Source organism: Thalia democratica, chromosome 1 (assembly GCF_965202585.1).
Source record: "Thalia democratica chromosome 1, ktThaDemo2.hap1.1, whole genome shotgun sequence".
NCBI lineage: Eukaryota > Metazoa > Chordata > Thaliacea > Salpida > Salpidae > Thalia > Thalia democratica.
In genome coordinates, this window is record NC_139165.1 from 52702455 (window position 1) to 52844502 (window position 142048).

Sequence of the window (142048 nt, forward strand, 5' to 3'; positions counted from 1 at the left end):
GTATATTTTTTACCTTTATACAATTTTAACAATTTAAATAATTAGCAATTTTTAATCTTTTTTAAGCAGTTATTAATAAGATAAATATTAAAATGCATGCACATATAATTAAACTCTAGTTAAACTATAATACAGCTAGCTAAAATAAGTTTAACACTTTTTTTAAAATCTAAACTAACTATGATATCACCATAAATATTAATTCTAGCGCTCACACAAAAAAAAAATCAAGTAGAGCTAGCAGCCGCAAGGTAAACATTTGTACAATTTACCACTAAAACTAAGAAAACAAAGTGATAGATAAACGGTTTTTAACACTTTTTTTATGTTTTACTCCATTTTGGAAGGTAACTACCAAATTTACTCCTCATATACAAAATAGTATATAATTTTGAGGAAAAAACTAGATTTTTGAACTTTAAGCTTATTTAATATAAAAAATTGTAAAAATTAAAGAATTTATATAATTTAATTCATAATAATAGTTTAAGAGTTTGTTCAAGTTAAAAAAAGAAGTTAAATACTAACTTATAAGTTAAAAAAACAACTAATGAACATCAATTTACATAATTTGTTATAAATAAAAATTTACTCACTAAAGCAAGGGAATTAATCCCAGGTTAAGAATCACTGTTATAGATCATAAGTTAGCTACTAAATAGCATGGTTTTGAAAAATGAACTATCTCAACCGATTTAACTTCCAATTGAAAACTAGCATGAGTTTATCAAAAGATATTTAAATTAACCTGTGTTTCTCAAAAAATATCAGCGTAGCCTAAGTATTCTTACTGTGTAACAACGCTACTATAAGTTTAAATATTTTTGTATCGTACACGTACATTAAAAAATCAAGAATAAAATTGTTTGTAAAACTTACTTGTAAAAATTGTTGTACCTCTCGGTAACGTTTTATTTTGTAAAAACCAAGACCCATCAAAAGTACAACTATTGCTCCCCTATAATAAAATATTGTTTTTAACAGCTTGAATACGTAGGTCTATAAAAAATAGCTAAATTAGTTCTATTCTTTACTGATAAGTATTTATGTATTAAACTTTGTTTAATGTACATAAGAACCAACAAGGTGATAACTTTTAATCAAAGTTAAATATTTTAGGTGTTATCTGAAAGTTTTATTTCATTTTGACTAAGTTTTATATAAGTTCGAAAACATTTTTTGTAGAATTTTATTTTATAAGAGTTCGGTTGTAATGTAGTTCTAAAACAGTTTTTTTTTTAACTTTATGACTAGCTATTTAAACTTCATTTTTACTGTTTATAAAAGTTTTATAATAACGCGAAACAAAATTGATTAATAATTTGAACTAATTTTAAATTAACAAAGTTTTAACAAAGTGCAACTCAAACAACTTAACATTAGTCATTTTTAAGTAACTGTAGAAATTTTTTGTAATCAAAATCAGTGTTTCTCAAAGTGTTCTTTTACTGTGCACAAAAAATATTGTGAGAAACTAAAATAATTATAATTAAGTTTAAATCTTTACAAACTATTAGTATAAAACTCCATTTTTTTATTAGTTATAAACGAATTTAGATAAATTAATATTTCGATAAACTTTTGAAGATAAAATTTTTTAATGAAATTAATACACTAGTTATCAACAAAATAGTGCGAACAGGCTTTTTTTGTTTATGTTATACTGTGCACAGTTTATAAATAATTTGTAAAATTTTTGAAAACTACTTATCTAGGCTAAATGAAATAAGGACGTCTTTAGTTATCGGTCACACAGTTTACTTATAATTCAATTAATTGCTTTTGGCTAACTTAAAACTACAAACATTTAACTTAAGCAATCTAGTGGTTACACTATTATGGCGAAAACATCTCTACTTTAGTGAAGATAGTCGGAATATTGTTATTAGTGAACTTATAATTCTTTAAGTTTTTAACAAAACTTATACTATTTTAAACAAAAAACATTCTAGACTATAACCCTTATAATAAATAAACTTAAACAGTTTCCTATTTTCAAATTTTTTTAATAACGTTTTCTTTCAAGGTTATTCATATTTAAAAATTTAGTTTACACGTAGATTAAATTTAGTATAGTTTTAATTTTTACTTGAATAAACTAACACAGATAAGCCCAAAATAATTTTTATAAGCAAAAAGCTGTTTTGAGTCACTGTAACCTGTTTGAAAATAATTAGGTTTGACTAATTGTTTTATTTTAGCAAAAAATAAGCTTCTAAAATTTAAATGTTTGCTCATTGCAAATTAAATAGTCTTTTGTATTAAACTTTGTATTTTTATTTACATACATTTCAAATGAAACAGCAGATTTAAATATCAAGTTGAAATCTTCATTTATTTATTTATTTTTATTTATACTCTGAAGTACAATCATTTTATGATGAAGTTTTTTTTAAACAACAGTTGAAACAATTTCTTAAAACTTTTACTAAAATATTTCTATTCATAGACATAAAACTGTAATACCGAAATGTAGCTAGCACCTAAAACGTCATCAAACATAATTCTTACGCAAGGATTTCCGTACTGTTTGTTTAAAACATCTGAACTCAAAGTAATTCCTAACGTTTGGTTTACAATAAACATGTAGTCTGTTGAGTTGTCTAATTCTGAAAATTTTTAAGTTTTTCTTTTATACTTTCTTTTATAAAACCTTTGAACAACTTACCACTTGTTGAATTAACTTTTACCGTCACGTTGGCAGGAAAATTATTCCTAACTTGTATTCCAAAACCTATTGGGTCGTTCTACAAAAAAAATATAACAACAATACTTTATTAGCTACCAATGAATTTACAATTTATCAAAACAGCTAACATTTGGAAGGCAAATGTCAAAATTAAGTTGTGGAACTTTCATTAAATCCCCTTCAAAAACATACTGTTGATTAACTTTGTTCATGGAGTCTGTGTAGTTTTTTTTGTGTAAAATCTTAAAAAACATAAATTTAATGTTACAGAGTTTATAGAAAATGAGTTTAAAATTTCTTACAGTAGCAGGTGTCATTAACTGGATCTCCAAAAAATTTTATGTCCGTGTTGCATCTGAAACAAATTTAAGTAAAAGTTTAAAAAACACATTAAATAATATTAAAAATTTTGTTAACTATTTTGATAAAAGTTAAAATTAAAACTTCGTTTTTAAGAATTGTTGTTATTGTCATAAAGAATTATAAAAAAAGTGTAAATTTATATATCATTAATTATTTATATATATTTTGTTTTCTTAAAAAAATATTCAGCAATCTAAATTTTACTAAAAGAGCTCGTCAGTTCATTAAATAAATAATTTGTTTAAAAGAAAAATAAAATCAAAAGAAAATAAGTTGTTAACCAAGCATTTAGTTAATACTTCAGTCAAAAACAAAACCTAGTCAATACAAACAAAACAAACTATTATTTTGAGATAAAAGCTAAATAACTAATTAAGTTAATCATAGTTTTAATACATAATGATTTACCACTTAAAATATAAAACCTATAAACTAGTGTTTGCTAAACTTGTATACTTACTACGGTTTAAACATTTTCATATAGCTGTTCAACCTAAAAGGCATAGCCTTAGTAACTAAAATAAAGTAAAATCTTAATAACTGCTTAAAAATGATTTTTCTTCTATAAAGTAGAGACTTTAAATAATTCTTAACAACCTAACCTAAAACTGTTGCTGTGTCATAAGTGTCAAAGTGTTACATTTTAAAATTTTATCATTTATACAAAACTAAATTTGCAACTGATAAAAAGTTTAGATAAAAATAAATACATTTTGAATGCAACACTCTGACACCTATAACACTGCAACAGTTGAATATACTGAAGTTTTTGGTCAAAATAATAACTTATACCATAAAAAGTTTAAATGAGTTGTTACATAACTCCGTTTCGTAAAGCAACGTTAAGATATCTTTCCTCGGTTTTATTTTTGAAAAATTATTCTTTACAAAAAAACAGAAACTTTTGTACGAATCAACAATTAAACTAATATAAGTTCTTAGAAACCTTATACTATAATAATTAATAATAAACTAACTTATCACAGTTTCGTCCAATCATTCCAAAAACTTGACAATTACAGTTTCCTAAATTTGAACAAACTTCAGCGTGGTTGTTGCATTCACAAGCTGAAATTTTATACAAAGGGTTAGTTTCTTACTTAATTTGCTTTGTTTTAATAACATGACTTTGTTAGTTTGAAGAGTGTGTTAAGCAGTGTTGCCGGTATTTAGACTGAGTAAATTTTTTATAAGATTTTTATCGTATTATTTATAGCAAATTTCTTTTATACTTTAAATGATGAAAAGATCAGATAAGTCTTTATTTTTCTAGTTTAAATATAACAACTGATGTAAACAAAAGTTCAGAATATTGATAATTTATGTAACTAATTTAAAATATTAAGTTAGAGTAAACTATTTACGTTTGCATTTATTTCCATTTATAGCACTTCCATAATAAAGCGCATCACACACTTGACATTTATCTCCTGTGTACCCTTCATCACAAGGAGCACATTGGGTAGAATTTCCTCCATTACAATCACTATGACCGTTACACTGGCAAGCTTGTAATTTAAATTTAGTTATACTTGTAGTAAAATAATTGATAAAGTAAATTATCAGAACATAAATAGATTTATTTTAACTTAAGATTTTTCTCGAAAAATAAAGTATTTTGTAATAAATTATAAACAACAGTTCATATATAAAAACTTTATTTATGTTTTGAGACAATTAATATTAGTACACATTATAAAAATTATAAAAGTTATATTTCAATTTATCTTGTTAGTAACTTGTAACAAATACTATTGACTAAAGTATTAAGTAGTCTAACATTTCTGTATAAAGGTACTAAGTAGTTAATTTTCTGTACAAATAAGCGGCATAGACTAATTTAAAGTCTTTGAGTTAGACGTTTAAATCACAAATGGTTTTTTTGAAAACTAAATTAGATTTTTTTTCTACTTAGCATTTGAAAGCAAGCGTATACACTAAACTATATATTGAAGTCTTTGAAAAGTAGTTATCATTAAAGTAATGAACCTTAGTATCTTATTAAAAATTAAGTTTGTTGTAAGCTCAAACACTTGGATACTTAACAAAAAAAAATAGAAAAAGTTTTCTAAAATTATTAACTTTTAATTTTTTTACTCATAAAATGTTTATTTCGAAATAAAAATACAGCATCAGTCAAAATTAAAAACTGTTTGACCAAAATATTATCTTTTTATTATTTTTTAATTAAATTGATATAAAAAAGTTCAAAATTTTCTATTTTGTCAAACCTGGACATGTCTGCCACTCCCAATCATCATCATCACAAAAGTCGGAGTCACTAAATGAACCTGCCACGCAGTTTCCAACTCCAGTAGCACCGTCGACAACACACCATCCACAGTTTTTGTCCTGATGACACTGGTCACATGACTGGTTTTCTCCACACTCTTTGTTAGTACCTGTGGTTTACAACTTTAACATAATAATAAAACTAGTGCTTACTTGCCGGTAAAAATGTTTATTTATCTAATTAATTACAAAAGTCCTACGTTTTACTTTACACTTTAATATAATCAATCATCCTTTTAAAATTTATGTAGTTATATATTAAAATTTTGTACTTCTAATTTATTTTAAGCTTAAGTATTTTCTTTAAAATAAATTACTAACAAAGTTTTTATATTTTTAAATCCTCCTTTTTTATGGATCCAAGAAGTTAAGTGTTTATTTAAAAATTTACCGTCGTAAAAAACATGAATGTCCATGTAACATATTTATGTAACGTTACGTAACTAAACAAAGAACAAACTTGTAGCTCAACTAACTAATCAAAAAATAAACATTTTTAGTTAAAATTTTGACTAAATAAAATTTTAAAGCTTTTTTTATTCAAAAATTTACAAGTTAAGTCTTTTTCATTCAAAAAATATATAAATTATTTTACTAACAAACTATACAGTATCCTTCTTTTATTACACTAACACATGTTTTTGTTTGTTAATCCGTTAACACAAAGAAACATGTGTTAGTGTAATACAAGAAAGATACTGTATAATTTGTTATTATTAACTTGTTATTATTATATATTCCAGTGAACTTGTTTCGCTAGGATCTTTTGATAACAAACACTTCAATTAATATTTTTATTAGTTAAATTGTTTAAAAGTTTGAAACAAGTTTTAAACCAAGTTCTTGGTTATTTGACTGATCTGAAGATAAAAAACGACAAGTTTTAATAAAAACGTTTTTGTTAGTGACACTAAAGTTGCACTAACTGTTGGTAACATCGCAAACTTCTGTGTAAACACCATTAACTTGTTGACACTTCATGTAGGGATCTAATAGTTGCGTCATTACTTCATTCATACAAGTATTAGTGACGTCACACCACAAACAACCAACACTATCTAAGCATGAGGAGCAGTTATTCATGCTACCACAAGTTGGTTTACATACTTCATCTGCTGAAGTTCCTACAAGATTTGTATCAATTTTGAACTTTTACACTTTAGAATGTTTTACAAAGTAACTTGTTTCAAACAAACACTAATCATGAAAAAACTAACCACAAAGTTAATTATCTAATAAAGTTTTATATCCGATTTTATTAGCAAATTTTGTTTGTATATAAAGTAGTAATTTAATCTTTACAAAACCGATCAAAATAGTTGGTCCCAGGACCTGGTGTACGAAAAAACCTTTCGGCTATCGATTAGTTCACCACATGGATACAGTTTAACGTTCTGTCCAGAACAAAAACATTATAGTCTAAAAATGTTTAATCAGAATTTAAAACTAATGTTTACTGTTTAAAAAAAAAATTACTTTGTATAATACTAAAAAAACAATGTAAATAAATTGAGCAAATATTTTCAAACAACTGGAATTAAGCTGTTTGGCTTTGATCGTAGCAAAATAACTATTTAGTTAAAATAAATTTATAAAAATTGTACTAATATGAACATTTTTTCAGCGGTTTTTAGTAAATGACAACCTCCTAATAACAATGAGTTTAGTTTGTAACAAAAACATCAATAATGTAAGTTCTTTTTATGTAAGTTTTTTAGTTGAAAAATAAAGTTTTTTTCTTACAGAAAATATAAACTTAGAAACCTACCTAGTTGTTGTACTTTACTCAGGTAGTTTAGACTTTTTTTTTTAATTTGCTTATAAATTTTTTTGTTTACACCTCTAAGTAGTGCTTTAAAGTAAAATATTTGTAACACGAAAATATTTACAGATCTCAATAAATCAATTAAAACTTTGTGAAAACAGGTTTCGTTTTTAATATACCTATCTTAATTTTGCTTAGTTGATCTGGAAACAAGCTAACTACTTTGATTAAGTTACGAACAACTATACACTTACACTGCCTGTATTTAAAACTTGCCTGTATTTTCAGAGAATTTCAAGGTAAATACTTTTCTTTTTAAAACAAAAGAAACAGTGCGAAAAAAGACAGACTAAATAACTACGTTAAAACTTATAATACTTTATAGTACAGTCGGTGTTTTAAAAAATTTGAACATGTTTAGCCTATAATCATTGAATAGAGAGTTAAATATAGTATTTTTATAAACGTTGGGAAGTGAAATAAAGATTAATAACACATATCTATATTAAACAATTAACTCTAAATTATTAAATTCTCATAGTTTTGCGATTCTGAATTTTAATTGTACGGTTTTAGAACAAAAATAATTAAATATTCTTAGCTCAAGTACTTTGATAACTAGTAAACTTTTTTTTTGTGTTTTTTTAATAAAGTACAGTAGCCTGCCATCTAGGTACGTACTTCCTTTGTATGCACTGCCGGTATGGTACACACTTTTTAGCCGAAAATAGCTGTGTGCATAATGCAGTTTTATTTTTCTTTTATTATTTATAAAAGAACAAATCCTAAATTAGTAATACATAAGCACTATATTTAAAAACAAATATAATGTATTAAAGTATAATAAGTTAAAACTTAAGAAACTAGAAATTTAGTTATAAACTTACAATTTGTTTATCAAATTAATTTTTCAAAACAAATATATTACACTTAATTTGTTTAATGAAAATAAGGAACAATACAACTTAAATTTGTATACCCCATTATTAAACTATAGGAATAGAAATAGTTAAAAAATCAGACAAAATTTAGATAAACAAAAATGCTGAACAGTGCAATTTAAACACCAAATAATTGAAAAGTTAATGTAAAAAGCGTATAAAAATTTGAAACGAAACTTAAATAAACACAATTAAAGAACATTGCAATTGACATAAACATACCCAATCATCAAAACATAAATGAAAAAGCGATATAAATGAAAATAAAGAACGTTGCAATTGATTTTTTTTAGAACTAGTTGCTTTTGAAAGCATATATGTTAGTGTAGCTTGTCATTTGGCTTTAAAAAACATACTATGTTGATTTTTTTTGAAGTTTATAACTCTAAACTAGCTTTTTTGAAGTAACACAATAAAACAAAAGCATGATCAATCTTTCACAGGTATTCATCGATTTCAAAGAAGTAAAAATAAAATTATATGTACCATTTTTATTACAAATGTTCAATAAGTACTCAAGAATTCTAACAAGCTTTTAACAAATATGTATTTTTATATTGAAAGTGTTGGTTTTTGGGAATTTTGTTTTAGTAGCTATTTGTAAACTTTAGTGGCTCTTAAAATGTTTGTATAAGACTTAATAAAGTTAATTAATAACCAAAATTTCATAGGTACGTACTACTGGTTGAGTAGGCACTTTTGCGCTGTGTACAAAGTGCGTACCTAGTTGGCAGGTTACTGTATACTTAAAGGTTATTTTGATTTTCAACCTTATCAAAAAGTTACTCGTATTTACAAAAATCTGCAAAAATAAAAACGTGCTTATCATTTTATGATCTTTTTCTAATATAAAGTATTTAAAAAATAGTCTCAAACCTACCATTTACATACAAAACACACTCTTCATCTACCCATGAGCATCCGTCTTCTATACATGAGTTACAATCTTTATGAAAGTCACAAAAAATGCTCTCAGCTGAGCAGTTACTTGCTTTCTATTAAAAATAACAAATTTTATAAATAATTCAAGATGATTTTATAAAAAAAAGAGTTGTAAAGTTTAATACATCTTAAATTTTGTAGTTCTACTTTATTGTTTTGTAGTTTACAAACATAAACTTCGTTAGGTTTTGCTTTGCAAAGTATTTCAATACAGAATTGATTTAAAGTGGTAAGTAAGCATTGTAAAACTTAGCTTATACCTTTAATATAATAATAGAATGTGTGGTTTACATAAGTTAACAGGCCGATTTTATGAAAGATTTGATATATCAACTTATGTATTATGAAGCATATAAATTAGCAGTAAGATGTTGTTAAATAAAAATTTTAAATAAAAAAAACTAACACATGTAGTATTTTCTGTGGCAACATAGCATGGTTGTTCAGTTACTAAATGGTCATAACAGCAATTACAAAAACTTGCAAAACATCCATCACAAGTTTTTAGCTGACTGCAGATAAACCCACACTCTACAAACAAAAAATTCATTGTTTTTTCATGATAGAGTATATGATTTAAAAAAAAAAAAAACTGTACCTTAAAATATTCTACTAGTATACCAGTATTTTATACATAAACTTATAGTTACTTTTCTTAGATATACTTAACGTCTATAGATATTAAATGTAAAAACTTACTCTCTTGATTGTTGTGCAGACAGGTTTCGCCTGTCCAAAAACATTTGTTTTCTTCGGTACATTCAGTCTCATTAAAAGGTGAGCAGTCAATTGCATCTGTATTTTTTTTCATTAAATTTTTTATAGTTAAATTTTTTTTTATAATAGTCAACCTACCTGTAGGGTTATACTCGATCATATTGCTAAGCATTATGTTGGAATATCCTCCAAATAACAAAATTTTGTTTGAGCTAAAATTGTTGATATATTGTTCAGTTTACTTATTTTTAAGAAAGTTTTTTTTTTGACTAGTATAGATTAAAAACAACTTGTGTAAATTAGCTATACTTTTACTTTGTACTTTTTTTGTTCAAAAAACTACCTTGAACTGTTAGTCAACGAAACATGCCCAAATCTTTGGCTAGTCTCTTTCAATATTGGGCTTTCAATTTTTTCCCAAATATTTTGATCTGTTTAAATAAATTGAAACTGAACAAACAATAATTCTAGTACTAAAAATATAGTTTTTATCATGAGAACTATTTTTTAGTTAAATAATCTTTTAACTATATTTCAATTAGCTTTTTATTTAAATTCTTTAACAGAGGTCGGCAGCCATTCAAAAGGAAAATCGGAAAGGGATGAATTTACTAAAAAAGGTCTTTGCGAACTAGGAAAATAATTGTATTAAGAAAATAGAAAGTTTTATTAATATTTTATAGATATAACAGAAATTGTGTACTGAAACAACATCAAATAGGCATTAGTTTATTAAAAAGCAAAAAAAAAGTTATTTGTAAACCAATGTTATATAAAAAAGTTGAATTTGCTTTTTTTTTTATTAGTAGTATTCAGCTACAACGTACGTAGAGGTTCAGAATATTTTCTAGGAAAATGCAGTTTGCCGACCCCAACTCTACTCATTCAAAAGAAAATGAGTTTTATGAAAAAACAATTAATGTATATGATATACTGAAATAGTACACAAACATAAATAAATTCAAGTATCTAACTTTAATTTAATTTAATTCGTTAACACTTGTTTAGTTAACTTCTTTAAAAATAGTAATTATCTAACCTAAGATGTATCTAAAGTTGTCACAAGAGCAATCTAAGTCTTGGTTTTCAGTGCAAAGTTTTCCACCTAACACATATAAGCTGTTTCCAACTAATGAAGTTGTATGTAAAAAGCGCTTAATAGGTGAATCGGGAAGTATTGTCCTTTATGTTTTTTAGACTATTAGATTGCTTCTCAGCTAATTAAGTTGTTTTATCTTATTTCTTATTAGTCAAAAAACACTATATTAACTAATATAATAAAATACGTTTGCGTACCATTTAAGTGACATAGTGTCGAAATATTTAAAATTTTCTTCATGTAAATAACCACCGTGAACATATATTCTACCAGTTAAATTATCCAGCACACTAGCATGGCCAAAAGTACCCTGAGGACGATATCCACTAACTTCTATTTTTTCCCACTTATAATCAACTGAAATAAGTATTCTTTATCAGAAATTGTACCTAAATTTTACTAACAACTAGACCTTTTGAGAAGTTGTGAACACTTTTTTACTAAACGTATTAACTTTGTTCAAACATACTACCTTACATTTTAATTGACTTAAGTTTTTTAATAAAGTTTTTAGATTTTATTACTTAAATCCAGACGATACAAAGTGCTGCTTGCTTCGATTTCCGGATTGTATCCAAATAACACAATCATAGATTTATTATGTTCAGCATAATGTGCAGTGTGCATCATTAATCGAGGTGTTATGTCTGATTGGTTGTTTAGTTGTACCTTTTGCCATCTTTCTTCGCTTGTAAAGTAGCTCCACAACTCATTAGTAACACTACCATCCTCTAGTTTTCCTCCATATACTACTAAGCTGGACTGTTGTGTTTTATAAAAAAGTTATGTTATTACTTTTACTTAATATATTTTAGTTCTAATCTGACAAGTAATATACAGTTAAAAAGCATTTTTAGACTAAAAAGTTCAAGTAAAAGTAAATATTATTACAAATTAGGTATTTTTGTTTAAACCTTTAAGTAGCTGTCTAAGCTAAACTCTTAAACTATAGAATGTGTACTTATTAATATAGCGTAAATTATACCAATGTTTTTTTTTTTTAATTTTTGGTTGCTGTAGTTTAAGTCTAGCCTTATAGCAAAAAACATTTATCTTAGTTAGTAACGGTAAAATTACTATGATCAATAGCAAATAATAGTTTCATGAAGATATTTTAGCTTGTTAAACTAATTTCACTATACTAACTGTGTTTTAATGAGTATTTATCTATATGTTGATAATGTTTTTATTATTAAGTTTTTATGTTAAATTTTTTTCTGAAGTTTATAAACTTAGCGGACAATATTAAAAAAAATAAAGAGAAAGTTAAAGCTATCAAAACTCGCTTGATGTTAAATTCGTTGGCTTAAATATATATCCTAGGTGTAATTTATATATTTTCTAAAATATTTTCTCTATTCGTTACCACTATATTTCAAAAAAAAAAGAATTTATTTAAGAAAATACTACAAATATCCTAACCTGGTCATGATAAAAAATCATTGAATGAAAACTTCGAAACTGAATTTCATTTGTTGAAATTACTTTTTCCCACGTAAGCTCTTGTGCGTTCAACCTAAACCGTAGTAATAAAATTAAATGATTTGTAAAGTAAGATGCTACTAAAAAATATGTTTTATTTGTTAAAGCATATTTAGGATTCTTAGAAATAAAAATTATTCTTTATTTAAAATATATTTATAAATTATATATAAGTATTTAAGTAACCTTCTTAAAGTTTAAACAAAATTACTAATTGTAGGTTAAATAAAAAACTAGTATATTCATTTATTATACAATCTTATTAATTTTTGAAGTGTATCTACTATACATTGTTTTAGTGTTTGATATTTAAATTTTTTGAACCATTGGACTTTGTATACTATTAGTTTTGAGCTAATAAGTATTTTTTATTTCAATTATTATGATACAAGTTGTTAATAGAAAAAGTTTACAAGTTCATTAAACCTTAAACAGTTATCATTCAAAAAAACCTTAAAATCAAAAATTTTGAGCAATTATTTTAGCTATTCCGCGGTTTTTTGCTTTTTATTTTATTTTCAAATAAAATTAACTTCTTGGTACCGATTAGTTGAGATTAAAAATCTAATTTTCATGTAACTAAAATTCTTAGTTTCATTTCCTGAACAGTAAAGCTTTTGTTAATACTTAAAAGTAATTGAACTTATAAATAGTTTTCAAATAAAAAGAACAATAAGTTAATCGATTCATGACTTAAAAAAATATAAATTTTACTTAATTTACGAAAATATTCTAATTAAAACATTAATGTAAAAGTTAAAATCTAGATTTCACACAGTTTACTACATAAAGGTCAAAAAAATAAAACACCTAATAATAAATAACAACTTAATGTTTTAATTTTTGCAAACACTTAAATTGAACATGCTAAATTCAGTTTAATGGTATCAGATCTAATCAATTTATTTATTTTTTTAAATGATATAAATCATTTATAATGTTTTAACCATATAATATATACACTAACTTTATAAATGGTTCTAGAAATAAAGGTAGTCCGTAAGCTTCACCTCCGAACACAAAATGAAACTCATTATCATCAAATGCTGATGCAAATGAGGCCCGACCTTGCAACCCCATTTCTTTCCATTCATATAAACTTAGCTCAGCTAATGTAATATCAGCTGTAGGTTTTTCTGCATAGCCAGTTTTTAAGGTTTTATAAAAACTTATTTTTGTCAAATTATTTAAGCAAATATTAAGCTTTTTTTTTTCAAGGAACAATTAAAATTAAATTATGTGTAAAAAAAAATTAATAGTACTATCTTATATGTTTTTTATTTACTAAATTTTATGATACCATCTTTCTAAGTTTACTTACATAACTAATAAAAAAATATTTTATACTAGCAGTGAGAAAAACACTATTTTACTAAAATAAATAGGTTTGTAACTCAACCCATACTTTGTTTTTAACTAACATGAAATATTTCTAAAAATAAATAGAATACTTTTTGTAAAACATTTTGAGTTATTCGTTTACTACGGGTAAGTTTATTTCAAGCTCTATTTTGTATCATTGTTTATTTTTTGAATACATAAAATTGTAAGAACAATCGGTAAAAGGTATCCAAGTTGTGTACGACTCGATAACCAAAAGGTTCTTCTATAACCAGGTCCTAGGACCAAATATTATGAGCGTTTTATTTGTCGTTCATTAAATTAGTATAAATAACTGCTAGTTTAACTCTGTTTTTAAGTCAACGAATAATTTTATAGTTTTAATTAATTCGCAAATTATTTTTATTTATGTAACTTAACTATTTTTAAACCTTTGTGAAAAAAATAAAATTGACAGTTGGTGCTTTTGTGTCTTTCAGTGAGCTAGCTTTAGGGTTGTCTGGTTATCAGTTTCATTTATAAAACTTATCGTTAAATAATAATAAATAAGTCATTAAAACTTAATAATTAGTTAATTATATATAAAATATTTTAAAAATATTAAACGACCAATATACATTTAACTAAACTTTATGGTTATATGTGACAACAGTTTATCAAGACATAGTTTTAATGTGCGCTGCATAAAATTTCTTAGATAGTTGAAAAGAACATTTTTATACAATTAATACGTCTATTCTAAGAAGAGTACTTTTGCAAGTTTTATTTTTTGAATAGCTGTTAAACACATAAGAATGTACATAAAATTGTATATTTTAAATTTTTTTATAAAAATGCTTATCTAAAACTTAAAAGTATTTCTGTATGAAAGTTTAACTAATGTTTTAAATAAACTTTCCTCAAAAGTTTAACAAAATTCAACGCATAAATTTTCATGTTAATAAAAAAGATTGCTTGGTTTAGGTAAAAGCAACAAAATATCTAAAAACCATTTAGTTTTTATAAAAACAATTTTATTTATTTCTTTTTTGACCTAGAAAAGTTAGGGGAGTCTTATTTAATATAAGTATAGTAAAATATAAAATAACATAAAATATGTAAACATCTTTTGTGCTTAGATGGCTTTTAAAATTAATATTGTTTAAACGAAATTAAGTCTATAATTAGTACTATCCCAAAAAATTATAAGCTTGTTTTATTTTTATGTTTCCTTGTTGAATATATACTATGATTATAAATAAAATAACTACTTCTTACAAGATATTTTTATTTTATTCAAATTTTTTCGTTAAAAATTAAAGTGTGTACTGAAATAATAACTAATAGATAAAAATTACAAACCTGTTTTTGTAAGTTTCTCTGTACAACTGCTGTTGCAGGTCTCTACTCTGTAAAATGCTTATCATTAGTTTATATTTAATTTTGTTTTTAGTCTGTAATCTATAAGTACATATTCTATTTTTTAAGTGCTATTATTTAATTAAGAATAGTTTTTTAACGTTTCTTAATTACATACATTCTTTTTATATACACTTTAAACTAGCTGTCTCTATAAAAACTTTAATTCGCCAAAAGAGTAAATTATTACTTTAAAGAGCTTACTTTTCTATTCGAAAAATTATAAATTAAAGCATACTAACGAGTATTGTAAGATGTACCCAACTTTTTCTAGGATTTCGTTTGAGTAAAAGTCTAACAATAAATTTTTAGACAAAGATTGACTCTTTTCTTTGTAGCTTAAACCCAGCTGTGCATTTATTTTTCCTCTGTTAATTTTTTTACATAGTTGTAAATAAGCTATAAATAGTCTAAGATCAGTTATTCGAAACACTCTTATAGAAAATTTCGAGATAATTATCTACGTTTTTTATTAAATTCAATATTTTTTTCAAGATTTAAATATTTAGAAAACTCGAGCTTTAAAACTTAAAACTACTTGATTACAAATCTAAAGAAAAATTTCTACATACGCTTATTAAAAAAAACTTTTTAAGTAACGAAACTTGACTTAGTAATTAAAACTTTACTTCTTATAAAAACCAAGAAATAAAACAACTTCAGACTTTGTATAAGTCAGTGGTTTCCAAACTTACAAAAGTGTGCAATACAAAAAGAAAACGTATTAGTAAGTTGTTACAAAATAGATTATACGTGTCTAATTTTTAAATGCTCCTATTATTTTAGTTCTATTGTGTAGAATAATTAGACTATAGCTCATTTTAGTGTTTATATTCATACTTGTTTTCGTTTCAGATTTTACATTGTTAATAAATTATTAAACTAAATTGACGAGGAGTTATTCTTCATGTAAAATCTTATCAACAATCTGAGAAAATTAAAATGGTTGTAGTAAAGTGCCCAGTCCGTGGATGCGAGTTCCAAACGCCAGATCTATCCGGTGGTGTAGTGAGTAGCCTTCTCAACGTAGCAAAGCAAGATTCTGGGTTATCCAATAATGGAGTAATGCCAAATGCACCTCAATTGGTTCGACCAAGGGTTGAGCGGGGGTGAGCCAAGAGACATGGCTTGCTTTCATTCGGAGGTGGGAGGCATTCAAGATTGGTTCGAATATAACCAACCAAAATGCAAGCATACAGCTTTTTTAGTATGCACAGGACAAGCTTGGCGATCTTATGTTAGCAAGTGATCCTCGACTGATGGCCAAATCAGAAAGTTACGTTGCTAAACTGATGGAGTCGATTGCAGTCATAAAAGTTGCTATTGGTGTAAAGAGAGCAGAACTTATGAACCTACATCAGGACCATGATGAACCGTTTAGAACGTTTGCCACACGTGTACGAAGCAAAGCAGAAACCTGCTATTTCACTACAGTCAGTGAGTGTGACTGTGGGAAAAGCAATGTGACGAGCTACACAGAAGAAGCAATAAAAGACGTGATGCTCGCTGGCGTTGGGGACGATGACATAAGAAGAGAAGTACTCAGTACTGAAGATATCTTATCCAGGTCATCATTTGATATAATTTCCTTTATTGAAAGTAAAGAAATGGGACGCCATGCAACTGAGAATTCGCGGACTATAACTGCAATCTCTTCCTTTCAACGTCAAAAGAAGGGACGTGTCAACATAGGAGATAAGTCCCAACATGTTCCTTGCCAGAACTGTAAAAAGCTTTTCTATCCTTTCAACAAAAAAGGTAACCGAAATAAAAATCCTTTCAGATATTGTCTATCTTGTTGGCATAGTTAATCAAAAAAGGTAAATACTGTTCAAATCCAAGCTGATCATTCTGATTTTATGCAACAAGATACCCAAATAATGTTACTACACGCAAGTAAAAGAATCATGTTGAATAACAACATATTCAGCAAGAACTCCTTGCGTAAAGCCAAGGCAACGACTGACCATCCTCGTGCATCAGTTAAGATTGCTAGACATGGCACAAACAAGTTTGCATGGGTAAGTGCTTTAGCTGATACTGGTGCTCAATCAAACCTTTGGGGCTGGTAAGACTTTCACAATGCTGGTTTTGGAAAGAATGACTTACTTCCCGTATCAGTCAAAGTTCGGGCTGCTAACCAAATTCCAATAAACATTATAGGCGCTTTTAGAGCTACTACCAGTGGAATGTCTCCAAAGGATAAGGTGATTAGCTGCAACAGTATTTTTTATGTCAGTAACTCAGTGACTGGGTTTTTTCTCTCCTATGAAACGATGGTTGATCTTCTAATTATAAATAGAGATTTTCCCAGTGTTTGTTCTCAGCTGCCTTATAAGCATTCTAAAGTTGTTGCAAGTTTGAGTGAAAAAGATAACTGCAGTTGCCCAACCGGAAGCAAAGTCCATGAAAAACCATGCAAGCTTCCGTTTAAGGCTGAAAATTCCGAATATGCAGCTGAGGAAACTAATGAAGATGAAACTTATGTAATCGCGACAAGTTCTTCATCAGAAATTCCAGTCTGTTCGGTTGAGTTTCACAACTCTTTACTCTCTGACAGCCGTCTAAATCAACTCGAAAGTGTTGACTTCCAACGTTCCAAGTTTACTTCACGTTTTGGTTTGGGGAATTCCTAGATCACAGTTCAAAGAAACGGTGGCACGGGATCCGTTAGAAATCTGATAGAAGATTACGGTCCAGATAGATATTGCTTTTGGAGTTCTTATGAACCAGTGCGTCTTTTTCCGAATCGAAGAAAAATTCAAACTCGAGATTCAAATCCGGATTTAACTTCAACTCAAGGTTCAGCTCTAGATTCGACTTTAGCTCAAGCCTCAGATTTGGATTCAACTCAAATTCAAGCTACATACTATCCAAAGTCAAATGGAAGAGCAGAAGTCGCTGTAAAGAAAGCAAAAAGACTCCTAAAGTTCAACTTTACTGAATCAGGCAGCCTAGATAGTGATAGATTTCAAGACTTCAGTGGAGCTATCAACCACAAAGCTAGGAAGTTGCGACCTTTGTACGTTGGCAGTAGGTGTCTACTGCAAAGCCAGAGCGGCAGTCATCCACGTAAATGGGACAGAAGCGGAGTGGTAATGGAGGTGCTTCCACATGATCAGTATGTAGTCAGAGTTGATGGTTCACGCAGACTTACTCTAAGGAACAGAAAGTTTTTAAGGATGTACAACCCAGCCTCAACAAGCATTGAAGCAAGTGTCGCTATCCTGGGCCTCCACTTATACAATGTTATGGGCCTGGTTTGTAACACAACGTGCGTTTTAACTTGTATAGTAGATGCCCCAAGATAACGCTTAAATTATAGTTGACTTAAATAAACTAATATGACTTACTTACTTACTGTTTACTAAAGGTTTAATAAATAAGTTATTTATGTTAATTTAAACGTAGTTCGAATCTGTGATAATGATTATATTTACAATGAAATTGCGAAACGAAAAGATGATAAAAAACCGCACAACATAAAACTTATAAATCGAATTATCAATTCTTTTAAAACACGAAAATACTTGAATCAAAGAAGCCAAAAACTAAACGTTTAAACCAAACTCAAAAAAGTGTTCTAAAACCGAAATAAACTCGACAAACAAGATTAAAACCATTAACAACTTAAGTGCAGCGAAAAGCCGCACTGACTTCAGTTTGCTGCAACGCAGCAGAAACTAAAAGCCAAAATTACGCGTGATTTTTGAATTTATACTGCGCTTAAAGGAAAAAGAAGAAAGTAAATAAGAGACAATTACCACGAGAGTGGCACACAAGAACTTCCCATGGTTGGAGCAGTAATCTACTAAGCTCACATGAGTGCAATGTTGGTCATCAGCGTCCTGATTCTTCTGTAAAATTACAGAGGATTCCAACGGTGCCAATACTGGTAAAACCAGTGAGGTTGAAGCGGATCATGAAGAGGTTGAAGAAGAGTACATTCCTACTCCTATAGTTCCCAAAAAAAATAAGGTCTCGCTTGCTTTGCGTAGGTTGAAAGACTTCAATGCGCCAGGGAAGCTTGAGAGTGGAGTACTCCAAAGTAGAAATCACCGTAAGTGAAGTCTGTTTGTTCCTGTTTATACTAAAGTTGGTGCTGAATGTTCAATTGCTGCTGATAGTGATGATTGCTGAGCCAGGAAGGATTCAGCGTGGAATTGCATGAATTTGAATTGTTTTGGATTTATTTAGTGTGTTTTATTGCAGTTTTGTTTCTCTTCAAATAAATCCCTTGTTTAAAGATTTTTTTATTTAATTCAATTCAGCTTTGTTAATGCATAAAATTTAGTTTCATCTTAGTAAAATATTTTTTTTATTTGTTTAAATCCCCTCTTGACGAGCTATTTCATTGCCTTAAACTTGTTATTATCTCAAATGAGCTGGAGGGGATGTAGAATAGTTAGACTATAGCTCATTTTAGTGTTTATATTTATACTTGTTTTCGTTTCAGATTTTACATTGTTAATAAATTATTAAACTAAATTGACAAGGAGTTATTCTTCATATTGTCTCTATTGATATTATACGTTGTAAACAAGAAGCATCAGAAAAAGTTTAAAAAATTTGTTTACTCATATAACTTACTAGCATTTTTTTTTTTTGATCAGTATAGTAATGTCATGCACATAACTGATAATTTATATATGTATTTTTTTAATTATGAATTTATAACGAAAACTTTATAGCGCTAACATTTTTTTACAATTGTCTACCAAAATTGAAATAAATCTTAATGTGAAAAACTTTTATGAAAACTACGAAAACTAACTTAGCTTAGTCGTTTTTTTTTTTTGTTATTTTGATATTGTTTATTACAATAATGATAAAAAAGTGCTAAAAATATTTGGTCCTAGGATCTAGTGCATGAAAAAACCTTTTTGGTTATCAAATCGCACACGACTTGGATATCATTCAACGTCTTGACAAATAATAGTTTGAAAAAACGTTTTTGGTTAAAATTAGGTTATATAATACTCTAAAACACTTTAGAATCCTTTTTTACACCTTTAGATTATTTAGCTGACTAATATTTTTTAAGTAAAAATAAAAACTTCTAAACTAGTTATTACGTTAAAATAAATAAAATCTTTAGACTTTTTCTTTTAATTAATAAGTGATTTTTATAAAAAACATCATTTAATTTTTCTAAAAATTTATATTATATGAAATGCATGTTATTAAAATATAAAAACATTAATGATACTTACTGATAAGATGAGAGAAGTGGCGATTGTAGTGATAACCCATCCCGTATCTGCAAATTGTCATTACTGCATCCTTCAGATACTTTTGTAAACTCAATAAATAGAGTCTCATTTTCACTATTAGTTTTATTGTTTTTTAAAACGATTTAGTTGATATAAAGTATTTTACTTAAAAAAAAATATATATAAAGGTTATTTACGTTTAGTGTTCAAAATATAAATAACAAATGAATAAACGAATACATTTACACGATTTCTATAAACTTACTTTAGGTCAGGCGCAACTATTCCAATACAATTAGACAAATGAGGAGTTGTGGAATCTACTATTGGACCATTACTGAAATTTCCTTTTTTCTCAGTAAGACTGTTCAGTTTAATTTTATAGTTATTATTAACTTTTTGTAAACTTCTATTTTTATTGACAACTTTAGTTTGTTTAGCTATAAAAACTTAAGTTATTAGATTTCTAATAAGATTAGTACAGTAGTTTACTAGTTTTATGAATAACTTATCTTAGTTTGATACTATCTCTTAAGCTAACGTCTGATTAGTAACATTAAACATGCGCATTTAATTTAAAAGAATTAATTTGAAAAAACTAAACACTAATTTTAACTCTCATAAATAAAGTTTAGTATATTCTTTTGATAGACATAAAATCAAATCCTTTTAAATTTCTTTTATAAATATCTTTTTAAATATCAAAATATTTTATTTCAATTCATAAAGAAATATTTGTAGAATATGTTAGCAAATTTTTACTAAATAAAGATTAACAAATAACTAAACAATTTCATAGAAGCATAAGAATATGTCAGTATGTAAAAAACCGACGCTTATATTCAAAGGTGATAACAGGTTTTAAGTACAGCAATTTAGTATGCAGTTATATTTTTAACTTTGTTTAGGTCAACTAAATTTAGCAACTATTTTCTCAAAAAAATATCACAAAGTAGGTTTTTGTGTTTTCTATTATTAGATAAACAAGTAAATAAGTAGCTCTTACATAAATCTGCCAGTACAACTTTCACAAAAAGATCCAGAAAACCCAGCTACACATTTACATAAACCATTGACCTCAAAACCATTGTAGTTGCATTGAACCTTTAAAAGTTAAACTTGAACTAATTTATTAGTCTTTAATTTCTTCCTCTTAAAACAAAAATTTAAAACTAGATATAAAAAAAAATTGTAGATTTTGTCCATTCTTATACTATTTTATACTATTAAACGTTATAACTGGCTAATTACAGTAACTTAAAGAAAAGTGTTTGTGCTAAATCGTTTAAATCGGTTAAAAAAACAGTTGTTGTATAATAAAACAAAGGAACAATTGTAGTTAACAAGTGAAAATAACTATTTTTTAGATGGATATTGGTTTAAACTAATTATTATTTCTCAAAATAATAAACTGTTCTACAATTATTGTTACAAATTAGTGCTAAGTAAACAATTAAACTTTTTCTACTTATAATTTTTTTCGAATACGATATTTAATGTTAAGTTTGCTATATTTGCAACTTATGTACTTTTAACTTTTGAGATTGCAATAAAATTTATCGAGTTAAAAATAAGGAGAATAATATCACTCCAAATGTCTAAATTTTATTATCAAAACAATGTTTTACTTGATTAAAATAATTTAAACCAACTTAGGATCTCGTTTAAGTTATATTAACAACTACTTAAAATGTAAAACAATATATAAAAATTCAAAAAAACTATACTTAACAAAATAACACTTACGTCTGTTGAAACTGAAGCACCCAAAATACTACATAGTAGTATAGTTATTTTTAGCTTACCATTTTGAAATCTTATCATATCTTCATCTTATTAAAAACCTTGGAAACACATTTATGTTATACAAAATATGAATATAGTGATAAATAAATATGAAAAAAATAAAATTAACTATTTCCAACAAACATTACCTACTAAATACTATAAAATTTGTTTCATTGTAAGCATCATATGAGGTAAAAATCAAAAACAAATATTTGTTTTTACGTGAACACCAAGTGGCAGTGTAAGTTATATTTTTATTTGGTCTAACTAGTTTAGAATATAGTTATCTCAAAAACTTTTAAAGAACTATCTAAATTGTTAAACGGATCGAATGTTTTTATTACAAAGTTACAATTGAATAACTAAAAACCCTTTTATGTATAACAGTGTTATTTTTAAACAAATGAGAACCAATGTGCTTTGTTGATGCTACCTTACTTTTAAAAATCCATATAAAATTTACTAAGTACTTTTTTATCATACATTTATAATCTGACCTTTTCTTAGAAAAAAACAAACATTTTTAAGTCAATGTAACTTGTGAAAAAAAAAATATAAAAGTATTTTAGTTAGTTAAAAATTTGTACAATAAACTTATTATGAATTTATTTTGAACTTGTGTTGGTAGAACTAAGAATTATTCTCGGGAAAAATGTGAAACTATTAGCACATTAGTTAAAACGAAAAAGAACTTTTAATTAAGCAGCCTTATTTTGAGCTTAATAAGTAGACTATCATTTAATAAGGAAACATAATAAAAATATCTTTCTCACAGCTTTATTTGTAATTTTTACTATTTATTTACCAAGTCAACAAGTGATGTTTTATTACTTTGAAAGTTATGATGTATATTAGATCTACTATAGCCATCATGTACTATATTCTGACACACACTAGTGAAAAATAAAATAACTTAATATTTCATTAAACACTTAATAAAGTTTTACTTTGAGAATTAAAATGACCTTAATTAAGTTACATAAAATTTTATTCATTCCTTCAAAAAAAATTTTGGGTCAATTATTCTTGCATACTTTCTAAACAAAAATGAAGGTTATATTTCTTAACGAAAGTTACTTAATGCTTAAATTTTAAATTAAAACACAAAAACAGTTTATTTAAATTAGCGAAAATAAACTCCAACATGTAAGAAAAGAATACAATTGTATGATTTATAAAAATGATATCTTTTGTTTCACTTTACTTATATACGTAAGTTTATAAACTTTATTTTATCTTACCAAGACTTACTTTGTGGATCAAATCGTTTATGTCAAAAAGTTAACAGCTTGTACATCTGCATTTTTTAGTTTTAAAATAAACTAAAATAAAATAATGAATTTTATACTTACTACATTTATAAATTACACAAATATTTTAATGTTTCTTACTAATGAATGTCTGGTCGAAGTAATAGTTATATGACAATTCAAATTTTTAGTAAAACTTTTAAGAATCCTTGTTTCAGTCTTTGACACGACACTAAACTGTATCCGTGGTGGTGTATGATCCGATAACCGAAAGATTTTTTGCTAGCTTGGCCTTCGGACCAAATTTTTTAAGCGCTATTTTTTGTCTTTTAAGAAACATATTAATAATCACAAAAAGTAACTATTACTTGAAAAACAGGTAAAATATTTTCGTGTAGGTTTAATTTAAAATGTATGATAAAAAAAACTTGAAAAAATCTTTATAACAGGAAAAATTATTAGTTATAAAAATTGCTATATTTTAGTAGGTTTAAAAACTTGTTTTAGCCATATCTCAATTTATTTTTTTTACTGAAAATAAATTTGTAATGATCTAATTAATAAGATTATGATGGTAGAGTGTTCTTTTTTCTAAATGTTTACTAAAAGAGATAATAACTAATGACTCAGAACTATTATAACATAATTTTTAGAATATAGTTTTTCAAAATTCAAATTGTCGTCGTGCAGAAAAAGTAACAATAGTGTTTATATTAAAACGTGTTTTTTCATTATGTTTTACATTTTAACTATACTTGAATTTTTGTTTTCGTTTTATACGATTTTTACAGTACACTGTTTTTAGAATGAGAAGTTTATTCTTAAAGTTCTGATCAAAAATATTAAAAAGCTGTAGAATCTAAAAACTTTACTGAATCTAACTTTTTTCTTAATAGTTGTTATATAACAATAAGTCAAAATATTCATCAATCTTACTTTAGAAAGCAACCGAAAAAAAATAACAGAAAGTAAACAGTCTAAGATGGGTTTAAAAAACTTTAAATAATTGTGAAAATAACGATTATAAAAAAGTGTTTAAGGGTACTTCAAAATACTTATTTACTTAAAAACATTATTTGTATTAAAAAATCTAAAATTCTAAATGTATGATAACCAGGTGAAACTTTGTTTTTTTTTAATAACTTGTAATCATTCTATAATATTTCGTTGAATAATTTTGATCTCATTGTTATAAAGTATAAAGAATGCTATTTTGAAGTAAAATTTTTAAGTACAAAGGACAATTGCTAGACTAATTTGGTAATAATTTAACTGTAAAAAAATCTAATAGATGATATGATGTAATATACAAAAATTTCATAACTAATACAACCGTTTACAATGTAAAATTATCTTTATAACTTTTAAATGTATTAACATTTTGAATAAAATTTTGTTTGATGATCTCGTTTGATTAGGTTCAAGCAACATGGTTTTCAATTTTTAATTTTGAATCAACATTTTTAATATGAAAAATACTAAGTTTTCATAATAAGATTATGTAAATGCTACGTGTTACGTATAAAATTGAAACTAAAAAAACATTTACTATTTTTTTTTTTTGACTATACACTTGATGATTAATTAATAAAATATATTAATTTAAAAGCTATATTAAAATTACGATTTTTGTAAACAATATCTGATTTTAGCTTACACTAGTTTAAATTTATTTTGTAATTTACCGTAAAGTTAATTAGCTGTTTGGTAAATTTCTGTTTAACTATAATTTGAGCAAATAAAATTTAAATATTATAAAAACTTAACTAAAAGGACGAAAAAAGTATGAACGTTTTACCTCTAGTACATCATACTAACATCGTATGATTTATTTACAGTAATTAGTGAAATAACTAACCAGACATACTCTAATAGTAAGTATCCATATAGCTTAAAGTGGCAAAATTTATACTTATGTTGAAGAAAGGAACAAAAATATTACCAAGTAGGTATAGACCAACTCTAAAATAACAAAAAATAGTTAAAAAATTATATACAACTGTTTGTATAGTTTTTCTATAAGATTTAAGCATATGCTACCGCTTTATCTTTTTGTTTAAGCTTTGTCTACACTTGATAAGGGTGAACTGAATAGTCTTACTAGATCTAAGTAAAGCTTTCTATAGTGTTAACATATTACTAAACAAATTGCAAAGCTATAGTAGAAGATGAAAAAAGTATTTGTTCTAGAAGTGATATCTAAGTAAAAAGAAGCAATATATAATATTTCAAACTATGAAAACATATATTTTTGGGAGCCACAAAGTTTAGCTTTAGAACAATTTTTTTTTTTTTGATAAATATTATTACAATAATATTGCAGAACTAATTTGAGGGTTCTTAATTTCGTAGATAGCACATTTTAAATGAATTACTTAAGAATTTTCCTTTTTTTTATTATGTTATAAATTCTTCTCAATGAAAATTTTACAACACTTTACAGTTTAATTAGTTTATGTTTGTAGTTCATTTGTGTTTTATATTAACAATACTCTACAAGTCTATAAACTGTTTTAACTTGGTTTTATTATTATAAAGTGTTTAGCTAGCTCTTTAGTAAATGATCAAAAAACATCATTGTTTGTTATTTATTATATAAACTAGGAAAATATTCAAGTATATTTGCGTTTAGCCGTGCTCTTAAAAGCTTGAATTTAATTGTGTAACTAATTATCAGCTGTAGACTTTAGAAAAATAGCTGGGTTTTTTTAGTATAAATTTTTTACATTTTACATTTTTTACGCCAGATTCATTTAAAAGTATTATATATTCTTCTACTTTTATTAGTTTCAAAAAAACATGTTTTTTTTTTTCTACAGAACTTTCTTTAAAGGTTGCTGCTTTTATAACCATATAAAGTATGCTAGCATTATTTACGTATTACCATCTTCGTCAAAAAAAAAAGAATTTACGGTGAAATAAACCTTGATCTGAAGGAAACTAACATGGTAGTGTCAGTTATCAAACAAATGATAAACTCGTAAGCACATTACATAATCTCAAATGCTGTAATAGTAACTAATTTATTGAAACTTTATAAAAAAATATTGAAAAAATTTCAAAAAAAGTAATCAAAAAATATACCCCATCTATTTTAATTAACTAAATATTTAAAAGTGATTTTAGAATAGTTATCGAAGTATTCAATAAAGGTCATCTAGACCTTTGTCAGTAGAATTGTCCTTGTTTATACACATACAGCGGTTTTTCAGTGACAAATAAATTTTAGTATCTCTTGTATAAAAAAATATTTTTTATTTCTACATCGCTGTACCTGTTACTTTTAATTCTTGTTAAAATCTAATAGAATTAATGCAAAAAAAATTTGTCGAATTCCGTTCGATTCTATCACTAAGTTAGCAATTTTTCTACCCTTTTATGGTATACAATTATACATACTTTTTTTACTAAGATCATTTTGTCCAGACAGAAACCATTAAAACCAACAAAAGCAATTTTATCAACTATGAGGTTGTTATATTTTAGTTTTACCAGGATTATTTTTAAATGTAGAATATTGTGAACTTATTGTTATTAACATGTTTTGTACAGTTCAGTTTTTTGAGACTTGTTTTAAATAACTCTATTAGACTTGTTATTGTCTAATTGCATACGGTAATCTTATAATTGTGTATGAAATATTTTATACTTCATAATTTTTCAAAAGCAAATTTTTTCCGTCTTTTAAAAATATTTTTTCTCTTTTTCAGCAACTATTTCTATTATAATAAGACACTTTACTTTACTACCAAATAAATATTACATAACACATTTTTAATCTATTGAGATACTTATATACACTTTATATTATTTGTAAACGACAAAAATATTTAGTTTTTAGTTTTAATTATTTTTCTAAGTAATAACTATTTTTCAATGAACGTTTAGCTTGTGTTTACAACTTTTGATTTTACAAGTTAATGGTTGGTCGCAAGATATACACAACTTTTTTTTTTAATGGAAACAAACTTACAAATTTATACGTTTTTTTGGAACTCATGTATGGTCATTTTTTTGGAGATAAAGAAATATTGTTCTTTTTAATTAAAAGTAATACATTTTATATAAAAATTTAAAATCAAACGTTACCTAAATTTTTTACCTTACTTTATTTATATTATTTTATATGTTTTGGTTAACAAATAATTTTTTATCTAAATTATTTCTAAAGAAACACATCGTATGCTTTATTTAACCAAGTTATTAAAGCTACAAATAACCTAACTATTTATTTATTTACGTTTTGATGGACTGTAAGAAAACTTAAATATATGTTTCAGATGTTTAATATTGTTGTAGAAATTAATTGAGGCTGTCATACTAATCGGTTTTTCAATATTAAAAAAACATAGTAGAAAAACATATAAACGGTCACTACAACAGCTTTATAAGCTTTCGTATTTTAATAATTTTATTATATTTTAACACATAGTAGAATTGATCTAGAAAATATTATAACCATTAAAAAAATGCAAATGTATAGAAACAAATTATTTCTAAAAGTTAAGTCTAATATTATCAACATTTCATTACAGAAGAACTTTCATTGACGCTTTAGAAACTAATTTTCGCTTAAATCTAGTTTCAATTATTGTTTATCAAACGACAAAATAAGTGCTCAAAAGAAATTTTGTCCTAGGACCTGGAGTGCGAAAAAACCTTTCAGTTATATTAGTCTCACACCACGGATCCATGACAGGACGTTAATATATAGCAGTTTTAAACATATAGCATATTTAATTTTTTCAAAGTTTAAATTATTTAAATTTTATAAAAATATAACTTAAATAAGTAAAATTGAATTCATTTTATAAAACACTTAATGAAAAAAAATCTTTTTTTATAAATAATAATAATACATTTTGTAGCTACTGTGTACGGTTAATTCAATATTTTTATATCAAAATTTTGTGTAACTTTAGTAACATCTAATAACTGAGGTTTACTCATACGCGTATATATGTTTATTATATAAGATTATGTGTTGTTCATTTAAAATAATTTGATCAATGCCGTATTAAAGAAATAAAAAACTAGCTACTATAATTTGATTAACTATGTTCAACAAAATTTTTAAATTAAGCATTTATAAAACTGATTAATTGTTTTCTACATTTCAATGTTAAAGTTTGATTAATATTTAAGGTTAGAAAATATTTTAAAATACGCAAAATCTACATATATACCTAAAATAAGTACTTTCGAAAGCTACAATTTTTTATGTTTCATTACTTCTTTTACAATGTTTACAAATGGAAACAGGTCTAAATTGCACGAAGACAAAAATGCACGAGGTTACTAAATTCCACGAGGGACTAAATTGCACGAGTGCACAAAATTGCACAAAGTCAAATTTGCACGAAGCCAAATTTACACGAGGGCACAAAATTGCACGAGAGAACAAAATTACACGAAGACGATTTTACACCAATGGTCAATTTTGCACAAGAGTAAAAAAATACAGGAAAAAAGTAAAAAATAAAAAGAAAAAAAAAAAATTAGTTCAATAAAAAAAAAGAAGAAAAAAAGTTATTTACCGAGGGTAAGGGTTAGGGGTAACAGTGATAGTAAAACAAAAAAAAAACTTACCACAGAGGGTAAGGGTTAGGGGTAACAGTGATAATAATTAAAAAAAAAATAATAAGCTCTCGATAAGACAGCTTAACAAAGCCAGAGACAACTTTCATTTATAAAGCACCATACCACACACATATTTATAGTTTGCAAGTAGTTTTTTTCAAGTTATGATCAGAATGTTATTAAAAAATAAACATTTTTTTATGTAACCAAAATTACTAGCATAATAACATTTTCATATCGAAAACTTTATTTAAACTTTTTTATACTTGCATTTTTCAATATCTTAAAAAGGTAAATAAAGATTTTAAAGGTTGGTATATGGTAGATGTTATGTCTTAGTTCGTAAATTTATACACATCACAAAATATTAACAAAGCATAACAAAAATTTAAAACTCTTATTACCAATGATGTAAATTTATACACATTGTTAATATTAAGTAAATTAAAATGCTCTTGAAAATTATTTTAGTTATAATAAAATAAAACCAATTAATACACATAACTAAATAAAAAAAATATTTATAGCTTTTTATTATACTGTAAGTAAACTTAATAATGTTTGATTCTAGAGTTTATTTTAACAAAAATTAAAAGTTTTACATTAATAACTTGATTAGAAAAAAAAGAATGTAAAATTATTTATCGGTACAAAAAAGTAAAAATTTAAAACTACGCTATCATTTAAACTAACTACATAGATTACAGTATAGAACAGGGTTTCCCAAAGTGGGCGATATCGCCCCCCTGGGGGCGATTTTAGTAAGTCGGGGGGCGATAATTAGTAAGGGGGCGAAAGGGTGGGCGATAACTAGTAAGGGGGCGAAAAGGGGGCGATTTTAAAATTTTTGGCTGTCATAAAATTTTTACTTTTTATATTGCTATTTTACTACTTTTAGATTGCTAATAAATATTTGACCCTGAGGTAAAACTTCAACGAAAAAAGTTTACATTGTTTATGTAAAAGATTGAGAAAAAAATCAAGTACTTATGACTCCTACTTTCAATGGAATTACATATTTTCATTCATATATTTTCTTATTATCAAACATAGATCATAGACGATCGGAATCCCTCTCATCATTTTATAACCTGACATATATGTTATTTGGGATCATAAATGGTTTGTAAAAATTTAGGTCATATATTATTAAAGTTCTAGGTAAACTTGCAACCTTGTATACTTTTATTTCCACTTGTTTTTTGAATAGTCACTAATTTAGACTAAGAAATAAAACTATACAAGGTTGCCAAATTACCTAGAAACCTGGAATTTGAAAATTTACGCAAAAAAGAACCTAAAAAATCTGGAATTTTTAACAATTTCAACATATCAAGTAGTAAAATTTCGATTTGACACAAAAAAGCTATCATATAGTTAAAAATATGGATCCCTTCGAGGCAGATCTTTTTGAAGTAAACGACTTACAGGAAACCTTCTCAGACTTACAAACTGACCTTGAACTTAAAGTATATTTTTTCAAAGACCGATGTGAAAGCTTTTGGACTCAACAAAAATTAAGGGAAAAGTATCCAATCATTTGAGAGGAATTTAGATTGTTGTTTATAGTTTTTCCTTCTAGCTATGTTGTTGAGAAAGCTTTCAGTTCAGTTATCAACATCTTGCGCAAAAGATCTAATATAGATATTTGTAAAGGAGGCTTAATTTTACTGATTAAGAATCAGATTAGAAAAACTTGCAAGCAGTCATGAACATCATCCTTCACATTATATTAGACTTCAGTAGCAGAGATTATTTTATTAAAGTTTTTTTATTTATTTGATCTTTTAAAATACTTCTTATTTAAATTGGTTTGTATTATTTTTAAGTAGTCTTTTAATAATAAAATTTTTATTAAGTTATTTATTCTACACCACGTTTGAATAATGCTTAATAAATATTAATTACGGTAGACTTCCTCTTGAGTTCGCACTTTTAACCCAAAAAAAATGCAAATTTATATTTTCTTACATTTAACTTAAATAAAGTCTATTACTAACTAAGTATTAACAAAACAAAAAATACGTAATATTTATACAGATCTATTTTTTTAATGAATGTTTGTTTTATGTTTTAAATCTGTTAATAGTTTTATTTTGACCTTGTTAATTTTTTAGTTTACTTTTGTCGTTTTACATTACACTTAAAGTTTTTATAGCATAGTGATTAAAGTATTTGTTTGAAAGAAATTTATTTGACATATTTTTGTTAATACTTGTTTGACCTGTATAAATAAAAAAATTTTGATAACCATTTAAGTTTTTATTTCAAATATTTTTATTTGGTTTTAAAAGAGTATGGATTTGAGGTTTCTGTTTGAAATGACTTCAAATTTTTCATTTAAAAGATTCTGAAACTTAATTTTATTTTCTTACTTGATTTATTATTGTTAAAAAGTCTATATATTAAGGAGTTTTAAACTATTAATACAACTGTTTTTTGTTTTATCTTAATTTTTAATTTACTAGCAATTAGAATGTGTTGTTTATTTTAATAGTTCAACACTAGCTTTTAGTTTTTCACTATTTTCTTCTGGTAAATTATTATAGGCTAATAACTAGAGAAAAAATAAGTTTAAACAGTATTAAATAAGCCATCAAAAAGACTGCTACAGTTACAAAACAAAATTATAACCTAATTAAAAAAAAATTTTAATCGTTTACTTTCTTTTCACAGAACTAACTGTAAAACTTTAGATTCTTTTTGAATTTAAATTAAGAAAATGTTAAAATTAAAGTTTAGTTTCCTAAAGGTTGTTCCAAGTCAAATACTATTTAATGGTATTCTACTACAAGACATATAGTTTAAAAAGTTTAAAATTAAGTTTTTAACTTTAAAACTAACTTGCTTATAATATATCTTAGCATTGAAACTAATAATTTTACTGCATTAACTGAAGCTGTTGATGAAACCACTTTATTTTTAGATAATCAACCAGTCGCTCAAACTTCTTCAAACTAGATCAGAAATTATGTTTTAATATCTATTTTATTATGTGTAAAATAAACTGTCCACTCTTTTATAGTATTTTTAATCTCCGGTATAGTAATTTTAGAATATGCCTATTTATAAAATAATTCAAGTATTTTGTGCGGCTTAAATAAGTTATTTAGTATTAACTTCTAAATGTCCGAAGTTCGTTATATGAGAGATTATTTTAATGTCAGGTTTAAATTAAGATTTCAGATGGGTAACGTACGGTTAAGATTCAGTCAAATTTCGACCCGCTAAGTAACTTGAAAACTGCTTGTGCAAAATAAACAAAATTTAGTTTTTTGATACATAATATTTTGAAATACACTTTCAATTCGGTTTTCAGTCCACAATAATATTCCTCAGATCACAATAATACTTAATCATTTTATTACAATTTTGTTCGAGTTTTTTAATCTTCATATATGTTATTTTTTCAAATTATGCAGCCCGCAATTACATTTCTTTAACGAGTTGAAGCTAAAAAATATTTTTTAGTAAATATGAATTGCTGACTACAAAAGTTATCCACCACTACCCTAAAAGTTTCATTAGTTTCAAAACAATTCATATCTAAACAGGATTGATTACAGATTACACAAAGCTTTTTAATAATTAAGTATTTTAATACACTTTACTGGGCTTATAACAAAACAAATGTAACTTATTTACTCAAGCCCTGTAAACTACTTTGAACACAGTCCAAAAGTACGTGCATAAGAAAAACCAGACTAAACTACAATTTGAACACAACTTTTTCTGCTCAAAAGTTTGTACTCAAGAAAAAAACTACTTGTAAAATTGTGGGGGGCGATTATTTTTCAAATTTCTAAAAAGGGGGCGATTTAGAAAACGAGTTTGGGAAACGCTGGTATAGAATCTAGATTCTAGAACAACTTCTAAATTTATATAGAAAGAAAAAAAATGTGAAAGCTCAAAACTATGGTCAATGGATTGTTGTGTAGAAAGACCTTTTGGTCATCGAGCCTCACACCATATATTTTGTAGTAACTTTGATAAGTTTGATAAGAGCACGAATTAAATTTACAACTACATAACACTAATTTTAAAATAAAAGTTATACAAGTCTCTAAGCTTAATTTTTTTTGATTAGTAAAAGAAAACTGTATTGTTAAATTAAAAATAAGAAAAATTTACAAGAACTGAAGCACTTTGAATAAGACTTGCCTCAATAAATTGTTTTTTAATTTTCTCCTAACTTGCTTAAAAGAACACTTTATATAAAAAAACTCGGTTAATTAAACAATTAAGTTTAATGCAATTGTTTTTCTCAAAAGTTTGCTTATAGTTTATTTTAAGTTAGAAATAGTATATAAAAAATTGTGTTTTGTCTATTTATATATTGATATTGTTAGTTATAAAAGTGTCTCTAACTTACAGGATTTTATTTAGTTTCAAAAAATATCTATTTGAGAGTTTATATGCAAAAAAAAGATCATTAAAAACTACTCCAAAGAAAACTATGTCGCGAAATTTAAGTAGCATAATTTTCACAGAAGTATGCTATTTATTACTTTTTTTAAAAAGTTCTTTCATAACCATATTTTAGCAAACATTTTTAGTCTTTTTAAGTTCAACTATTAAGTTTACGAGTGTGAAGTTGGCTTGGTAAAGTTTTTAAAGATTTTTTTTTTAAAATGTCCAAACTTTGAACCCAATTATTTTTATTATTTTGATAGCTAACTAATTATTTTTTTGTATTTTAAAGAACGGTCCTTTGCATTTAATTAAAAAGATAAACACATAAGATTGGGTTTTGACTTTTAGTATGGGGCCCTTTAGAAAAAATGTGTATTGCTATCAATTTTGACTTTTTTTGAATTGAAAAAAATTAAATTAATATTTTTTTTGATATTTATATTAATATGTGAATAAATGCCCTGTAATATTTTTTTTTCCAACTGTTAATATTTTGTACTATTTGGCCTTATTCCAGAATTTTTAATTTTTAAAGAATTTGTCGGTTATTTGTTGCTATTAAGTTTAGAGTTATTTAAATTTCCTTAAATGTTGCTTATTACAAATTTCAGTAGTTATAATCATTAAAGCTGGGAAGTATTATACAATAAACCGAGTTAATTGAATTAGTTTAACAATATTTAAGTAAAATAGAATTTATAAGACTATTTAATTTTTTCACCTCATACTCAAGACTAGATGAGCGACTAGAGTTGTATAAAACTTAACTACTCTAAAGAAAGTTACATCATGAAGTCTAATACTTAAGAACAATCTACATAATAGTAGTTGTCAAAAACTACAAATAAGCTTTTAAGTACTGTTTTAAGTATTTGGATTAGTTTAACAATGTTTAAATAAACATAGTACAGTTAATAAAAATTATGTTTTATTTTTACCTAGATTCAATTAAGTCTTAATAGACGAATAAGGTTCTACAAAAATAACTAATCAAGTTTTTTAAGCAATTTTATCATGAAGTTTAATACATTAATTATTAGCATTAAAGCAGTTGTCAAAAGTATGTAATACTACATTAGATGTTTTGAATTATACTCGTTGATTTAAATTTTTATCAGGTTGGTTGGTTAGTGTATAACTCTAACTATTTGATAATAATCACTCAAGCAAGACAGAAAAATTGTAGTGGTATGATGATCATGTCATGTATTCATTAAAGTGGCGCCTTAGAGCTTTGAAAATCTACTAATAGCTGGTGCATGGAATGAGAGAGAAGTTACTTTTTCTTCTAAATTTAACACAACAAAGTAATTCTCTTGTTTTGTTAATCTTAAATTTTAAATGTGTTATTAAGTTTAAAAGATAAAAAGTAACATATTTATCTTAGTTTTATCTAATATTCATTATAATTTGAATTGTTAACTAAAACTTTATGTTGGAAAAGTTAATTATGTAGAATTTTAATAGAAAAGTTTGTTGTATAGAAGTAAGTTAAATAATTTTTATACTTATTTCTTTATTAATATACTAATATACTTACAGATTTATAGTTTTTCTGCATTATTAAATAAGTTTTGGTTATGCTTACGAATCGGGGCACACGCTTTTCAACATTATTTGAAGGAACTTTTTCCTAATTTTAAAGATATTCAACATACTTTTGCTAACAGGTCCAAATTTCAAAAAGTAAAGACGTCGTAAGGTAAGAACTTTGAGAGGTACGCACCCGCGTAAGGTACGCACCCGCGTAAGGTACGCAAATTAGAAATTATCTTTTTATAGTTGGTTTTTAAAACTAAACATTTAAAAATTTTTTACAGGTATTATCAGAGACGAAGACAAGCTCTTTAAAGCAAAGTTAGAAAACTGTAACAGTAACTACCAGTGACATTTCAACTACGTTTGACATTTTTACTATTTCAAAACTTTATCGTCAAATAAATGAAAATTTTATTTTTGTGAAACTTGTATTTGACTAAAACGAAATAAAATTAAAAAAAAAGTTTAGTAATATATTTAGTTAAACCAAAGTTTAGTCAAACTTGTACTAGAACTGTTTTAAAAAGAAAATTAATTATTATTATCAGTAGATAGAAATAAGAATGCAACTCTTCAAAAGAAATTAAACTCTAAAATTTATCAATATTTTTAAGTTTTAACTAACTAAGTTTAAATAACTTTTTAAGTTTAAACCACAGACCATTTTTTAAATAAATATAAAAACAACTTAAACATTGTTTTCAAAACTAATTAAGTATAACAAATATACTGTATTTTTAAAGTAAAGATACTACTCAAAGATTTTGTTTAACTTCGTTTCTTTTTTCGTTTGCTTTGTTTGCTGAAAATTAAATTAAAAAAATATTAGATCGTTTTTATACAGCATGATCTGAACATCATCTAAGTTGACAGCACAGCAGAAGTATTAAAATAGTTTCAAGTCAAATTAGTTCTAAAATATTTGAACAATTGTCAAAAGCTGAACCTGGAAATTTCGAAATTATTTTCTTATATATGATTATTTAACTAAAATAATCATATAAAAATAAGTTTCATGGCAATTAAGAGGCGACTGCTACGCTCTTTTTATTTTTTTTTAATATAAGAAACAAAAGTAAAACATTGATGTTAAGGAAGACTAATTTTTGTAATATGTTTGTAGTACTTATTTTATTATTTATATAAACGATGTAGCCTTAGAGGTTATATCGCTAGGTTATATCCTTAGTTGATTCTAAAAGCAACATTAAGCTTTTTGCAGACGACACAAAAATATTTAGCCAATCTAACTTAGTTTTACAATAATCTTTAGATAAAATCTACCATTGATTAAAAGAAAGGAGATTAAACCTAAATCCCAGCAATGTCATGTTTTGAATATTCAGAAAAGTACACCTATTCCAACGTTTGATTTTAAAATAAACAATGCAATCTTACATAAAACTGAAGTATTTAAAGACCTTGGAATTTTTATTTCAGATAATTTAAAATATTTATTAAGTTTATTGTCCAACGAAGGACCTAGGCATTAAAACTTAAGCCACTTAAACTGAAAGACACTAAAATAAAAAGAAAAAGAAAACAAATTACAGTGATTAAATAAACATAAAACTTATACAAGGCACACACTGAATAAACTAAAACTTTAACAAACAAATATTCAACGATTCCAAAGTCACCAATCTCCAATTATACGTTCCAAAGCAACAAATCCCTGTAACAAGCAACTCCTGTCAAAATTCTTCAGAACCTGTCTTCATCTTGCAGAACATTGATCTCAGCTACTATTTGCCACTCGTTATGTTTTAAAGTTTCACCACGTCAAATTCAGTCAAAAATCACTTCAAAAATGTGGCAGCAACAGTTCACAAATTTAGCTTAGGAATCAACTGAGTATCCAATAATTTTAAAATCTAAAGCCTAAAGCACACTAACAATAGCCCTTCCAAAATATCAAAGTTGAAAAAGTACCTAAAATCTATAAGGGGAAGGTGTAGCTTACAGATTAAACTACCAATAAACTACATACCACACACCAAATCAATGGCTAAAGAGATGAACAAAACTAATCACTTATAAATTTTACTGGTAAATATTTTATTTAAATCAAATTTTTTTAAGTTTAATCGAAAATGTTTAAGATTTTTGCACGATACTAGTTCATTTAGAAGTTTGATCTACATTTTTACCGAACGATAGAAAAAAGATTTGTGCCAACCAACATAGTAGAAATGATATTTGCATGTATATTTTCTACTATTACCTCTGAGTGAGTAATTATTTTCATAAGGTTTAAAGAAAGTTTGAGAATCAATAGTAGTTTCATTGTTAATCAGTTTAAAAAAAGTAATGAGATCAAATTCAAGTCTTCTGTACTCTAAAGTTTTTATATTAAGCTTTTTTAGTCTGTCTATGTATGACGTATATGAAATGTTGCACCGATTAAAGATTAATCTCGTAAATTTTCTTTGTATAGATTCTATTTGGTTGATGTCTTTTATAGAATATGGAGACCATAAAGGTGTGTTGTATTCCATCTTAGGACGGATGTAAACTAGGTACAGTTTTTTAAGAATTACCAAATCCGTAGATATAAAGCTTTTTAGTGCTTAAGAGATAAAATTGATGCAGTACGGTAAATATAGTTAATGTGATGGGTTCATTTTAAATTATCTGAAATAAAAATTCCAAGGTCTTTAAATACTTCAGTTTTATGTAAGATTGCATTGTTTATTTTAAAATCAAACGTTGGAATAGGTGTACTTTTCTGAATATTCAAAACATGACATTGCTGGGATTTAGGTTTAATCTCCTTTCTTTTAATCAATGGTAGATTTTATCTAAAGATTATTGTAAAACTAAGTTAGATTGGCTAAATATTTTTGTGTCGTCTGCAAAAAGCTTAATGTTGCTTTTAGAATCAACTAAGGATATAACCTAGCGATATAACCTCTAAGGCTACATCGTTTATATAAATAATAAAATAAGTACTACAAACATATTACAAAAATTAGTCTTCCTTAACATCAATGTTTTACTTTTGTTTCTTATATTAAAAAAAAATAAAAAGAGCGTAGCAGTCGCCTCTTAATTGCCATGAAACTTATTTTTATAGAATTATTTTAGTTAAATAATCATATATAAGAAAATAATTTCGAAATTTCCAGGTTCAGCTTTTGACAATTGTTCAAATATTTTAGAACTAATTTGACTTGAAACTATTTTAATACTTCTGCTGTGCTGTCAACTTAGATGATGTTCAGATCATGCTGTATAAAAACGATCTAATATTTTTTTAATTTAATTTTCAGCAAACAAAGCAAACGAAAAAAGAAACGAAGTTAAACAAAATCTTTGAGTAGTATCTTTACTTTAAAAATACAGTATATTTGTTATACTTAATTAGTTTTGAAAACAATGTTTAAGTTGTTTTTATATTTATTTAAAAAATGGTCTGTGGTTTAAACTTAAAAAGTTATTTAAACTTAGTTAGTTAAAACTTAAAAATATTGATAAATTTTAGAGTTTAATTTCTTTTGAAGAGTTGCATTCTTATTTCTATCTACTGATAATAATAATTAATTTTCTTTTTAAAACAGTTCTAGTACAAGTTTGACTAAACTTTGGTTTAACTAAATATATTACTAAACTTTTTTTTTAATTTTATTTCGTTTTAGTCAAATACAAGTTTCACAAAAATAAAATTTTCATTTATTTGACGATAAAGTTTTGAAATAGTAAAAATGTCAAACGTAGTTGAAATGTCACTGGTAGTTACTGTTACAGTTTTCTAACTTTGCTTTAAAGAGCTTGTCTTCGTCTCTGATAATACCTGTAAAAAATTTTTAAATGTTTAGTTTTAAAAACCAACTATAAAAAGATAATTTCTAATTTGCGTACCTTACGCGGGTGCGTACCTTACGCGGGTGCGTACCTCTCAAAGTTCTTACCTTACGACGTCTTTACTTTTTGAAATTTGGACCTGTTAGCAAAAGTATGTTGAATATCTTTAAAATTAGGAAAAAGTTCCTTCAAATAATGTTGAAAAGCGTGTGCCCCGATTCGTAAGCATAACCTAAGTTTTTATTGATAACTTGGTTTTTTTAAAGACAATATGAATATTTTTTTGTTTTTTTTTAATGATAAATTCCCACTCTTTTTTAGTTCAAATTAATATTTTATTTTTTTTAGTTCCACCTCTATGTTTACTACAAACTGGTGATGTCATTTAAACAATCAAAAATTTATGACCACAAAATTTTAATAGTGACATACCAAATTTATTTTTAAAGTTCCAATTTTAAATAAATAATAATATTGTTTCATAAAAAAAATTTTTAAGTACTACCAGCTCTAATTTTTTATATTTTTTACATTTTAACTGTTTGTTAATACTTTTATTTTTACTTAAAAAAATCTTTCATTTTCTTGAGTATTTTAGTAGTCTACCATTATTATTTAAATTACATAAAATAGAATTACTTTAAATAAAATTTGTAATTTTTAACCATAAAAAAATGTGTATCAAAATATTAATTTTGTTAAGGTATTAATTGACCACTAGGTTTCAAACTTGCAAAGTTTAACTCAGAGAGTTTTTAAAGTTGACATTAGGACCCATATATCATCAGGTCAAATTTGCAGGAATTGAATACTTATAGACACTATGTTTTATAAATCTTTATCCAATCAAAGAATCTTCTGGAAAACTAATAAAATTTAAAAAATGGCTATGTAAGTAACTATACCAAATATTTACTGAGTAGTTAACCTTAATAAAATGTACATTTTAACAAATTGTATAAATGTTTTGAATTATGCTGTAATATTTTTTATTTAACGGAAAAAAAGGAAAAAAAGGCGCTTAAATTTTTGGTCCAAGGACCTGGTGTACAAAAAAACCTTTTGGTAATCAAGTCATACACCAGGATACATTTTAAAGTCATGTCCAGGACAATTTCATAAAGTCTTAGTATTCTGTTTAATGAAACAATAAATTTGGACTATATTGCATATATTTTTTGAACCAACTAATAACTTCATTACATTTGTAATTTGAAAGTTCATCTGAATTTGAAAATTCAGCATAAGAAGTTACTTAAATGAAGAAATAGTTTTCTTTTTTTCTTAGTATAATGTTAAATAAAGTATCTTTAGATAAGTTAAGTCAAGTTGACTTAGCAATTAAAATAAAAAAATAGCTTTTAAAAACTAGTGTTCATTATATCATAAATCAATAAATAGTTAGATTTAAAATAACAATCCAACAAAATTAAGAAAGTACATCATTTGAAACAACTTTTGTTTAATGTTCCTGTTTATAATTTGCTAACAAAAAGCTACTAATTAGTCTCTTTATGAGATTAAACTATTTAAAGAAGACCTTACTCTTTTGTTATATAATAGAGTAAACTAATAACTTGATATTTGGGTAGCTGTCAAATTTGCACAAGGGGACAAAATTTCATAAAGAAACTTTTGCACGAAGGGTTACTTTTGTACGAAGACACTTTCGCACGAGTAAAAAATTTTGCACGAGTAAACAATTTTGCACAGTTTGAATTTTTTTATTTTTTTTTAAAGCTTTTTATTATAATTTTTTATTTTTTATTTTACTATCACTGTTACCCCTTACCCTCGGTACCAACTTATATATTTATTTTTGTTAATTAATTTTTAAGTTTTTATTCTTTTTTTTTTTACTATAACCTTTACCCCTAACCCCTACCCTCAGTTAATGTCTTTTTTTTTCTTTAACTTAATTAATTTTTTTTTATTCATACTTCTTTTTTTTAAATAAGGATTGTTATTAGCTTTTTATTTTTTTATTTTTACTGTCACTGTTACCCCTTACCCTTGGTCAGTAGCTTTTATTTTTTTTTATTAATTTATTATTTAGTTTTTTTTTTCTGTTTTTTTTTACTCCTGTGCAAAATTGACCCTTGGTGCAAAATAGTCTTTGTCCCCTTGTGCAAAAGTATCTTCAAGAAATTGTGTGCCCTTGTGCAATTTTGTCTTGGTGCAATTTGCATTTAAATATTTCTTGTATTTAAAAAAATATTTCAATTTATTCTAAATAAGCCCATAGGATAAACGATCTAATATTTATAAAGAGTCAACTTTGAACTTTTTAAAGAAATTAAAAACATCTACCATTTATTAAGATATAGTCAGTTTTCTAACAAAGGGACAAATGATAAAATTTAATGTTCTACTTATTTAAAACTTTCTACAGCATTTACAACAGTTTGTTGGAACAAATATTTTAAAAAACCAAAAACAAAAAAAAATTTTTTTTAAAGTAAGTGAATAGTTTTAATATATATTCAACAAAGTTTTTAAAGATCTACACAGATTGTAAAATTAATACAATATAAATCACAAATGTAATGATAAATTATAAAATGAGATAGATTGGTAGAGAAATAGTCTTATTAAAGCTTTTTTTGTTTGCAGATGTGATAAAATCATATTTAACTTTTCAACTTAGATCATTTATATATCAGAAGTTACCTTTAATTTTATAAAAAGACACACAACAAATAAGTAAAAATGATTAGCTTCTAATGATCTTAAGCTTTACTGGTAATTAGTTTTAAAGTAAACTATTTTAAAAATAAACTTTTGATTGTAAACTATTTTAAGTTAATTTGTCTTAAAACCTTTTAAAAAGAAAAAAAAAAAATGAAAATTTGATTTTAAAACTGTACTAGTAATATAACAAAAATCATTAACTTGACTAAAAAATATCTTAAAATACTTGGTTAAACATTATTTTTTAATAAGATATATAATTTTCAGTGAACCTCTGTTACAAACTGCTAAGTATGTAAGAAACTTATTTAATTTCTTCTTTGCTTTTTAGATTTTAAATTTCATATCTCAATTTGTTCTATTTGACAAGTTAATTTAGATTTTTGGTAAATGTCATTTGAGTTTTAATTTTGTGGTTAAATTTTTTGATTAACAAAAAATAATCAAATTAGGTATACGTTTACTTTATTCATATTTTTAATTTAGTTATTACTAGTATCAATGTGTTATATTAGTTTAAAACTAATAAAATAAGTCTTTTATCAATAAGAGTATAATTAATACTTTATGATTTTGCTGATATTTTTTAGTTATCAACATGCACAATTTTTAAAAAGTTTAAGAACCATCCTTTGTTTATTTACAAATAAAACTAAATTTCAAAAATTTAACTGTTTAAGATTTTATCTTGTAAGACATTTATATGTAGAAATATTCGTTTTGCTCATAATGTACAGAGCTATGAGTGCTAATATTGCTTTCTTTTGATGTAATGCTGATAACTTTTCATATACTTTTCAGACTAAACTATATAAACATTTATAAATATTGCATATAAAAATGAACTTAAAAAAAGTTTTTAAACCTAAAAATCTTTTTTTCTATTTTCACAAAAGGTATGATACTGGAACCTTCACAATCGTGTTTTCATCAATGACTTTTGTTAGTTTTTTTTATATTGGCTTTAACAACTGTTTATTGAGTTTGTTGTATAATACAACAAATGTAAGTTTAAAACAAATAAGAAATAAAAGTTTTTCAAGAATAAAAAGTTTTACATATCTTTGTATTTGTCTTTAATTTGTGCAATTGAATGGATTTAACTGTTTAATTTTAAAATTGTTTTAAAAGCTGTGTTTAAAAATATTTTTAACTAAATAAATTTTTTTCATTATTTGTTAAGTCAATTAATATAAATCTATTTACATTTCAAGTTTATCAAAACAATAGATATAAACTAACAATAAGACTACTTTATGTTATGTAAACATTTTCTTACATTTATATTTTGTTATCTCAGTAAGGTGTTGTTTAATAGTTTCAAGTAGTCAAAAAGTTTATTTTCTTATAATGTTATGCTATTTTTGATTTATAATATTTTTTAAATCCCTTAATAAAAAAAAACTTTTTTAGGTATTAATTCTTTTCCTGTTTTTGCTCACCTTTGCTTACAGCTTTCCAAAATGTTTTTGTGAAGACCCTTATCCTCATTTTAAGTCCGACTTGTTGCCAACAGGTAAATATTTATGATATATATATATTATACTGTTTTGAAGGTTCTAAATATTTTAGATCTTAAATTAGATACAAGCTTTAAGAGTTAAAAGAACACTGAACAAAAAGTTAATATTTTTATAGATTTTCTTTTTATCATACTCATTAAAAGATATTTAAAAAGAATTTTCATTGTCTATGATATTAGTTTTTTAATTTTTTTCCAACAAATTTTGTAATTTTTTTGTTTTAAACTTTTTTATCAGTAAACTTTTAGTTTGTTGAAAATGCTCAAGTTTTTTAAAATCCTTTATACTATTTAAGTTTTACAAGTAAAGTATTTATACAAGGCGTTTTACTCATGATCTTAATATTTTTTTTTCCATACGTGATAATATTTTGTTTTATTCAAATGTTTCTTTAAATTGAAAGTAATGTTTTTGTTAACAATTGTCTGTAAAATTTATCTGCTACCTTTATACATACCTAGTCAACCATTAACAACTTTATCTTTAATAAATACAAAAGAAGTCACAATTTATTTTGATTATGCTCAATGAGGCAATAATTTTTTACATTATTAAAAAGCATTTAATGCACGTATTTGAATAATAAAAGATTACACATGTTTTTTTTTTGCATTTCTAAGCAGATATTATTTTAATCCCTTTTAGTTTTATGAAGTTACAAAAATACTAAGCAGTTAGTCTAAGTTACTTAAAATTTCAAAAAGTTTAACGTGTTATTTTTTCTAAAATGTTAAATTTGGTTTTCTAATTGTTTTATAATAAAATAGTTAATTTAAAACTGTTATATTTGTAAGAGCTTTTATTTACAGACATTAAGTGTTTTAATCTGCTTGCAATACAAACTTATTTAATTAAGTTTCTAAAATATCTCAGGTTTCATTCCAATATATATTTGCCTACTGTTGGTGTTATTTGTTGGTCTTGTAACTTGTGGAGCTGGGATTTATGGAGTATATAAGGTTTTTGTTTTATACTATTATTTTATGATTTTAACAGTAATTTTTAGATTTACCTAATCAATAACTGAATTATTTAGGATTTAAGACTTTTAGTTTAGTCTTAAGCGCAGTGTTTAAGCAATTTGTATCGTGTTTTGTAGCAATTAACCTTATATGAAAGCCTAAAGTATAGAATTCTTTTAGATTAAATTTAGTAAAAAATGACTTAATAAGCTGTTAAGATATCAGACATATTTATGAGCTTTTAGTGTAAGTTACTTTTGGTGTTAAACTTCAAAAGTGTTTTTTTATTTATGTGTTAAATACTAATTTTTCTTTTATAATAAAGTTAATTTGTTACTTCGTAGATATTTGTCTTAAGTTGTTTTGACCAAAAGTTGTAAAATTTGATAAGTTTCATGTATTATTGCACATAATGTTTTTCATGAAGTCGTAATGTAGTATTTTTTTACAGGCTCCAGTATTTCACAAATTATTTTTTTTTTGTGGTCTATTCTAATTTTATAAATAAATCTGCATTACTTGAATTATTTTGAAATTCACTGTTGTCCAGAATACTACAGCTAATTTATAAATTAGTCAATGGAAAATAGTTCAGTGGAAAACTAATTTTAACTTAAGCTTAGTATAACTAAATAATTTATTGTTACCTGTATAGTTAAAAGTTGTGTTTACATGTACTTATCTATGGCCTAACCTTAACTTAAATTTAAAAGTTGTAACAATAAAATCTTCTAAGAAAGTGTGTTGCTAATTACAAAGGAGTGTGTTTTATATATAAACATTAGTTTTGTAGGATTGGTTTTGTTTATTTACTATTTAATACAAATCCGCGTACTTTAAAAATACTTGTTTCTTATTTGAATGGAATTTTAATTTTAAAGTTAGTTCATAATTTCCTGTATATTTAAAGTTTAAAATTTTTTTAAAGCTACATTTTCTAGAAATACTTATTAGTCGTAAGTTATTTTATACCCATGTGTTTCTAATTTATTTTTCGATTGTATTGATTAAAATCTTATGATAACAGTTTAAGTATGTACTGTTTTAATAAGCTTCATGATTTGTATTACATTTATAAATTTAAATAGTTTATATTAAAAACGGTTTTTTGTCTACGAAATATTTCTTTAACTTAAGTAGGGACCTTGCAAATTTTTTAGATTAACTTCACAAGGTTTTATTTGGTCAAATTTTTAATAATGATTTTATTTTTAATAAATAATTAAAACTTTTTAAAGTTACACAGTAAAAAGACTTTAATGAAACACCCCATTAATTTTTTTATAAGATATTAAATGAAAAAAAAAAAAACTGATTACAAAAAATTATAGTTTTATTAAATGTTAAGTCATACCAACATTAAAATTTTTTAATGCTTTATATATTATATTTATATTGGTCTTAATGATATAGAAAAAACATAAGTAGCAACATTTCAAACTATAAGCAAAAAGCTGTTTTCAAATCTTGACCATGAAAAATTAACATAAGCACATCGCTTTTTCTTCAACTTGAATTATTTTATTTTTAAATTTGTTAGCGATCAGCTCGTACTAAACATCAGTGCCTAGGAAAAAATCAATAGTTTAGTTGACTTGTTTAGATCATGCAAGTTTTTCTACAGTGGTGCAATGTATCATTAGTAAAACAGACTTTTGACTCCCTTTATGTTATTTATAGTTTGTTGAATTTTCAATTTTGTGTAGAACATAAGATTCATAGGTGAGAACATAACGTGTATACAGATTAAAACAAACGTTTTACAGACTCTGCTTTCTGAATGCGTTATGAAAATATTTCATATAAGTTATGAAAAGTCTTTTAGTTTAAACAAACTTGTTCAAAAACTTTCTTTCAAATAGCAACTCGTTTATTTCTTATTGAAACATTTTATGTTGCATACTTTTACAAAACATTACTAGCTGAATGTATAATGAGTAAAGTTTTGATTTAATTTACGTTAAAAATAGCTTATTTAAACTATAAATACAAAAAATGTTTTGTGGTTTTTGATAACACATAATTTAAAATGATATAATATTAATGGAATATAATATGTTTATATCATAAGTTAGCTTGTTTACTTTTATTAACATTTGATGGAAATTATCTAAAGAACTAATTTAAAATTTCAAATGAAAATTTATCGTCATTATAATTTTGTTTTGGAAATATTTATATTTTGGGTTGCCTTTAGACACTTATAGTTTTCTTTATTGAAGTAAGATTAGTTTTTAAATATTTTCTTTGTTTTTATTAACCACCATTATGTACAAACTTAAACATAAAACATAATAAATAAATAAGCTTTGTTCAAAGTTTTAAGTGATAATAGATATAAAAAATTCGCAATCATTTTTTATCTATAAATTAATGTGACATAAAAGCAATTCCTGTGAAAATAAAAATATACACATATTCGCTAATTTTATGGTAAATAACTGTAAAATAACACTAAATGTCAATTTTATTTTACAATCCTTTTTTTTCGATTTAGAATATATGTCAGGTTTTTTATTAGTTTTTTATTACAATGCTTTCTTTGAACAACTGAAAGTATGCATGACGTGAATGACTTAATATTTATTTTATCTGTTTTAATTTCAAAGCGGGTTCAAATAATACTCTGTTTTTTTAAGTACCAAATATATATATTTAATAGTATTTTAATTGCCGTATGAAATTTTAAAAACCATAGAAATTTAGTATTAATTATCTATTTGTTACGTAGAAGTAAAAATTAAGATTTTTGTATATTTTTTTCCTCATAAGATCTTATATAATGTTTTATCTTTGGTTATTTTTTTACTTATTGTATATTTCGATAAAAGTTTACTTGAACAGTTTCTTTCTTTGTTTTTGAAATCAGACAAAAACGCTAATATAATTTGAATAGTATTATCTACAAAGTAAATTGTCATACATACTGTTTTAATTTGAACTAATAAAAAAAATGGTACAAAAAAAAAAAAAATCAATTAGTATTCTTAAAAGCTATTTTGGTAGTTTATTTTATTTTTTGTGAACTTAAAATTTTTTCAATTTACCCTTTTCAAAAGTTCTTGTAGATAACTAAATAAATTTTTGTAAAATAGTAAACTTAATAAAATTGTAAGATTATGCGTCATAATAGGTAAATAAAATTATATGTACTATGCTATGCTTTTATAAAGTTGTTTAACAAAATTTAAAGTAAAAAGCTTAAGTACTAGAAATTAAAAGCACTAGCAATTTTAATAAGAGGAAACAGACTTATTTAAACTTTCTTTAAAATAAAATTAAATAACAAAAACAAAACTCAGTAACGAATTTACAATAATTTAAACAAATTAGAGTTATAAACAAATTTTTGTTTCCTCTTAATAAAATTGCTATTAATGCTTTTAATTTCTAGTACTTAAGCTTTTTACTTTAAATTTTCTTAAATAACTTTATAATAGCATCGCATAGTACATATAATTTTATTTACCTATTATGACGCATAATCTTACAATTTTATTTAGTTAACTATTTTACAAAAATCTATTTAGTTATCTACAAGAACTTTTGAAAAGGGTAGATTGAAAAATTTTAAGTTCACAAAAAATAAAATAAACTGCAATATGAATTGTTGTCTCAAATTTTTATATAAAGTTAGTACTGAAAAGAAGTTATTTAGTATTTTGGTAGTATATTCACTGTATTATTATAATGGCTTTTTAACAAATGCTAAAAAATCTACTTTGTACATTTCAAGTGTTTTCTTTTGTTTTTTCTAAGCGTTATTTTGGCTTATATCCAGTTTCTACTTGCAATTTAAGTTTATATTACTCTGTTTTATTTTTCCTTTTTTTGCAACTTGTATTACTTAAAAACTAAAGTTGACTTTGTGTAATTTATTTTGAATATTTAAATAATACTTGTTTTACCAGTTAGTTATAAAAATGCAAACCTTCTTAAAAAAACTGAAACGTATGTAATTTATATAAATAAGTTTGATATTTGTAATATAACTAATTATCAACTATAAATTAAGTTGATCTAACTTAAGATGGAAGTATAGTTGATTTGTTTAATTATCCTTTTTAATTGATATTATTAGTATATGGCTATATTAAGATGTAACTTTCATAATAAAAAAACTTTTTTGTTTGTACAAGAATAAATGTATGACAGTTTGATAAAAACATCACAAGTTTAAATGCTAAATTGAGTGCGCTGTTTTACTTTCGTATCCTTTTAAGAAAAATGAATGTTTTTCTTCGATTTAAAATACAATTACAGGTTTACCTTTCCGGAAAAATATTTATTTTTACGATTTTAAGGATAAAGTTCGACCGCATCTAGCTCAATTTCTTAGACAAATTTTTTTCGAAAAATGATAAAAAAAATTCTAATACTAACAATAGTCAAGACTTTATTAGCACAAAAATTTTTGTTTGACATGTTTGTACTACATGCCTTGCATTTAAAATAAATCGTTTTTGTGGTTTACCAAGTGTATTTTAATTATACAGAAAGTTTTGTTGTGTAATGAAAATGTTTTCAGAATAAATAGACTATCTAGGAATTGTATTTTTAGCTTATTGTTGAGCGATTTTTTTAATTATCTTTAAAACTATTTTAGTTTTATAATACATTTTTTTTCAAAATTACAAAAGCTTTTCTGTTGTTATTTATACTTAATAAGCTTTATACATAGATCTTCCTTTAAGATACCAACTGTTAACAGTTCTTATAAAATTAGGTAATCAGACCTTATTTAAAAAAAGACATTAAAAAATTGAGTCTGAGCAAAGAAATTTTACCCGTTTGATATTTAGTTGTTGTAATATATCCAATACATCGTATAATGATAGATTAGTTAAACTAGGATTGAAGTCTCTATAATATAGAAGATGGGAATTTGATTTATTTGCACTTTATAAAATTATGACGGGAAATTATAAGGTTTTTTCAGTCAAATTTTCACATGATAAATATCAGTCAAGAGGAAATAATAGAAAAATAGAATACAAACATAATTTTAACAACAGTCAGTGGCAAGGTTCATTTTTTCACAGAGCAAAGACTATGTGGAACAAGTTACCACATGATGTGGTATTGTGTGAGAGGGTGGAACATTTTTTGCTTAAAACTAAAAAGATTTAATTAAAAAAGTATAAATATCAGTTAAATTCAGTAACTTTCCACAAAAACAATACAGAAAAATGAATAAACATTTTATAATATTTATCCCAGCTGAATTAACTAGTGATTTCTTCATTTTTCTATTTTTAATTTTAAGTAGTTTTATTGCCCCACACCTTTCTCCTAACAGACTATTAATTTACTTTTATTAAGGCCATAGGGGGGGGGGGGGGTAGGCCATGTTTTTTACAAGTTGATCTTATTTTATAGAGTTTTTACTAAGCTTCAAGTTGCTTTTTACCGTTTTTAAAAACTCGAATTAGTTTTTGAGATATGACCGGCCAAAGTCGGGCCGCATAACAGGTTCCTTATGGGGAAGGAAAAACTAAAATGGCGAAAAAAGACTAATGCATTCAAAATCTATCTCCTCCTTCATTTTTTAAGCAATCTTCTTCAAACTTTCACAGTCTATTCTTTATACAATAACAAAAAAACGTTATTTGGGACTTTAAAAAATTTTAAGAAAAAATACATTTTTTTTGAAAAAAAAAAAAATTTTTTTGATAAAAAATAACTTTTTTTTTTTATTTTTATCATAAAATTTTTATTTTTTAAAATTATTAAAATTCACAAATAACGTTTTTTTCTCATAATGTAAGGAACATTTCCTAAAAATTTGAAGAAGATTGCTTGAAAAATGAAGGAGAAGATAGATTTTAAAGCCCGTTTTTAAAAACTCGAGAAAAACGGCTTTAAAGTTACCCTTTATATACCCTTTATAAAGACAACGCTTTATATAACCGGTCATAAAAAAAAAGTTAGTTAATATTTTTAAAATCTAAAAAAAGCATCTGAAAGATTATGAAATTTACTATAATATAAGTCTATATGTTATTTTTGGTCAAAAAATGGCTTCTACCCCCCCTATGGCCTTAATTTTGTACAAACGTGTTTTTACTACTAAGTTATCGCCTTTTATAACAAGCAAATAAGTTTAAACTTATTAATGAGTTTTTTATAACTTAAACTTTGTTTAACATTTTGTTTATGTTAGTTTTTATTTAAATATAAATGTATTTTGTTTATATTTTTCTCATTGAGTGTCCTAATTAAGTGGCTCAGATTTTGATGCTTGAATCCATAATTGCACAAAAAACAATATAAAAATCATTAAACTACACTGAGCATGAATTGAGTTTTATTTAATACTTTTTTTTCGCGTGTTGTTTATTTTTTAAATACAGTAAGTTAACCTATAAAACTTTATATTCGCAGGCTCGAAAAAACCTGGTTTTCTCTTTGCTAGTGGTGCAAGTTGTTACAGGTCTGTTCTGCTTTCTTGGTTCTTGCATGATAATTAAGTGGATGTCGGACATCGATCAGTACATTTTAATTAGTAACACTGACTACATGTCAATTCTTGAACTGGTTATTTTTCTTTTATTTTTACTTAATAGTTCATTAATTTAATATTTCAAAATTAGTATTTTAACTATTACTATACAGAAAACAAAAAATATGTCTATACTAAATATGTTTATTAATATGGAGTCCTTATTTTTGTTTTACACTAACTTTTGCATTTTTTACTACTAACTTTGTTGATAGATATTGTTTGTTTTTAATGTTGATACGCAAACTTTGTTTATTTTTGCATTCGGCTGTAATAGGTGTTATTGTTTTTTTATTTTATTAAAATAAGTATTTTAACTTTCAAGTTTTTTGTTTTAAGATGACAAAAAAATATTAAAATAGTTTGTAATTGCCCAGCAAACTTCGTTTACCATCGAAAGTTTTTTATATGTAAACGCAGTTTTGCATTGTCTACTATCAAAACTTGTTTTCACAACTTTTTTTTGGGGACTAAAGCATATTTTTTGTTCTCTAAAATATTTAAGTAAATTATACAAGAAGTTGACCAAGGAAGTTAAAAATTTGCTATTTAGCTGTTTTAAAAATACTCCTATTTTTATTCTTCGCCACTTTTCAACGTCTTATTAAGCTTTTATGATGTATAATATGAATGAGTAACACTTATTTAAGAGCTGATTTCTTTTAAAAAAGTAGCTTTTATTTATGAATAATTCTCAAATTCTATTTAAAAACACGACCGAATAGTTATTTAAGTTAAATAATTTAAATTGTGTACATTTGAAGCTACAATTTAAATAAACATACATATATTTTTATATAATATCAAATTATTTTTAGGTGATCAAACCAGATATTTTTATAGCAATCAAAGACACCTTGAACTCTTTTACAACTTTATTTGCTACGTTGATAGACAATGCTCTAAAGTTAGATTCAGGGAGCTCAAAAAATTCACTCAATTTAAATACGTTAATGGAAGCAGTAAGTTGATTAATAATAGTCGTAACTGAAGTTTGTTAGTTCTTAATATTGATATTTATTTTAAAATGAAAAAAATTTAAACAAGCACAATTTAAAAAAAATTGTAACTGTTGGTACAAATAAGTTATTTCTATAATACTTTAACATCATATTTTTCGTTTCAAAATTTGAACTCAACTAAAAGTTTGAAATACATATCATAAAAATACTAGATTAAAAATGTTTCGAGATAAGTTTTATAGATTTTATTCACAAATTTAATTAGTTGATTTTAAGCAAGCCGTATAAAACAACAATTGTTTTTTATAAGTTTAAATATATTAATTGGTCATAGTTTCTCAATACATAATCTTATATCATAGGCGTGTAGGGTTAAGTGCCAACTTGAGCCATTTGTTCAAATATTTATTTTGTTTTGAGAAATTACTTTAAAATGGTTCAATGCAAAATTGACTATCAACTAAGTACATATGAAATATTCAATAATTTAAAATTTTGTTATTAAAATGTTTTGAAAAGTTGAAGAAAAACAGTTTTTAATGTGTTATTGTTTGTATGAATATTTTGTTTTATAGGTGCATTTGTGTTATTGCATATATATTTTTATTGTTTATTTAATTAATTGCCAATTACCTGTTTTTAATTTTCACATGAAAAAACAACAGCTTTTGCACGAGCAAGTTTTGTCATTGATGCAAGGAATGAAGTTAATAATGAAGTGCGGAGTCGTTTTGTGCTGTATTGCTACAAATTTTGCATATGTCAGTTTTAGTATTTGTTTTCAAACTTAAAACATACACATTTACACAAACTTGTTGATGTTTGTTTTCTAAACAGTTATTTCATAATTGTAATTTTATAAATAATTATAGTAAATAGATTAATACAAATCTAGTTCATGTATACACGTAAAAAAATACATTTTTTTTCTTTATTTAACTTAAACCTAAAATCAGCTAAAAATATTTAACTAATTTTTACAATTTTTTCGTCAATACTCAAGTAGGTAGTTTATTTTAAGCCAATTACAACTAAAAACATTAAAGTTTGTTTTTGTATAATAAAATAATTGTTTTTGTAAAAGAATTTTTATCATGGAAATTGGTTATTTTATATAATCTAGTTTGGTTTTCATCTTCCAAACTAGCTAAAATATTATCAAATTACAAGTATATTTTGATTCAAAACGAATTTTTTGACATAAAGCTTTATAAAACTTTAAAATGAGTTTCAGATTACAATGTTTTTTTATACAACTTTTTATGAGCTTATATTAAAAGATCGTACTTATTTTTATGGCAAACGTATCGTTAAAGAATATGGTTATTTAAGGTTGTTTTTTATTAATTAGTGAAAAAATAAAGCATTGAAAATTAACGCTGTAATCTTTATAATTTATTGATCGTCTAGAGATCTTACTTATAATTCAATAAAAAAAAGTTTCTTAATATTAAGGCTAGGAAAAAATTATGAAATTTTGAAAATAATTTTCAACATTTTATTGATTGTGGCATGCTAAATTGTTTTAGTTTATTCTCTACATTTACTTTTTAAAATAACCTTGTATTTTGTGTTTATTGAGCACACTTTATGCATTGTATAAAAATATTATATTTTATAGTCCACAACATACTTTGATAATCTAGATCAAAAACACAATACCTTATATTTTTTTTTTGTTAAAAAAACACTTCTTAGAAATTTTAAGATTGGTAGTGTAATTTTAAATAAAATATTTATTAAACCTAATATTATAATTTTAGAATAAATATACATTTCAGTTTTCTGCATTTTTCACAACATTGGCTCATTATAGGAAATTGCAAAAAGGTGGTCCATTTTCAAGTTACAACTCAGCGATTCCAGGATGTGTTAGTTGTAGTAATAAACATTAAAAGTAGTAACTAATTTGTGCTTCATTAGTTGTTAAAAATTGTTTCTATAAATAAGTTTTTAGTAATCATATTTAATAGATTTGTTATTTAAAATAGATAAAAAGTTTTGATCAAATTTTTTTAAGGTGCATTTTGCTTCTTATACAGTGTTGTCTAATATATAAAAGTTTTTAATATTTAAGTTTGTATTTGAAAAAGTTAATTGTGCTTTTTGCCATCAAGTCTTTTCTGACAAAAAACATTATAAATGTAATGCCCGAACAATAAACTTTATAATAATAACAAATATAGATAAAAAATTAATTTTGTTACTGAAATCGATGTATGATGACATTATTTATTTACGCTCAAAATAAAAACAGCTCATCAACTCGGCGGTTATGACGTCATCAGCTAGGAGCACAGCCACCATCTTGACTCCGCGTCATGACGAATTCGAACCTCTGGATTACGTCAGACCTCCTTCCGAAAAATATCACACCAACAGCAGGTCTTCCCGCCACAGTTCCAGGAGGAACCAGTACCGTCGCTCGGAAAAATCCATGAACTCGCGACCTTCCCGCCGCGAGAACGGCGGCAGTTACGTCACAAAGCGAGATTACGCGCCGCGCACCAACGGCAGTATCCATTCGTCAGCAGCTTACTCGAAGCGCAGCAGCAAGTCCTCGTCCGCAGGCCACCATTCCGATCGATCCCGAAAAAGAGCTGATCCGGTAGACAAGTACCCGCATGATCAGTATTTGTAGGAAGCTTATTGTGATGTAGTTTCATTTAGGGTGCTTTTTTGCTGATTTTTTACTAATAATGGAAGTTGATGACGTGTCTTTTTTTGCCCATTCCTTAACTTGCTTCCTGAATGTTGGTTGGGATAGTGAGTCAACGATCAAGCGGTGCCAATTTTTGCTGAAATACACAAGTTATTTTATATTCGTATTTTAGATTTAATATTATTTTGTACACTTATGTATAATACAACAAACTAATGTTTGATTTCTTATATTTTTGCCTTATTTTTTTTTGTCTAGAAACAAGTTTAAAAGTAGCTTTTGAACATAAGCTAAGTATTTTCTAAATCATATGAAGCTTTTTTGAATTCATATTATTTCATTTATGTTCACCATTTGCTAGATTTATTCCAACTAAATAAAATAATATGGTAAAAAAAATAGAATTAGAAAAAACTAACCTTTACTCTATACATATTTTTGGTGCTAATTACTACATTCTCTATTTATTTCGTAAGCTTAAACTGACATCTTTTCTTATGGATTTACAATTAACATTGGTGTAAGTGCCAACTAGCTTAAGGATACTTGAAAATTAGATGCTTCCAAAATATTTGCTTTTTGAACTCCTATAAATTTTTTGACAAATTTACTGAAATTGAACGTGGTTGCTAAATTCAGCTTGTCTACTAATTGGTACTGTCTGGTTGTTGTAATGCCAATAGTTGGTATTTTCTTACATTGTTACCATAATAACGGTACAGACAAGCTTTTGCTGAGTATAAATCATATAGAAGCTTAACTTTTGTGGCTTACTGATGACATTGTTTTGTTACTTTAGTTTGATTTTTATTTTAATAACTCGAATTGATCATGATTATATAATAAATTACCTAAATTATTAAAGACTTGTTTGTTATTATGAAAGTTAATTTTTCAAAACTAGAAGGTATAACAATTTTGTATGTAATATACTTCTTTTTATCTAGTGAAAATAAACTAAGTTAATTAACTTATTTAGTTCTACATAAAATTTAAAAGAAATAAGATTAATTCTTAAATTAGTTTGAAGCACGAGTTTTATCTACAGAAAGAACAGACTTTCTCTGTTTAATAACTAAATTAAGTTTTGATTTAAAATTCAAATAAAAGAAATTAAATTTAGATTAGATACAATTAGTTTTTAAGACTTATATACTATATTGTTGTTTGTTTTGACTATAAAGTTTGGCTCAATTTACTGTATAAAAAGCTTTTTTAAATAAAATTAAATGGGCTAATTAACCATTTTGTTCAATAAAATAGTAAATTAGCACGTTTATTTTTATTTAAGACTTTTTTACCAGCAACAAATTATATTTCTCAGTTGAAAACTAAATTGTGTAGAAGACTGATTGCGGCAATATTTTAAAAAATATTACACAACTTTCTTATTTCTTAAAGTCTGAGCAAGACAATTATAAAATAATTTAGTTAGTATCATTTTACATTGGTATAAAGTTCATCAAACTAGAATGAATAAATTTTTGTTTTAAAATTATTTATAAATAATCAACTCAAAGTTCTCTAAACATAATTTTTGTTGGTGACCTTATTAATACGCCATTAAACTAATTATCTTTAAAAGTATATGCCTACCAGTTTTTTTTTTTTCGTTTTTAAGTAAAGATTATTCAATTAGAAAATAAAATTTCTAATGAGAAATGTTACACTACACTTAATAACAAACAGAAAATTCTAATAAAAGTATTTTTTGCCAATAGTAATCACTTAAAGTTATTTGGGAAAAAGCTATTTAACGTAAATTAAGTTTTTTATAAATTATATTGTTTCGCTGCAATTAATATTACGTTGTTCTAAATTTTCAGTCGCTGTTTTTCATTGCTAGGCCGAGAACTTGTCTAATTATTAATCTAATAAAATAATTAATAACCAAAGGAAAAATGGTTTACTATCATTTCTAACTCGCTATCATTTCTAACCTGATCATTTCTAACCCGATCACTTCTAACCCGATCACTTCTAACCCGATCACTTCTAACCCAATCACTTCTAACCCGATTACTTCTAACCCGATCACTTCTAACCCGATCACTTCTAACCCGATCATTTCTAACCCGATCACTTCTAACCCGATCACTTCTAACCCGATCACTTCTAACCCGATTATTTCTAACCTGATCACTTCTAACTGATCATTTCTAACCCAATCACTTCTAACCCGATCATTTCTAACCCGATCACTTCTAACCCGATCATTTCTAACAAGATCATTTCTAACCCAATCACTTCTAACCCAATTAAACCCGATCATTTCTAACCCGAAATTTATTTAGCCGATCTGTATTAATATATTAATTTATTTTTTTTAAGATAAGAATTTGTTTTAAAAACAAATTAATCTCAACAAAATTGTTTTTTTGTGAAGTTTAGTTTATTTTGTTTAAAATAAAACCTAATATTCAGATAGCTTTTGTTAAATTCAATTGTTGATATTAATTAGTTTATTTATTGTTTTGACAATAAGATTTAAAATTTGATCATTAATTAAGTGTAGTTAATTAGTTTTAAAAAGCATTAGGAAAAGTATAAGTCTTTTGTATTCTAAGATTAAATATTAAGTTTTAATAGTCGTCAATGTAAGAAATATAATGAGTATCGCAGCGGTTAAAGTCTATTCTGTACTTTCTTTTGAAATTATTCTATATGTTAATATATATTTTTAAGTGTAGAAACAAGATTACCATTTTGCCAATTCAGGGAGAATTTATATGAAATACAACTTTTTAAAAATATTAATATCAGTGTTTATGAAAATTTTAATAAAGCAGTTAATAAAATTTAGTAATTGTAATTATAATGGTGGTTTCATTTAAACTTAATATCATTAAATTCTAAGTTCTTTAAACTAAAGTGTATACTGTTTAATACAAAGCCAAAATCAGAGGTAGAAGGTTTTTTAAATATTCAGAACTTGTCATTTACTCGAACTTTGATTTAATATTAATTCTTAAATCAACTGGTAAATTGTATATAAAGATTAACTGTAATTAAGTTATAATTAATTATAATAAACTTAACTATGAAAGTTTAGTGTCGAAAACTTATAATTACGCATTTTTCTTTTTCTTTTTAAATAAAATTTATGTAGGGCAAAACAAATTTACATTTTTCATAAAAATTTAAAAGTTTTCAAATTTTAAAATTGCAAAAACACGATTATTCTCACGATTAATAGTAGATATTTCTAGAATAATTTTCTTGATATCTATTGAAAATTGTTGTTTTACAGGTTTTCAAAAACACAAAAACTTTGGATTATTTAGCGATCATTGATATGAAATGTAAGTATAAATTATTTGAGTAAACTATATAACTTAAAAACTTATAACAAAATAATAAAACCATTTTGTATTGTGAAACCTATTATACAGGTTTAAATTTTTAATAAAGAAAAACTCATCATTATTATAGAAATTTAGAGGTGCAAAATACCACCGAGAATAAAGTCAATAGACTGCAAGCTGGCTTTACTGTAATAAATAAAAAATAAATATGTTTGCGTAATAATCGTCTAGAATAAAATTTGATTAAAAGAAATAAAGAACTTAATGTAGTTTTTATAAAATTCTGCTCCTTATTATACTTATTTTAACTATAATTAATTTATTATTCTATTTCAAAATGTTTTATTTTAAATACTTATTTTGTATTTACTTTCGTTATTTCAATTGCTTATAATTAAGTAATTTTATAGAAATGTTTGTCAATTAAAGTACTAATTTAAGTCGCAATTAAAACATAAGCGAGATTTAATTACCCTCGAACTTGTTATACAAATAAACTTGTCTTTTTAACTATTAGTGTTAAACAATTTTTTTTTTGCTCTAAAACTAAGTAGGAACTTATTAATGATGTGAAATCTAGACGGTCAATCGACATAACAAATTTTGCAATTTAATTATATGAAATAACTGTTTTAATAGCTGGTTTCTAAAAAACCAGGCTTTTCCACTTAATATAACAAAAGTTTTTAACTTCTCCTAATGTTTGTTTGAATTACATTATCTTAATAGGCCTATGCAAGTTGCATAACAATTTGAATAAGTTATTAAGATGAAACTTAAAACTATCCTACTATAAAAGGTTAATACATTAGTAAGCAATAATAAAACATTTACATCAGACTTTTAATGTAGTTTTTAAACCGTAATATAAAAGTGTTTGTATCTGAATATTACAATTGTAAAAGTTTACTTTTTAAGATTTGCTAATGTTAAAACTAATGTAGTCACGTTAATTACAATAAGATCCAATTAAAATATAATTATCACTGCTTATTTTAAAATCCTACAAAGAAGAGTTCAAAACACTTAAAAGTAAACGATTTAGTAAGTTGTATATGATTAACGAAAAACGTCTCTTAAATTGTATTGAAAAAACAAAATAAATAATAGAAAAAAACTAAAATTATCTGTAGGTAAAAAAATTAAAAAATGAGGTAAAAAAAATATATTAAGATTATCTTAAGTTAATACTAAAATTAAAATTTATACTAAATTTACGTAACACATTAAAATCATTCTGTTTTAAAGTAACTAAAAGTTTATTTATTTTTATTTTTTTTAATAACTTCATTAAAACTAGTTTGTTATTCATGAAATCCAGATAAAAAAATTAAAACGTAACATAAGTAAATGGGTTAGAAACGATCGGGTTACAAATGATCGGGTTAGGAGTGATCAGGTTAGAAATGATCGGGTTAGAAATGATCGGGTTTAATTGGGTTAGAAGTGATCGGGTTAGAAATGATCGGGTTTAATTGGGTTAGAAGTGATTGGGTTAGAAGTGATCGGGTTAGAAATGATCGGGTTAGAAGTGATCGGGTTAGAAATGATCGGGTTAGAAGTGATCGAGTTAGAAGTGATCGGGTTAGAAGTGATTGGGTTAGAAGTGATCGGGTTAGAAGTGATCGGGTTAGAAATGATCGGGTTAGAAGTGATCGGGTTAGAAGTGATCGGGTTAGAAGTGATCGGGGTAGAAGTGACCGGGTTAGAAATGATCGGGTTAGAAGTGATCGGGTTAGAAGTGATCGGGTTAGAAGTGATCGGGTTAGAAGTGATCGGGTTAGAAATGATCGGGTTAGAAGTGATCGGGTTAGAAATGATCGGGTAAGAAGTGATCGGGTTAGAAATGATAGCGGGTTAGAAATGATCGGCTCCCGGAAAAATACTTTAAATTTCAACTCCACTTTCAAATAAGTTAATACTATGCTGCACCGAACAAAATATAACAACAATAGACAGTCAATGAATACCACTATTATAAGCTTACATTTGTTTTTACTGTATTAAGTTTATAGAGAATTTCAAAATAATTAGCTCTTGTGATGGAAAATGAGTTGAAATAAATCATGTTTCATTCTGATAAAAAAAGAACCAAGTACTAAAATCTTCAAAAGTGAGCTTGTTAGTTGTAATCACGGGAGACAATGTTCATGACATTCTAGTGTTCATGATTTCAGAAAAGTTGTTACTAACTAGAGTAAGAGCACTTTAATAAAATCTCAGCCGAATATGTCTAATATTAACTATTCTAATTATAAATTTTAGCGTTTGCTAATAAAATCCCAAGCGAAACAAGTTCACTGGAATATATAACAATAACAAGTTTAAAGAGTACTCTTTATTTATTAGACTAATAAATAATGAACTGCACCACACGACCAACAGCAACCGAATAGGTTGTCTCTGATGCTGTTGTTGTTGGTCGTGTGATTAAGTTCATTATTTATTGTTGATGGCGCGAACATCTCAACTTTGTTGATGATGGCCAAAATAAACGTTTGTTTATTAAACTAACACATGTTTCTGTGTGTTATCAAGTTAACAACTTCAACGGAGCTCTGTAAAAAATAAGTACTGTAAGGAAAGAATAGAAGCTAAAGTGGGTATACATATGTATATATATGTGTTTATATAAAATTAAGAATAAATACTACAGATTAATGTTAAATAATATAAAACATATATAATGTTAAATCCGACTGTTATAAAACTATATAGAATTTTTATTTATTAAATCTAAATTATGATTAAGTAAAGTAAAATACAAAACAAAATAACAAATCAAAATACAAAGCACTCACATGAAAGTTGTTGTAGAAATACTGATTCATAAGACTAAACCATCGTTAAACATTCAAAAAAAAATAAATAATTGTTACGTCACCATATTATGTTCTAATACAATAAGATTAAAAAAGTAATTTACATTGCATTGCGAGATACATAGTTTATTCATTATGTTTGGAAAAGTTAGTCAGGAACTTAGGTTTTAACTTTTTTTACAATTATTTTAAATACATAATAAGTAATCTATTGCAAATAAAAGAAGTAAAACAACAAACATTAATAAATAAATTAATAGCTTTAAATTGTAGTGCCACGAAATGTGTATACTTATCATTAAGTTATAGTTTAAGGTAACTGAAGCTATACAAACTTGGGTAATATATACTTATGAAATGTTTATGATGGTTAATTCTGAATTATAACACAAGTTAAGTTACATACAACTTAAAAATATAAATTTTAAATATTTTAACCTCTTACATGCAGACCCGAAAGACACCATAGCAAAAAACTAATATTGTTATTATGTAGTCAAAACCCTGACAAATAATTAATTTACAGCACCGTAAATAAAAACACGTTAACTTAAACTGCATACACATTACATATCAAGTAAGATAATTAATTATTACATTAGAAAAGAACAGTCGGGTGTTAAATTTAATTAGATATTTTACAGATTGATTAAATCTTTAATTAATTACCAACTGTTGTAACACTTGTAACACAAGTTCGTAATTTATTATATATTTAAACCGTCTGTATAACATCTAATTAATAATTAAGATTTAGTAAGTAAGATATTTATATTATTACTTTAGAAAATGACAGTCGGGTGCAAAAATTAAATAGATCTTATAGAAATAGTTTAAATATATAACTAATTACGAATTTGTGTAACACTTGTAACACAAGCTCGTAATTACAGTTATATATTTAATCAACCTGTATAAGATCTATTTAAATTTAACACCCGACTGTTCTTTTCTAATGTAATAATTAATTATCTTACTTGATATGTAATGTGTATGCAGTTTAAGTTAACGTGTTTTTATTTACGGTGCTGTAAATTAATTATTTGTCAGGGTTTTGACTACATAATAACAATATTAGTTTTTTGCTATGGTGTCTTTCGGGTCTACGTGTAAGTGGTTTAAATATTTGAAAGTTGTATTTTTAAGTTGTATGTAACTTTACTTATGTTATAATTCAGAATTCACCATCATAAACATTTTATAAGTATATATTACCCCAAGTTTGTATAGCTTCAATTACCTTGAACCAGGGGCGTGTTTTGACTGGTTTCCTGTGAACCCCCTGAAAAAAAAAAAGATTCTTAGAATATCACTAAAAACGTTGTTTATTGACTTTGTTTTGGTTATTTGATAAACTATAATGAATGTTGAATTTATAACACTGAAAGATTAAAAAGTTGCAGTAACAAAAATGCTTGTTTTTGCCCAGGTGAAATAGATTTTAAATAAAATTTTAATCGTGACGTCATAATAGGTAAACGTTTTATAGTAGCATTTTTTTCCAACTTTTTACTAAGATGCTCTTAGTTCCCATTATAAATTGTTAGTTAGTGTAAATAACTGTTGATTAGGTATTGTTTTTGAACTAGTAAGTACAATTTTACTTAAAATATGTCCAATATAATCACTAAAGTTTTATTTTACTTAGTTTATTGTATATAATAATGTTGTGTTTAACTTTTGTGTTATATCGTTATATAATAATGTTGTGTTTGTACTTAAACATTTGTATTATTTGTTTATGTGTCAACCAACTGGGTTTAAACCGAGAAAAGTTCAATTCAGAGAGTTTTAAAATCATCTTTAGATAACTACACCACCTGGCAGTTTATTCTTTTATCATTTAATGGTATTTTAATATTTATGTTTAAGTTTTTTTATTTTTGTATATCTGATGGCCACAAAGTTGACTCTTGATATTTTAAATTTTCAACTTAAAGAGATTTCAAAACCATCATTAGAATCCCTGCACCAACAGGCAAACACTTAGATTGAATTTAAAGATATTTTGATTTAAATGTATAAGTCTAAACATTTTTTTGTGAAACTTCAATTTATATAGATTAAATACATGAAAATAAATATTTTTATTATAAATAGGTATATAAATGGAAAAGTTTTAAAATTTAAAAGAAAAATTTGTAAGAACTCCACCTATACTAACATTTAAATCAAAATTGAAATTCTCATTAAATTTTATTTAAATGTTATGAACTTACAAATTGTATATCAAAAATCAGATCTGTTATTTAAAACAAAAATATTAGACATAACTAACTTACTCTATAAAAAATTAACTTTTTTATCAGGAAAAAGTATTATAAAATAACTAAAACTAGAATAAACTTTTATAAAGATGTTTTAATTTAATTTTATAAGTCTAAATCTTCTTTTTAGTGAAGTTTCAATTTTTATACATTAAATTACTTGAAATAATATATTTTTGCTATATATAGATATATAAAATTGTAAAGAGTTTAAAATCTAAAAGAAAAATTTGTAAGTACTCCATCTATACTAACATTTAATTCAAAATTGAAATTATTTTTATAACAATTTATTCTAGTTTTAATTATTTTATAATATTGTTTCCTGATAAAAAAGTTATTTTTTTATAGAGTAAGTTAGTTACGTCTGTAATATTTTTGTTTTAAATAACAGATTTGAATTTTGATATACAATTTGTAAGTTTATAACTTTTTTCTGGTTCTTTTAGTTTTAATTTATCTAAATAAAATACAGTATATTGAATAGAAAAAATAACATTTTTCTTTTACTACTTATATGTTTTATTTCTAAGCAGAAAAATAATATTTTAAACACAGAGTTCTTCGGCTAAATATTGCGTACTTAGCTGGCAGTGCATACCTATGAAATGCGTACTTAAGCGGCAAATTAAAAACAAAAAAAAATTGTGAACCCGCTTTGAAAAAAGTCTAGACACGCCCCTGCCTTGAGCTATATTTAAATGATAAGTTTACACATTACATGGCATTTCAATTCAAGTTTATTTGTTATTTGTTGTTTTACTTCTTTTATTTGCAATAGATTACTTATTATGTATTTAAAATAATTGTAAAAAAAGTTAAAACCTAAGTTCCTGACTAACTTTTCCAAACATAATGAATAAACTATGTATCTCGCAATGCAATGTGAATGACTTTTTTAAACCTTAATGTATTAGAACATAATATCGTGACGTAATTATTAAATATTTTTTCGAATGTTTAACAACGGTTTAGTCTTATGAATCAGTATTTCTACAACAACTTTTATGTGAGTGCTTTATATTTTGATTTGTAATTTCATTATGTATTTTACTTAATCATAATTTAGATTTAATAATTACAAATTTTATATAGTTTTATAACAGTTGGATTTTACATTTTATACTATTTCTAATATTTTCTACACTAGTCTGTAGTAAATATTATTATCTTTAATAAACACATATACACACCTACTTTAGCTTCTGATCTTTCCTTATAGTATTTAATTTTTACACAGCTATTTTTAACTTATTAACACACGGAAACATGTGCTAGTTTGATAAAGAAGAATTTTTGTTTTTATGTTTATTTGTTATTAGTATGTCTAAAATTATAAATTTCCGCCATTAAGCATAGTAAAATAAAAATTCCAAAGCTTTTTTTTATAAAAAGTGTCAAATCACTATAAATAAAAGTTTTATTCTTACTAAATCGTTTGTGAGACGGACTTGTGTACAAAAAATTATCGAAAATAAAGTAAGTTCTATTCTAGAGGAAATCTTTAGAGATCATTGAAAAATAGTTTTTATGCAGCACGTTTTTTTTTTTTAATTAGAAAATTTTGACAAAGAAAATATCTTTATAGTGTGCTTATACTACTAGTAGAATCTTTAAAGTTTTGTAATCCTACTAAACATGAATTAAGACAAATTTATTAGGCTAAAAGCTTGTTTTAAAAAATATGTAGTTTATCGCGTTTAGTTATTAGTTATAGTATATTATAAAATAATTTTAATTTTGCTTAAACATTTTTACAATATTGAAAAAGAAATTATTCATTTTATTACCAGTTTTCAAAACATCAAATCGATAAGTGCTTTTAATTCTTTGTTAAAAAAAAACAAAACATCACATGATCGAAGTTTTCATTATGCATATTGTATATAAGAAAAGTAATAATTATGCTGTCTGGAACAACAACAATTAAAACAGTTTTTGTGCTTCACATCTTAAAAAGTTATACAAGGTTAAAATAAGTTGAATGAAATTCATATTAAGCATGGTTATAATCATATATGTAGAAAAAGTTGCATATTTTGCATCATTTAACTACTCAAAAGTGTTAAATTCAATAACACCATGTTTATTTGTTCCAAATTTAAATTATAGTACCCAAATTTGTTTTGGTATTCTCCAATTTCAAATTGTAAAAGAAGTATAATAAAAATGGCAAAGAATTTTTTTTAGCTAAATAAAAACTTCTAATTCGGTTATTAATCATGGAGGAAAATAGTTTATACCTAACAAATACAATAATTAAACGATTTACATGTTTAAATGTTGTTGCTTAAGCAACTTTAGACAGTTTAAACATCGAGGCACTTAGTTACGAGAATCAAGAAAAGTTTCTCGAAATGTCTTCTGAATCATATTAACAACCTTTTGCACCTATAAATGCTCTGGTCATCATCTAATTACTTGAAAAGAAATCCAGTTAGTGCAAAGAATTGTAGTGAATCAAGTTTTAGTATACTACAAATCTTACTAATGTGTTAGATTTAATTAAAACTGAAGAAATAGTTTTCATATTTACAAGCTACAACTGTACAAACAAAACGAGTATGGTTACACAATTTTTTTATTTAGTTAATCTATTTAAATCTTGTCCTGGACAAGATGTAAAAAGGTATCTAAACGATTTGCAACTCGATAACCGAAAGGTCCTGGGAACAAATATTTTGAACGCTTTTTTTGTCGTTCATTAAATTTGTTGTTTAATAATTATAGTTGTATATTGAAATTTAGTCGTGTTACTTATTTTGTTTATAAATTTTTTACGCTTCATTTATAATATTGATTACGTTTGATTTTATTTAAGTATATATAATTTTTTATTCATTTTTTAGAAATTTTATATTGAAAGTTGTGTACTTATACAATTTTTGTTGAGAAAAACATTTTTGTTTAACTTGTAGTATTACAACTAAGTTGCAGACAATATGTTAAAGTCAAGTTTTTTTTGTAAATATTAGTGTTTTTATTTATGATATATAAATGTTTTTTTTAGTAAAACAGTTTCAGTTACAATAATTTAGCTTAAAATCGAATATCAAAAACAATTTATTTTTTGAAAACAAACTAAAAGCAGACGTGAACAATTATTTTACAATTTGATTTAAAAAAAAAAATGTAATCCAAGGATTTTCATATGTTTAAAAGAAAAATATGCAAATTGGTCGATTGTTTTCGATTGGTTACTTAATTAAAAAGGAAACCTTTAAGGTGTAAAATCATTCAAAAAAGAGTTTTTTTTTAACACTTTTGATTGGCTAACTTAAAATTATTATTATATTTCCTTTTAAAATGTGCTCCGTTCGTAAGCATAAAAATTTTATATAGCGTTATTTATTCTACAAAAAAACTTTTAAAATTACCTAACTTTTGATGTAGTTCTTTTAAAAATATAAACTAAGTTTTAACTGATTAAAAAGATTAATTTATAGATGTTAATTTTAGTATCCATTTTAAAATAAAACCATATAAAGTCGCTTTTTTACTACATTAATTCCAGTTTATTCAGGGGTCGCACATGAAACAGAAAACCACCCAAAATACGCCCTTGCAGTGAACTAAATGTTCTTATCAATACATTCGTACTAATTATTTAAAATTATTATTATGCATTTACAAACATATACAAAAGTTTATCAAAAAAAAAAGAATTAAATGTTTGTAATAATTTTTATCAGAAGTTGTTCGGCACAATTACTATCTTAACATTTGTACTTTATAGAATTTAATCTAAGAAAGTATGTACAACACATAGCAAAATAGCTACAACAAACAACGTTTGATTTAGGTAAGAAAAGGTACTTTTACGCAAGACATTAATTCAAGGTTTTTAGCTACTCTACAGTACATAATACTTTTGTCCATTCACCTTTATCAACATCAAAACAAACTAGATGAGATACTCTATCTTGAATGATAATAATTCTACCACCGACAGAAACTACTTTACCAAAAGTTCTTGAAGTCAGCGGTGGTGACTTTAGAGCTACGAACTTACCACAGGAGTTGTCATAAACTTCGCACTTATAATTAATGGATCCAGTTGAAAACAGTTTTTTATTCGCAACAACTAGACTGTGGTCACGTTTACTGCTAATCATGTTAAGCATTGGCGACCACCTTTCAGCTACAAAACCATAAGATTGTACCGTGTTCTGTGCATACACAACATCACCTGCTCCACCAGCTAATACAAAATTTCCTTCAAAAGTTGTTGAAGCGACAAATAACCTTGCTTGGTTCCTTCTAGCTGCTTCACTCCATCTGTAATCTTTTCTTACAAGTTATAAACTATATAAACAATGAACTTTACCGCACGATCAACATCAACAGCATCCGAGACAATCCTACGACCGGTTTCGTCCTTATTAAGACTCATCAGGCAGGAATAGTCGCGAGAAACCGCTGTTGTGATTTAACCAAGCGGGCTTAAGTACGAAGTACTGAAACGACCGTTTGTGGGTAAAGTCCGAAAAATTGACGCAGGCAAATCTTCACAGCCCAACGTCTTAGACATTGTCAGCTTAATGTGAGATTTTACTCTCCATGCTCGTTTTATCAGTTTTAGCCAGTATTTATTTCGGCCATCGTCAACAAGTTGAGATGTTTTATGCCATCGAATATAAACAATGAACTTCACCGCACGATCAACATCAACAGCATCCGAGACAATCCTACGACCGGTTTCGTCCTTATTAGGACTCATCAGGCAGGAATAGTCTCGTCACGAACTGAGCTAAAACTGATAAAACGAGCGTGGAGAGTAAAATCTCACATTAAGCTGACAATGTCTAAGACGTTGGGCTGTGAAGATTTGCCTGCGTCAATTTTTCGGACTTTACCCACAAACGGTCGCTTCAGTACTTCGTACTTAAGCCCGCTTGGTTAGATCACAACAGCGGTTTCTCGCGACTATTCCTGCCTGATGAGTCCTAATAAGGACGAAACCGGTCGTAGGATTGTCTCGGATGCTGTTGATGTTATCGTGCGGTGAAGTTCATTGTTTATATTCGATGGCATAAAACATCTCAACTTGTTGACGATGGCCGAAATAAATACTGGCTAAAAAGTTATAAACTAGAACAAGTTTTATTGTTATTTTTAGATCCCTTATAATTTGCATTTTATCCATGATTGCACTGGAACAAAAGAAGTCACAATCGTCATGTAGATCAGCTACTTTAATCCATGATTTAGTGGCAAACGAGTATTTTTCAACATTTTGCTTAACCCATCAAATGCATAGACTCCACCTTTCAAGCAAAGTATCTTCGCAAGTCTTCGACCATTTATCATAGAAGGAAAGTCTTTAACGCTTTGAAAATCAGTGCCTGAAATTTGCTTTACCGTTTTTAAAAACGCCTTCCTCACAAACTAAGATGTCAAACATATTTTGTCACAGTGCCTGTTTGTTTAATTTAGGCTAGTATTATTTTAATAAATTTTCTACTGCTTTCTATATTTTTTTAAGAATGGCAGCACATTTATAGTTTAATGAAGATAAAGATTGTGCGTTAAAAATAAACTCTAATGTTTTTGTGTGAGCAAAAAAAGTCGAACTTTCAATAGTAGTTTTTTTGAAACCTTGTCACGTTTGTTACTGTTATAGACTAACTAAACGCTAGCGGCATCAAATACTTCTAGCTCTGAAGTAATAATCAAACCAAGTATTTAAGATTATTAATTATTTTAATTTAGTATTTAAGAAACTAGATTGTAGTTTAACTTAATAAAACTATTAGTACCAACTAAAGTTGTAAAAAAAAATCTCAATTATACTAAAAGTTAGTTCTGCAAGACTAGTCAAGTTGTAGACCTGAGCCAAGTTATAAAGATTGATAACATTTTGAACAGCTATTTAATCATTGATGTACTAATTTGTTTTTATTTGTAACTCTTTTATTAGTAGAAATTTTCAGTTTTGATCAAAAAATATTGAATTTTCTACTATTTTTTTTTATATAATTTAAAAAATGTAAAACTTTTGTTAAACAAGTGTCTTTAAACAAAACAAAAAACGCTTCTTAAATTGGCTATTGAGAACTATCCATTTAATCATTAAGTTTATAGCAAAATTTTAATTACTATGTTGTCCGACATTTTCTAGATTGTTTTCGTATGCTTATTCATAAGCTATTTGTATGGTTTAATTCAACTACTAGTGCAAATTTACGACTTTTTATTCGAAATTTGTTCCTGCAAGTACAAGTTAACCTAAGATTAAAGATAAACAATAAGTGTTGCAAATTAAGTGTGACTAATATCACAACGACTCTGGATACTTATTAAATTTTAGTTTTTTAACCTTTTGATTCTAGCGACAATTTTAATTTTTTTTAGTCTTAATTCAAAATATTTTTTTTTGTAAAAACAGTATACATATATATGAGAATTTTTTTTATAACATGTACATTTTAATTAAAATTAATTAATAAAGTTAAATTAGTAAAGTTGTAAACTAACAACCAATTTTTTTTTTCTAATTACATAGTTTTAATTTTCTAAATGACTTACAATATTTTACTTAAGTTTAGAAATAGTTTTCTATTTGTTTACAACCTAAACACATTGGTATCTTTTTGAACTAGACTCTCCTATGTTATAATTTTTAGGCTAATACCATTGGAATTTTTGATATAAACAATTAAAACTGTGCAGTAATGTTTTTTCAAACTTAATTCTAATGAAACTACTTTATTTACAGTTTTACTTTTTAATTTTAAAAAATCGACGGTTTCAACTTTCGGTTTCAAAAAAGTCGTATAGTTAGTTATTTAAATATTTGCTAATACCAACCAGTTTCTTATGGAAACAAATAAAACTTTTCAGAAACTTTACTTCATTTTATAATAATAGTATTTCAATCTGGTTATAATTTGTTTATTTCTAAATTTAAAACTGTTTAACTTTAAATTTTTACGTTTAGTGGTTTTTTATTTAATATAATAACATTTAACTTTTTGTACAAAGACTTTTTCTATAAACAACTAAAAGTTGGCAGGCATGCAGTTTAATGTTTATTCTTAACTAACATATAGTATTTTGATTCTAACTTATGATTTTTTTTATCGTTGTTGCCTAAAAACTTGTAGCCTGCAAAATTAAGCCAAAAGAAACACCTAGGCACACCTACTTTAAAAAAATTAAATTTATAAAATTGTCTAATAGATAACAAGAAGTGTTGTTGCTAATCCGTAATTTTAAGAACCACTGTTTTAAATTCATGTGACGGATTAAATTATTCACTATTGAAGCTAGAACAGATATAAAACATTAGTGATAAACTAATTGTACCACGACAAAATAAATCTACTTTTTTTATAGAAAATTAATTAGGTTTGTAATTTTTCTAATAAAATTTTTTATACTTTTGCTTAAAAATTATAATCAAAAATGTGGTTAGTATGCTTTTAAGTTTTTGTAAATTAAAAGATTACTTAATAGAAGTGTACTGTTTTTGCTATTTTGTCTTTTATCATCTATTATAAATGTCGCTTAAGTGTATTTTTGTGTCGTTTTAACTAAAAAATCATAAAGTTTTAAACAATTAATACTTTTTAAGTCTTTAATCTTTTTCTGAGAAATGGTATTTATTTATATCGTGTTTTAATTGCATGTGTACTTAAAATCGACTAACTACCTTTCATATTCTTGCTAAAATAAAGTCTTTTTATGTATACCATAGTAAAATATTGTATAGTTTTCAACCTAAAACATTATCGTTTGACTTATTTTATGTTTTATCGCCTTTGTCTATTTCTTTTCTTACAACTTATTTAAGCTAATTTCTTTGTTATTAATTAAAAACTACTTGTGATAAATTATAAAAATGGTTATAGAATTATTTTTTAATGCTCTGTTACCACAACTCTTATATGCTTTACACAAAATCAATTGTTGATTAAAATTTTAGTGTTTGTTGTTGGCCGTATTTGTATATAAATCAAAACATCATTTCCTTATACAGTCACCTTTCGCGAATCTACGCACTCTCGTTTATTTACGCAATTTACAAATTTCAAAAAATTATTTTGAAATACTTATAATACTGTAAATAATGACTTAACAATATATGCTTATTATCATTTTTTTAAATATGGATTTTTAATAAGATTGAGGTTTTTGAATTTTTAGTTTGTGTCTTCCACAAGGAACCTATTTAAGTCTATGGATTTGATCTTTATTTTTTAGGTGTCTAAGCCGACCTTTAAATCAAAGAAGGTAAAATGTTCAATTCCTCACAATATTTATGGCATAAAGTTTCATTTCAAATCAATAAATCTCTTATTATTAGTTTTTTTTCTTTGACATTTAAGATTAAACTTGTCTCGCATAATATTAGAGAAAGATCTTTCTCTATAACCATGCAAGACAAGTACAACCTTAGATGGCAAGGGACAAAGTAAAAAAATTTATAGACAAAAACACTTTTGTAAAAAAGTTTTCCACATATATGTACAACTTGAATGAAAACTTTATTTTTGAAAAAAAAAGTTGGAAAATCACCATACTATATTATATCAAATTCATTATAAGAAAATAGTTAAAATATTTGCTTCTCCCCGTTTAGTTACGCACTTTTGCTGTGGACACGATGTGCGTAGAATCGCGAGATGTTTATTTTTTATGGGCAGGGGCTTTAATACTAAAAATTCTTAGCTTGGACTACGCTCAAAAAGTATAAATATTTCACAAATTAACTGTATATAAACGATAGGCGAGCCTAACAGTGGAGTCAGATAGTACACAATGTATACAAATAAAAAAAACTTGTAAAGTTATGTAGAGAAAATACTGAAATAAAAAAATTCAAAAAAGTATTGATTGACATAGGATAGAATGATAGATGATGGGATACTGAATCTAATGGTTTGCACGGATCAAATCAGTGTTGTAGTAGCTTCTTTACTTTAATAAACTTTATGGTATAGTTATATAAACAAATTCGTATAAACTATATTTAATAAAGGTTTTTGGTTAGTTCTATGTCTATATTTTTTAGTTGTTTAAGTCTTTAGTTTGTTAAACAAGTTATCTTAACTAAAACAAATATGGTACTCTAACACAAGTTCACGGTGACTTAATTAGACGAGCTGGTAATGCTAAGTTATTGCGTCTTGTGAGTAAGACTAAAAGTTTTACATACCTTTTTAAAAAAGTTATAAACTTTAAGTTTCGTTTAGATCTGACTAACAAGATTACAATAAGTTTATATAATTTGAAGTTTAGGTGTCAATTTAATTTCAAGTACAAAACATTAAATTTTAAATTTATTAAATAAAAGAGTATTTTATGTTTTAATGTTTATTTTATATATTGTTTTATTTCAAACTAAATTAGATAACTAAAAAAAAAAATAAGTTAAAAAAGATTAGGAGCTAATAATTTAGTTTGGAAACAGTTTTATTTTCCCTAAGCAGTTTGAAACACAAAGACAAAATGGCACTTAAAAAAAAATTAATACATAAAATCTCCTTCGACAATATAACAGTTTGCTATAGTTCTTTAATAAACAAGTAACTATAAGTTTTGAATTTTTTTTTTTTTTTAGAAATACAACATTAACACTTTGTCCTACATTGTATGTATGTACTGTACAGTCTCCAAATTTTAAAAATTTCGCAATAAGTGTAGCTATTTTAAGACTTAAAGGTTATACTTGCTTAAAATAATTTATATTATCATTTATGCTGATAAAAGTATCTTGCTTTTTTTTGAACTAACTTAAGCTAAAAGTAGCAAAATATATTTTAATATCTATATTTTTCGTACTACTTTTTTTATGTCAGAAAAACATACAAGCTTTTACTTTAAATCTATTTCCGTGGAATAGACGACTTTTCTAGTCAATAAGTACTTTAAAGAAATATTAAGTTCTCACTTGTACTGACGAGATATTATTACATGAAAAACAAATGTGGACTCGTTATATAAGAGCAAACAGTCCATGTATGTTGTTATTATTATTCTATTTTTTTCCATAAAAGAAGTAGATATTAAGAAAATTGCTACTAAACATCAACTTTTTAGATTTTCATGTAAAAATTAAGCATTTTTTACTGTAACACTATTTTTGGTTGAATTTCTATTTTATTGAAACATTATTTACTAACTGCTAATGTAGTCGTTTAGAACTACAACATAAAATTTAAGTTAAAAAAAAAAAAAGAATATTGCTCTACACGTGAAAATTTATGTGCACAGCTGTAACAGTTAAGTATTTGCTAACTGAAAGTATCAATGAAGTATAAAATAATATTTTATCACAACTACATTATTTTTACTGTTATTAACAAAACTTTTGATAAAAAAAGCTTGGCACAAAAACAACTAAACATGAAACATAATAGTTTGAAAGATATTAAAACAGCTATTAGAATAACCTAGAATTGTACAATACCATGTGTAATTTAATTTAAAAATAATACGAAACTTTATATGTTAAAATAAATAATTGGAATAGAATGAGTTACTAAAACTTTAAAACAGTTAAGAAAAACTTAAGCCTCCTTAAGTGTACTCTTTTTAACAATCGTTTTATAAGCAAGTGTTAATAGTTTTAAGCTTGAAAATAGTTTTTGTAAAACATAGTAATTTAAATAGATTTAATTAATGTTTAATGTTGTTTAGATCATCATAATTTATTAAAGAATAAAATAAACTAGTGTATATATACACATGAAGTGATAGTATTAAAGCATTTTGTTATATAAAAATTTGAAATCTAACTTAAATTTTGTACTAGTTACACTAAAACAAAATTTATTAAACTTAAGATACAATTTTTATCTGAAAATTAAAAAAAAAATTCTTCAGCGAATTTTTAAGTTGTAAAAGTTAATTACTTTATGATTAAGAAAATAAAATAAAAAACGTAATTTATAATTTTTCAATACACATGAAAAAAAAACAAATGGAAATAAAAATACACATTAAAATCAATACACTTAGATTTATCACAAAATTCTATGAAGATAGAAATCATATTTACTTAAAAACAATAAATATGTTTAACACATTCAATTTTATTCTGGAAAATATTATTAACTGTTTAATTGTTTTATCAAACAGTCAATTTCCACAAACTTTAAGACTTAATCTAGCTTACTAATTTCAAAAATTTGTTTTGAAAGACTTCCTTTTATGATTCGAATAAATATCAGTTTTAAAAACGCACACAGCACCAACTACTAAAAAAAAAACTCTCAGCTAAAAGAAAGGTGGTCCATCAAGTATCGTATAATCGTGAAAAACGCCTGACCTTGCGGGAGATGCGTGGACGACTTGTACTGGTCGAGCATGCGGTTGATGTGCTCGTGGTACTGCTTGCTGTGCGTGTTCTGGTTGCTGTTGATGGCGGGCGCCAGCAAGTCGACCGTCATCGTCTTGGGAGTGAGCAACAGGGGAACATCCAATGCCAGAGGTGTCGTCGTTTGCTGGTTGTTGGTGATTTGTGTGAGGATGGCAAAACACAAAACCTTCGAATAATATCAATTATCAATAAGCTCGTTTGAACGGATTATGGTCTTAAATTAGTCTAATAGTTTTCAAACTAGCAATCAACGCTGACTTTACAGAATTTCTAAATAGAAACTATTAGAAATTTCACGAATATAAATGTTCTGATTTTGAAAGTACCAAAAGTACTTAATAACATTTTGATTACCATTTATAATTTTATTTATATTTTGATTAAATCAGGGTTGCCACTCGTTTTTTTCCAATTTTTTCCAGGTTTCCAAATTTCTTACAGGTTTTTAAAAGTACTCATTTTTGGGTATATTTTTAGTTTAAAGTTAAGTTTAAGTTAAGAAACTGTGTTAAATAGTATAAAAACATTGAAAAGATACTTTAAATATGTTTTTTAATAAAAAAAATGTTTGATGAGGACCGATTTTTTAAATCATATGATAGATTATTCGAGTCAAATGTTAATTTTACTACTGAAGATGTTAAAATTGTTAAAATTCCTGGTTTTTCTAGTTTTTTTTTCAAAATTTCTCAAATTCCAGGTTTTTGCAGGTTTCCAGGTAAAGTGGCAACCCTGTTAAATTTTAACTAAATTTTAAATTTAATAACCTAGTTTACTAAATGCATGTAAATTCATTAAATTCAAAAAAGATGGAAAAAAATCATTCTGACCAAAATAAATACATATTTTAAAAACCATCTATGTAACTAAATTGTAAAATTTTGTTAATTACAAAAACAACATAAACTAACTTTTTCTGGCTTTATAATAACACTTGTCATTCCGCCTGGAGCAAAACCGGCTCGAGGGTGAACCGTCAAAGAAAGCTGGAAAGTCCACTTGGCGTTGGGATATTGAGTTTTGAGATTTTGCAATGAACCGCATAGGAGTTCGAGCCGCATGAGGCTGATGAAGTCGCGAAATAGGAAGTTGGGGGCGAGCAGCATGCAAGTGAACGCCTTCATTACGTTCGGTCGGTGAATGGAGACGTTTATGCGCAAGTTGAAGTAAGTGCTCATTATCTGCTGAATGTCCTGCCAATGAAATGAGAGTCAATATCAAGTTTGTCGTTTCAATAACAAAACTATAAAATTTTGAATATATGTGAATTAATTTCAATTTAGTATATAGTTTTGTTTATACTTAACAACTATTTAGGCTGTTGGAAAAAGTCAGTACATTTTATTAATTTTTATATTTATTTTAAGTTTAATGCTAAAATTTAAAGTTTAATAGTTTTAAATATTTTAGTTTTTTATTATGTTTGAACTTAAAACCCAAACAAAAAACAACTAAAATATACCTACTCCATCAAACTAAAGACTGTTTATAGTACTTAATAAGAAATAAACTAGTAGAATATCTACGTATACTTGAAAAAATTCTTTTATAATTTTTAAATCAAAACACTCAAACATTAAAAACTTTTAGAGTATAGTTTTATAATCAATAATAACTAATAAATATTGACTTAAATATCATTAAACCTGTATATCCTTAGGGTTGTTAGACCACGGCACACATTGCGTATCAGGATTTGGGTATGGCTTAAACATGGTTGCAACTTTCTTTATAGAGAAATAGCAGAGAAATCTCATTCCACCTTGATGTGGTGAAATAAATGCATTAGACAATAACACAGGTCTGTGAACTTGATTATCTTGGTCAACTATTGGTTTTGGATCTATTTCGGTAGAGTTTTTTTCTTGTTTCATACTTTTACAAAAGCTTCTTTGTAAGAGACTAGCAATTAAAAATTTTTCTAGGTAACAAGCGTGATGAAACAACGGTGAGTCAGTTGCAATGGCTTGAGGAGGTTTTTTATTGTTGGGAGCACACAAATTGTTAAACTTTTCATGTGTTAGCACAGTGTATTGAGCACCAGCATACCCGGTATTTTGTGAAGGAATGTCAACTAACCCTGAAGCAACTTGTGTTGGGTCTAGTTGTGGATCCGGTGGGAAATCGTTCAGCTGCTCAGGTCTAGTAAGGTTTTTGTCTGGTTCTGCAAAGTACTTGAGAAACGCAGCAAGTGTTTTGACAGGCATAAGCTTCTGGTTTACTTTTGAGTTGGCAAACTTTGAGAAGGAAAGGTCACGAACTTCTACACAGTTGTCAGACCGGCAGCGAACTTCAAGGCCGTTTTCACTGAAGAAAACAATGTTGAAAGTGGTTACTGAAGTTGGCATGACCGTAAACAAGTTCGTGTTACTTAAATGTTTGTCCGGACTGATGCTAAGGCAAGCATCGGGCAGTTTACACATTATCAAAAGAGGCGTCAAAGTGTTGTTTAAAAGAACTATCAGATTGAACAAATCGGGCTTCTTGTTGAATTTTTCAGTTACAAACAGCTTTGTCATGTAATGCGGGTTGACGCTTGCAGATTTTAAACCCCCAAGGCGACCGAAAGAAAGTGTGTAGCCACGATCTCCTGAACTGATAGTTACGAAATACTCGCAACCATAACCATAGTTCAAAGTGATTGATTTGTAGTCAAAATCATACACTTTGTATTTGCCTTGTATGCTACTCGCCGTTGACGGTTCAAGTAACTGACGCCTAAACATCTCAACGACTCTTATCAGTTTCAAAAGTGATCTGCACTCACTGATAAGTTTCTTGCCACATTCACTTGAATTCAACTTCCGCATTGATTGGTTATCATCAAAAACATAGCTGTAACTAACCGTCTTTTTCGAATCATTCTCATACTTATCTACATGGAAATTAGGAAGTTTTTTTAATGTAAACTCAATTTTCCAATTGTTCATGTGTCGACCGCCATAAGGAACTATTTTACATCCAACAAACTTGCTTTTGAGGTAATCGAAATCAAATCGACTGCAGCCGACATCAAGTACTACATAGGGAAGGTTATAAAAGCAGATTTCAAACAGTTCGTTTTCTCTGTTGACGTTTATATCTTCTACACCACAACTTTTCAAATTGTCAACAAGCCTTTCAAACGGGCACCTGTAATTTGTCAGTTCAACGATTCTGCGCAGCTCACTGAACACGTCTTCTTTGTAATCGTTCTTTTCGAAAACTGGTGCAGTTGACACGCTGTATATGTTTTGTTCAATTGAGAAGAGCAAAAAAATAAGTACAAATACTATACTATATAAAGCATTTAGTTAAGGCCAGAGGGGGGGGGGTAAGCCATGTTTTTTACAAGTTGATCTTATTTTAAAGATTTTTTTCTAAGCTTGTAGATGCTTTTTGTTGTTTTAAAAAATTCAAATTATTTTTTGAGATATGAGTAGTCAAAGTCGGGCCGCATAATGGTTCTCTATGGAAAGGGAAAACTAAAACAGCGAAAAAAGATTACTTTATTTAAAATCTATCTCATCCTACACTTTTCAAGCAATCTTCTTCAAACTTTCACAGTTTAATCTTTATACAACAACAAAAAAAAAACATTACTTTGGAATTTATAAAAAATTGTAATTTTTTTTTTTTGAAAAATAAACAATTTTTTTTTAGTTTTTGTGATAAAATTTTTATTTCCTTACATTATTAAAATTCTAAAGTAACGTTTTTTCCTTTTAATATAAGGAACATTTCCTGAAAATTTGAAGAAGATTGCTTGAAAAATGAAGGAGAAGATAGATTTTTAGTGAATTTTTTAATTTCCAAGAAAATTGACCTGAAAAATTTTCAGTCCATATGTTTGTTTCGGAAACTTTTTACAAAAGTATAATATCTCAAAGGTTAAATGATATTTTTGAATTCTATAAAAACAGGCTTGTAGTTTGTATTTAAAGCTTTCATATAAAAGCCATAGTTAATTTTTGTAAAAAAAAATGTCAGACCCCCCTATGGCCTTAACTTTTTGATTAGTTTGTAATTCTATTACCAGTAAGTTATAACATGTTCTGTAATAAATGTTTTTCATAAAACAATCAAAACATTCACTTATTCTCAATTGTTAATAAAAAAATACTGTCAAACTTCACCTGCTACTTTTAGTAAACGAATTCACTTTATGTTGTTTTGGTCGAGATATATCAAAATCAAATGAACCAGCTGATAGATCAATGCAATTGGTGACCTTTAAACTGCTAGTTTCACTTTTCTCTGTACTTATCATCTTATAAGCTAGTTTAACATCCAAGGAAGACTTACTGCTGCTTATTATGTCAATCAAAATGTAGTTGTGAGGATAATCTAACAACTTTAAGATGAGATAGGAGTTCAACTTATTATCTGAAATTTTTAGAAAATTTATTTTGACTAATTTAAAGTGATATAAATGTATAAATTATTTATACTAAACAAATTACACATAAGTAAATGTACTTATAGCATCATGCATTATATCTTTTGCTTAGAAATAAATAGCAAAAAGTTTTTTTTTTTAAACATTGTTTTATCCACACAAGGGAAATTTTTAAACAAGTGTAACAAAATTACAACACTAAAACTATAATTTCTTTAAATAAAATATATTGACCAATTTCTCACTTCATAGACTTTATTGCAAATATTTTTAATAAACAGGCTATCTAAATACCATAATTTTGACCTATGAAGCATAAGTTTTTTAAAACTTTTCAAATCAAAATAAGTTCGTATACCTGAGTTTTTAATTAAACTGAGATAACCTGATAAATAGGCGAGTCTGCAGTATTTAAAAAATTAGCTATTGCAATTATTTTAACATTTAATCTGTGTTATGTAAGGGATAAAAATAGAGTATGACTAAACATTCTGAGTTTGCAGATAATAAAGCCTAAAAATTATTAAATTATTATTTTAGTATATTTAATATTTTGTTAATCACTACAAACTAACTATCCATTCCGTAGTTACTTATGTTGGTAATCTGTAAGCCATTTACAAATTTACAAGGTATGTTTTGAAGATTTCTTTGACAATGCAGTTTTACAGCCTCTTTTTGAAGTAAACTGACCCAATTGAGAAGCAGCAGACTATCTGTATTAATTTCTTTTTCCATCTGTTATTTTTAATAATTAAATAATATAAGTTTATAAACTTGAGCTTTGTCTCACGGCATACGAGAGTCCAGGCTTCTGCTCTGCAGACTTTCGCCGATGTTTTTGTTGATACTTTTATTTCTATATTATATAATTAAAGAAAAAGTTAATCATCCAAAAAAAAAATTACAAATATATATCTGCACGTTATTGTTTAAAGATTTTCATAATTTTCTTAGACTAAGCAAACTGTCTTACAAAATTAGGAAGCGAAATGTGTCAGTAGAAATATTTTGAACAGACCTTTAGTGTAGAGTTGTGAAGTTTACTAAACCGTATTATATTATCCTTATCAATAATTAATTGTTTATAAATCAATTAATCAAACTAAATAAGTAGTTGTTCTTCTTCAGTAATTATATAAAGCAGTCAAATTTTATCTAAAAATTAAAAAAAAAGTTTTATGGCCAGACTGATCTACAATAATAGTTTTATTGACTGGTAGAATCAAAAAAAAATATTTACAGTAAAATATTTTATATGTATATCTAAAGAAACAGTATTGTAGATACTAAACAAAGTATCTTATACAAAATTTACACAAAAAAGCCAACAGTTAAAAGTTAAATATAAAATAAACAAATTTAAAGACAAACCTTGTCAAGTTGACTCTGGCAAATACCTTGCATCGTTGGAATAAATGACCCAGTTGGCGGGTCTACATAGATCCTTAACTCAGAAGATGCCGATTTGCACTTGAGAAGAGGAACTACCAAAACGTACGATTGATTTGTGTCAAAAGTAACAAGATGTGAGTGATTCATAGACCTATTTTAGCATAATTTATGATAAGTATATTTATGTCCAATATCAAATACTTGGAAACATGAAAAATATTTATCTACCGAACTCAAGATTCAGACTCGGATTCGGACAAATCCGGCCGAATCCTAAATTTCAAAATAAGACTCGGATTCGGCCGAATCCAAAATTTTGGATTCGGTAGACCACTTTAAACTTGATTGTTATACTTTATTGTTTGACAAAAGTTAAATGAAATGTAAAACTAGTTAATAATTTCACGCTTGAGTGGATACAAAAATGGCTATTCACACTTATTAAAGCCTTATCAATTTTGATTTAGATTTTTGCACACAGTATAAAAACTATGATATATTATTTTTGTTAGACTCTCAAATAAAATTAAGTACTTAATTAAGGCGTTTAATCTCAGCCTTCTAGATAACCGCTCTTATTTATTCATCATATGTTTATTTTTTTATGTTTGTTCGTTGTAATGAACTGCTGCATTATTTATACAAAGAAAAAAATGCAAATTAAATATGTTACTTTAAAGCAGATGCTTCCATACTTTTAGCTATATACTTTTTGTTAATATTTTATTATTTATTTAATTGACCATTTAAATTTTTGATATATATGTTATAACTTCCAAGATTTTAATATTTTATTTTAAAAACAATTTCCTAAAGAAAAAATCTGTTAACAATAAAATATTAATTAATTTGTAATGAACTGCTGCAACTACTTGCACTATTCATTCTTAAGCTTAGAATATTAAGAGAGTATTTAGAGATTGCTGCAGTTATGAGAAATAAGGCTTAAAATCAATAATGCAACATTTCATTAAAAAACTTTTGCCTAGTGATTTATAAACGTTTTAAGAGCAGCTTATACTTTTTGAGTAAAATATTTTGTAATATTGTTGTGTTGTTCTTTTGTATAATAGATACATCAACAAAAGTATCTTGCCTAACTTATATAAGTAGTCTAGAATAGTCTTAAGTATTGATATATAAAATTCACCGATACAATATAATAAGTTAGTATAGAAGTATTTTATATTGATTATGTCTAATTTAAGAAATACAAATACCAAGATGCCCGCAGAGGGTCCTAAGCACGAACGTGCTAGAGAGTCACCCCATCTACAGGAAAAGTATGGGCAAAAAGGTCAGGTTGGCAATCTACCTACAGACAGTCAATCAGACCAAGCTTAGACTTTGGATCATCAACATCCATAGCTCACAAATTTTAAATAATTTTTATTTTTTTTGATATTCTATTTTTAGGAGTGAAAGATTGTTATGAAAACAAAATTCTAAAATAATTGAAGTTATATCATTCTCTTTACAGGGTTGCCAAAAAAATTTGAAACTCTGGAATTTGAAAATTTCGACTAAATAACCTGGAAAAATCAGGAATTCGAGAAATTAAAAAAAATCTGGATAACCTGGAACTTTGAACAAAAATCACTAAAAACCTTAAATTTTAAACAATTTTTACATGTTTAGTAGTAAAGTTTTGGTTTAACACAAAAAATCTATCATAAAAATAAAATACTTATGTCATTATCACAATTTATTACTATTTAAAAACACTTGTAAAGTAGCTTTACAGTATCTTTTGAATGTTTTTTACAATTTAATACAGTTTTATACCTAAACTAAACTTTAAACTAAAAAATAGACCCGAAAATGTGTTATTCTAAATACCTATAGGAATTTTTGAAAACTTGAAGAAAAATTGCCAAAATCATTTGGCAACCCTGTATTTAGCAATAAGTGGTGACTGAAGACCATTATTTGTTATATATCTTTAAATACAACAGCTATAAATAATTTTTTGGCAAATTTTATACTAATTTTAGTGCGGAAGTATAGTTTACAAAAACCATATACTTTTAAATAATTTGTTTGTTAGATTTTATTAATTGAAGCAATCAAGGGTTTTCAGACACTCAGGGTACTCAAGGAAACGCAGGGTAATTTTAAGTTTTAAAAAAGTTAAAATTAAATGTTAAAAAGCATATCTGCTTCGAGACTAATCAAGGTGGTGATTCTCTTATATTGCCACCAGAGAAACCTAAACTACAACACTCTGTAGATTTTGATCCAAGAAGCTTTCAACTTACTATTCTTTATAAAAAAAAGGTCAAACACAACTACTCAGGAGGACAAGCACCAGGATTCTACTGATGAAGAAATTGTAGAAGAAATAAAGGGCTTTTTTGCTACAGAAAATTTGAATGCAGAAACTGAAGAGGATGAAGTCTTAAACTGGTGGAGCTTGAACAAAACAAAATACCCACATGTTACCAGTTTTACAGAAATATCTTGCTGCACCATCATCTTCTGTGTGTTTTGAAAAATTAATTTCTAAAGCTGGGAATTCGTACGAGCAGAAGCGCAATCGATTGCTTCCAAAGACCGGCAAAAAACTTTTATTTCTCAAACACAACTTAAAAAAACAAGAATAGTCTTTTGTAGTATATCAGAGACATCTTTTGCGATTGTAGTTCGTTTTATATTTTTAAACAGTTGCTTAAGTTAATCTATTTTTTTTTATGGTAAAAGTGTAATACTAAGTGGAATTTATAAACTTTTTATAACAATTGCAATTCCTATTCTTTTTTAAGCCTTTACTACAGTTGGTACTATGTTTCAATTTATTACGGCTCCATAATTTTTCGATTGCATTTTGTTTTATAAACATTGACACTTGCAAAAATTTATGTTCTAATTCGTTTATGGTCACAATAAAAACTAACTCTTTAAGTTAAAAGTAAAAAGTTTAAACTTTTTTTGTGATTTGTTTTCTGCCTTAAGCATTTATTTAAGTCTATGATTTATTTATTCTGTATAACAAAAGTACAACTAATTGTTAATGTTGCTTGCATGGACATCAAAATGTTGAAACTAAGTTTTGTGTATGTAGCTTTTTTTTTCCAGCAAGAAATTCGTTTTTTTTGTTTGCTTTTAAGATAAATTATTCTAAAATAAAAATGTATTTATTTATTAACACGTTATAAATGTGTTCAAACTTTTTATACGAAATGAGTGATAATAAGTAATCATTATTTATAAGCTTGTATTGTACTTACATAAAAAGCAGATTAAATCTTTCGGATTCAAATTATTAAAATACTCGGATTCGGACCCAGATTCGGCCGGATCCAATTTTCAGAATTGAGATTCGGATTTGACCGAATCCTAATTTGAAACTAAAATTTGGATTCGGCCAAATGCTAATTTGAATTTAAGACTCGGATTCGGCCGAATCCAAAAATTTTCGATTTGGTAGATCACTAGTAAAAAATCTATTAATCTTTATATTTTAGTAAAAATATCTAACTTATACAAAAACTGTTTATGATTTTGCAGTTAATTCTTTTGATAACAAAACTAAAAAAAATAAATATGATTTGGTATTAAATAATTAATCTTTTTATTGTTTTAACAGGGTTCGTGCGCGAATTTTTTTTTTAATTTAGCCTGACTAAGACCAATTTAGCCTGACGTTTTTTCAAAGTAAGGAAAATTCCCTTTAGAAGTAATTTTAGGTATTGGGGGGGGGCTTGATTAGTACTACTATAGTCTCCGACTTCAACTAGCTTTATCTCAAAAATATTTTGAGCTTCAAAAATCTGCAGAAAGCAACTCATAGCTTAGTTACAACTCAATAAAATAAGACTAAATTGTGAAAAAGGTGATTGACCTCCCACCCCTATGCCCTTAACATAACAAATTCAGTGATAAGTTTTAAAATAAGTGTTATATCTAATCTATTACTAGTGTAGAAACTTAATATATATTACTAAACACAATTGTTCAATTTAATTAAGCACTAAGTAAAAACATTATAACCAGAAGATTTATAATAAAACGACGTGCATTGTCGTGTGTTATTAACATTTGAAATGAAACGCTTACACGAGTATTAAATAATTAAAATATGTTTATTATAGTGTTTTGACTTATACTTAAAATTGATACATAATTATAAATCCTAAACTCTAAATAAATACAGTGATTGTTGATGTCGTATCAGATTTAAAAAGCTTACACTTTAATTTGAAAAAACGTTTAAAATTTTGTTCTTGTAAAAAAAAAAGAATTGTACCTAAAATTTGTACTCCCACAAAACCTAGTACTTATATCTTAAACCTAAGATTTAGTGTTGTGAATATCTCCAATAACTTTAAACAAACAGTAAAATATATGAATAAACTGATAAGAGTTTTAATCTAAAAAGTATTGGTATAAAGCCTTTAAATTATAAATTAAACCAGTTCAACCAACTAAGCTCCGAAAAACATAGCTGGTGCAAACAAATTCAAACAAACAGATAAGTTGTTGAACTATACTGTAATATTTAAACTGTATTTTAATGAATTTTTATAATTATGACATGTATAATCTACTCAAAACAAAGTGATGAAGGTTCTTAAAAAATTTAAGGTTTTAAGCATTTATTTTTACAATTACCGACTGATTTTGTCTTTAATAATTATATCTTTATTTAGAAATAAAAACACATTTCAATTTGATCATAAAAAGATTTCTTAATTTTCTTTAATCAAAGATTTTCAAGCATTTGAACTGAGAAAAACTGAGGTTCTCAAATTTTTTAATAAAAAAACTGATTTAGCCTGACGTTTTTCAACTTTAAAAAAAAAACTGATTTAGCCTGACTTAGCCTGACGCGCACGAACCCTGTTTTAAATATATGGTTTGGAAAAAATAAAAATAAACGATACGTGTATTATATAAAAGTAGTTAAAAAGGAATATTATACTGCTACTTCTTAAATCTACAAAACAAAATTAAAATTGGTAGTTTTTTGTTAACAAAAAGATACATTACTTACTGAAAATATTTCATTAACATGGTCTTAAGTTCTTTTAGCAGGTAAAATGATCTTATAGTAATAACGTTGTCCAACAAAGTTTCGACTGAAAGGTGATTAATGTGACTTGCATTTGTTACCATGTTTAAATCAACCAAAGGTAATGGAGGTTTATGCTCAACCTACAATAAATTTGAAGAAAAAGTTATTTTATTTAAACTACAAAAATCTGAGTAGGTAATTTTAAAATTATTACATATTTAATCATAATTTTAGTTATGCTTTGAAAAGTCTTAAAAATATAAAATTCTATTTTTATATGATTTATTTACAATAGAACATCTCGTTTAAATCACTATAGGAGTGAAACATTGTATTGTTTGTGACAATCTGTTAAACAAAATTAACAAATTGTAGGAAACTCATTTAAAAATTTTTTAATTTCGAAAACAAACTGTTAAATCGATAATTTATTTTATTTTGGTATAAGTTTTTTATTTAAAATTTTTTTCTTACAAGTTGTTTGTAATATTTGAAGTAAATTGATTTAAAAATGTATAGAGAACATATATTTTCGATACTTTCATCATGCAGATGAAATTTGCCATGTAAAATTAAGTTTGTATAGATTTTTTTTTTCCAAACCTGATTACATCTTGGAACTATTTTATTTATTTTTTGTTCTGTAAAAACTACTTTACAGTATATACTTTGGACATTTAAGTAACAGCAAAATTTGTTTTTTAATATTGTACCCTCATTTTGCTTTAACTTTATTTAGTCTTTATAAGAAAAAATAGCTAATTTAACATTTATTTTTACGTTTGTTTAGCTTATGATTGTATCAGTTTTTAGTATTATGAAATTAAAACTAAATATTTTATATTATGTGACAATTTTAATTCAATTTTTTATAGTATAAATCATTAAAAATATTACTTCTATTATGCTTTATTTTTCTAAAATTCTTTTTTTTTAATACCAAGTTTTGATTACCTGCAAAGGCCTAGAATCATCATCAGCAGAAACATGGATGATTACAGTATAATTAGCACATTTTTTTGTGTATAAAGAAACTCTCCAGTAACTAAATGTCAACTTTTGACCCTTAGCATACTCATCGACATGCAGAAAATGGTTCCAACTCAATTGTATAAGCTTATTGGCCTGTGAAAACAAAACTTCAAGTTGAAGTGATAAGCAGAAGGTATGCAAAACATTGTACAAATCTTCAATAGGCTGTTCAGGGTCACTAAACAGTCTAGTTGCTACAATGTGGCTGAGATGCCTAATTTGGTCAGGGTGGATCAAGCTACGACCATTACCAACACTGGAATCTACAACAAGAATTTTCAACTTAAGCAACCTCCATGGGAAGTCAGGGGTATCACCCATCAATGTGAGACTAGCTTCGAATTCGCAAGGAACGTAAAGGTGAAGTACCGCATTTTTTAAGCTTATTCTAGTGATATATGGAGGTAGGTTTATATGAGCTAACCGATAATAACAAGCTTGCTCAATTCGTTTCAAAGCTGCTTTCTTTTCGAGAGGAGTAATTGATTGACGAATACACAACTTTTCCTTGATAATAGTTGGTAAACGAGGATATGTTCCAGTAGTAAGAACATCAATTGCAGTAGGTATTGAAAAGTTTGGAAGGCGAGCTTGGGGGCAAACTTCTCTGGAAAGTCTAAAGAGCTGATCAGCTGTATCAGAAAACTTTGCACTCTGTAAAATATTTTTTTATTTTTGAATGCTCGTTTTAATATATACTTATAAAATTTAAGTGACTACAAACTAAAAAGCCAGAATATTTATTTATAATAACCATATAAGTTTTCGATGGTAAAAAAATTGTTAAGGAAATTCAAAAAATCATGTTTTTGAATATTATGTATTACAGAGTTGCAACAAATCCAGACTAAAAAACTTGCCTGAGTTTATTAAGAAAACAAATTTACTTTAATCTTAGGCTTCTATATACTCAGTTTATCAAAACGTGGTTGCTCATTTTCTGTGTACAAGACATTATAAAAAAACCTTTGAAAAATTGTAAAATCAAATATTTATAAAGTTTATACGCAAATTAAGCTGCAAGCATGTTTATTTTTTATCTTAATTCAAAGTACTCGCATAAATGTTTACGTTTAATTTGTTAAAATCATTTGGAACCATTGCTTAATGAAATATTCAAAATTTATTATTTAACTTATAAAAAATAATTTAATTCATAATAGAGTTACCTACACTAAATTTAAATTTTTTGATTATGACTATTATGCTATCATTATATACCTTAATTAAGCTCTCAAATTAAAATTCAAAAAATTTAAGTAGAGTTTACCAACGGATATAGAAATTTTATCTAATAGTTGATATCAACACTACAAAAGTAGTAAAACATAAGTACTAACGTATAATAAAACCTAATAAATAATAAAAAAATTAAATTTAAATCAACTCAATTTTACTTTATTCCTAACAAAAAACTAGCTTCAGTTTCTCAAAACAAAGTTAAAACACGTTGAGTTTTGAAAATTAAACTAGTCTAAGTTTACCAGAGAAGCCTGAGTGTGTCTCCAATCTGATCTTAACAGATATGACTTTAAATTTTACGTTTTAGTTTATGATAAATCAGCATTTACTTGTATTGATTTATCTGCATGTGATAAATAAAATGATTAGACCAACTTTGAAACCGGTGACAGTATAATTATTGCCACATGGAATAAGGTCGTGATGAAGTATTTCAAAATTTATTAACAAAGTTTCTCAAAACACAAAAACCTAGAAAACTTTATACATAATTCTAAACTTAGTGATTTTGACAATTATGTAACTTATGGATGTAGGTACCTTTAGATCATAAACTTAACTTATACTAAATGCTTATAAACAATATACTTAGGGCTACTCTATTAAAAACTAGGCATGACATGAGTTAACATATTTTATATAAAGAACAATTGCAAAAACTAACAAGTATATAAACAACATCATACTTTAGAAAACAATCTAAATGTAGTCATAACTTTACACACGAATCAACCTAACAGAAATTTACTTTAAAAATGTATAAAACAAAATAAGATTTAACTACTTAGAATGTGAATAAGAAATACTTATAAAAAAACGCTAATAAAAAAAACTTTATAAAACACAAGAAAACAATATAAATGTCTATTCTTCATTATCACGTATACTGCAGCAGGCTGTGGCAAGCATCCCCCCGCCTGTCTGTTGTATCAGCTTATATAAAACATTCCATAACTCATGTTGCATCAGGGTTTCTGGTATGCACTTTATTTACTTCTTTTGTCAACTATATAAACTTGCATCAGTAGAAAACTTGACCTTGCGAGCTTTCTCTTAACGCTTGAATGAACTTTTAGCTCAAAACTTCCAACCAAATCTAAATAGTAATCAAGTGCAACTTGATATCATGATACAATTAAAAACTGAACTCAAATAATGAGCAAATTAAAATAGTACAACAAAACTATACATTATTATACACTTTTTTACTATATATACTGAAGTAGTACAATAGTATCATTGTTAAACAAGTCTAAAAAAATTAAAATCAAAATAAAAGATAACTCTGAGTTGAAATTAAAGATTTTTATTTAGCTATAAAATTCAAAGGCACTATTTAACTTTCAAATTTAAGATTGAAGAAAATAAAATTTAAACTTTTATATTATTGCAATTTGAAAACTTTTATTATGTTGTAAATAGCATAGTTCAAATTGTAGTAAAACTAAAAAAAATAGAGTCAAAAATTTTAATTTGTCACAATCTAAAACTAATGCATAAAAGAAATAGAAAGAAAAAGGTGGTACACTTTTAATTTATAACTAGTTTATGAAGCCTAAAAGTGAGGCCCCTCCGATGAATTTAATTTCTTTATTTTTGGTCTGTTCATACTTAAACTCAGGGAAATATTACTTTATAGGAAAATATTTTTAACCTTTAAAAGCTCTTAATGCACTTATAACAGGAAAATATACTTTAACATGAACTTATAACAGTTCAATAATTACATGACAACTAATTAGTTTACCATACTTTTTTAATTAGAGAAAATCAAAAAATAGTTTCGAAAAACCTACAAATATATTGCATATTACATAAGTTTAAAACGTTTTCAGATTTTTAACCCGTCCTCAGTAAACTAATATTTTTTATATAAACCTTACTTTTTTAAACAATTATAAACAAATGTAAAAAACTCAAAAACATGTTAAAAGTAAAAAAATTGCCAAAGCAAAAGCACAAACCTGATCTTCTAAAAAAGTGCAAATCATGTTTGACCTTAACACTTGATCTGCTGATTTAGTCCACTTCAATACAGCAAGAATACGAACAAATAACTTTTTAGTTTGATCAGCAAATTTAACTAGGGTTATCTTTTTATCTTTGTCTGAACGATTTGGATTTAGATTTTCCATTCGTTTTAATTCTGCATAAGTTCTATGGCATGCCCAGCTTAGTAACATTGATAAAGGTGTTGTGTTTCCTGGTTGAAATTGCATAGGATGATGGTTTTGTTGCTGAAGTAATTGCAATTGCTGGTTATCATGTTGCTGAACAACATTAGGATTTGCACCAATTTGTTGTGGATGAGTTGCAACTGGTGTATGCTGCATTGAGCTTTGCATTTTGGTACTTTAAAATTATTCCTATCTTAATATATATGTGTATTCTAAGCCTATTAGATTGAAATATTTTTATTTGTGAAATAATTATTTAAAAATTAAAGTTAATCGTTTGCTAATAAAGGTTCTAGCAAAGCAAGTTCACTGAAATATATAATAATAACAAATTTAAACAGTACTCCTTCTTTATTAAACTAACATGTAACTTTAAACTAACATGTTTCTGTTTAACACACTTCAACGGAGTTCTGTAAAAAAAAAAACAAATACTGTAAGGAAAGACTATAAGCTAAAGTAAGTATAAATATGTATATATATATACATTTAAGGTATTATATAAAGTTCTTGTTGATATTGCTCGACAAATTAAATTGGAGCTAAATACTTATCTAATTATATAAAAACTATAATTTATACAGCTGTTTCATACATGAAATATAAAGTTTCATGTACTCCTCAGTAAGCTACGGTTTAATAAAATAGTAAACATACATATAGATTTTGAAAAATTTTATATTAATTGTGACGTAGTAATAATACAATTTATTGTACAGTTAGCTGAATTTTAAATAATACGGTGAAATTGTTAATTTATGCATTTTAGGAAAGTTTAGAAAAGTTATTTTAGAAAAATGTTTTGAGCTATTGGAAAAACTTTTTTGGACTGTTGGAAAAATTTTATAAAAAACTTGTGTTTGCCGCTTAAATTTTATTTTGTTTTAATACTTAGTTGGTTTTAATTTTGTTAAAAAAGTATTTTTGATAATGGATACATATGTTTTGTCTTTAGCTTTTCTTTTTTAGTGTTACAATCTTATCTGATTTTTCAATTTCTATTTTTTCTAGGTTACAAAGTTTACAGCCAAATTTAGTATTGAATTGTGATTTTGTCGTAAATTATTAATAATTAAATTAGAAATATTAAACAGGAAAAATCAAAATTAAATACTAAATTCGGCTGCAAACTTATATATATATATGTAGCTTCTAGTCTTTCCTTACAGTATTATTTTTTAGTTAGCTCGGTTGAAGTGTTTTAACTTGTCAACACACAGAAACATGTGTTAATTAAAAAAAAAGAGTACTGTTTAAACTTGTTATTATTATTTGTAAAATAATGCTTTATTAACAACTTGTGATTAAATGCTAGAAAACTATATTTATAGACTTGAAGTTCATAAAAGATATATAAAACACTCTCACTAGTTTTTTTGTGATAGTTTATACATATTACACTACTTTTCGTCAGAACTCAACAGTAGAACAAATTTAAATTTATGATTAGTTTTTAAACAAAAACACAAAAAGTTAAAACTAACAAAGTAATAAGCGCAATAAATAATCAGTTTAAAGTAATAAATAATTAAACTTAAATAATACTAACGGATAAAAAATGGATAAATTAACTAAATAAAGACACTTTGTAGTCGAAATCTATTTGTTTGCACAGTTCTGGTTTCTCCAAAAATATGGAGATAGCCTCCAACTTCACAAGATCAAATACACTATTGCAATGATGGATTATTCTAAATCTGGATATGTCATATTTCCTAGCACAATCTCTATTATTTATTAGATGTTCTGCAACTGAAGACCTTTTTGCTGCATTTTTTGTTGCCATTGTCTTAATTTCAGGTTATTTTTAAATTAATTTCAAAACACAAGCAGGTAGATGTTCTTTTATCCTGGTTTTTAAGTGCCTTGAAGTCTAACCGATATAGCTCTTTTCGTAAGAGCAATTAAACTTGTACACTATACAATTTTAGTCTTGGTCTGGTATCAGGTCCTTCAACTGCACTTTTAATAAAGGTTTTGAAAGAAATGTAACTCTTGGACACTCTTGATTGTAAGATGTTTTTGTTAAGTCTTTAACTTTGCTCTCAAATACACGTTATTTTTCTCCAATATAAGGAAGTTTATCTTCTTCCAAAACTACAAAAACCACATATTCCTTTTAGACCTATTCTGTCAATGATCAAGTCTCCACAACACAAAATAGTCAGATTTCTGATTTTTCTATTAGAACCAGTTTTAGTTTATTACTCACAGTTTGTTGTAAAAAACTCTTTTGAAGTTATCAAAAAGATCAGATACGCTAAATCAACTAATACAGTTTTAACATCATTTGACCTAAAGCAATTGTTCACCAATGTACCACTAGAAGAATCAATTAAGATAAGTGCTGACAAATTATATGAAATAGGAAAACCTAACTTAGAGAAGAATAATTTTATAAAGCTGATGAAAATAGCAACGAGTGATGTACAGTTTAGTTTCAATAATACAATTTACAGTCACATAGACGGCATGGCCATGGGGCACCATTGGGTCCTACTCTTGCTAATATTTTTATCGAATATTTAGAATCCAAAATTGCTGACGAATTGTCTACATAAGATACATTGAGGATTGTTTGGTCATATCCAAAACAGAAAGTGAAATTGAAGCTATTTTTCAAAAATTAAACTTAAAAGATTTCTTTCACTAGAGAGTAGAAGAGAAAAACCAGCTGCCATTTCTAGATATTATGAAAAAGATAAAACAAGCTTCTTAACAAATGTCTATAGAAAAACAACTTTCACTGGGCAATACTTACACTACCAATCATTTTGTAGTAAGAAACAAAAAGTAAACCTAATCAAGACACTTTACAATAGAGCATACAAAATATGTTCGAAAGAATTACTTTGTTTAGAGGTTGAGAGAATAAAAGAAATTTTAATAAAAAATGGCTCCCCACCAGATTTGATTAAAAGGGTGATAAAATCACACCACAATAACATAAATCAACCTAGGATATACGGACTGGAGAAGTACCCAGCAGTTTTAAAACTAACTTATATTGGAGAAAAATAACGTGTATTTGAGAGCAAAGTTAAAGACTTAACAAAAACATCTTACAATCAAGAGTGTCCAAGAGTTACATTTCTTTCAAAACCTTTATTAAAAGTTCAGTTGAAGGACCTGATACCAGACCAAGACAAAAATTGTATAGTGTACAAGTTTAATTGCTCTTACGAAAAGAGCTATATCGGTTAGACTTCAAGGCACTTAAAAACCAGGATAAAAGAACATCTACCTGCTTGTGTTTTGAAATTAATTTAAAAATAACCTGAAATTAAGACAATGGCAACAAAAAATGCAGCAAAAAGATCTTCAGTTGCAGAACATCTAATAAATAATAGAGATTGTGCTAGGAAATATGACATATCCAGATTTAGAATAATCCATCATTGCAATAATGTATTTGATCTCGTGAAGTTGGAGGCTATCTCCATATTTTTGGAGAAACCAGAACTGTGCAAACAAATAGATTTCGACTACAAAGTGTCTTTATTTAGTTAATTTATCCATTTTTTATCCGTTAGTAGTATTTAAGTTTAATTTTTTATTACTTTAAACTGATTATTTATTGCGCTTATTACTTTGTTAGTTTTAACTTTTTGTGTTTTTGTTTAAAAACTATTCATAAATTTAAATTTGTTCTACTGTTGAGTTCCGACAAAAAGTAGTGTAATACGTATAAACTATCACAGAAAAACTAGGGAAAGTGTTTTATATATCTTTCATGCATCTAAATAAATTAGCTAATAATGTTTGAAGACTAAAAATTATTTAATTAAAAAATAAAAGCAATAATAAAAATTATTTGCTTTCAATAAAAAGCTACAACATGTGGAAAATCTACCAAATTTTTACAGCAAACAAATTATAAAAAAAATTTTAGAGTATTAGTTCTTCTGCTAATATTTCTAGAAAACTAGATCACAGTTTTCTAAATCAAAGTATGTGTTTAATTAACAGTTTTAATTAGTTAGCAGAGGCCTTAACTAATTTACTATTCAAATCCATACACTGATAAAATTGAAAAAAGTGAAAATTAAGTAACTTCTAAAAAATTACTGTGAATCAAGCATGCATACTTAACAATATAATTGTTATAAAAAAGAACTTAATAACTAGAAGCAGGCTTTCCACTTTTTGAGGCAAAAAATAATTATGTAAGTAACCAAAAACTAGCTTGAGTTGACCTGAGTTAATGAGAACTAAAAAATTAAGTAATGCCAGCAAAAAACTGGAAAAAAATGTTAAAAAAGCTTAAATATCTAAAGAAACCAAAACAATAAAATTAAAACTTAAAGTCAAAGGGTGTTCTTTTTTTACTAAAATAAACATTGGTCTTTATTTAATAACTATAATTGTACACAAAAAAAAACTTTTTGAAAACACAAATGTTTGTTTTATTTTTTAGATATAAGCAACTTGGTAGAAGTTTTATCATTTTTTTGCTAACTTTCTCTAAATTTAGAAACTTTAATAAAAATCTTACTTCTTTTCTAAGGCAACTAACCTCATACTTATAGGAAACGATCTTCCATTATAAAAAGATATTTACAAAAATTTAAAAACAAGAAAGAAAAAATTATGATTAAAAATAACTTTTTAAGATAAAAATAGTTCAACTCAAAGTTTCTAAGATTCTTATAAGATGTTTTTTTACTATGAAGTAGAAATCACACTAAAAAAAAATAAATGCTTAAAAATGTTGGACAAGATAGATTTTTAATAAAGTAGTATTTGTTTGCCTTTTTATAATGACCCATTTATAAAAAAATTAATCTCTAACTTAATAACCTTATATCTACCATAAATAACAATTTTAAATTTTACAAACAAGAAGCACTTATTAACTAGGTTGAAGACCTTTAAACAATATCATTTGAAAAAATGCCTACTCCCCTATGGCTTTAACAAAAAACCAAAATTCAAAAAACAAGTCTTGTTAACAAAAAACTACTTTGATGACCAAAAAATATCTAAACTATCCTTAGACTTGAAAAATATCAAACTATATTTCTGTTTCAACATAACTTACAATGTTCTTTTGATGGGAGTAGTGTTCTGATTAAAAAAAAACTTTTTAACAACATTACTGCAAGAAGTCTATACAACCTTCTTTTGAAGTTTTCAGAAGTTGAAAAAATTTTCAGATCTAGTTCATAAATAAACATTTTTTTTTTTTTTAATTCAAAACCAAAATCTAAATGTTTTTTGAAATAAAGTTGGAACTAGATTACAAAACTAAACAATAGTTCTAGTAAATAAAATGTTAAACATTTTTTTTATGTAATAAGTGCTAAAGAAGACTTAAATAGAGTGATATCTTACTGGATGCTTACTGACAAATATTTTAGCCAAGTTTTGCATGAAGTTTAAAAAGTTATTTCTATTGTAAATTGTAGTATTAATTTATATAAAGAACAAATTTGAGAAATAAAATGTCTTTAAAGATAGCTTTAGTAAAAGCAATTTCAAATTGAAAAGATAAATGGACTAATTTTTTTAGATTTGATTTTCTAAGAACTTATAAGTGTTTGATTAACAAGAATTTCTACCAAACTTTAACAAACAAATGTTTCTTCACTGCAGGTTGATATAAAAATACACAACATGTCAAATAACCATCATGTTCAATCATGTTTTTTTACTATCATGATTAGCTTTTTTCAAGTTATTTTCATTTAACAACTATTATATCATTTATTTAACATAACACTGTAACTTCTATTGGTGTATCTTTATTATTTATTATTGATTTCAAAAGTAAATCAGAAACATATAGTTAGATATATATAGGTATCAAAAATCTTATTAAACTGATGAAACAAAATATGTTCAATTGTTCAATAATATTTTTTTTAATTTCATCCTATCAAGCTTACATTTCTAATTTGAGTTTAGCACCTTTAATTTATGTAGTAAATATAAACTACTGCAAATATTTTTATAAATTTTAAAGTTTTGTTTTACAACAGTTTTCCTAAAACTTGTATTTACAACAACTGAAAGTTTTGTAATTACCTAGCATGATGTTGCACCAATATCATGCTGAAATCATATAATGCCTTTTTTAAACATATTTTTGACTAAAAATACAATGTTTTTCTTCTTTGATATAAAAATAATATGAAATTTATTGTCTGAAAGTTTTAATTTTTTTCTTATCTAATTTTAGCATAAAATAACTAGAAATATATAGTAAAACTACATAGTTTGGCTAATAAATATGTAATATACAAACACATCTTTCTTGGCTATAACTATTTATGTATATATATAGCTTGTTTTAAACAAGGTATTTTTTTGACTTACCATATTACGCTAAAAACATTGAATTTTAGCCTAAATTATTGATTTAAAAAATAGATAAAAAATTATACAATTACAACTTGATATTGATGCCATGCTAGGTAATTACTGAAAAAATCTTAGAATACTATAACTTCAAGGGACAGCAGTTATTCAACAAAACTTTAAACTTTTCACAAGATATATTTAATTTAAGCTTTTTTCTATACCAGGCTTAAAAAAAGTTTTTTGTCTGTTATAAAGATTTCTATTTCATTGTTACTATTAATCTCATTTCAACTTTTAAAAAAAATTATGTTATAAAAAACCTTAAGTTTTACTTTTTTATGAATTTATTTGCTTTATATTTTTCAATGTGCATATAATAACTTGTGTAAATTTTTTTGTTGATAAAGATAGACATTTTTAGTAAATTATTTTCTATAATAAATTTCCTTTTTATTAAGTTTATTCCTGTTTTTATTTTTACCTTAGTTTTAAGTGAGCATGCTTTGATTCAGTTTACAGGAATTTAAATATTAAACATATATAACTGAATGTCTATTCAGCTATAAATTTAAAAGTATCTTCAACTGTATAATGAAAATGTCTGGTAATTTCCTAGGATGATTTTGCACCAATATCAAAGCAAAAATATTTTACACTTTCTAATTTTACATTCTGATAAGACAAGTAAAGAGTTAAAAAGCTCTATATCTAAACTATACCTTAATCATTGAGACCTTAAGGTAAATAAAATGAATTTTTGATTAAAAAAAGCTACCAATCGAGGGTAAGGGTTAGGGGTAACAGTAATGGTAAAGATAAAAATAACTAATAGAAATTATTTAATAAAATAAAACTGAAAGGTAAATTAATTAAAAATCAAAACAAACTACCGATCGAGAATAAAGGTTAGGGGTAGCAGTAATAGTAAAATAATAAACTAATAAAAAATATTATAAAAAAGAAAATTAAAAAAGCTACCAATCAGGAGTAAGGGTTAAGGATAACAGTGGTATTAAAAAATAAAAAAACAACTGATAAAAACTATTAAACAAAAGTTTATTGTCTAAATTTGAGTAATCGTGTTCCGTATATTTCAATTTTATACTTGTCTTATTAGAATGTAAAATTAGAAAGTGTAAAATATTTTTGCTTTGATATTGGTGCAAAATCATCCTAGGAAATTACCAAATGTATTTTAAACAATAAGTTATTTAAACTTTTTTGTTTTTTTTTAGGGTTATTGTTTGTATAAACTAAGTACTGCCTATACTGATGAATGCTTTTGTATCAATGAACTAATTTTGTCAGATATAAAATTATTTTTTTACAACAGTGAAATTTTGAATTAGTGTCATTTCTACTCATTAACCTTACAGGAAAAATGAAATAGTTAAAGTAATGAACTGTTGAAATGACACTATTACTAATAGTTAAAGCAACACCTACGTTTCTAGCTAAAATTATAATTGGTAATGTATGTACATTAGCAGAGCAAAGTCATGGTAATGATTTTAACTTGAAAAAAAAGCTGTCAACTGTTGAGAATAAAGCTGAAAAAATTCTTGTAAATTGAACCAAAGTGTGTGCAGGTAAAACTAAAGATAACCCAGTTTTTTCATAGGTCCTACAGAAAACTAGTCAAAACACGCCCCTGGTGTTAACCAACAAATTGGGTGTCACCTGTATACTAAAGTGTTCATAGTAAATTCTATACTCATATGTATTTCAAACTGATTGTAAAACTTAAGACTCAAATTAGGTAGATTTTTTTGAGCTTAACAATTTTCCTTTTTTTTAATTTTTGACACTTACCAAAGATTAAGTCATTAAAAACACGGAAAAGTACATTTTCTTAAGCCTAAGCAAAACTTTATTTTAAAAAACTTGTCTTATAGAAATATTGAATACTTATAGAAATTAAAGTCGTTTTTAATTTTTTAAAAAATTATACTCCATACTGCATTTCTCGGAAAAAAATAAAACAGTCATACAGAAAACACATGAAATTAAACTGTTGATGTAAAGTATTATAGTTTCTCTAACTTCGAATGCACTTAAAAAGGTGAAACTATGCAAGTTATATTTTCACTCTTCATAGATATTACAATAAAATAAGAAAAAAAACGATATTTTGTTTGAATATAAATTAGCTTAAGAAAGAAAATAATTTTGTTAAACTTTGTAAGTATCTAGTCTTGAACTTATCAAAACATTTTTTATCTGCAATTTTCTCCTAACTTTTTTAAAAGTAGGTCCATTATTAGCTACGCTCTATTAAATCTCGCTGTTTTAAATTTTCTTCTTTTTGACTTAACTCGTCAAGACTAAACGACTCACGATTTGTTTGAGAAAATAAAGGATTTACAACAAATAGATTTCCGACACACTCAAATTCTAGTAACTTGAGTTGTTAGTGTTTTTTTAGTTAAAAACATGTCCTTTAGAAAAAAATTATACTCCATACTGCATATAATATATTGAAAAATATTGAATTTAAAAAATATATGTTATAATTTTAATGTGTTGTTAAAGTGTTTACTGCAATACAAGCCTAAAATTTTTATAGGTGCTGTTTATCTACTTACTGTTTTGTTGAAGTGTACGTATTTTACTTTTCACTGAGACGACTTAAAGGGCTTTTATATAGTTTTTACAAAAATTAATTTAAACTAAATTTAACGAATTTAAACAGCTGAAGATTTATGCAAAAGCATGTTTAAAATAATTGTACTGTTTTTTACGAATGTGATTTTTGGTTATAAATTAATTATGATGTATATATATCATATATTAGGATAAATTTAATAGATATAAATCGCTCATTCTGTTTGTTTTATACTAATTAGTTTCAAGTCTGTTTGCCAATTAGAAACAAAAAGTCTCCAACTAAATCTAAAGAACGTCGCTTTTTACTACAAGCTCTAAATTTTTATCTTTTTTTGCTATTTTGTCTTGCAACACCAATTCTGTAGTTTTTGTCTTACCAATTTTTTAGAATATTTTTCTGAACTTATAAATTGGCTAAATTAAATTACTTTTAAAGTCTTTACTTAACGTTTTAAAATGCTACTCTAAATCTTCTTGTTGCTTTTTAACAACAAACTTTTGTTGCTAAAACTTCTCGTTGGCACTTTTATCCTGATTTTTTTCCACTTTATAAAACTCGTTTTCCCTTTTCTTAATTTTCAACAAATCCTATAATTTTATTTTCCTCTGTCATATTTTCGATCTTCTTCAAATTCTCATTTTCTCGGCTCAGATTCGTGTTTTTGAGCATGGTTAAAAATTAGATTTGTTATCTAAGTCTTCTTGCTGCTTATTAATATAAAATGTTTGTTACTGCAGATTTTCCATGGTCTCTCCACATTGACTTATTCTAGTTTATGACTCTAATTTTCCATACTTATATTTTCAGCAACATTATCATAATTTTCATTTTCTTCTTCCATCGCAGCCATTGTTTTCTTCATACTACTCTTTGGTTTTATTTTACTCGCAATTTTAATTATTGGAGCGGCTCTTAGTAGTATCGGTATTTTAGTGGAGGTTTTAGCAAATTTCATTCCAAAAAATAGGTGTTCTGCCCGCAAGCACGTAAATCTGACCTGGTAAAGAAGTCTAAAAAACTTACTTTAAATATTCTTGGTACTGTTATGAGGGGTAAAAAAAACATGTTGTAACTAAAACGACAACTGCGGCTCTCTAAATTTGGCCAGCAGCTACTAAATAGCTGCTGACCCCTTTACTATACTGTATGTTATCTAAAACATGGCTGATCTTATATGTAAAAGTATACAAAAGTTTGTTTTGCTTACACATGACTAGTAAAATGTTTTCAAAAAATTAATTTGAATTTTATTTAAATTTTATTATTTCTAATTTAGAGTATTGTATATTACTGTGTACTTTTTTGTATGCTCTGTTGTATATAATATAAATGTTTCTTGTTTATTCGTTAATTTTATATAATAAACATTTTTTTCCTGATTATTTTACATAAAGTAGCCGTGTTGTTGTACATAAGTACAGCGTTGGACAATAAACAAAATTATTAGCAATAAGACTTTAGACAACATTAATAAAAATATGAGGTGTGTACTTTAAAGACCGGAAATTTTTTCTATACATCAAGTCCTTTTAACATATTCTTGATCGTCGGTTTCTTTATCATGTTAATTAACTAAGTTATACCTGTTTCCAAATGTAAAAGTTCTAAAATGAATTGTCTATTGACCAAAGTCTGAAGTTTTCTTTTTAATTACATGCTTAATTACAGAATAAACTTACAGAAAACGGATTAATAAAAAAAGTTTTAAGTGTTCACTAATATTATTTTTTTAGATATCAAGCTAAATTATGATTCGAATTAAAAAAAATATCAAATTAATTAAAAAAAGTTTTAAATGATGTTTTCACCACTGGTTTTAAATGCTAAAAACCAGTGGTGAAAACTGAAATCTGCTTGTGATGAAGCTGTATAAAAAACTTGCTAAAAAATCATCAAAAAGTTTTCGATGCAAGTTGAGACCTTTGGTTGTTACTCTTGTGAACTGAAAGTGTACAATCTAATATTCCTGTAAGAAACCGATATATAAAAAGTAGAGTATGCAATATAATAAAACAATATCATCATAAAAAATGTGTATTTATATATACGTATGCACAAAATTAGATTAAACGAATAATAAACATTGTAATTTTTTAAGTTATATAAAACTTAAGTTAAGATTGTTCACTTTAACTAAAAAGAAACTTTATTATGTTTATACTTAATTTGTTGGAGTTTTTTCTAAACATTTAATATGAAAAATATCTGTAAACAGGTATTTATGTTTTTATATAGATATGTGAATATGTTGATTACTATGAAACATAACTGCCATAGTTCTAGCTTTTCTTAAAATAAAGTTTTTAAATCGTCTTGCGTAATGATTTAGGAGCAAAAATTGCTTTTGTAACAAATATGCTTAAATAAATTAATAGCGGATCCAAATAGATGTTCGTTGGCAGCTAAGCTGTGAAGTACGATAAATACTTGGCAAAAAGGTTTGTTCAATTTTTTTTTTTCCATTACTTCAAAGTTAAGTTCAAGGCATTGTTATATAGCAAGATTGCTTGATAATTGATTCAGATGTAGATATTGAATATCAATTTTGTTTAGTAATACTTTAGTACATTTCAAACTAATATTGCTAAACTAAACACTACTAAAAATAATTTCAAAGGAAACTTATGAATTTTAATGATTTGAAAATCTAAACAAAAATAAAGTTTTATGTAAAACTTTAGCCTGAGTGCTTCCGCTAATTGTTATCTAATAGTTCATATCTAAAAACTCAGTGGTAAGGAGATTTAAACGTTTACATTAATTAAAAACAAAAAGTATACAAAAGCTTAAAGTTATACGTATCAAGTTTATTTTAAAAATACATATTAGCTTCAAAAAAAAAAACTCACAAGTACTTTTAAGGCAAGTGATAATAAAAGCTGAAACATGCAATAACAGAGCGAAAATAAGTATTTAAACTTCTATATATTTAATCTAGTATATAATTAAAAAAATTAAAACTTTAGTTTCCAGAGTGTTTAAAAATTATAATTTTTGTTATGTAAACTATCACTGTTCTATCAATCAGATTAAAAACATCAAATTTGTTAAAGTATGTAAAAAGTGAGTAGTAGTTTTTAAGAAAAAGCTATCTAAATAAATTTATATTTCTAAATTCAGTTCTATAAATAATTTCTAAAAGAATAAATGATTAAGTATAAGTATATCATTATATTCAAATAAAACCGAAAGTATAAGTAATACAAAAACAAAAATTTATAGTTAAGATTTTAATTAGATATAAAATATTGAAAAAAATATCATTATTTTTTAAATTAATAAATAAAGATATAGAAATTTCTATGTGTGACTTTGGATTGCGAGATAATTAATCATAGTGTATTTTTTGTTAAGAGTTATAACAGCAGTAGCAGCACATATTTCAAATAGTTTGCAAAATAATTGGATTGTAGTACTACTAATATTCTATAAAAAGCAAAGTATCAAGTTAGTAGAAAATATATTGAAAATATAAGCAGTAAGAGAAATTGAAAGCTACAGCTTTAAAAGTTAATGTATTTTGAAACTTTGATACAAATAAAATCTTAAAAATTAAGATGCTGTCTTGAAATTGTAAGGCTTTTTGGAATGATGCTTATACTTTTAAGTGCTCGTATGTCCTGTGAATTTATTAGTTTTGTTTAAAGTTCATGCAACTATAAAAACAGTTTGACATTGCTTTAAAAACATAACTAAAACTTTCTGTATTAAAAGGACTTGGGTTTGAGCTTGATGGAAATAGTAAATTAAAACAGTTTAAGCTTAAATAAATCTATAAGAAGGTACTTAATTTGTTTAACAAAATACCCACTTTATAGTACACTACACACATTGGTGTAAACTTTTTAATAATTTTTCTTGATTAGAACATTTTAATATATTAGTTTTTAGCATCATTGTAGTTATTTGAAATTAAAGGTTTAAGAAAATACTTATGTAAAAGTCTAAAATTAGGGTTAATACGCTTTACATTTGAAATTAATGTTACTAAAAATATATCTATATACTTTTATCAAAAAAAACTAGTTATATAACCTAAAATTTACATTTTTAAACCGTTTATGTTTAGTATTATGTAAACTTGTCGAAAAAGACTTTATACAAGATAACTGTGGAAGTTGAGTAACTTATTATCTTATTTAAAAAAATTATATTAAAATATTCCATTTGTTTAAATTCCTTATAATAACTTTTTAAAAGGTTATTTTCCACTAAACAAGTAAATTTTTTTATTTTTAGTTTCATTTTATAAAAATTAAAGTTTGCAACAAAAACTAAAACTAGTTCTAAAGAATATTTCTATTAAAACTATAGTTGTTTATGAACCATAAAACTTAAAAAAATGTCAATCATAACAACTTTTGAGCTTTTCTGGATCACTGGCAAGCTTTGTGGAGCCAGATCTGACTTTATTATTTGTTTTTTCCTGAATTTTTGATTCATAAGCCCGCACTTCATCTAACGTCATGTCTGTAAAATTTAAAAATATTCAATAGACTACAATAAAAGCTAAGAAAAAAAAAATTTTAAGTTTAGATAGATATAAGCACCAATTAAACAAAATATATGTATATTATATTTTATATTTCCTCTTTTATGTTTTTTTAAACACAAATCTTATTTCATAAATAAAAATATGCCAAAACTCATACTTTTACATTTAATGCATACATTTTATCAATTACTAAATTAATTCTTTACTATAAATCTTTATATTTTTTAGTTCTGAACAAGTTAAAAATATTTTTAATTACTAGTTTAACCTATTATATTTTTAAGTATTATTCAGAACAGCTGGTAGTAAACTTTTAATATAAAATAAAATCTAACAATATGTAAGCTATGTAACTTAAGTTGTAAGTTATAGATTTTTAAAATATATAACTAATTATACCTAAAAGTACTATCCTATTATAAAACCTTTATAGGTATGAGACTATTTATGCATTAATATTTAGTTAAGTCTTTATAAAGCTAATAAACTGTATGCAAAACGTTTTTTATGCATTTAAATATAAATATAATGACTCATCAAGGGAAACATCTTTCCAAATTTAAGCTTTATGCAGCTAATTAAAATCACCTATTTTTAAACTATTACAACTACTTACATTACGCATAACAGTAAACTTATTTTTTTATTGAATAACACTGTAATACTTTTTATTTTAACTAATTTCAATATGAACTTAATAAAAAAAAACTTATCTTACAAACATAAACAATACTTTACTATAGATTAGAGTACATAACAAGACACATAATTTTATAGTAGCTTTAATTTTGCTTATAGATATCTGTAACAATAAAAAAAAATGAAGATTAATTATTAAAAAAATAATCATGATATTGTTTTTAAAATTCTGTTATAAAGTTGTAAACAACAATGATAAGCTTTTAATCAATTATACACATATAGTAGAAAGTAAACAAGAATTGCATTTAAACCACGTTACAAAAATAAAACTGACCAAACCATTTGTCAATCCAGCAAACTGCTTGACGGTGAGCTAGCAACAACGTTTCTCTGTTAAGTGTGATACAATAAGCTCGTAATAATTCAAAACAAATGCTTATAAATATTTAAAATCTTAGATGTAACTTTAGACTATGTTAAAATCTTAAAAATTTTTGAAAAGTTATTCATTACTTCTATAGAAAAAATTAAAAATTGTTACTTAAATTAAGAATTAAAAATATGAAAAACAATAAATAAAACTACAACTGCTTGTAATGACTGTTATTTGTCAAAATTTAACAATTACCAACACTTAAATTGAAAAAAACTGTATTAGCGTTATGCTGAAATAGACTTGAAAGTAACAACTTATTTTTACTTTAAGACTAAATTAAATTCTATAAAACTATTGACTTTCGTAAAAGGCATAAATGTTATTCTTAGTTTGAAAATTTTTTTTCAGTTATCAAGAGTGCATATATTTTGAACAGTTAAAGAACAAGCTATTGATGATCAAACCGAATCAAATATTTGTTAATTAATCGCTGTAATTTAACCGTAGGCAAATCTATGATGCTTTAATAACTACATAAATAATTATTTTTTTGTTTTCGTAAAAAGATATATATATATCAATTAGGTCATAAAAGTTCTATACTTCTAAATGATAAAAAAAAAGTTTCTTAATACGAATAAAATTAAAAACAAAAAATTCAAACAATAAAAATATAACTAGATGAATAACTCATAAGTTAACTAGGTTATAAAAATGTAAATACTATTGCTAAGTTTGTTGTTTTTTCTTTTTTAATAATAAAACAAACTACTTACGAAATAAAACCATGAATAAACGTTTCAGCCTTCATTTGAAAACCCCATAAATTGAATTGTACAAGAACTAATTTATAAGAACACATAAGTGGTTTGGATGTCGTCTATACAAAAGTTTTATTAAAAATTTTTTTTCATAAAAAAAAATATTTAAAACTGAAACAATTTCAAGAATTATTAGTATAATACTTCTTCTAATAGTGAAAATAATGGATCAGTTAATTTGTATTAAACATTTGCTTAGCAATTAAAAAGTGAAAATGTAAATCCAACTGAAACTAGTTTTAATAAATAAACTGAAAACAGCAAAATCAATCATCAACTTACTTTCCAATCGCTTTTCAGTTTACCACGTCCTGTTTTGCTTGATTGAAATTTTGTGCAGTCCTTATTTATTATAGGGGTTTAGTGACTTTAATTTGATATATTTACTAAAGTACTTAAACATTTTGTTAATTTATACTTTAAGCCAATGACAAAGTTTATCTTGTTTTTGAAATATAGAACCTAAATTAAATGTCAAAAAAGTATTTTATGGGTGATAAAAGTTAATTTTCACAGCAATTATTAGTATTAAAATACAGTCACAACAAACTAAGATAGATTGACTTATGAACAAACTTAAAATATTCTTAAGAAACAGTTTAAAACCCTTACATGATTTATTCATAATCTGTAACTTAAGCACTCCTTATTTTAAGCGACTTAAATTTAAACCATTTGTTTTTATTTAGTTATAAGCATTGTAAAAAGCAAACAAGATTGAACTGCTTAAAAACAGAGTTCACTACGTCATCAAAATTATTTAATTTTAGAAACAAAATTAATTTTTCTTATTATTGCAATAAATTAACATTTTGTGCAGAAAGTAATAAAGTGCAGCTTATAAAAACTTTAAAACTAGATTAAAACTAATAACTTAAGTTAGACTGTAGAATATACCACATATATCACAAAACTACACTTGAGGCCTATTTATAACCACATTACTTAGAAATGATAGAATGAAATAATTAATAACTGTAATAGTGGCTATCGAGTTAAAGAAACTTCACCACGACTAAATATTTAAATAGTCAAAACAAAATTTAACATATCAGACACTAATAGCATAGGTAAAAAGTTCCAAATAGAACACTTAGAAAATGCTTGCATTTTCCTTTGTTTTGTTGGATAATTAAAGTTAACTTTAAAAAATACATTGTTTAGCTAACTTTTTTAATCCCACAATTAATTAAAAAAAATATATGTTGGATAGATATAGAAGAAAGTTTAACATAGGTCATTAATTCATAAAATTTGATTAGAATTATTGTAGTTTTGTATAAGTTTGTTGTGATTTTATTCAAAGATTTACTGTTATTTGAAACCAACGACCGATAAATGTTTTACAATAACTAAAAGAAAATACTTAAATAGAGACATTAATAACTTCTTGATACCATCAAATTGTAAAAATATACTAAACAAAACAGGTTTAATTTTCAGATAACACTGTAATCGTAACATAATTGTATATAAAACTAATATGATAAAATTGGTAACTTATCATTTAAGTTAGGGTTTCCCAACCAGGGTTGCTCGCACCCCTTGGTGGTGCGAGGTAGCATTACAGGGGATGCGAGAAAGTTTTTCAATTTTGTTTGATAAACAAGGAGATTTTTCTTTAACTTGGGCGATTTTAAGCCGAAATTAATTTACTAATCAAAACACTACTATCGACTTTTAAAAGCAATTCAAATCATATGTTTAATAAACTATTAAAAAAATTATATACAATTCTTCATTGTTCTCTTTCAAATTTTTCTTAAAAAATCATTGCTTGTACTGCAAGAGTTGCGAGGACAAATAAAAATATTTTAGGGATGCAGAGCATCAAAAAGGTTGGGAATCAATGATTTAAGTATTAGCAATAAATGATGACACTTAAATATTATGTTAAAATTCATTGGACTGGTGCGTTTCTCTGCCCGTATAGAAGGGACAGTTTAACGCTTGGAATGAAAGTTTAGTTCTAATATTTGATAAACTAATTTTGTATGACTACAAATACAATAAATATTAGTAGTAAATAAAATTAATACGTAAAATTACTTGAAGCATAGTGAAGAATAAGCAAACAAAAGTTAAAAAGTATTTACTAAGTGAAAAATTAAATTTATTTACTTTATTATCTGGTGGAAAGCAAGACAAGTTAGCAAAACTTAACGTTAGTAAATTCATCAACGAAATACCTCTTCAGATTTATAATGTTTTTCAGACACTTTATCTTTTACAAGATCCACATGAACTATTTCCCGGTTCTTGAAGTATTGCGGAAAATCTTTGTTAATCTGTATATAATAATTGTAAAAGATAGTTCCGATATTATTTTGTGGAAACAAATTAAAACTTTTAAATACTACATGGTAGTCAAATATATTTTAAAAACTTGTTTTATTTAAAAATTTTATAAAATTTTCGAAGTTGATTTACATATAAATTTACTACAATTGATAAAACATTTATAACTATCATATGTATAAAATCTAATTAGTAAAATTAAACTAAAATTACGAAGGAAATAATGTTTCTTTTTTCTTGAAATTATCACATACTACAAACGAGTTACAAGCTATTGACTAAAAAATTACTAATTTACACAAATTACTTTGAAATAAAAAACAATCAATAATATAATAATCAAAATTTACCTATAATGGTACATTCTGAAAAACAAATTATAATGTCGTTCAACTAAAACTTTCAAAATTTATAGTACAAACGTAATGATAAATTAAATTTTTTAGATTTTGGCTATACTCACTTGAAACTTTATTTGAAAAACGACGTAAATAATGATAAAACAGACTTACATTCTTTTGAAAATATCTATATAGTTAAATGATAAACTTAAACTGATTAAAAAAAATATATTAATCTTAAAAATATATGTTATAAGTTAAACATTTCGATTTTTTTTAACGAGATTAAAATTTTTAAAAAACTATCTTTTACATTGGTTTAAATTTAACTACACTTGTAATGTTTTTAACTTTCAACTTAATTAAAAAAAAATTTTATACTAAGTAACTAGGTTACTTATTTCAATTATATTTACTGTTATAAAAAATAACTATACAAGTTCATATCTACAGAGAAGAATTTAGAAGGGTAAGCAAAGAAACACTTAATAAACAGTTTATTTAGTGAAAATGTCAATTAAAACGAAATGTCAAACTTTTAACAATTAAATCCTTTGAAATAAATTATTTTATTCATTACTTTTATTACCATTAACATTTAAGAAATTATCTTCATATAACTATTTACAAAACTATTTTTAAAACTACTGGTAGAGTACACTTAAAACTAGCCATTGATATAAACACAATGTACATAAAAGTATGTGTAAATTTAATTAGCAATTAAATTAACAACCAAAAACTTATACTTTAGTTTAAATAAAAGTAAAATTTATACTTCTATATATACAATTTATATAAAAATCATTATAAACCCAAATAGAAAGCTACACTTTAAAACCGTTGTTTGAAATTTGTAAGCCACGAATATCAACTATATGCATACCAATTAGTCAATAACGTTTTTCTGTTGCAAGCAAAGCAAACAAATTAGTAATTAAATTTATATCAAACAAGAATTTTATAAGTAAACAATATTGTACTAAAGTTTATAATTAACATGTTTCTGTAAACTAAGCTTTTTGTCCTCAGCTTAGAATAATTAAATTAGCCTGAAAGTCAATTAAGTTTTATTTTGGTTTTTTTTAGTTATTATTATGTTTCAATATTGATCGATAAAGTTTCATAAAATTTCAAAAACATAAGAGCTGAACTATATCATTTAGCTATATATTCAATTATCATAAAAAACCTATAACATGACTTGTATTTAAAGTCTTACAAAAAAAAATAAATTACAAAAAATTGTACTACATTAATTATCGTTTAATATTTAGCAAAAGCTTTTTAAACAGCTTAGAGATTATTAAATTGTAAATAAATCTAAAATTAACTACTTCAAATTCCTGAATATTAAACAAATTTTTAAATTATAATTTTAAATTTAAAGCATAACCCAAAAAATCACAACATACTTTATATTAAAAAATAAAACAAAAAGAAAAGTTGTATACCATCTAAAAGTTTTAGTAGTTGATTTAAAGATAATACCAAAGTTAGACAACTAAAAGAGTTTAAATTAAAACACGTACTAATTTATTTAACAATTTATTTAATTATAAGCATTTTTTCTTGAAAAATTTTTCTATGAAAAATATATTAAAACATTAACTTGAAATTTCTAAAATTAATACAAAATAAAAACTTGCTTGTAGATTTAAACCTAAAAAAAATTGCAGAAACTCCAAATATGTTTGTATGAAATGGAATATTTTTTATCTAGCTTCAAAACTAATTTATTTAAACCTTCTTTATTTTAGACAACATAGCTTTCAAGGTTTTGTATTTTCAAATACTCTGTATAAACTATTTGATCTACTTTAACGTAAATTCAAGTAGAAGTTCAGATAACGTAAGCCTTTAAGAAATTCAATACAGTTTAATACTTTAATACTTCTTTTCACTGTATGCTCACTAAAATAAGGAAAAATATACATTTTTGGTGTAAAATAAAAACGTCATTATAAGAATTTTTTTATGTAGCTTAACGCTGCGTTTAGGCAAAAATAGTTTTACAGAAAGCTGAACTGATTTTTGAACTTACAAAGTAAATACATATAAAAAAAACTTCATAATTTTATAAGATTTTTTACTAGTCAAGACACTGCTAAAAGGTGTCAAAATTAGCTTTAAATCTTTAAACTAAACTATCATTTTAAAGCCAATGTAGTTAGTAACATTTAACAATGTAATTTTTATGACTTCTAATGTTACAAAATGATACTAGTTTACAAAGTAAAAAAAAAAAAGCTATCTCAATTTATTTTTTTAGATGATGATCAAGGACTAATGTGAAATTTATCATTAAATTTATCAATGTAAAAATTAAAAAAAAAATCATCAACTTTTAGACCCCTTATTTTTTTAAAATCTAACTTATTGAAAAAGTCCAAGACATGTTATATATCATTAATCTATGTAAGCTCTGAGCTTTACTAAGCTTACTCTATAAGCCATTCATTTTAGTTCAGTTTTGAAAAATTAAATTTTGTAAAAAAAAAATCAGATTAAATTTAATGAAAAATAAGTTTGTAAGTATGATAAAAAGAGGCTGTTTATACATACATTTATAAAAAGATGAATCAAACACCTGTGAGTCAGAAAATTCATTGTTTGTCCCATCATTGTCTTCATATCTAGTTTCTATCAATATCTTTAAACCACTTAGCCAAGGGCACTGAGAAAAGGAACAAAAAAAAAATTAGAACATTTCTTTTTTTAGTTAAGAAAATTCAAGTACTTCATTGGTGTGAACTTTTTAAACAACTCATAAAAGTAAGAAAGGTATTTTGTCACACAGTTTTTAAAGAAATTAAGTTATTTAACACAATAAAGTCTAACCGAATATTCTGTTTTTGAGAAGAAGGATCCAACATGCAAATATATTTATTTAATTATAACATGCTTCTAAAAATTAAAAATCTAATAATAACTTTCTATTTGTTAAATGATTGTAGCTTGAAAAGGAATTATTATAACATTAAAACTACTATTAAATTATGATTTTTTTTGTTATATACAGTTATATACTTAGTATTAGACAAATTAATTAAATTATCCTGATGCTTAATATAATTCTTTTTTATGTAATTAAGAAATTTAACATAGAATGTTAAATATTAAAACATCTCAAATTATTACTGAAAAAAACTTAAACACTATATCTAAAATAAAATACACGAAAACTAAATTTTCAAATACTTCAATAAACAACAACCTGTAGTAGTGTAAGGGTAGTAATTATATGCAGTCTCTAAAATGTAAACACTAGGACAGATTAGCTTTGCCCATCGGGGAAGTTTACTATAAAATAAATATTTCATAAAACTTCAAGAAAGTCTATTGGTAGATTCAAAATTAGCAGCTAATAAAAAAAATATATACTGTAAAACATAAACAGTTAAGCTATCACAGAGTTTTACTTTATAAAACTTTACTCCGAATTGTGCTTTTTTATATCAAAACTAAACCATCAAACTAAGAAGTTAAAAGTAAGAAAAAATAAACAAATAAAAAATTATGACTTTCAGTTTTCCATTAGCAAACTATTTTGAAAGTTTGTCATGAACCATGAGTATTTTCTAAGTAATATAAGTTTATCAAAAAATATAGCTTATTAGTTTCATTTACATTAAAATAATAAATACTAGTAAAACAATAATGAAATAAGCTTATAACAATTCTATTTAGTAACAAGACTTTAAAGCACATAAGTTATTAAAACTACCTAAATACACAGAGTACTTTTAAATTATCATTCGATTATTCTTTTTGCAAATAAAGTTTAAGAACTTTCTATAATGTTTCTTAACCACAGCTTTTATAAGTAGGCAGTTCAAAAAATATACATCCCAAAAAAAACTTTACTACTCATTACTATAAAATCTTTAAATTGTCAATATTAGTGTATTCTTATTATAAAGTTATCTGATCAGTTTTAAAAAGCTTACGACGATAATTTTGAAAGAACTAGTAATTATATTTATAAACTATCATTTGTATCATTAAAAGTATGGCCAAAAATGTTATTATATTCTTATAAAGGTGTAACAATTATTGTTCAAAATTTTTAACAATAATTAATTTTAAGAATAATTTGTATAAACTTAGTTATTTTTTTTTTTAACATTTTGTTTAAGAACTTTTTTTTTTGAAAATATTCTATTAAGCTTTTTACTAGTAAAAAAAAAAAATATTTTAAACTATTTACTAAGGCTTAAACTATTTAATCTTTTTTTTTTGAACTAGCTTACAATATTTTGAATAGCTTTAGGTATATTCAACAACCACATTGTATAATACATTATAAGCTTATAACATTTTTAAGGATAGTAGTTTTTGTTTAAAGTTTATGGGGAAGTATTTTCATTGTAAGTTTTCACAAAAGATTAACAACATAAAAAATAGCATATTTGATTTTTAATGTTTTAAGCTTAGACACCCAAAATTATACAAAATGCTTAAAAGTATCTTAAAAACTTCTGATCATTAAAATAAATTTCATTTTCATGACCCCAACAAAAATATTAATTAAATACTTCAAAAAAACTACGAAGTACAAAAAATTATAAGCAATTAACAAACAACTTTGAAATGCTGCATTATATATAGCATACCTACTGTATAAGTTAGATTTTAAAAAGTCATTATATCTGTCATTCTAATTCATACTATATACAGGGTTGCCAAATGTTTTTCTTGTAAATTTCTTCCAGGTTTTTTTGATTTCTTCCAGGTTAAAAATAATCATTTTTATTTGATTTTAAGTATAAACTTAAACTTTAGGTAAAAAACTGTCTTCAATAGTAAAAAAAAATAACTGTATACTGTAATGCTACTTTAAATGTGATTTTTATTCAAAAAAAATTAATAATACAATATTTTTATGATAGATATTTTGTACCTAAATGAAATTTTGTTGCTTTAAGTGTAGTAATAGTTTAAAAATCCAGGTTTTTTAGCGGTTTTTTGTGGAAATTCCAGGTTTTTTTGAAAATTTTTAAATTCAAGGTTTTTTTTGCCTAAATTCAAGTTTTAAAGGATTTAGGTTTTTTGGCAACCCTGTATATAGTTTGCAACTTATACAATGAGCTTGTCGGACTTCTTAAACTCGGTCCCCTATATTTTTTTAAACTACTTAGAGTTTTTTTATAAATAAAAAGCAATAAACTACTTTAAAACAACATAAACACACATAAAGTATGTCAAAATAGTAAAAACAAAGCAGACATCTAATTATATACTGCTTTAAAATTAAAATAAAACATTTTTATCAAGCAGTTTTTAAATGTATAAAAGCTATATAGATTTATTTAAATTACCAGCTTATTTTACATAATAGTAAAAAAAAATTTTTTTTAATATTAAAAAATTTTCTAAAACAATTTGATTTATAAGATAAAAAATCTTAATTACTTGTTTAGGTGAATTTTTTTTACAGTCTTTCTTCCTTTACCCTTCAATGGATGTTCGCATGGTTCATTTAAGACTGTTTCAATACCATCACCTGCCTCACTCTGCTCCTCACTGTGTCTTCCAATAACATAAATTTGTCCCCTATGGTACTGTAAACATTCAACAGTTGTAAAAAATAAATTTATATATACTGTTAAAAGATTCAATATATTAATAAAAATAAACAATATAACATTAGAAAAGTTTTAGTAAAAGTGTATTTAATTTTTTAACAAGCTATTTGATAGCTAAAATATTTTAAGAAATACACTGATGTTAAAAGATATCTAAAAATAGTTACACTTTTATGAGCTTACTGTATTAAATACTCATAAGTATCTTTTCTGCCCAATCAAGATTTTAAAAAAGTTGTCACCAATCAATCTCTAAATTTGCTTTACTAATATTTTGCTTTTACTACGTTAAGCTTAATATAGACTGTATGTCTATAACAAACAAAATCAATTTTGTGAATTGTTTAATTCTATAAAAATTAGAAAATATATAATGTAGAATTTTTAAAGTTCTAGAGTACAGTAGACTTTTATTACATTTTGTATTATAACTAAAGTTTACAACATAGGACTTTAATATATTTTAAAGTTTGATTGTAAACCTTCAATATTTAGAAAACATAAAACTATCTAAAAACACTAAAACAACTAAACATATTAATGCTATATGCTTTAATTTTTTAATGAATACTTTCTAAATTGTTGCAATAAGCTTAAAAAAAGTGTTACTAAAACAGAGGCTTAATTTAAACTAACTTGAAACACTTGTTTACAAAGGTATAAAAAGTTATTTTAAAATCTAAAACTTTATATATTTTTTAAATTTTGTTCTAAGTAAACTTATCATTTTTTCAGGGTTACCATTCGTTGAGTCAAATAATAAAGTCCTGAGTGACCTTAAATTGTCTAAGTCATCCTGAGTTTTTTCAAATGTGATTTTTATTCTAATTAATAAAAACAAAGTTAAACACAAAAATTTGTTATAAAAAAGTAAATATTGAAACTATATCAACCAAATCTCATTCAAAATATAGAAAAAAGTATGTCCTGAGATTATCAAAAACAGTAAAACTGAGTTATCCTGAGCTGCCCTAAGTCAAATGAGAGTTTCAAAAACTTGAAAATATCCTAAGTATAATAAGTAAGTGTATTGCAACCCTGTATTTTTTTATAACATTTAAAAAATTATAAATTAATTGTTTTAAAATTTTTGCAATATATTTGTTGTCATAATAATAACAAATTTATACAATAAAACCTTTAACCTATATATATTATAAGTAAATAAAACAAATAAATAAAAACAAACCTCTTCTACTGATAATGGCATACATATTCTATATTCTTTTAGAATCATTTTTAACTAAAACACATCTAAAAAATGACTACGAGAATTAAGCATCAAGTACCACAGTAACTATTAATAATTTTAGATTAATTAAATTTTAAATGAATTTTTATAAGAGAATCTTAAGTCTTTCAAAAGCATGACATTTAAACTATATGAAACTGTATTTGTAATTTATTAACAACTTTGTCAGTTTTGTTTGGGGTTTGATAGAATTTTATAAAATACATTTTATGTTACATTTAAAAAATAAACTATCTGTTTAAGAAAATATATTTTTTATTCCTTGGAAATACTAAATAGGAAAATCTAAAGATTACAATAACAGTGTTTAATATGAAGTACTCAACTTAAGTATACTTTTTGTTGCTATATTTAAGATGCTAGATTACTGTACAGTAATAGAGAGTTATTAATTGGTTATCATAGAAAATGTACAAAAAGTTCTTTAATTTTTTTTAAAATCTTAACTTAGTTGATGAAGACCATAATAAATACTGATTAAAACTGATTAAATGAGCACAAACTATAATCTCATATGGATCATATTTATTTTAACACTTTTTTGTTGCTCAATAAACTATATGCAGTACTATAAAAACTAAAAACTATGTTTACAAAGTAAATGGTGTTTATTTTGATGTCATATAGATCTCCTTCACCAATCTATTAACCATAGTTGTGAGTGTTTATGTTTTTGTTGTTAATAAGAAGTATCAAAATAAGTAATATTTTCTTACAGTTGCATTGATAAAAAACATAACTAATTGACTTAAAATGATTAAAAACATTAAATTAATAGTGCTTTAAACTATTTAACTTGATTTTTATTTGTAATCAAGTTTAAAGTTAGCTGGATTAATTTTAAAGGTTTAAAACTGTAAAACAAACAAAAAGAAGCAATTACACTAGTTACTACATACTACATTTTAGACTTGAAATTTGGAAACCACCATAGCTGAAAATAAAACCACCACAGCCCAGCAATCAGTGAGTGCTTATTCACTTATCCGAATGCTCACTTATCCGGATACTTTCAGTTGAGAAAAAAAATAAAAAAAATTTCAATGTTAATTACAAATATTTCTTTGTGATAGAAATAATCAAGCTTTCATGTTGTTAGAAAGATTTAAATGGTTTTAAAAATTTCTAAAAGTTTCTAAAGTTGATTTTTATGATACAATAATATTACTTAAGCTTATATACAAACTTTGTTCAAAACTAGTTTAGCTATGGAAAACCTTTGTATGTAAAGTAAATCAGTTTTTATATTTTCAAACAATGTTACTTAAAATATGACTTGAAGTTTTTATTCAAACTTTTAAAGTATTTTTGCTGGTGAATTAATTCTAAGTTTTTGTAAAAAAATAATTTCTAACAGTTCTTGTATGTTTGATTTGTAATTCAAAATATTTTATAACAATTGTTAACCTAAACATTTTTTGTTTAAGATGAGATGCATGGCAATTCTTATTATTCTTATTCTTGTTTTAATTAGTTATATAAGTTTGATACACTCAACAATCAACATACCAGGTTTTAGAAATGGACAAGCACAAGACATCAATAAATATAAATAAAATCAGTTACACTAACCATTGAAAATAAACAAGAAACTTGTAAAATGGTTAAAAAAATGTGGCAAAGTCTTTTATTAAGGAGAAGTTTAGCATAGGCAGGTCGACTTTGTACAACATTATGAAAAGCCAAAGAAAGTAAAGTAGAAAAAGAGGAGCTGAGCTTTTATTATTTATTACGCATTGAATAATATACAACAGCTATATTATTTAATGAAAAAAATCTTGTTTGTACTTATCCGGACATGTTTACAGAAAAATCTTGCCGAATATATCCGGATAAAAGAATAAACACTGTACTACAGTATTTATGAATTAACAATTTATTGAACAGTAGAATTTAATGCTCAAAAATATGGTTTAACTAAACTTTAGAATCTAAAGACCTGGTTAAAAATATTTTTCAGTCGTTGATTCATACCCTACATGCTTACATTTACTGTATTAAATTATATTTTTTCACTTACTTTTTTAGCTTAGCTATCATAATAAATGTTCTCGAGTCTCGACTTAATAATAAGGAGCATAACTAACACAATTTTTATAACCTTATTGTAAATACTACGTTTCACTCGTTTGAAACAAATCAAACAAGATCTTCTGTAAAATAATAAAATCTTATCCAAATAGATTTCTTTATACATTATCTATTTATTTTTACTTTTTGATTTATTTAAAACTTTAGCTGTTTAAGTTTTAACAGCATTAATAATTTCTAAATTAAGAAAAAAAGATAAAACAAAACATTAAACAGACTTAGACCTTAACACAATTCAACAGTAGTTAAGCAGTTAAAAAAGGCAATTATATATAATACTAATAAATCACTTTATTTTTCTAAAACAATTGTTTTAATATAATTATGGACAGAACAGATCCTCAGTCGATTTATTGACATTAAAATATAACAAAAACTAAGTTAAATTAAAATACATATGAAATGAAGCAAAAGCTTCAAGCATTGTTATTTGTTACTTCTCTAAATTAATCAGTTTAAAAATTAAACACACTACAACTGAAAAAAAACAAAACTAAACTAAGACTTAAAAAATGTTTAAAATTACGAAAAAGTTCTTTTTGTCTATTTAAATCTAGATTTCGGTTTAACTTTGAGATCTCGTATATTTGTATATTGCAAAGAGTACAGCCGTGTTTTAAGTTGAAATTATTTTTTATTTGTGCTAAAATATTCCGGTTAGTCCAAACAAACGATGTTTGGTTATATGGATGATCAATTTTTACACCAAATATTTGTAAAGTACAATGTAAAATTCTTACGTCATATTGCTTTTTTGTTTTTTTGTTTAAATTTTGCATCTCTGATTACCAAAGTGCTTTTTATTTTAAATTGAACCAGCTGAAGATAAAAAATCCTTTTTGTCTTTATGAAACGTATGTACTGGAGTTTTTTAATCGAACTTTTCTAATAAATTACTTAAAGCCGTTTAAGAGGGCTTAGAAGTAAGTGATTTAGTTTAAATAATCACCTTACTTTCAGTATATATATAATAATACAACACTACGATTTAATAATACAAATGTTTCACTGTTCTGTTAGAGTAAGACAGAACAGCTCTTCAGTTAGTTTATTACAAAAGTATTTTAAAACATAAATAAAGATGTACATGAACTTAAGCAAAAAACTTTAAGGATTGCCACGTCACTAAATAAATCATTAAAAGATACGAAAAACATATATACATATATTTATTTATTAGTCTATAAAATAGACTAAAAAATTTGGATGACCGTTTTGTTTATAAGATATAGCTTTCCATATACTCCTCAGTAAAGCTAAAGTTTATTAAAAAAAATTAACAGAAAATTTATAATTGAAATTTTATAAGTATTATGATATAGTAATAATGAAAGTTTTTGTGCAGCAAGTTAAGTTTGAAAACTACGCTGTTTTTTAGTTTTGTTACTGGTTTAAGAGTTTGTGCATTTTGAAAAGTTTGGAAAGGTTAGATTAAAAAAAGTTTTTAAACTGGTCGTGTTTGCGGTTTATTTTTAGTCTGATTTGATTTTTATTTAGCTTTAATTTTGGTAAAAAAACATTTTTGGCAACGAATGAATAAACTTTGTCTTTCGCTTTCTTGTTTAGTGTTATGTTTTTTCTGATTTATCAATTTCTATTTTTTCTATGTTGGAAAGTCTGCAGCTAAAGTTGATAAATTTAATATTAAATTTTGATTTTTTCTATTAAGTATTTCCCATTTAATTTAATAGTCTGTATTATTATTTTTTAAATTCCAAAAGTAGTTTGCCAGTTCTGTTGTATGTATTTTGTAAGGTTTGTTGAATAAAGATTTGTAATTCCTATATCTTTGTTTGAAACTAATTCTAGTAGATCGCAAGTACTGTTTAATTGCTTTATTGGATGTTACTGTTGTTCTACGGGAAATAGTTTCAAACAAAGATTTGGAAAAAACATACAACAGACAATGAAAAATATAAACAATTTTATAAGCAAAAGAAACAAAAATTTTTAAACAATAAGTAATTAATCAAAGTCTTACAAGTTAAATAATTAAGAACTTTGAAATATCTATTAATTTAAATACAATATAAACGAAAAAAAAAGGTAGTTTAACTAAGCGAAGTAACGGTGTAATCAAATTATTATTTTTTGAATATTTCATTTTTAAATATATAAAAGTAATAGAAAATATTTTAATATAAGTAGGTTGAAAATAACACTACAACTACTAGAGGAGTTTAGGAACACTACAACTTTAAACACTTATCAATTTTAAATCTAATTAGTTTTTCAAATAAACACAACCACTAAAAATAACTTAGTTTTTTACTGTAGGTAATCTTTTCTTAGCATTGATAACCGCGCTTTCATTTCGCTGTCAGTTTTTCCTCTATGTAATTTAGTAAACAATTTATTATATGTTTTCATTACTAGTTTTTAGATGTTTTAAAGCCTGCTCAATATAATTTTTCCGCAGTATAAGTTAAGTCTACAGATAACACAGCTTTTATCAAGTTAAGATATTGTGTCTTGTAACTCCAATTCTAAAATTGGGTTATAAACAAACAAAAAAAGTTATTGATTTTTAAACTGTCACTTAACTAAAACCGAAATAATGCAATTTAAATTCTTTCGTAACTTTTGGTTATTATGTCCTTAATTACTTATTATTTTTCAAATAATTTTTGGTTGCATTAAGCTTAACTGCATGACCAGACCATCAACAATAAGCCATACGACATTTGCGGTCTGGTTTCATCCTAATTAGAACTTTTAGGGATTCATTGTAATTATGAAATTTAGTGATCAACCGGATCCACTATTTAAGATCCGGCCGATTCCGGATCCTAAACGTTTAAGGTTTTATGTAGTTTCAATAGAAAAAAAAATTATAAAATTAATTTTTATGATACCATTAATTAGTAAATTGTTTAATACAAGTATTATTAAAGTTATTATCTAAATGTTTTATTTGAACACTAAGAAAAAGAACGTTGTAAAAAAATATCTATCAATACGAAATCTTAGTTTAAATGTTAAATTAAAGCTACTTATACAAATAATTTTGAATTTTCTACTTGTGAGGTGTAAAAGTAAATTAAATTAAATGTTACAATGTTTCTAAAAATAACGACCTTTTTTTTAATGATATGCTTTACATTAGACTTTTACTTACAATAACTTCTTTAGCAACTGTAAACATATACAAAAGTAAGTAATTTAGTAAATAACATTTACTCATACCATTATTAGGTATGAGTAAATGTTATTTACTAAATTACTTACTTTTGTATATGTTTACAGTTGCTAAAGAAGTTATTGTAAGTAAAAGTCCAATGTAAAGCATATCATTAAAAAAAAGGTCGTTATTTTTAGAAACATTGTAACATTTAATTTAATTTACTTTTACACCTCACAAGTAGAAAATTCAAAATTATTTGTATAAGTAGCTTTAATTTAACATTTAAACTAAGATTTCGTATTGATAGATATTTTTTTACAACGTTCTTTTTCTTAGTGTTCAAATAAAACATTTAGATAATAACTTTAATAATACTTGTATTAAACAATATACTAATTTACTTTTTAATGATATGCTTTACATTAGACTTTTACTTACAATAACTTCTTTAGCAACTGTAAACATATACAAAAGTAAGTAATTTAGTAAATAACATTTACTCATACCAACACCATTAAGCTACAAAGAAACCTATTCTTGTTTTTTATAAGTTGTGATAAAGAAATAAAAGTTTTCATTCATCAGCTGTAAGAATAGTTTCGGGTTTTATAATTTGTTGTTATCCACGTAGTTCTGGACATTTGTTTTTAATTTTTTCATTTTTTCATTATTAGGTAGGCTGAGTTCCACCTTTTTTTGACATCTTGCATAAGTTAAAAGACTTTTTGTATTGACCATGATTAACCTAAAGTAACCTGGATTTTTTCTTAGTTTAGAAGCACGCCGTAGAAGAATGGTTACTTTCTGAAAACTCGCACGTGTAGAAGTGTGGAACATACTTTTAATATTTTCTGAAAACAGTGAATCTTTAAATATCAGTTGAAGCGTGTGAATAAACAGGGTGCTGAAGAGGATTCTAACATTAACATACCAGCCTTCATGTTAAATGCATTGTCGCGCAGAAAATCGTGAATACGATTAACATTAAAACCCCAATTTTGAAGCATCTCCTTTATTTTTTCACAAATATAAAAACTAGGTTGAGAACCTTCTATTTCCATAGAGTGCAAAGCTCGGTGTTTGTACTCAAAGCTTTTATTTAACCAATGCACTATTAAAAAAAGATGTATGATGTATATGTCTTCGAATTGTCTTCGAATTGTCTTCGAATTTGTCTTCGAATTGTCACTTGTAAATGACAAAAATGAAGCTTCTGATAACTCAGTTTATATTTGTATAATCAAACTTTCATAAGTCTGAGGAATCATTGTACCAGTGAAGTACTTAGTGCTCGGAAAGTGACCTTGATCTAAAGCAGCCAACAGGTCTATAAAGCCTTGATCGCTAGTAATTGAATATGGTTGGTTGTTCATAGCAATCATGTTCATATTTCTTTTATGAGTTTCGATTGTTTAATGATCGATTATTTTCTATTGTTTAACGGGGCGATAACTCTCAATACTAGCTCGGCGCATTGCTGTTAGCTTCATTTGTTTTGAAGTTAAGGACAAACTATCGCTTATTTCTTTATTGGATAATGATGATGATGATTTTCTAGCCTCTGAAATTTCTCTTTGATATTTTGAAATCATATGTTTTGAGTTCATATGTTTTAGTAAAGAAGAAATGCTATACGAATTAGCATTACCTATTTTAATGAGTTTATTGCAAAGACCGCTAATTGCATAACAAGGGTCATCCTCACTTACGTTGAAAAATTTCGATGCAGTTAGCACTTTTAATTTTGGAGAAATAAAATATGTAACTGATAGAAATTAATTATATTAAAAATAATATGACTAATCTTATATTTCTACATAGTTGCCATTCTTCTTACCAATGAAACTGTACTGAGTCATCTTGAGTTTTGTCAAATGCTTTAAAGTGTTTTTCTAACTTTTAAAAATTATTAAATTATCAAAAAACATGTTTATAAAACATATAATTTTAAGGAATTGTAAACTAAATCTTACTTAAAAAAATTCTAAAATATGTATGTTTTCTGAAATTTTAAAAGATTTTAATTTTACAAAACTATCCTGAATATTCCTGAGTATCCTGACCGTGTGTAAACCCTGTTTCTAATTACTTATTTCAAAGAAGAACCATAGAATATCTCCTTAAATTTATTATAATGGAACTAAAAAAATGTTTTCTACTTCAAAACTTTTTAAAATTTGAATTAAAAGTAGATTAAATGATAGTCATCGTTAAGGTTAGAACTTTATAACTTTTTGATAAACTACTTTATGTACCTGAATTTTTACAACATATGATTGATTAAGTAAATTTTATCTAGTCTGTTTCGCTTGACTAATTTTATATATATTAAATATCCAAACCACAATAATCTAAGTAAATAAAACTGTAAAAAGCTGATCGCGGAAAACAAAGGCTTTCCAAACTGACTGGATCCGGACCAGGATCTTTTTCTAAATTTATAATCCGGCCGGTTCCAATTCTGGATCTTGTTTTTAAATTAAGATCCGGCCGGATCTGGTTCCTAGCAAAAGATGGCCGGTACCGGATCTTGGATCCGGTAGATCACTATTATGAATCGTTGTCCAGGTCAAATGAAATGTCTATAAGTCCTTTCACACTGAAGCGTTTGTTTGTGGGTCAGAAACATTATAATTTAAACTTACGTCTTCTTGAAAATATCTAGTGTCAATGCAGGATTATAGCTAACGCGCGTTTTTACTTAATAGGTCATTAACTTTAGTAATACTTTTCTCTATTAACGTCAAGCCGACACTTATTTTCCGCTGTAAATTATTTGTCATTTACTAATAAAAACTTTTTGTCTAAAAATTCTTAATTTGGGTTTACATTTTGTCAAAAAAACTATCGAAGCTTCAACAATATCTGAAAGTAGGCAAACTAGTCTTAGATTTTTACTAAAAAAATAACTTCAACAAGTCATCTACGGTTTAGAAAAAACTTTTACTAAAGTGTTTTAAATTAATTAAAGATAAACAAATTAATTTTTGTCTTTTATTTTTTTGGAAACTTTTGAAGTTCTGTAATTCTACTGTTCCTCGGATTGAAAAATTTAACTGAAATAAATCAAATATTTGTTAAAATCTCTAAAACTAAAAAAAAAAGAAAAATGTAAACAAGTGCTTAGATTTGCATTAGTATGTAAGTTAAAATAAATATATTTTCGGTTTAGGTTTTAAATTTCTTAGCTTAACTTACATCGTAACTAGAAAATTTGTTATAAACATCTTTTTTAAACTATAAAAGTAAGTTTGTTTTAGTGACCAACGTCCTGCGTGAAAATAAAAATAAAATAATTCAAGTATAAAAGTTAATTTAGTATAATTTTTTTATTTATTCCTTTTATAAATAACTAAGAAGAAAGTTAGTTGAATACTGTAGAACGTTTTGTGGAAATGTTTTTTAGAAGCTGTTAAATTTACTACAGATAAAGAAAAAAATAAACAAAAACTTTTTCTTGTTTCTTCAAATTTATAATAAGATGTAATAGAGGTAAGAAAATTCTTTTATCTAATAATTGATAATGTATTTCTACAAAATTTGTTATTATAAAACTTATCAAAAACCTTTTGTCAGTGTTTAAAGTAAATCAAATTATATATTTTAAAGTATATGACGAAACACTATGCTACGGATGCAAGGTAAAAATAGAAAACTATTCTCCAAAAATATTGGTTAGTTTAAAGTTATGAACCTATATTACAAAGCTGAAAGACATAGCTAACAATTAAAATTAACATTTTGTTTACGATTATTGAAAATTTAAACTTTGTAAAACTTTAGTCGTAACTAGTATATTCTTATATATTTAATGTATAAGTTTTTGTGAAAAGAAGGTGTTAATAAAATCGATTTATTTTTTCTTGCTTCAATTTAGAACTCATACAGTGCCAAATACTACTAAACTGTTTTAAAAAGATCTATTGCAGTCATTTAAAAATTGAAATTTTAGTTGTTTAGGATAAACACCATTTTTTATGAAACAGTAAAAATGCACTTATTCTTTTGTCACTTCTCTAATCATAGTAAATAGTATTTATTATTATTAACTAATTGTTTTTTGTTTTGTTATTAGACGTGTGTCAAAAAATTTTTCCCTATGTACTTATGCACTAAGCATTCTTTCTCTGAAAAAACTTGGTTCATCAAGCACGAAACTTTTTTAAAGTAGAGTCTGAGTTGTATAATATATACTTTGCTTTAAGTTGCCTTTGAATAAAATAGAGAGTAGGATTTCCCAAACTCATTTTCATAATTGCTCTATTGGAATAAATAGAATATATAAAAAATAACCGCTTTTATTTAAAATTGCCCCAATACTAGTAAATTAACTATTTTTAAATTTACAACCCTTTTCTGTTATTATACACTTTAAGAAATCCTGGTATATGCTAAAGAGCATATCTGGGATTACCAAATTTGTATTATGACATGTTGTCTATTGTTATCTCTTTATCTGTTACTTCACGAAACTCTATAAAACTTATATGCTTTTCGAGGTGACTACTATCAATATATTATTTTAATAAATTAAACGGTGCTGCTAAACTAAAACAAATAAAGTATTAAAAATTAGCGTAAGTTCAAAATCTGCCTTTAAAATATTGTTATTTTATTTACTAGAATAACTTTTTTGTGATCATTATCAATTTTAAGTAATAACTCTAAATTGTTGTCAATGCTATAGTACGAAAGTTATCTAAACAAACTGATAGTAAGCTCTATCAAACAACAAAAACAATTAGAAAAAAAAAAGCTTGCACTCTATAGCCTTAACCGCGAAAATAGAAAAAAATGGAGCTTAAAGTTTTTGTATAAAATTTTTAGCACTTCAATACTAGAAAAAAAAACAATAAAGACAAAACAATAAGGAATTGAATAAAATTAATAACCAAAACAAACTTTTTACCAACTCAACACTATTGTTATATGAAAAAATTAAAAAAAAATAATTCTCTGCTTGAATAAGGACTGTTTTATATTTACAAAAATAGTTAACTAAAATACCGATCAGTTTTGTTCTAACAATACTTTTATAAATTTAAAGCAGAACTGAGTTATGACAATCAACCGTAAATTATTATACTACTTAAGCAATAGTTGCAATTTTAAATCCTAATTTTAGACACCCCATTGTTTTAGACTAGGGGTATGCATTTTTTCTAGTCTGTTGGCCACATTTACCAGAAAAAATACTTCTCAGCCCGGATATACTTAAAAAAAGTTTTCAGGAGCTGCGTAGTTTGGAAAAATTATACAAATAAAATTCTGAATTCTATTTAAAAGAAAATTTTATTGAATTAATCATTAAATATGCAGTATTGTGTATTTGAAGTTAAATTAAAGACACATTTAAAATACATATTATTAAAGATGTCAAAATAGTTTGTCTGCTAAAGTATTTTTAAGTTAGAAATACGTTTCGGCCGTACATTGCCTAAACCTTGGTGAGTAAAATTAACTAGTATATTATAAAAAAAAAAAAAAAAGATAGTAGTTAAAAATCAACCCAACGTTTTGCATTGTTCAAATTATAATTTTACACTTTTGATTTGAGCATCTGATTAAGTTTAATCTGACAATGATTTAATATTAATTTAAAAATTTAACTTTATTTAATTTGTTAATTTTATAACTTTCAAAAAAAAAAGTTTATAACAGTATACAAATATAAAAATAGTGTAAGAATGACATATAGCACTAATTACCGACTTTAAGCGACTCATTAAGAACAAAATATCAATATCCTGATATATTTTGAAAAGACTTTTAAAAGATCTGATTACTTTGGGACTTAAATTTTTCTAAAAGATAACAAGTTAATGGTATTTTATTTTTAATGAGTCGCTTTTGGGCTTATTAAGACAAGTTAAAAAAAAGTTCAGTAGGTAATTTTGGTTTTACCAGCTTTTTCCAAATTAAATATTTTCATAATGATTTAAAAAATTACTTTGAAAACTAATAAACTTGTTGCAGCTAATACTAGTATATGAAGATATCAAAATGTTATATACCTGTCGCTTAAGTAGATCATATAAACCAAATGAAGTAAATACCTTTATTTTTCTTAAAATTAAGACAAAAGAATAAAATATTTAAAGTTTTATTTGGATATTGGATAGACCAAATACTTAAACTTTCTTTTAAAATTTTATAAGAAAAGCACTTGAATTATTATAAGCAATATTTTCAATTACAATACTAAAAACACAAACCTATAAAATAAAAAAAATAACAATCAAATCTTAAATATTAATGATCAAAACTAATCTTCAATGTTTATAAATAAATATTTTTTCTAGTAATCTACGAACTTTTATTAGAAAATTCATTTAAAGTTAAAATTAGTTTAAAGTAGTTTATTAGTTTTTTAGTTTGAGTGCTGTTTCAAGCAACTTAATCAAATTAACAAAAAAAATTGTTAACAGAAAGTGTAAAAAAATCTTTAAATATTAAGTTTAAATTTTTAATGTTTGTTAAAAATAAACTTTTTTATTTTTGATAAAGAAATAAACTCATTCTATGAATTTATATTTTAATTTCTTTATATTGGGAGCGGTCACGTCAATGCTCCGGTGCACACGCCAACTAGTAATACCTTATAACTAATAATAACTGGTTAAGTTTTAAATGTTTTATAGACACCTTATTTATATAACTCCTTTAAAGTAGAAAAATCACAGATTTAGCAACTAAAAAATATAAAGAGTAATTTATACTTTTTTTTTCTTTAGAGTTTAAAAACTTACAAAGTTTATACTAAAAAGGGATGCGTTCATCTGGCTATTTGTAAGTTAAAAGCTATTTTTCACACTTTTTAAGAAGCTTTTGTAATACTATAACTTTTATTTATCTTTTTTTTTTGAATATTTCTACCAGCTTTTTACGCAGAACTTAACAGAACATTTCAGAATTTATTCAGAAATTATTGTTTTAAATTACTTTGTAATTCGTTGATATGTATATTTCGTTGACTTTAAATAAAATCTTTTTCTGTAATAGTTTAGTTATTAGTATAAATTTCATTTTCAAAATTAACTATTTTTATATTTAAAAAATATACTTACTCTAAAAGGTTTCATTTGTTGTAATGCTAAGTATAGCAGCTTCACTAAATATTTTTTTAAGTTTATTAAATGTTTAGTATTTGAAGTATTTCGAAACTTTATTTTTTTTTGTTGCGTACGTCTTAGTTTCAATTATATTTCATAATCTTTAATTAGAAATAACTAATATACTAAATATGATGTGCTGCTTTGTAATGTAAAATATATATAGTTTAACAGTTCAGCATCGGTATATTACTAGTTTAAAGAACTTAAAATTAAATATTTGATACTAACTAGTAACTACGGTTATTAAAAGATGTAAGATTTTGTTTTCCAAATTTTTAAAGAGATAGAAAATCAAATCATTTTCCATTGTTTTATCTTTAATTTATTCACTAATAAAAACAAAAATAAGAGCGTTTTCATTTGCCCATTTAAGATTAGACGCTTAAATTAACAATTTTTATGTAAACAACCATTAAGTTTTCATAATATAAATAAGCAGTATAGACGACAGTAAGTTGAGGCATTCTTATATTTAACCAGAAACTTATCAAAAACTGTTTTAAAAATAAGGTGTTAAAAACCAAAAAAAAGATACTATAAACTTTTTGTTTAGCATATATAAGTCATAAAGTAAAAACCAAAGACAGTGAAAATAATTTTCAAACACTTTTTGTAGTAAAAACAGCTAAAATATTCATAATTATTATTTATATAAAAACCTATGATACACAACTTAATTTGGTGAAATATTTAGTGATTTTTAAAACAAATTATATTCAAACAATTTAGTATAAAAAGCGAAGAATAGATTAAAAGTATTTTACAATTTTACAGATGCATATATATATAGTAACTTTAATGTTTAAAACACTTGAGTAAAAATTGAAGCAAACTTAAATGTTTTCTAAAGCAGTTTCGTAATTTTTTGCTTAGAGGTTTAACATGTGACTTTAAACTTTTCTTCGATTAGTCAGGCATTTTTGAGGTAACTATTATATTATTTCGTAATGTTACTTTGTAAAACAGTGTTTTTTTCTGAAACTTTTTTTCTCGATTTCAATGAATGAACACTACTTCTCTGATGGGGATACTGGGGTGGTCTTGATGAGCCAAAAGAAACGTTTTGATGGTTAAAGTTTTTCACCTTACTCGAATCCAAAGGAAACATTTTGAGATAATCATCTTCTGAACTTTTGCTAACCATCTGGTTACAATGATTCGAGCTGGAACTTGAAGCTAAACTTGACTTATCATTGTATGATGAAAGATTAGAAGACGAAGACTGGCTACTACGTCGATGAACAGTGTCGAAAACGAGAGAGGATCTTCTATTATATACTATTTTTCTCGGCTTTGATCTGACTCTTAATGTTCCACTTTTGACGATTGCAGGTCCCATTGGCACGTAGCCTGTAGGTACAGGTATTTCAGGTGAAGTAGTTCTACGGTTAGTTAAAGCTGCTGGTGTTGCAGACGACGGTTTAATGTAAGAAAATATTCGGTTCGTAATCAAATTGAATGAACTTGATTTCAAGTTCCTTCTTTGATTATTGCGGAATGTTTTAGAAATTTCTGATTTGTGTGAATTTTTTTGCTGGAGGTTTTCTGCCGTTAAGTCAGATTCTTTTTCTGTTGTCGTCTTATCTAACATCAAGGACTCAGAATCGTTGTTAATATATCCATTTTGTTTTTTAGTAATGACTATAGAATCAAACGAATCAGATGTTGCATAATTTTCTATTTTCAAGCATCCTTTTATCAGAACGTCCGGTTCAAAGTCCGGTGGCGGTGGAACGGCTTCTTTTTTCCTGGCCGAAGTGTATGAACTGATAGGCGGTGTGCTTGAAAGCGAGTTGTTCGCGCTGCTGTCGGCGTCGAGTTGAAACGAAGTGACTCCCGACGAAAGAATGCTTATTGGGTGTTCATATCGATCGCTGATTATGGATCCCGGACAAAACTGGTCGCTTGTAGTGTTTATAAATGACATACTGTTGTTAGCTGAAAAGTTTTTTGCTTGCTGAGGACTGTTCTGCACAGTTGTTTGTACACTCCTCGCATGAATGTTCGCGTATGATCTGCCGTTGTTAAGCTGCGTTCGTGGTGGCCTTCGAAGCGGTTGACCTTCGCTGTTTATTCTATTGTTCCGAATTCCTCCCGGATCTTTTTGATACGGAAGTTGCACTTGCTTGGCAGGCAAGCTTTGACACCTTGATCTGTTGTTTAGATGGTAAGTAGGAGCGAGTCCGATGATACTTGGAGGAAGGTTGTTTGCATGGTTTCGTCTGCTTAGTGAGTTGCTTGAGTTTCCATTTTTTATATTGCTGTTGATTCTACGGCTGAGTTTTAATGCAAGGTCTTTAGTAACTCTAGAATCACCAGGTTTAAGAATTAATATTCCGTGCCCGAAGCCACATGATCTACCAAGGTGAAGTTCAACAGAATCTGAAAACTTTACAATCGACTTTATACTTGAAGATTTTATCTCTACAGACTTGCTATTTGGATCTGCACCACCGCAAGGCAAAGCTTTTATAATGGAAATTGTATCTCTGGTCAGGCACACACGAAATTTTCCATTTAAAGGTATATAAGAAGATTCGTGTTCAAAACGATGGTTGTCAACTTCACAGCACCACAACCCAGAGTATTTCAAGTTACCGTACACTGTAAATAAATAAAAAAATAGTAATTTTTTAGTACTTATAAAATATAAAAATATAAAAAGCCTATTTTATTGAAGTAACTTATTCGTTGTAATAGTTATTATTTTAGTTCTACGCGGTAATAACTACCACAGATTGCTTATGAGATTGTAAACTTTAAAAATAAAAAGTCTTTTAAAATAAATTAATTTTAACTTACCAAAAATACTAAACACATTTGATAATCATGACATCATTTAAACCTTTTACAATGACATATAGTTTTTATTTTAGTTGACAGTTCGCACAATAACTAGCTTTATAAAGTTTTACTTAATTTATATAAGTCGTATTCAGAAATAAAAATATAATTGACAAAAAAATAAATAACAAACATTGTCTTAAATTTTATAACGATATGTTGGAAATATTATTAACTATATTCTAATAACTTAACTCTATATTTTTTAAACCGAATTCTTATCTACAGTTTGAAAACCAAACATTTTTGCAAACTATTTTAGTTTTAAAATTAATTTCAAAAAAAATGTTGATGTAGAACAAAAAACGTATTTTATTTTGCTTTTTTATTAAGTACAACATCTAATTATTTATAAACATCGCATTTTGAACAAAAAAGATTTGACTGCAAGTGCTCGAAATCGTTGATATTTAAACAAGCGAGTGAGCTATGGAACTACGCGTGTCTATTTGTAGTATGTTTTTTGCTGCCGTCTCTCGGCTCTCACGTAGCGTTCGTCTCCTGGCTTGTTGTTTTCAAATATGCTTGCCTACTGTGTGTATCTGCACACTCTTTCTTTTTTTCTCTTTAAATGTTAACTGTTGTTTTTTTCGTTAAACAATGTTGTTATTTGATGATGTGACATATGAAGGTTTAAAAAAACTGACTTTTGTCTATTATTTAAGGACTCTAGACTAATTATATAATCGTGTTGTTTTTATCTAAAATAAAACAAAAAATGTTTGATTGATTAAACAAATTCTGATAATTTAAAACCACCAAATAAAAAACACTCTCTATACTCTCTAATAAAATTACCAACTATAACTTTTTAAAAGATCTACATTTCCCGTTTTTTACTGTTATAATGAAAAAAGTTCTTAGTACTTTAAAATTGTTTAAAAGAAAAAAAAAAACCTTAGTTTCTACTATTTTTAGAAGTAGTTAGTTCAAAATGTATATGAGTAATAATATCCAATACATTTTTATGTTGTTTTTACAAAATATAAATAACTCAAAAACTTGATGTTTCAATTGTTTTAATAACTACTTTTTGTAAATTATCTTTCTAATACTTTTTAAGGTCATTATGAATTTTTTTTCAGCATGCTTAGAAATAAAAGTGCCTTAAATTAAACTTGACTTATATAAATTAATTGACCAGTTTTACAAGTAACGTATCAATTTAAATGATTAGCTTTTTAAATGTTTTTTTTTTCAGTCATAAAAGGTTGATAAATACATTGATTTGAAAACTCTAGTAGAACTATTTATGAAAGTATATACATTATTTAATTTTAAAAGCTATCAAGTGTAGTAAAAAAATCCTCTGTATAATAATAACTATAAACTTGTTTTTGACAAAATTCAATTGATTTCGAGCGTTAAGAGTTGTTTACCAGAATTCAAAAAAAACGAAATGTTTTTAAGTTACACTTTTGCTCTCTTTTGTCTCTTTGCGTTTCTTTTTTTCAAAGCTTTATTGTTGTAATTACGATACTGCTTCTCACGTGAGTGACCTTTCCATTTCTACTACTACCCTTTCCATTCATTGTCATTGTGAAACAAAAAACTGAGCGCGCGTTTTTGGTCATTGGTTTTAACTAAAATCATACAATAAGTCCATAAGTGTTTGGGTAAAAGTTCAGTCTCGGCTTTAAAGCTACTCAAGATGTACGGAACTTTTTTTTGGCCCCTTTTTAAGCTTTTTTACACTTTAAAGGTAAAAAAATCTATTAAGAAAACGATTCATTAAGCTTAATTATGTATCTGCTAACAATTTTTTTTAATTGTGTCATTAAAGCAAATGTATGGATCGTTTAATTTTAGCCAAAATGTTGTAATTTATAATAATTAATGGACTAAAAAACTATTTGAAGACGTAAGTTTATAAATAAACTAATACGTATCATTTCTGAATATTAGTTTATGTGTTTTATATTTGTTAGATATGTTATGAATATAGTTTTAGTAATACAGTAATATGCGTATTAGTTTATACATTAGTAAAATACTGTTTTTTTGGTTATAAATAGTTAAACATGATAGACAAAATAAACGACAGAACATTCTGCTAAATCTTTTTTTTTAAATATGACTCAATGTTTAAAAATGAAAAACTCTTTATAGAAAGATATACTTTTAACATCAACACTTAATTGTACTAAGATAGTAAGATAGTTAGTTTAAATAATACGGATATGAAAAAAATACCGTTTCAAAAAAAAATTATTGAACAAACGAAAATTTTTCTTTACGTAAAAGTTATTGATATTATCAATAATTTTTAAGTGGTTTAAACGGTTGTTAATACTTCACTCCGACTGCTTTACAATTATGACAATTTCCAACTAAAGCTACCTTACCCACACACAGATTTCAGAGAAACAAAACTTAGCCAGTATCAGTTATATAAAAATTTAAAGAAAACCGCAGAAAATAACGCCCGTGTTTTTAAAAAGCATAACATTTGTTTCTCGATCGATACACATCACACACAAAATGTAAAAAAGTTGCAAAGTGTACTGAACAGCGAAGCGATAGAAAGAAACAAATGAAAAGTTTGTTTTGTGTTGTGAACTTACTTCGAAAACAATTCGACGAATTCGGCTTTGTGCGCGCAAATGCAAAAACCCATGATGTGGGGTTTAGTATTTGCTAAGTATTTGAGAAATATTCCTGTAATAACAAGTATCTGAGATAGCAGTAAATATGTAAAATTTATGGGTTTAATTAACAAAAACTCAGTCTTAGACCACTTTAAAGTTCATTACATAAAAAGGCTAATTTATATGATTATAGTAATATAGTTTTTCTATTTGAAGTAATAAACTATTAGTTATTAAAAACATGTTTCTAAAAAACATTAAAAAGTATATACTTGAATCAAGAATCTAAAAGTGTTTTTATATAGAGTTTTAAAACTATTTATTTAATTATATTCAAACAACAGTCTGGAACAGTTTTAAAAATATATATGTTAAGTACAACAACTCTGTCATGGAGCTAAATATTTATTTAGCATTATTTATTAGTAAATAACTGTATTTTTTATTAATTTAACAGAGCTTGTACAGTATATTGTCTTAAATATAACTTGTGCGAGATTGCATTTTTCAGAGTATATTTGAAAATAAAGTTTTACGCATTTATCTCCATATGACCCTCTTATTGTTCATTTTAGAAAAAAACAGTATTAAATTAAATATTACTAACATACAAAGATAACTTAGTTGAAATTTTTCTTCAATAAACTGAAATTACCGCGTAGTTATCAGCTGAAATTTTCAACAGCTTAGTTAGAGCATGATAATGTTATCTCACAATTCGTTACGAAATTAAAGTTAATAGCAACCACAGCAAGACTTTTAAATAAACAAAACGATTAAGTTCAGACGGGTGTAAATGTGTTATTAACTTTTAATATAGTGGCTTACTAATAACTTTTAACGTACATTTTCAAAATTTTTTTTTACGTGGAAATATTCAAATTAAGAGATGAACACAGAAAAGTATTTGGATTAAAATATTTTATCTCTGGTAGTTCTGTTTTAGTTATAATTAGTATTTTAATTTAACTTTTAATGATTTTTTGTACAACTGAAAAAAAGTATAACATGTAATTTAATTTTTGTTCAATCAGCCATTCTAGCAAAACTATTTATCTACTTGTATTTGTTCACTACTTAAAAAGAACAATAATTGTATTAGATTACAATTTCTAAAACTGATACCTTTATGATACAAATAAGTTTAACATAAAAAGTTATTTTGAAAATATGTAAAATTTTAATTCAACTTAAATTATTTGTTAATTTTTTTTGTATAAATAATTACTAATATTCAAAAAGTTTCAAATATCTCAAAATATCTACTTTAATAGTAGATGACACCTAAATAAATATGACACGTTTACAAGGAATTTATATAAAAAGCATAAGTTGCATATTGTAAGATAATGAAAGAACTGTAAAAGTGTAAAGAGAATCTCTCATATTGTGATTTACAGTAGAAAACAAAAGTTAAAAACACATTTTTATGACTCAACAACAACGACTTTTGGACGGTTACTAATTATTGGTTTCCTTTAAAAAAAAATAAGATACTGTCTTTAACAAAATTCTTATTTGACACACTGCAAAGTTGAATTAAAAGCATAAATAGCTTTGAAAAGTAAAATAAGAACTTTAATATTTATAAATTTTGAATTTTTGAAGTTACTTAAATAAAAATAAAAGTATTTTGTTAACTCGTTTATAAAAATATCGGGCTTTTTAAAATTTTAATAGTAAAAACTTTAACATAAGTAACGACTTTAATGGCAAAATCAAAGCTATTTTAGTATAGTTGCACAATATACATAAAAAAAGTATTTAAAAGCGTTTCATGATAGCGTTTAGTTCAATATAAACTCAAAAGCTGACAAATACCTGTTTCGTTTCACTCAAGAAATTGCTAAAGAAAAAAATAGGAAGCTAAAAGGAAACAAGGTTGCTTAGTTTGTTATTGACTAAAGTTGTTTATGAGAAGAAGCAAGAGAGTAGTAGTGAGTGCTCATTACTGACAACAAATGTAGCGGCTAAAACAAAACTTAGCGCCAACATTACAAAAACAAAATAAAAATTAAAAAACTTCGATTGTCTGAGTACTTTCTTTTACGCTTTAAAGTCTTCTTAACTAAATGCATTACATGCTCATAGAAATATTAAACTTTAATGAATTTAGTTATTTTTACATAGTAGAATGATACAAAAAACTACTAAATAAACTTTTAATTAACTTACGCAAACTTATAAGTTAGCCTCTATCTGAAAAAAAAATTTTTTGTATATACTATTTAAAAATATTATATGTAGTTAATGTATTAACAATTCAATTTATAATAGTGACAAGCATTTAGTTCAAAATTTTTGAGTTTAAGACTCTAATTTGCAATTTTTTAAAACTAAAGAGAAAGCAGTCATTAAATATTTTTAACTTATTCAATAACGTATATGAAACAAATAGCTAACCAGGCTTGATAACGTTTTCTATCGCCATGTACCAATCGTCCTGAACAGCTCTACTTTCGCAAGCAAACGCAAAACTGCTGTCTTCAGTGAAAATTTCAATCTGATGATGCTGCTTTTTGTCTCCCTTCCTCACAACCGCCCAGGGAAATTCAATGGGAAAGCTCCTCTTCAGCTTTCCCGTCTTGTACTTGCGTTCACTGTCATAGTACTCGAGTGTGGGAGGGCTAGTCTTGCGAAGCACAAAGAACCTCTTATTCCACGACCGTGATTTACGCAAGGTGCCCATTTTAATGATCTCGTCGTTTATTGCGTCTGTCGTGTTTGGTTCCGGAGTCATTTTGATTTTTTTTTCGTTGAGGTTCTGATTAAAAACGGCAACTTGGCTGTTTAGACTAATTTTTGTGATTTGGTTGAACGATGTGTTTTTTCTAATTGAATCGTACTACGACGCCGTTATGTTTAGAACATTGTAACAAAATGAATAATAACTTGATTAAAAAAGTTTTCTGCACAATATTGAATTAAAGTTTATTTAAAAAGTATTAAAGAATACTTTACTGTTATTTTTTATAGATTTAAATGTCTTGAAGTCTTTTAGTTATGTAAATGTCATTAACACATATAATTCTTTAATTTTGTAAATTAAAAAACTACTGATATTAAACTATTTAATTCTAAAGTACTGTTTATAGGTGTTAGTTTTATTTATTTATTTTAGACACTATTTAAGTTTTAATTTTTAAAAATGTAGTAAGATTATAAAGTTCATGCAGATAGCATTGTGGTAATAATTAGATTATTAAGTAATCGCTAATGACCTAATTGTATATTTCTATTGAACTTTCTACGTATGCCAACTATTGATCAAACTTTTTGGATCAACTACTCAACTATTATAAACTATTTATTCTAATAACAGTTAAACAAAGATGTTTAAGCTTAAAGACTCATTTATTTCAACTAAGAAGTATTTTAAAACAAAAATAAAAAAATATTACTGTTTTCTTTATTAGAGTAGTTTTTAACGAAAGCACATAAAAATTAAGTGATAACTCTTATCAACAACCTCCGTAGACTAAACAATAATTGTTCTAACTGCTTTTTTATAAAAAACAACTTCCATGAATGGACTTTTGACTTGTTTTGATTAAAAAATCTGACTTGGTTTGTGTAGCTTGAGTGCTTTTTTCTCTTACTACACTGTACGCTCTCTTTTTCCCAAATTTTTCAGCGACAAAAAGAGCAATGGAGCAATAGTAGCTCTGAGGTGTAGGATAAAATCAAAGAAAAAAACGGTAAATTCTCACAGATCAACATTGTTAAAGTTTACAAAAGCATAAATAAAAAACCATTGATATGCCTGGTTCGTGCGTTGTTTACGAACTTTTTAATCTTTGGCGGGATTATGAAATATTTAATATGTTTCAAGTCGTCGAGCTGTTTAAAAGTACTTCTAAAGAGTGCTCGTGAACAGCTCATTATTAGCAATTTATGTGACAATTTATTACTGGTGCATGTAAAGCTAGGTTAGTCTAAATAAAAACAGGAATTTTGAGATAAAAAAGCCTTAAGACTTGTAATCTAGATTTCTTAAATTAATTTTATTTTCTATTTGAAATATTGAAGCTTTTATAGTTAATATAAATAAAAAAGTATTCGGGTCCTGAAAATTACTGTTAATACTTGAATTTTTTATTTATTTTTTTAATGGTAAACTTAAAATAATTACTTTTTAACGAAGCTCAGACTTATATTGTTACCTACTTTAAGATTTATACGTATTATTTAGTGCCTAGTTTTTACTTTTTATTTATTTTTTGTTTCTTAAAATTTTAAGATAAATAAAAAAACATATACTTAAATATAATAAAAGCTTTTAAAAAATCAAAAATACGATAAAAATAATAAATTAGGTTACATAACAACTTATTTAGAAACCCTTTAACTGTTTAATTTTATATCATGTAAATAATAATAATTCTTTCACTAGAACTTTTTGTAAACAAAGTTTTGTTCAAAAAGCAATAAATACTTGAGTATAAATTAAAAAAATGTTTTTTACAAGATTTATTCATATTTTTGACTTATGAGTTATAACAAATGAGATAAAGAGATATAGTAAAGCTTTAGTTGAAAATAAAAAAATAATTAAGTGCATTCAAGAAAAAGTGAAAATTCTATGTCAAACTTTTACAATATGTAAGTTCTTATAACTCACTTAAGTTATTTATTGCTATATTTTTTATAGAAAAATATTGAATTAAAATGTTTTGTTTGTGCTTTTTTCAAGTTAATAAAATATATGTAAAAAGTTGCACATGTAGTACTTTTAAATATATGTCAAAATATAAAAGTAATTTTTTTATAAATAGTATTGTTTCAGATGACATACAATTTAAAAAGTAAAAAAACTATCACGTGTAGTAAACTCATTTAAAAAAACATAAGATAAGATTAAAAATTTTGTTTTGATTTGTGGGAGGTTATCACACAAAAAAAATCAAAACAATTTCTAAGGAGTTTTTTATTCTTCTACTTTTATGTTTATTAGGTAATTTTTGGATAGGGAGGCGAAAATTTAATTTTAATTTTCCCATACATTTTTTACAACATTTTTTTAGATTTTATTAATGCTTAATTGCTATTAAAACAGCGTAAAAGTTTTTAAACAGTCAATTCAATGATCATTTTGTTGGAAAATAACATCATTATTTCAACATTACTTAAAAAAAAGCTTATATTAACTATCTAAAAACTAATTATATTTCTTTATTAAAATCGAAACAATAGTTATTTTAAAAGAAAAAAAACTAAAATAAAGTTATTATGTTTAAAGTTTTCAGTTAAGAAATTTGAAAACTTTTTAGAAGAAAAACTACAACAAAAAACGAGTCACCCTAATTTTTATATTTTCTTATCAATATAGTGCTTTTTATGTAAAACTGTTACAGAATTTTTATAGTTTTATGGTTTAGTTTTAACAAAAACACTTTTATGCATAGAAAGAAACTGAGTTTTTGAAGCACGAAAACAAACTTATCACTTATCTTAACAAATTTTGTTTTATAGACATTACTTTAAATTATACATTGATAAAACCAAAAGTAAACTCTCAAAATATTTTTTTATACCAAAAGCCTTATTTTACTAATAATAAACAATTTAATTTTTTGTTAATACTCAATCAACTTGAAAACTTTTATTAATTAAAAAACCTGATGAAAAATAAAAAGTTCTATGAGAAAATGAAGAAAAAAAAACTTTAGAATGACAGACTTTAAAAAAATTAAAGATAAGAAAGTAAGCTGTTTAATTTTGTTTTAAGTAGTTCAAAAAAGAAACAAAGCATAATAGAAATACTTAAATGAAGAATTAAAATAATGTGTAGAGTGTGTTTTTAGCCTATAAACAAAATATAGTTGTATTTTTTATATATAACTTTTATGTATAAAAAGATTGTTTTTAATTTGAATAAGTTTTTGTTTAAAGAAAAAAAATTTTACGTTAATTTGATATAGGATAAATATACTTTTTTAAATGTTTTTTGCAGTGAAAACGTATATTATTCTAAAAAATAAAAATGGATGACTAATAGTTAAGATGTAAATAAATATAACTAATTTATACAGTAATACTACTCTACTAATAACTATTATTTTTGCCATAATACTAAATACATTTTATCAACATAGATTAAACAGTAGAACACGAAGCAACAACCTTAAGATTTTTTTTACAGTTCAAAAACAAGTTGATATTTCTTGTTCAATATGTCATTTAAGTCAGAATGTTAAAATTGACTTGGCTTCAAAATAAAATATTTGTTAATCAAGTTTCAACTTTAGAAAGTTATAATGTTTAGAAACTATAATAACACTTTCTATTTAGTCGTTTTGAAAAATAATTACTATTAAAATTAATAAATTTTCATTAAATAAGTTTTTAACATAAAAATATTTTATTTCTTCATATCATTTTTACTTTCAAAGCTCAAACCAATTAAGTAAACAGTTTAAATTTTAGTATATTATTAATGCAGAAATTTTTTTTAAATACCTCTCTTAGTTTCAAAAAAACATATCAATTTAAAAACTTCTTTTAAACTGTAATTGTAAATATTATATGTAAAATAAGAGTTTTTTTTTATTACATTTCGCAGTATGTTTATATACGTTGATTTTTTAGTAGCGAAATAATCTAACTGGTGAGTTAAATTTTATTGTTATTAAGATCACTTTTATTTTGAATTAGTGCTTTTATACTATCACAAACAAATTTAATAAAAACTAAATAACTAACTAAAATATAGCTAACTTTTTTATAAATGGTACAATTATTTTTAGTTTCGTTGGACAGTATTCACTCTAGTCAAGACAAAGTAATACAGACTTCAGTAGTTATAGTAACTGCTTTACTTTTAAAATACAACCACTTTCCTATTTAAAGTTAAAACTAAGCTACACATACTATGTTTTTTAGAAAATACAGTTTTTTATTTTCAAAGTAAAAACCGTAAAAAGTTTTTTTTCAACAAACTAACTAGATATAACTTATTCACTTTTAGTAAATGAAATTAGAAACTAAAAAAGTAATATGGTATTTTATCTTTAAGTTAAACTATGTTAATTTTTTTTCAGCTTACAAATTCATTAAATTAACAATAATTTTTTGTATTATGTACTAGAAATATTCATTATCTAAAGCTATATCAAAACACTTTAGAGCTACATTACTTAATTTTGTTTAAACGATTTATTTTTTTATATGCAAAACTATAATTAAAGTTTTTTATTTTAAATATTTACACTTAGTTTAATGCAGACAATAGAAGTCACTACTTAAATAAAACTAAGTGTTTTTCAGAGTATGCTGTAAACATGTTAGAAGCATGTAAAATGTTTTCATATATAAGTATTTTTGTGCGTAGTTAAGATAACAAAACGTATATATATAGTTTTATTAGCTGATTGTCCAGTGTAAACAACTTTTTTACGTAGCAGTAAGCTTATTTGTTCATATTTTTCTTAGAAAATGTACCAGCAAAGTAAAGTAAAATAATCTAAAATAAATAAAAACTTGCTATGTTTTAGAAAATACTTTTTATTTTAATTCGCGCTAAATCTGGTTTTTGGTTAAGAACTATAACATAAGTCACTATTAAGAAATAAAACTTATCAAAGTTTGTCAGCTTAATTTTCAATTAAGTGAACTAGGGTTTCAATAACTAAAATCTTATAAAGTTTAGCGATAGTTAGTGGTATAGTTTATCGAATTTTGATTGCTATGAAACTAGTTGTAATCAATAAGATGAAAGAACTGTAAGTTTTTAAAACCGCTAGATTTAAAATAATAGTTTGTAACGGTGATTCTTAAAAATCAAAGCCTAGTTACAGATTCTAGAGTTCACTAAAATGTTATCTCGAGATTATTAACAAAGTTATGCTTGTAATTTATCTTTAAAAAAGACCAATAATAGTATATAACTTATTTTTAGCTAATAAGAAAATTATTATATGTTTAAATATACTTTTTATACTAGTTATTTAAGTAAATTTTGTTTTTTAAACCAAAACAAAGACTTAATATTATAAATTGTATTTAACAAATCATTATACAAAAAACTTAAATCTTGTAAAAATTATTTACTGTGAAAAATTAACTACAAAAATGTTATCGTACAAATTGTCGAACATCTTAGGATAACAACAATAAATACTTTTGAGGCCTATCAGTAAATAAAAAACTATAACTTTGGAATTAGCTTTATCAGTTTGAAAAAGAAGTATTGTAGGTATATAGAATAAGCAAATACGTAGAATTAAGTTTAACGGTACTGTTTTACTCAGTTATTAAAAAAATTATAAATTTAATAAGTTAAAAAAACTTAATGTATACATATAAATGAGGCAAAACTTTTAGCTGTACTGTTGATACTTTATCGTACTTATTGTTTTTAGATTTTTTGTTTTTGTTTTTGTTCTTCGATGCTTATCATGAAAAAATAAATCGCAAAAACGTGCAACAAACATTATCAGCTGAGAAAAAAAGGGGTGAATTTTTCGATTTAAGCTTTTAAATTACTATTGCGTTCTTCTAAAATAAAGTACTACGAACGAAATTAAATAATAAACAGAAACTTAATTAAAGTTTATATTTACTGCAATTTTGTAAAGTAAGTATAGATTGAAACAAGGAAATTATTTAAACAATGATACAAATTAAAAGACCTTAATTAATTGAAAACTTATAACTAGTATTTTAAAAACAAAATCTTTTAACTATTTGTAAAACAGGGGTCGGCAAATAAATTAAGCGGACGAATATGTCCTGTCAAACAGTAAAATAGATTGTGTTTTTTTCTCTTTAAACAATTTTTGAAACTAAAGATATTTCTAACTTAAAATGTATCGTACTGTTATATTCTAAAATGTGAATAATCTATAGTGGTAAATACTATATTATTTCATTAAAACATGTTTCTTGATTTTTTTCCTTGTTGAAAACTACAAAAATACATGGGCCCGCGTAAGAGTTTTCTTTCAGTTCTGTACCAGAAAAAAAAATAACCCATTTATAGATTTAATTGTAATATATGGATAGTAATAAGTAAAAACTAATAACACTTTTGGGAATGTTGAATTACCAACAAAAACCTCGTTTATTTAAAAATTTTTTTTAGGGAAAAAAAACTAGATTATAATTGTAAATTAAAAACTAAATGTAAGTTAGTTTTTGCTTTTAAAAACTTTAAATGCAAATAAATTTTTTAATCGTTAATGTATAATTGAGTAGTTAGCCCTTTTTAGTTTTTTTTCGTTGTAGACATTCGAATAGTTTCAATTTTTTGTTTTTTTACGTAAGCTTTATCAGTTATTCATTTATATGTATACATATATACACACGTGTGTGTATATATATATCAGTTTCAAACAAGAATAAATAAAAAATTACAATAAAGAACTGTTTACCTTGAATTACTAATTGTTTTACTTTTATTTCAAAAATATTACAATACTTTTTGACACGTTTTGTATTACTAACTTAAACTTAAAAACATTACACATATATCATTTTCTTCTTTGTTAAACTAAGTAAGTAGCAGTGACTGAAACAAACATGCTTTAAAAACATACCTTGAACTTATTATAAAATCGTAAATTAACTGCAGTTAGATAAATACTTTTAAACGAAAAGTTTTGGCAAATTTAAAATACTAAAGTTTTAGAAAGTACTAAATACAGTTGACTATTTCTTTGAACAAAATTCATATACATATTTTTTTAGTTTTCGTTTTTCCTACTATACTAATTGTAACAATTGTATACTTTTTTTAATCCTTTTTTAAACTTACTTTTTATTACCAACATATAAACCTTTACATTAAAACCTTCACTACTAAAAATAATATAATCAATAGAGAAACAAACGGAAAAGCTTTAAGTAGTTTATAAACATGTTTTTAGTTTATTTCGTTGCATAGTCTTAAGTTATGCTTTATAAAAAATGTTAATACTCACATACTAACATTTTAATAATTAAAATGTTGAATGTTATTTCTTGACCATACTACATTTCGTTTACATCTAAAACCACGTTATCTATTTAAACTCTTTCAATAATGTGTAATTTTTTTAATCATTTGTTTTTAGGCTGTTGTAAAAGTACTAATAAAAAGGTGTTTTTGTTGTAGTTTAAAAATCTTAAACTCACTAAAATTTTATCATGAGTTAAAATACTTTTTTTTACTACTGTTTTAATCAGAAAAATAATTTTTTAACATTTTACAGCTTTGTTTTAATAATTAGCTTTATTTGTGTTTTCTAATATTGTTACGTTGTTTTTAGTAATAATCTTCTTTCTAAAACATGGTGGTAAACAAACAAAAACAAGTATTGTGTTTAACTAAGTGAACAATATTTTAATAGAAAATTTAATAACATAACATTGTTTACTTTAAAACAATATAGAAGTCAGTTCGTTAATATCTGTTCTAAGTACATCTTTAACTAATATATATTAGTGGAAACTTTAGAAAAATAACGTTGACAGAACAACAATCATTGATTCATTTAATTAAAACTTTAACATATTTAAAAAACATTAGTCTATAAACTTTCAATTTAGTTTTTTAAAATTAAACAAAAATCTTAAAACAAAAACAAACTGAGCTATTTTGAACGACCAGTAACCTTTCACCTGTAGAACACAAAAAACGTTCCAAAAAAACTTGTTGTTTACTGGGATTTGAAGCGAGCTCATTATGCATACACAGCTCACATGATC

The 142048-nt window shown here is 25.3% G+C and overlaps 4 protein-coding genes across 4 annotated transcripts; 1 reads left to right on the forward strand and 3 right to left on the reverse strand.

Moving 5' to 3' along the window:
- The first annotated feature begins 42113 nt into the window (after positions 1 to 42113).
- LOC145833954 (uncharacterized) lies at positions 42114 to 54768 on the forward strand. The gene is made up of 8 exons (XM_082941239.1): positions 42114 to 42249; positions 42721 to 42823; positions 43704 to 43789; positions 50177 to 50329; positions 51113 to 51256; positions 51922 to 52017; positions 53038 to 53127; positions 53514 to 54768. Exons 1-8 carry the CDS (start codon positions 42148 to 42150, stop codon positions 53895 to 53897), a joined length of 1158 nt encoding a protein of 385 aa, XP_082797365.1. The 5' UTR covers positions 42114 to 42147; the 3' UTR covers positions 53898 to 54768.
- Positions 54769 to 73300: 18532 nt separating this feature from the next.
- LOC145846667 (mediator of RNA polymerase II transcription subunit 14-like) lies at positions 73301 to 89088 on the reverse strand. The gene is made up of 9 exons (XM_082953357.1): positions 88664 to 89088; positions 85380 to 86111; positions 84405 to 84565; positions 79391 to 79562; positions 78592 to 78754; positions 77754 to 78003; positions 75285 to 76860; positions 74550 to 74831; positions 73301 to 73804 (listed from the first exon to the last, which is right to left on the reverse strand). The coding sequence occupies exons 1-9, from the start codon at positions 89042 to 89044 to the stop codon at positions 73532 to 73534; spliced, it is 3990 nt and encodes a 1329-aa protein (XP_082809483.1). The 5' UTR covers positions 89045 to 89088; the 3' UTR covers positions 73301 to 73531.
- An 11909-nt stretch (positions 89089 to 100997) lies between these two features.
- Positions 100998 to 113614, reverse strand: LOC145843626 (cytoplasmic phosphatidylinositol transfer protein 1-like). The gene is made up of 11 exons (XM_082950955.1): positions 113538 to 113614; positions 112176 to 112324; positions 109978 to 110063; positions 109602 to 109609; positions 109351 to 109437; positions 106311 to 106409; positions 104404 to 104463; positions 104077 to 104180; positions 103259 to 103314; positions 102147 to 102257; positions 100998 to 101407 (listed from the first exon to the last, which is right to left on the reverse strand). The coding sequence occupies exons 1-11, from the start codon at positions 113583 to 113585 to the stop codon at positions 101391 to 101393; spliced, it is 825 nt and encodes a 274-aa protein (XP_082807081.1). The 5' UTR covers positions 113586 to 113614; the 3' UTR covers positions 100998 to 101390.
- Positions 113615 to 126383: 12769 nt separating this feature from the next.
- LOC145833964 (uncharacterized) lies at positions 126384 to 134267 on the reverse strand. Its single transcript, XM_082941294.1, has 2 exons — positions 133766 to 134267; positions 126384 to 128534 (listed from the first exon to the last, which is right to left on the reverse strand). The coding sequence occupies exons 1-2, from the start codon at positions 134100 to 134102 to the stop codon at positions 126868 to 126870; spliced, it is 2004 nt and encodes a 667-aa protein (XP_082797420.1). The 5' UTR covers positions 134103 to 134267; the 3' UTR covers positions 126384 to 126867.
- Between the last annotated feature and the right edge of the window lie 7781 nt (positions 134268 to 142048).

Coding starts and splice junctions, on each gene's coding strand:
- LOC145833954 (XM_082941239.1), top strand. CDS start 42,148: ATGAACTTAAAAAAAGTTTTTAAACCTAAAAATCTTTTTTTCTATTTT. Junction 42,824..43,703: donor GTCCGACTTGTTGCCAACAG/GTAAATATTTAT, acceptor AAAATATCTCAG/GTTTCATTCCAATATATATT. Junction 50,330..51,112: donor ACATGTCAATTCTTGAACTG/GTTATTTTTCTT, acceptor AATTATTTTTAG/GTGATCAAACCAGATATTTT.
- LOC145846667 (XM_082953357.1), bottom strand. CDS start 89,044: ATGCAAAGCTCAATGCAGCATACACCAGTTGCAACTCATCCACAACAA. Junction 79,563..84,404: donor ATGTTAATGAAATATTTTCA/GTAAGTAATGTA, acceptor ATGCTAAAATAG/GTCTATGAATCACTCACATC. Junction 76,861..77,753: donor TCGTTTACTAAAAGTAGCAG/GTGAAGTTTGAC, acceptor AAACATATACAG/CGTGTCAACTGCACCAGTTT.
- LOC145843626 (XM_082950955.1), bottom strand. CDS start 113,585: ATGATTCTAAAAGAATATAGAATATGTATGCCATTATCAGTAGAAGAG. Junction 104,181..104,403: donor AACTGAAAAGCGATTGGAAA/GTAAGTTGATGA, acceptor ACTTTTGTATAG/ACGACATCCAAACCACTTAT. Junction 103,315..104,076: donor TTTATTCATGGTTTTATTTC/GTAAGTAGTTTG, acceptor CACACTTAACAG/AGAAACGTTGTTGCTAGCTC.
- LOC145833964 (XM_082941294.1), bottom strand. CDS start 134,102: ATGACTCCGGAACCAAACACGACAGACGCAATAAACGACGAGATCATT. Junction 128,535..133,765: donor AGAAAACGTTATCAAGCCTG/GTTAGCTATTTG, acceptor ATTTATTTACAG/TGTACGGTAACTTGAAATAC.